General features: G+C 42.3%; 1 long non-coding RNA gene across 2 annotated transcripts; it reads left to right on the top strand.

Moving 5' to 3' along the window:
- Positions 1–44,877: 44,877 nt before the first annotated feature.
- LOC117359002 lies at positions 44,878–114,955 on the top strand. Of its 2 annotated transcripts, none has more exons than XR_004539142.1 (3): positions 44,878–45,036; positions 61,188–61,267; positions 114,756–114,955. It is a non-coding gene; the product is annotated as an uncharacterized LOC117359002 (long non-coding RNA). The 2 variants fall into 2 exon arrangements; XR_004539143.1 differs by lacking the exon at positions 114,756–114,955 and adding an exon at positions 66,635–66,878.
- The last annotated feature ends 29,224 nt before the right edge of the window (positions 114,956–144,179 follow it).

The following is a 144,179-nucleotide window of genomic DNA, read 5'->3' as shown; positions in this document are numbered from 1 at the left end:
TTCTTAATAACAGACTATGGACTTTTCTTCCAGAAAATTGTCCAAACTTTTCTTAAAACTAGTATTTACCATGCTTGAATAAAATTCTAAATTCTAGTTACCATGAATATATTAGCATAACATGTATGTGTACGTATACAAGTACACGTAGAAATAACTCAAATTTTCTAAATAATGCAATTACAGTATTCAGTATATTCATTGTATGTATTTAGAATGAATCTGCTTAATATATGAAAGTAATATAATCATACTGTAGCTCCACCCCTCTGCAGGTGACCCCCCTGTCCTGCTATAACTTATGTAATGTCAATGAGTGTCAATGATGGGTTTCACTCCCAGATGAGCAGGATGCTGTAGAAGACAATACTTCTCCCACAAAGACAGTACAAAGTATGGGGGAAAATTGCAAAGGAATTAATTCAAATTGCGCCCGAGGGTGTTTGAAAATCAGTATATGTCACTATTTTAACTTTATTGTCTCACAAGAGTAAAGTGCAAAACTGTAATGTTATTCCACTAAAATGTTTTTTAAAAAATGTTAATTGTTAACTTTTAAATAAAACTCTACTGGCCTGTGTCTACAGTGCTAAGCAATAATTTTACAGCTACAGACGGAGTTTAAATTTAAACTAAACAGTAGAATAATTGATCATTATTTTTCTTCAACTAGTTGAATATGATTAGCTAAAGCTTAAATTATCTGTTTAATTTGTCTCACAGGAATCTGACCAGCTGGCAACCAAATAATAACTAAATAATGAGAGTGTCTTTACTGAAGTCTCAAAAACTCCCCCCCCCCCCCTTTTCTGAAGCCACGTTAGGCTTTTTTTATCAGGGGCCGTGGTGATAAAAGCTCCAGTGCTCATAGGCTTTTTTATCGCCAGAATTCTAACGTGGCTTCATAAAAGGGGGTCTTTATTTTGTCCAGTTTTACTTATCTTCCAGCTTTTTTGAATAGTCTTTTTTCATCTGTCTTGACAAATTACAGCTATACTCGCTCAAGGAGCGCAGAGAGAGGGGGGACATGATCGAGATGTTCAAGTATCTTACGGGCCGCATCGAGGCGGAGGAAGATATCTTCTTTTTCAAGGGTCCCACGACAACAAGAGGACATCCGTTGAAAATCAGGGGCGGGAAACTACGAGGTGACACCAGGAAATTATTTTTCACTGAAAGAGTGGTTGATCGCTGGAATAGTCTTCCACTACAGGTGATTGAGGCCAGCAGCGTGCCTGATTTTAAGGCCAAATGGGATCGGCACATGGGATCTATTCACAGGGCAAAGGTAGGGGAGGGACATTAAGGTGGGCAGACTAGATGGGCCGTGGGCCCTTATCTGCCGTCTGTTTCTATGTTTCTATGACTTTTCCTCATTATCTTCCCCTAAATGTGATTTAAATCAAAATAATAGAAGAGAAACGTCCTCCTTGAATTGTGAGCTCTATTAGAGTGCCAGCTTGAATCAAAATACCTGAACTGGTATATCTGGCTAAATAAATACAATTTTCCTCACAATTTCCTGGCTGTGTTTTCTTACTATCTTATAAACTGTAATCCATTCTCTTTCTGTGGGAGAGGTTTGAAATCTGCAGCCCAGGAACTCTTCAGCTACTGCCCTGGAACCCTTTCAGCAATCTCACACCACACACACTCTCACTTTACTTTCTGAGAAAAATTTCAACACCACCACCAATTAAGAAATTGGGGAAAGAGTTACAGAAAATTGATGTCTGTGAGTTAATGCTTTTTTTTCTAAAATTAAAAGTGCCTAAGCTTATCAGAAGTTTTTAGACAAGTTTTTCCACATAAAATGTGTTTTTGGTTGTGGTTTTTTTTTTTAATGTGTTGAAATTAGCAATTCAGGAGTTTAACTCATCCCCTTTTCAGGGAAATAACTTTAAAATCCAGAGGTTCAGCTAAGTCCCTCTGAGGGTTTTCCTACCTTGAGTAGAAAATGGGAAATTTCTAAAACCTAAATTTCTATTTCCTCATACCATATACTCCTAAACCCTCTGCTCCTCCTCCTTTCTCCATCTCTGTAAATAATACTGTCATTGTTCCAGTCTCCTCTGCTCGCAACCTTGGAGTTGTCTTCGATTCTGACCTCTCATTTTCTACACATATCCAATAAGCTGCTAAGATCTGTCACTTCTATCTCTTCAATATCATCAAAATTTGCCTCTTCCTCTCTGAGCACACTACCCAGACCCTTGTCCAAGCTCTTGTAACCTCACACTTAGATTACTGCAATCTACTCCTAACTGCCCTTAGTGTCGCCTATCCCCCTTGCAATCTGTGCAAACCTCTGCTGCGCCACTCATCTTTTACCAACCTCGATATGCTCATGTCACCCATCTCCTTAAGTCACTTCACCGGCTCCCTATCTGCCATCGCATACAGTTTAACCCTTTCAGGACCAAGGGACATATTTGTCCCATAACTTTAAAATCCTATAAATTTTGATTGGGATAGTCTACAGTTCTAAATTTGATATGTACGGATTCCATATGATACTGCCTTTATGTAAACAAACTGGTTCCGACATTCATTCATTAGCGTCGTTGCCAGATTGACGAGAAGATTCACTTGCCACACTGTCCATAAGCCAGAAGTGTGATTTTTTAAATAAAAATAATGATATTTCACAAAAAAAATCAATTTTTTGGCATCTGCAAGCCCTTTTTACCATAAAAATATCGTCAAAACCACAAAAATTGGCCTACGATCCTTATGGTCCTGAAAGGGTTAAGATCTTATTGCTGACCTACAAGTGTGTTCATTCTGCTGCCCCTCAATATCTCTCCTCGCTTCTCTCTCCTTATCCACCTCCTAGAGAACTCCGTTCCTCAGATAAGTCACTCTTAACGTTGCCCTTCTCCTCCACTGACAATTCCAGCTGTACCCTATGCCTGGAATAAATTACCCAAGTTTGTCCATCAAGCCCCTTCCCTTGTTTAAAAGCAGATGGAAAACCTACCTTTTTGATATCGCTTTCAATCCTTAATCCTATTCCTCTGCCCTCCAACCCATCCAGCTGATTAACCGTTCCCTTTAACTGTATCCATGACATCTTGTTTGTCTGTCTTGCCTGTTTAGATTGTAAGCTCTTTCAAGCAGGGACCATTTTCTTACTCTTTGTGACATAAGAACATAAGCATTGCTTCTGCCGGGTCAGACCAGGGGTCCATCGCGCCCGGCAGTCCGCTCCCGCGGCGGCCCTCCAGGTCCATGACCTGAAAATGTTCCCTACCTAACCTAAAAAGTCCATACCCTATTTGCTCAGTGTCCTGTGAGGTAAACCTCTATCTGTACCCCGTTATTCCCTTCGCTTCCAGGAAGTCATCCAGTCCCTTTTTGAACCCCAGAATTGTACTCTGGCTTATCACCTCTCCGGGAAGCGCGTTCCAGGTGTCTACCACCCGTTGAGTGAAGAAGAACTGTCTTGCATTCGTTTTGAATCTGTCTCCTCTCAGTTTTTCTGAGTGACCTCTTGTTTTAGTTGCCCCTGCTAGTCTAAAGAATCTGTCCCTCTCCACCTTCTCTATGCCTTTCATGATTTTATAAGTCTGTATCATGTCCCCTCTCAGTCTCCGCTTTTCCAGGGTAAAGAGCCCCAGTCTGTCTAACCGTTCGGCATATGAGAGGTTCTCCATACCCTTTATCATCCTCGTTGCTCTCCTCTGGACCCTCTCGAGTATTGCCATGTCCTTCTTGAGGTATGGCGACCAGTATTGGACGCAGTATTCCAGATGTGGGCGCACCATTGCTCGATACAGTGGCAGCGCTGCATGTGTCTGGTAGCGCTATAGAAATAATTAATAGTAGTAGTAGTAGTAGTAGTAGTGTGAAGAGTTTCAGTCTTTGGGAAGCAGAGCTGAGATTGTGATGTCATAATGCTTCATAGTGATGTCACAATAGCTTGATTGTCCTGTACTCCCCTCTGCCCACCAACCCATCCAGCTGATTAACCATTCCCTTTAACTGTATCCATGATATCTTGTTTGTCTGTCTTGCCTGTTTAGATTGTAAGCTCTTTGAGCAAGGACTGTTTTCTTTCTCTTTGTGACTCTATACAATGCTGCGTGAGTCTGGTAGTGCTATAGAAATAATTAATAGTAGTAGTTATTATTATATTTGTCCAAAATACTCTCTTATTTTATTGTCCATGTATTCAGGCATTTTGGATATCAATATGGGATCAAGTTAATATATTGATGGAAAATCATGTAGCATTATCCTACGACACAGTGATTTTTGGAATGTGTATGAGGGCCAAAAGTCAGATATCTGCAGCAAACAACAAATTATTCTTACTGGAGTGGGAATTCAACAAATAACGACTAATTGGAAAGACTGTTCTAGATTGAATTGTAGTTTTTGGTGGAACTCAGTTTGTCATTTATATAAGATGGAAAGATTTCTTGCCGTACAGAGGGGATATTTTAAAAGGTTTAAGGAGGTGTGGAGGCCATTAATTGAATATTGTAATGATTAAGGGTTATTCTTTTTCCTTAGGGGATAATTTGTAAAAATGGGGGGGAGGGAGAGTCTAAATATGTATATGTTTGGATAAAATATTTTGTTGATAGGGGAGGGGATGGGAGGTGGGTGGAGGGAATTAAAACATGTGTAATAATATTGCTTAAGAATGTCAAGTGAGTGATGTGAATTACTTGTAATAATATTGTACACTTGTTGAAAGAAATAAAAAGGAATAAAGATGAAAAAAAAAAAAAAAAGAAAAAGGCATCTAAAAAAAAAAAAAAAAAAAATACTCTCTTCCACTGCCTAATTCCTATTCAAAAACAGTCACACATACAAAGTGCAGCATGCCAGAAACACATCTGTTTTTCTCCGCTGCGTCTGCTGCTCTCCACCAACTGTTTCTGTTTCTGGCTTTCCATCCATTTTTGAATACAGTTTAAACTCCTCTTACTGACCTACAATTGCACTCACTCTGCAGCCCCTTAATGTATCTTATCATGTCTCTTCCCCCATGCTCCCACACCCTTGAATTCTGTTCAGCTGCAAGTCCCTGCTATCTGCAGCCTTCTCCTCCACTGCCTCCTCCATTCTTCGTCTCTTCTGTCTTGCTGCACCATATGCAGGGAACAAACTGCCTGAGTCTTGACATTAAGTGCCGTCTCTAGCAGTATTCAAATCCAAGCTAAAAGCCTACTTTTTTATGCTGTTTTCAACTCCTAGCTCCTTCTCACCATAAAATTACCTACATCCACTCTATCATTCTCTGCAAGAAACTCCCCAGCCACCCTATGTGTAATGTTTGTCTATCCAAATTAGATTGTAAGCTCTTCTGGGCAGGTACCATCTATTGCATATTGAAAGTTGAGTGCTGCATACGTTTTCAGTGCTATAGACATGATAAATAGTAGTAGGAGTAGATATTCCTGCAGAGCAGGGCAGTCAATCAGGATGCAACGTTTTCAACTGCATTCAACTCATAAACATTTCATTTCTTATTTTTAATTAGAATACATACTTTAAAATTTTGTTTTGGTTCTAGACACTTGTAAAAAAATAAAAATAAAAAAATAAAACACTGACTGCCATTGACTGAACATAGAGTGGAAAATTTCTAACAAATACTTAGTTATCCCCCTCCTTTCAACTCGTGTTGCTGAGCAATGCAAGCTAAATGCCGAGCCACCCATGGAAATAGAACAGGCAGCTCGGCATTTAGCTCGCGCTGCTTGGCAGCGCAGTTTGTTAAAAAGGGGGGCATATTTGGTACATTTGTTATATAATGTGTTCAATATATAATACCGCTGCATGAAACTAACTGTAGCATAAGGAACATTTTGTAATACAGGATATTCTTTTACAAATGTTCTTTCAGCAGATACATGGATAGGTGACATCAATCACCTTTAAGTCTACTTTCTGAAGATTGCCTGGATTGATAAAAATGCTTTGAACTGAAGCTGAGTAAAGTAATACACAGCAAACTGCTTCTGTGAAGCTATGATTCCTGTGCATAAGGATTCATTAGATGAGGTCTAAAGTGAATCTGGATTCCGGCAATTAGATTGGCTTAATGCACATCTTTCTTTCAATAAATGCAGCAGTGAAAATAGTGTTAAGCAGAGTCCAGCAACAGATTGCAACCTGAGTAACTGCTTAGGGATGTGCATTCCTTAGCGCAATTTAGGGGACCTTTTACTAAAGCTTAGCATAGGGTTACCAGATTTTCAGGAATGAAAATCTGGACCCATGGACCCATGTCACACCCCGTTCTGCCTGAGTCACATCCCGTTCCGCCCCAGCCCCGCCCCCCTCAACCTGGTCACTTGTCGGGAGGGCATCTGTGCATGCCCTGGCGTGACACGATGACATCGCATGCATGCTCCTGACATCACCGTGTTGTATCCACGCATACACAGATGCCATAAAAACCCTGCTATTCAAGAAATCCATCAAGACAAACTAACTCCGCAGGAAGCGTTTCAATCCCACAAAGTAACCCGCTCAACTCTGTAACTCTTCTGGCAATGTCCAGATAACCTCTTATGTAATCCACCTTGAACTGCAAGGTAATGGCAGAATAAAAGTCACTAATATAACGTAATGTTCCGACGTCACTGCTAGCTGGAAAGCCGTCCAGACCTCAAAAAGGAGGGCATGTCCGGGGAAATCTGGACGACTGGTAATCCTAGCTTAGCATGGACTAATGGAGTTGCACAAACTAGGGCCCAGATTCTCTAAACGGCATCGTGGTCGGTGGCCGCCTTAAAAGCAGCTGCCGATTGCAGGTCAGTCATGCAATGGTGTTGTTTAGAGAATCACGCCTCCGGCAAAGGTAGACCCTGGAAATGTAGGCCAGGGTTTTCAAGGCTTATATTTCCGGGCGCCTACCTCGAATATGAATCACACCTCTGGAGACGCCTACTGGCACCTAAGGCCACTTCCGGCATTGGCCATGCTTACAGAGGTGTTAGGCCCCGTAAAGCGCCTATGGAGATGCGTTTCCAGCACCATTTTTTTAGGCACCGATAGGTGTTTTGAAAATCAGTTTAAACCATCATTTAAATTGCATTTTTTACAGCTTAGGCACCAATAGGGCACCTACCAGAGCCTAACCCCACCCTCCCAAAACAGCACCGTTTAGAGAATATGGGCCTAAGGTCCGGATTCTCTATACGGTGCCGTGGTCAACAGCTGCCTTAACAGAGAATCATGCCTCTGGCAAAGGTATGGAAATGTAGGGGCAAGGCCTACATTTAAAGCGCCTGCCTTTGACATGAATCGCACCTCCAGAGGCTCCTATGGAACCTAATGCCTCTTCCGGCATTAGCCATGCCTCCAGAGGCGTGATTCTGGTGCCAGTTTTTTAGGTGCCAGTAGGCGCCTTGAAATATCAGTTTAAAACATCATTTAAATGGCATTTTTCACTAAGCATAGGCACCAGTAGGACATCTACCAGTGCCTAAAAATACCCAGCGCTGTTTATAGAATATAGGCTTAAATGTGTTTTTTGAATCTTCACAATTGTCAAGATTTATTTCAGCTAAAGAGGTCTCTACTGCTGTTAATCCTAATAACTTGCAACAGGAAGCCTCTTAATTAGTAGGGACCTAGGTGTGATTCAGGTCTATTCTTTGTTTACCCAAGAATGTGTAGAGAATTATAATTATACCGATTTTTCTTAAGCTCACTCCTCAATATAGTGGACTAAATAACAGTACAATTGAAATTTTATTTAATGATTTAATTATATTTTACTTATATCTAATTTGAAATGTAACTGTTAAAATGTTGATTTTGTTGATCATGAAAATGAAAATTAATAAACATTAAAATGATTAAAAAAAAGAATATAATGGGGGCCTTAACATTTAGCACGCCTCTGTTAATGGACTCCCTAGCTAAGTGCAATATTCAGGAAGTAATTGCTTTTGTAAAACCGGACAAAGATAGAACTGAGTTTTATGTGGTCTGATTTGTCCAGTTAATTTGAACGGTTAAGTGCTGAATATTTGCATTTAACTGCATAAGTGCTGACTCTGCCCCTGGACCACCCACAAAATAGCCAGCTATGGCTTTAGTGGTTACTGCTGATTAGGGAATGACACAAGGACGGGTACCTGTGGATAACTGCGGGGCAGGGACAAGGATAGAACCCAAGGGGCAGGGACGGGGACAGAGCCTACGGGGCGGGGACAGGGACAGAGCCTATGGGGCAGGGATGAGGACAGGATACTGAAAGAACTTAGGGAAGTTCTGGCAGCTCTGCTGGCTGAACTTTTCAATGCTTCTTTAGAGTTGAGAGTGGTACCAGAGGACTGGAGAAGGGCAAATGTGGTCTTTCTCCACAAAAGTGGAAATAAGGAAGAAGTAGGGAACTACAGGTCCATAAGTATGACATCTGTGGTAAGTAAGTAAATGAAAACTCTTAAAAAAGAGAATAGTGAAGTTTCTGGAATCCAATGACTTAGAGGACCCAAGGCAACATGGATTCAGTAGAGGCAGGTCTTGTCAGACAAATCTGGTCAATTTCTTTGATTGGGTGATCAAAGATTTGGATAGAGGTAGGGTTACATCTGGGAAAATCTGGACATGTCCTCTTTTTAGAGGACTGTCTGGGCTCCTGGATAGACTTTCCAAAACTTGGCATTTATCCAGGTTTTGAAAAGCCCCGACAAGCTCCGGCCACATCTGGAGGGCCTCTGAGCATGTGTGGAAGAACCAAATAATCATGCTGTTTTCAAACCTATAAACAATACAAGGTGGCAGCAATAGGAAAATAGGAGTCAGTACCAGACAAGAACTAATTATTGTACATAATAATGTTTGTTTATTGTACATTTGATATCCCACTTAATGCATTAGATCAAAGTGACTTACATAATTTAAAAATAAATACAGTGGTACCTTGGTTTGTAAGCATAATTCATTCCAGAAGCATGCTTAAAATCCAAAGCATTTGTATATTAAAGCAAATTTCACCATAGGAAATCATGGAAACTTGGACGATTCGTTCCATATCCCAAAAACTTTAAGAGAAAATATAGTACTGTACGTACTTGTATTGCAAGATCTCACTTGTTTCGAACAGTCACTACCCTGCGGGTGAATTGGGCGTGATGCTTTTATTACGTTCAGCCGCGCTCAGCGTGAGATGTGTGTAGGTTGTACATGTTTGAACTGCAGGTACATGCATTATATTCAGCCGTGATCAGTGATGCGATGCGCATATAATGTGCGTATTTGACGTGACGCACATATATGTGCTCGTACTGCAAGACAACGCTCGTTTATTGAGTTAAAATTTAAGAAAATGTTTTGCTCATCTTGCAAAACACTCGTAAACCAGGTTACTCGCTATCCAAGGTTTGACTGTATATAGAAAAGAATAATAATAGGAAAGATATAGCAATCAATCATAAAATCCATTCAATTCAATTAAATCAAACAATAAATAAGTAACAAAAAAAATAAACTGCAATAAACATACTAGTCCCTGGTATTCTATTCAGTCCATCCTATCATAGGTAATGCATTCTGGAAGAAATAAGTTTTCAGTAATGATTTGAACTTAGGGAGAACGGTATACTTATTTCCGTTAGAAAGCAAGTTATGTTATGCTAATGAATGCCTGGAGTGCTGTGCCAGGAAAAGAATTTATATATTTGAAAATGCTCCCAGAACACAAGTGCTGTAAATCCCTAAATAGTGAAATCTTGAGAATCAAAAACAATCAATGAGCAGTGGGAAAGAGTTGCTGGTGTTGAGGAAAGTTTGCTATGTTAATGTAGAGGGCAGACATCTGGGGTTGTTTTTTGGTTTTTTTTTTAGATTCAGCTTTATTTGATATTGAGGTAGTCTTTAATGCATGAGCAGACATTTGAAGAAAATGTGACTAATACTGCAAATGGAAGTCCATATATGACGAGTGGAGAGCTCCATCTTCCCCACGACCAAAAAAATTTCAATGAGCTTAATCAAAAGTCAAACATATGATGATTTATGCTTATGATCATGAAGGCATCATCATCACAGACAAAGTTCCATGTGGAAGAAGTGTCACAGCAGTGTAGTATCGTGATTTTTTGCAAAACCCGACCTCAGTTGCTCTTGGCTGGGCCACTCAGTCTTCATGACAACGCTCGCCTGCACATAGGGAATGCCATTGAAAAACTACACAAATTCAGCTGGGAGGTGTTATCTCATGCTCCCTACAGTCCAGGCATGAGTCCACCAGACTTCGACCTTTTTCCAAAGTTCAAGCAACCTCTAAGTGGACATCGTTTTGCATCTCTGGAATAGCTTTCTTTCGCCGGTAAGTGAACTAAAATGGTGGCTTGGATGGAATAATGGATCTTCCCGGACGTTGGGACTCAGTCATTACAAAGCTGGGAGACTATACTGAAGGATTGTAAAGAAGGCAAGAAAGATGCAAGAAACATGCACTCTGCACCAATGCAATGAGTCACAAGAAATTATCTACATAATGTGATACAGCAGGCAGACCCATGCTTATCTAGAAAGAGGGGAGTAGCAGCACAACACGCAGCCAAAAACACATGTAATATCCAAAACACAGAGAAATACCGGAGCCATACACCTATACAAACATTGGGAATGAACCATAAAATAAGAGCCAGGTTTAAATGATGACAATCATGTTTCCGCACATGAGCCGAATGTCATTAGCCTGTGTTGCAATAGGAGTTAAGGATTGTAGGATTGTAAAGAAATTCTTGAAAAAAATAAAATAAAACATGTAAATTAAAAAAAAAAAAAAGAGTGTGCATTATTTATAAATGATCCTCATATTTTTAATTTTTTTTTAGCAACAAAGGTGCCGGTACTCAAATACCAGGCCATTCTTCAGGAGTGGGGTGATCGCTGAAGCGGCTTGGCAGCAACCAGCCTCCCTGCAACCAGCCACAGAATCCATGAAGAGGCAGCACTAAGGGGCTGATTCGGTAAGCGGCGCCTGCTACGGCAGACACCTAGGAAATGGGCACTGCCGCGTATTAATCACTGACAGGCATTACTTACAGAATCGCGGCTAGCGAGGACCCTAGACACTGGAAATGTAGGCTGGGGTTTTACAGGCCTATATTTCTGGTGCACAGGGTCTTTGCAGAATTGTATCCATGACATCCTGTTTGTCTGCTTTGGCTGTTTAGATTGTAAGCTCTTTTGAGCAGGGGCTTGGCTGTTTAGATTGTAAGCTCTTTTGAGCAGGGGCTGTTTTCTTCTTCTTTGTGACTCTGTACAGTGCTGTGTATGTCTGGTAGCACTATAGAAATAATTAATAGTAGTACCGTATTTTCACGCAAATAACGCGCACCCGTATAAAACGCGCACACGGGTATAGCGCGCAGAAATCACGATGATATGTACAAAAACTTTGGTATACCGCGCTCACGGGTATACCGCGCATGCTGCCCGACGCTCCTTTCGCCCGCCCTGACTTTCCATGCGCTGTCCCGACTCTCCGTTCACCCCCCCTGACTTCCATGCACTGTCCCCCCTTGACGTCCGATACATCCCTCCCCCCGAAGGACCGCCGACTCCCCAACAATATCGGGCCAGGAGGGAGCCCAAATCCTCCTGGCCACGGCGACCCCCTAACCCCACCCCGCACTACATTACGGGCAGGAGGGATCCCAGGCCCTCCTGCCCTCGACGCAAACCCCCCTCCCCCCAACGACCGCCCCCCCCAAGAACCTCCGATCGCCCCCCCCCAGCCGACCCGCGACCCCCCTGGCGACCCCCACGACCCCCCTACCCCCCTTACCTTTGGTAGTTGGGCCAGAAGGGAGCCCAAACCCTCCTGGTCACGGCGACCCCCTAACCCCACCCCGCACTACATTACGGGCAGGAGGGATCCCAGGCCCTCCTGCCCTCGACGCAAACCCCCCTCCCCCCCAACAACCGCCCCCCCCAAGAACCTCCGAACGCCCCCCCAGCCGACCCGCGACCCCCCTGGCGACCCCCCCACCCCCCTTCCCCGTACCTTTGGTAGTTGGCCGGACAGACGGGAGCCAAACCCGCCTGTCCGGCAGGCAGCCAACGAAGGAATGAGGCCGGATTGGCCCATCCATCCTAAAGCTCCGCCTACTGGTGGGGCCTAAGGCGCGTGGGCCAATCAGAATAGGCCCTGGAGCCTTAGGTCCCACCTGGGGGCGCGGCCTGAGGCACATGGTCGGGTTGGGCCCATGTGCCTCAGGCCGCGCCCCCAGGTGGGACCTAAGGCTCCAGGGCCTATTCTGATTGGCCCACGCGCCTTAGGCCCCACCAGTAGGCGGAGCTTTAGGATGGATGGGCCAATCCGGCCTCATTCCTTCGTTGGCTGCCTGCCGGACAGGCGGGTTTGGCTCCCGTCTGTCCGGCCAACTACCAAAGGTACGGGGAAGGGGGGGGGGGGGGGTCGTGGGGGTCGCCAGGGGGATCGCGGGTCGGCTGGGGGGCGGTCGGAGGTTCTTGGGGGGGACGGTCGTTGGGGGGGAGGAGGGTTTGCGTCGAGGGCAGGAGGGCCTGGGATCCCTCCTGCCCGTAATGTAGTGCGGGGTGGGGTTAGGGGGTCGCCGTGGCCAGGAGGGTTTGGGCTCCCTTCTGGCCCGATATTGTCGGGAAGTCGGCGGTCCTTCGGGGTGGGGGTGCGAGTGGTCCTGCCGGGGGGGGGGGATGTATCGGACGTCGGGGAGTCGGCCGGGCAAGAGGGCTTGGGCTCCCTCTTGCTACGATCGTGGATGCGGGTGCGGGTGGGAGCGCGTGCGAGCGGTCGTTCGGGGTGGGGGTGCGAGCGGTCCTGCTGGGGGGGTGAATCGGGCGTCGGGCGGGGTGGGAACTATGTTTTAAAACTTTTGTATACCGCGCTCACGCATATAACGCGCGAGGGGTATGCGCGGTAGGTAAAAACGCGTATAACGCGCGCGTTATATGCGTGAAAATACGGTAGTAATTGCAGCCAATGGTGCCTAGTGATGCCGAAGTCCAGCGCTACCCCTAAGTACATCCACTTCCGGGCATCAGGGTCATTAGGCACTGCTAGGCATCATAAATCCAGGTGCTGGCTCCGAAGGCCGCCCATTGGCACCTCATTTTTAAAAATACATTTTTATTTGGTTCTTAACCCTTTAATTGACAAGATGGTGAAACGGCGGCTTTACGTACCTTGATGTTGAACGAGAGCAAGGTAACAGGCATTTGGAGATGCAGATCTCCCATAAGAGCCATAGAAGACATTGTTGCTTCTGAGCAACATTGCCAAATGTGCCACATAAAGCCAATTAAAACGCTTGTTAGGATTCGGAACTGCGTTTTTTGTTTGCTTCTTCGATTTCATATATGAATTTCCTAAAACTATTACAGACATCTCTTTTTGTAAAATTCTTAGGACAGTAAGGAAGATGATATTTCTTTTGTATTTCACCGTGACGTACAGTCTCTTGATGATGTAAACCAGTGTTTTTCAACCTATTTACACCTATGGACCGGCAGAAATAAAATAATTATTCTGTGAACCGGCATCGGTCTGTGGACCGGCGGTTGAAGAACACTGGGCTAAGTCATGGGCCAGACCCCGCCCATCTCCACCAAGTCTCCACCCCAGACCCCGCCCCCATAATAGTACTAATTGCACCTTGCACGTCCCGTGGCTCATCTGGAAGTCTTCCCTCTGACGTTGCAACGTCAGAGAGATGGCTTCCGGTTCAGGCGCAGGATGCCTGTAGGAGCCACTGTCCGTGGCTTTGTGCACTGAATCAGTTAGGAAGAGGGAGCTGGCTAGAAGATAACGCCACATCGATAGGACTGTGGACCGGCGGTTGAAGAACACTGTTTTGGGCCTGATGCACATGCTGGCCCTGTGGACCGGCAGGAAATTTTTGTGGACCGGCACTGGTCCATGGACCGGTGGTTGAAGAACACTGATGTAAACTACATCGATCTGGAAGGTATTGTGGTCTAGAAATGTATTTTAATGTATTGTCATGCACCAGTAGGTGTGATCTAGGCACATGCCGACTCCTAAGTTTTGGCGACTTTTTTGAGAATCCAACACTGAGTGTGCAGAATCTCCACCTTTTTATGAATACTTGGGGGACCCTGGGCTATTTCTATCAAGCAATAGAAAAGGTACCCTCAAAAAAAGCCCTGGTGATACATGTGCAGCTGCAAAGCGAATCTGAATTGAGCCCAGCATGTTGCTTCAGCTTAGAAGCTGAACTCACCTTCAGTACCCTGCATGGCACTTCACCGCAATAAATATAAAACAAACAGAAAACAATACTAAACAAGGTAGTGTAACAGCATTAAAGAAGCACTAACAAGGTCATTAATCAGCGTGTGTTAAAAATGATTAATACAAAAATTCATTTTATTCTGCCTGCGTAGAATATTTGGAATCCCATACATCATAGCATGATAATTACTATCTGCTTCTCACACTCGAGAAAAGCTTAATTAGCCGCAGCTATTTTGTGTTTGTGAAAGTAAGATAATTACCCATAATGAGACGCTGTAAATCTTCGTATTTCATTCAGTATAATGAAAAGAACGTATAAAATTCTAGGCAAATTATTATTTACAAATTTTAAGTACTCTTATGGAAGCCAGTTTGCTTTGAGTATTTATGTATGTAATTTAAAAAAAAAAACATGATTACTGTCAGCTGCTCTTAAAAAAATATAAATAGCACAGTCAGGATCATGCTTCATAGGGGCTCTTTATTTGGTATAAAACCATTTGTTTTCAGCATTGGTGTTTCCAGGTATGCTGCCAAGAAAATGCAGTACCAAGGGAGACATACTATACTACATCTCTGGCAATTTGCAGCATTTTACCATGAATCATGTTTCATTGTTAAATCTTATATTGAAGGATATCGCAGGCGACTGGAAGGCATGATGTATTGACAGCACAGTAACTTACAAAATGGCCATTGATTCAATTATTTACAATGAATGCATTCTTTTTTCTACCATTGTAATGTTATTTTATGTTAGCATTATTATAGTAAATGATGATGACATAAAAAGTCATTCCATGTCTTCACAGGAAATTACCAGAATACCTTACCAGTAATGGCACTAGAAGGCTGCTCTTAATATCAACTGCCCGGTATATAGAATCATATCTGAGCAGAACTTAAATTGATATTTAATAGTTTGAAACCTCAGAAGTCATAGATGATATCAAGAAATTGAATGGGAGAAATTCAAAGAAAGGAATGGAATTTATGGAAGATAAGGAGGTACGTTGTAATGAAAGAAAGAGATGGGCTGAACATATCTAGCAGTTATTAATATGCTAAATTCTGATTGCTGCTTTTAAATAAGCATGGTGCTCATTTTCAAAACAGAAAATCATCTTTAAAAGCAGCACAAAGCAGCGGATGAACGTTTCTCCTGGCCAAATGTCTAAATTGTGATTTTTGAAAAAGGCAGAATTGGGATGTTATTTTTCATATTAAGGGGCATGTTGGAAGCGTGTTTTGGGTAAGACTTGAGAGGGACGTGGGTGGGCTTACAATATGGATGATTTTCTGCAATAATGGAACAGAAAAAAAGGTCTAGGGCAGTAAAGAAGGTGTTTTGTTTTGTTTTTTAATCAGAAAAAAAAGTGCCCAAACTGAACAGTTGACCACTGGAGGGATGACCCTCACCCTACCTTAATCCCCCAGTGGTCACTGATCCCTTCATGCCCCCTCCCACCCCCAAAAATGTAACAGTGTCAGTCATAGGCAGCGGAATGCTTTTTTGTTTGGGGGAGCCCCCAAAAGCTCCACCCCAGATCCCGCCCAAGCTCCGCCCCAGACCCCGCCCCCATAATAGTACTAATTGTAATACCAACTTTTCCATTCATTTTTTCATACTATATATACACGACTACACAAAGCGCACTGTATGTTTCTCAACATTCATTCCTACCAGAACACCTGGCCTTGGTCACACATGCAGAACATAGATAACCTCTATGCAAATATGGCACCACAAACTAAAAGTACTAATATATACAAACAAAACCCTAAGATATAAGACTCTGCATGCAGTACAACCCTAGAAAAATAGGAACAAATGCATTTCTTCCTGAACATTGCAAAATATACCCCCTCCTTCTTTTTACAAAACCGCAATAGCGATTTTTAGCGCAGGAACTCTGAGTGTTGGGAGCAGCGCAGAGCATTCAGCGTGCTGGCCTGCACTAGAAAATGCTATCGCAGTTTTGTAAAAGGGGGGAATAGACAGCAGATGTAAATTCTCAAAACTGGCACATTTCAATCACTAAATTGAAAATAAAATCATTTCCCCTACCTTTGTTGTCTGGTGATTTTATTTTTCTGACCATCTTTTCCCAGTCTCTGGCTGCACTTTCTTCTGTCTGTGTTCTTAATTGTCTATCCAGGGCCCTCTTATCCGTTTGCTGGTTTTTCTCTCCTTTTTCACTTTCTGCCCTACATTCATATTTAGCATTAATTTTTAACATTCAACTTTATTCTATTTTTATGCTTTCTTCTCAAAATCTATCTACTTTTCCATATCTTCCCTTCCCATCTATCCATGTGTACCATCTTCTCCCACCTTCTTCTCCCCTATTCCCATCTATCCATAAGAAACATTTCTTCTTATCTTTTCTCCGCCACACCCATTGATGTTCACCATCTTCTCCCTCTGTCTCCCCTTCCTCTCCATCCCTGTGCACCATCTCATCCTTCTCTCCATCCCTGTGCACCATCTCATCCTTCTCTCACCGTCTCCTGTAGTCAGACATCTGTCTTCCCCCTTCCCCTCTCTGGTTTGGCATCTTTTTCCTCTCCTTCCCTTAGCCTGGAATCTCTCTCCTCTCTCCATGGTCTGACATCTCTGTCTTCTTCCCTCTCTTTTCCTGTGGTCTAACATCTTTCTCTCTTCTCTTTTCTTTGATCTGGCATCTTTTTCCCCTCCTTCTTGCAGTTTGGCATCACTTCTCTCTCCTCTTCAATTCGAGGGCACTTGGAAGTGTGCACACATCGATGAGATGACTTTACGCGTATGTGTGACATCATCACGTTGACGTTGGTGCATGCACCAAGACACTGCAGACAGGGCTTTCAGCCGTCAGTGTATGTGTATGAACACCCTCATTTGAGCCTATTTCTACCTTTTATTACAGAAAAACAAGAGTAACTCTAATCTTGACCCTGGAATATAGAAAGGTTCGACAAAGAATAAACTACTCTACTCAGGCCTTGATTGTCTTCACTTCCCATAAATAGCCATGCTTGGCAGGACTTGAGACAGGATGCTGCATTAGATGGATTCTAGGTCTGACCCAGTATGACAATATTTATGGCTTTCATTTGTAATTTTTAAGTACTGTAATACCTTTAGCAAATCCGCTATAAGGGTTATGCACAGGTCAAACATTTTTTATTTCTTTTTGATTTATTTGGGCTTTTACAAAACCCTAGCGCATTTTTTTTAGCACTGGTGGTAACAGCTCAGATGCTCATAGAATTCCTATGCAGGTCGGAGCTGTTACTTCCGTGGCCGGCGCTAAAAACCGCGCTACGGTTTTGTAACAGGGGGTGTATTTTTTGTTATCAATTATTTAATATGTATTAAAAGTTTATAATCATCAAATCAGTTTGTGAATTTGCAGGTATGTTGAATCAATTTTTCATGTACTAAAAATTTTAGCAGATGTTAACAAAATAAGGGGCCCTTTTAATAAAACTTAGTGCACACTAATGAAATTAGCATGCACTAACACCCCTTTTACAAAATCGTAGTGCGCTTTTTAGCGCCGGCCACGGCGGTAACAGCTCTGACACCCATAGGAATTCTATGAGCGTCGGAGCTGTTACCGTTGCTAAAAACCACGCTACAGTTTTTTAAAAGGGGAAGGGATAAATACTAAGAAGCCCATTTTATACTTATGGCATATCTAGTTCCCTGGAAATTAATTATACATTTACATGGAAATCTAAGTACAAACGTTGCCCCCAATTTTAACACCTGGGGTCGGAGAATTAAGAATTGCTTCCTCTTTTTCTGGGTTACTCTAGATACATCTGGATACATTCAAATTTTATTCTTCATAAATTCTATATCTTTAAATTTGAAAAGCATTTTCAGTAACCAATCCCTGTCAGATTCCAATGCTAGTTGAACAAAAAGCGTAGCCACAGTCATCTGTTCAGAATCTGATCTTTCTAAAATATTAGTCAAGTCTAGTACATCCAAAGTTCCTTCCGCAGGATCCTGTTGTTCTTCAGCCATTTTCTTCTTTCCAATTGGAAGATAATAGATTCTAACCACTGGTGGGTAAGACGTTTGTGGTATTTTCAAAACTTCAGTGAGATACTTTTTGAACAGGTCAAGTGGTGAAACCAATTGCGATTTAGGAAAATTAATTAACCTCAAATTTTTATTTATTGACGCGTTCTCCAGCATTTCAAGTTTAAAATTGATATTCCCATTATCTTTCATTAATAGCTGATTTTGCACAGTCAATGTGTCTAAATTTTGTCTATGTTGCAGGATTACTCTTTGATGTAATTTTTTAGTGTCCAGTAATATCCCAGAGCAATAAGAAGTTAAATTTTGCATCTGTGTTCCCAGTGAGGTCTGCAATTCAGAAATAGCTTCCCAAATTGAATTAAGATCTATCACAGCTGGTTTTTTCAAGGGAACTATTACAAATGGTTTGATTTTCACAGTACCTGGAATTTGTAGTTCTTGAGATTGACTCTGCTGATCCCCTAGCAAACCTGCAAACTCACGCTGTGGCCGTTGTATTTCTCCGGCAGTCAAGACGTTCTGGACATCCTGGTCTTCCCCCACTTCACTGTCCTCCGAGTCTGCCGCCTCACTTGCCTCTCCCGTCGCACCCAGCGACGAACATGGGCGTGGCTGCACTGGCGTGCTGCGCTCCTCCTGGGAGAAGCTGACTGCCTCGAAGGAGGTTCCCGAGTTCACCGTCAAACTCGCGCCTCCAGCCAAGGCTCTCTCCTCCGGCTCTCCATCGGGCCAGGTAAGTTTCCTCCAGACCCGGGCTCCGAAGGGAAAACCCGAGTCTTTGACTTTCGTTTGACCATAGTCAATTCACAGACCCGACGGCGTTCCTCCGAGTTCTTCAGGTCGCCATCTTAGTTAGGCTCCTCCTCGATTTCATCTGCCCTCAATATGTATACTTTTAAGAAAAGGTAGGCTCCCCCATTATATTCTATAGAAACATGCAACATGATGGCAGATAAAGGCCAAATAGCCCATCTAGTCTGCCCATCCGCAGTAACCATTATCTCTTTCTCTCTCCAGGAGATCCCACATTCCTATCCCAGGCCTCTTGAATTCAGAGACGCTCACTGTCTCCTCCACCCCTTCCGGGAGACTGTTCCATGCATCTACCACATGGATACTTTAGCATGGGTACTTTAGCATTTAGCGTGTGCTAATCTTTAGTGCACACTAAATCGATTAGCGTGCCTTAGTAAAAGAACCCTTAGATAAGTAGGCAGAAGACCCTGGTGAGCGAGTTAACAGAAGACAAACAGAAACCAGAGTCTGGGTCCATAATAAAATGACTAGACAAGAAAAAGGTAGAAAAAAATCATTTTATTATATATTTTGTGATTACAAGATTTGAAATGTGTATCCTGCCAGAATTGGTGTTAAACAGAGAGCGTGAGCTAGGACTTAGAGAGAAGAAAATTCTTTTTTATTTATTTTGTTTACACCACAGCGCTGGCGTGGGATTGGAGAGGGTAAAGTGGGGTGGGGTGGGTGAAGAGGCTACAAAATAAATCCACCAGGATGAAAAAAAACACCCAATTGGGCAGGAAAAGTGAATCAAATCGAAAAATCAATTCAATGTGCCAAATCAAATTGATTCGAACAAATTTTCCCTGAATCTGGCAGCACTAGCCATAACATTTGAAGCAGTCATACAGGATGGTACATACTGTTTCATTCACATCTTTAGGGGTGGGGGGTGGAAGTGGGTTAGTAACCACTTGGGGGAGTGAGGGTGGCCATGTCTTCATGACTCCAACAGTCATCTGCCACATATAACCTGATATTCAATGCTGGTGTCCGGACATGGCGACACATTGACTATCCGGGCATTATGCTGGAATGGTAGCAGACAAAAATTGCTGACTGCTGGCTGAATATTTACTCTCCAAATGCTTACAGCAGATGTGGCAAAATGCAATCTGTGAGGACTAGTGCAAACCAAACTGGGTTCGTTTGTTTTAGGATATCCATGGTAAACCTTCATAGCAATTACCTGCATTCATCTTATTTTACTAAGAAAAGAAAAAATAAAAAGCAAAATCCCGATTTTCAAGGAAGGAATTAGCTATATTCTCTAAAAGCACACACTACTAAGCCCTTCTACAACAAGGCATCTAGCTTCTCATAAAAGGAGAGCATAAAAGTCAATACATATCTTCCACTGTAATTAATGGGAATAGTTGAACGAAAAAAGTCCTTTTCTTAGAAAGACATGTTTAATAAGTGTTCTTCAGCATCCTAATTTAATATAGAGGCTTTTTTCCCGTTCAGATTTAATTATGTTATTAGCTCTCCAGTTGTAAAATTCTAAGTAAGTCATTCTAGATAGTCTTGCACACAATGGGGCCCATTGTCAAAAGAGAAAAACATCCCAAAAATGGCATGAGGCATTTGGATGCTTTATTTGCTGAAACACCCAAATTGCTATTTTTGAAAAACATTTTGTAGACCGTTTTCTAAGCTGTCTGAAGTATGTCTAAGGGTTCCTTTTACTAAAGTGCGCTAGCGTTTTTAGCGCACACAAGATATTACCATGCGCTACGCAGGTAGAAACTAACGCCAGCCCAATGCTGGCATTGGCGTCTAGCACACGTGGCAATGTAGCGTGCGCTATTCTGCGAGTTAATGTCCTAACGCAGCTTCGTAAAAGGAACCCTAAGTCTCAAGGGGGGGCATGTGGTCTGTGTGTATGTGTGTGTGTGGGGGCTATTTTGGGCAGGATTAGGGCAGACAATGGGCTCCTTTTACTAAGCCGCAGTAGCATTTTTAGCATATGCTGCAGATTAGCGCGTGCTAACCCCCGTACTACGTGGAAAAACTAATGTCAGCTCAATGGAGGCGTTAGCATCTAGTGCAGCTTAGTAAAAGGAGCCCATAGTTTGAAAATTTTTTCTTATAATCAGAAACATTACATTACATTACATTATATTAATGATTTCTATTCCGCCCGTGCCTTGCAATTCTAGGCGGATTACAAAAGGGGACTAACTGGACATTTCCAGGAGAAATACAATGTAGGAGTTTTGGTTTACAAAAGTGATAACTGTACATTTCCAGGCGAATTAAATTCAGGGAGTTGGTTACATTTCCAAGAGATTTGCAATTTTAAGGAGTTGTTTACATGGTTGAGTCTTTGGCGATGAAGAAATAACAGAATAGGAACAGACTTTGGGGGGGAAGGGAATTAAAGGGGAGGGGGATAAAGGGAGGGGTTAGGACAGGGATAAGGGGAGGGGTTAGGAGAGCTGTATAAATTTTTTGAAGAGCAGGGTTTTGATTTCTTTACGGAATGTTTTAAAGTCGTTCGTTGTTGTCAGTAAGTTGGAGATGGTGTGGTCAAGTTTTGCTGCTTGCGTTGCTAATAGGTTGTCAAATATCTTCTTGTGCTGAGTACCTTTGAATGGGGGGAAGGTAAATAGGGACTGAGTTCTCCTTTGTCTGGTAGTAAGGTTTAGATTTAGGCGGTTGTTTAGGTAAGTAGGGGCGGTGCCATTTATTGCTTTGAATAATATACAGTATCATTTGAATTGGATTCGTGCTTGTATAGGTAGCCAGTGTGAATCTAGATAGCTGGATTTACTTTCTACAGACCTGTGTTCCTAAGGGCTTAAATTTGGCGGTTGAATGGAAAGCTTTCCTTTGACCTGGATCCGCTTGTCTCCATCGGCCAGCGTCATGTTGTTACGCTTTCACGTGGTGTCTTTTTAACGGCATTAGTACTGTAGTGTGATTAGAGCGTGGATGCAGCTGCGTTTTTTTTTCACTCTCAATTGTTTTTGTTTCCTCCCCTGAAGACGCGCTTTGCGAAACAGGGCCTCCTCTTGGGAGTTTTTTTTGTTGTGGTGTGGTGTTTGAATACTGTGGGCTGCAAAGTGAAGAGTGAATGTGAGTGTGAGAGTTCATTTGACCATGCAATTGCTTGTTGAAGATTCGAGTCGGTGGGATCATGAGCAGCTGGGAGCCTGATCGATCGGAGGGATCATGTGATACCGGAGGGACAATGTGATACAGGAGACAAGAGTGGACAGCTAAGCATTTTGTATTGTTTTTTGAAGAAACATTTTTTTGTTTTTTTGAGAGTTATGATATTTTTGCTTTGCTCTTTTTTTTTTTTTTTTTTAGTGTTCTCTTGGACTCATATATATTCAGCTGTGGTATTTCTTACCTGTAAGGACTCGCCTCTTTTTTCACTACTTTCACATTTTTGTGTTGATAATTTGCCACACCACATAATTTGAAATTTGAGAGGTGAACTAAACAATTTTACTTGTAATTGATTTGAATCGGCGAATCGGGCAGCACTAGTTATGGCCAGTCCTATTAGAGCAGCAAGCAGATCTCTGGAGTAGCCTGGTGATCAGTGTAGTAGACTGCAGAGAAGGGAACCCAGGTGTAGTGGAAAGTGCGAGTCCACTAAAACTCACCAAAAACCTACTGTACTGACATTTAGAGAGGCATTTTCGATAGTGCATCTAAGTCTGACTTTGGATGTTTCCCGCATTGGGGCAGGGAAACATCCATTTTTGGAAACTGCTAGATGTCCAAAATTGGGGGGGTGGGGGGGGGAGGGATGACCTCTTTGGACATCTTGTTCCTTAGGATGTCTTATGACCATTTGTTAATATAAAAATGGCCAAATCAAGCCCATTTGGAAGTGGGAAGTACCAGCATTTTAATGGACTGGTCACACAGACATCCCAACAGGGCAGTGAAGCACCCTAGGGATCACTGCTGTGAACCTTCATATAATAAGTGCCAGAATAAACATCTCACCAGAACAGCCCTATAGGGTTAGGGTGAACCCCCCCAAAACCTACTATCCTACCTGTCTACCACACAATAGCTCTTATTGGCTGCAGGTGGCACCTATATGGCAGCAGAGTAGAGTTTGGGAGGGTATTGGTGAACTCACACTTTCCACCATAAATGTAGTGGTTAGAGTGATTATGGGACTGCTACTCTCTCTATGGTTCACTAGCCCATCCACCAGGCTACATTAAGACACCTGTGTGTAGGGTCTACTAGGTTTCCTATACCGGGTGCTGCTATACCAGGTATGTAGTTTTGTATTCTGATCTTTGTGGGGTGTGGGGGACTTTACCTCTGCAGGGTTATCTGATCACTATGGAAACCTTTTAACACTCATACCCTTTTAAAAACAGGTCTAACTCAGAACGTATAAGTTCCATCCAGGATGTTTGCCAAAGACATTTGATTATCCCTGCAGGGTGTCTAAGTCAAGCCTGGCCCAGAGCCTGCCCAAATGCTGCCCATAACACTCCTCCCACATGTCCCTTTGGGGCTCTGGATACAAGGCGGCATAGAAAATCCTGCCAGGAACGTCCAGAAAGTTGGTTTTGAAAATTGGGAATTTTTACATCCTGTCGAGTAGGATGTCGTGTGTGGGCGCAGTGGTTAGAAGCTACATCCTCGGCACCCTGGGGTTATGGGTTCAAACTCACGCTGCTCCTTGTGACCCCGGGCAAATCACTTAATCCCCCCATTGCCCCAGGTACATTAGATAGATTGTGAGCCCACCGGGACAGATAGGGAAAAATGATTAGATGCCTGAATAAATTCATGTAAACTATTCTGAGCTCCCTTGGGAGAAAGATATAGAAAATTGAATAAATAAATAAAGTGCCAACTTAGATGGGGGTTTTGGAAGTCTGGATGTTTTGATTATGAACCCCATATTGTTTATTTAGGCTAGATATACTGCTTTTTCCACGAATGAATCAATGTGGTTTACATTATAAAAATCACAATATATTTGAAAAGAATGCCATCAAAATCAGATAGGAAAGAACCACATTCTTCCTCTAGATATGGTATTAACAAGCTACAGACAACAAATAAGGAAAAAATGTTTTCATCTCCTTTCCTGTGTGTCAATATGTTCAAAATGCATGCTAGCATGCATAGCATGTCTCTTGCTTTCAAAGGCAGCTCTGCTTCATAGAAGAACTCTTAATTGCTTTTTGGGAACCATGCTTTTAAATGTTGAGAATCAAATTGTTAACTGATGTGAGCGGATTAATAAGTCACTAGTGCTTTAAGGCAGATAAGAGGAAGCCACGGTATGTTTAGCTGTAATATTATCCAGGCTAATGCTTTGCCACTTACTCATTTCAGCTGGTAAAGTGCGGAAAATTGATTTTTACTCATGCACCTCAGTTAATTAACACTGAAAGCACCTCAGATTCAGTTTCTTCTTGATTTTAAAATAAATATGCCTGCTATTCTTGGTCAGCAGCAAAATGGACTCCATTATGTCTAATAGAACAGGTACCCATGCTACTGTTTCTTGTCAGACACATTATATATTAGTGATTTAGCATAGAGGGGCAATTTGTAATCTGAAGGTGGGGCTTTCAGACCCACAGTCTACACTGAGTTTCCATAGAACTTCGGTTCTGTGGGAAACTCAGAACCATCAGAAAATACTTGATGCACCATCCTTCCGCTTACTGGTTCAATCATCCATCCTGAGCTTGCTCGATTATTGCAATATTATTTACTTGGGTTCCTTCAAAAAAAAAAACCATTCTAAGACTCAGAGTCATTCAAAATTCGGCAGTTCGACTGTTCTTTAGGCTGAAAAAATGGGAACACATAAGCCCCTACTATCAAAGACTCCATTGGCTGCCCCTAGAGGCGCGAATCCTGTTTTAAGTTCGCTTGTCTATGTTATAAATCAATATTTGGTCTGGCTCCCACTTACCTGGTTTCCCACTTCAATCTGGCAAATTATCTAAGGCCCACAGGAAGAATTCATCTGTTCACCTATCCGACAATAAAAGCCTGCCACTACAAAAGATTCTTGGACAGAACTCATGCCTTCCAGGCAGGCAAATGGAACGACTGGCTTAGTAACGTTTTCACGCACTCTCTTCATCCTACTTCAGTTTAGAAAACTATTAAAAACAAGTCTGTTCAATCGATTTGTTAACTAAGAATCTACTCACCACTTCATATTCAATCCTGTAACCCTATGAACCTATTAGCTTTCATATTCTTTATTATGTAAGATTGTATTGCTGACTTTGATTATAACCTTTTCGCTGATTGTCCAGCATCTCTTGCTGTAAACCGCCTCGAACTTATATGGTTTACGGCGGTATATAAGAATTAAAATTATTATTATTATTATTAATGAAAATGCACTTCCATTTAAAAAATCTGGTTAGCAGGGACCACTAGAGCTTAGTACCTGCATATGTGTTCATTTACCCCCTCCTTCTATTAAACTGCGCTAGCAGTTTTTAGCGCAGAGAGCCACGCTGAATGGACCGCACTGCTCCCAATGCTCATAGGAACTCTATGAGCGTCGGGAGCAGCGCAGGGCCATTCAGCACGGCACCCCATGCTAGAAACTGCTAGCGCAGTTTAATAGAAGAGGCCCTTGGTTTCAAACATGGTGCTAATTGACTGCCCCAGCTTAACGTGACCCTTTTTTTGGCTATGGATAACTGCAGCAAGGGCAGAGAGTTTCAATGGGATTTTGTACAGCATGAGGGAAATTCTAGAGAGCATCTAATTGGAACCTATTCTGTAACGAATAATAGCCTAACAGACAATATACAGCATTTCTCGATTTCTATAAGTCACCCAAATCTGAGCACCCAAAATTGGAAGCGAATCCCAGATTGGCACCAAAATAATTACTTAATGAGCTCCAGTGATTTAATTATTGGAGCTAACCAGTGGCGTACCTAGGGTTGTAACACCCAGGGGCCGATCATTTTTTTAACACCCCAATATAAAAAAATATATTTTTTTAGTAACATTATTTATTTAGTTAGTTTTATATCCCATCCTCCTCAGAGAGCTCAGAATGGGTTACAGTTTAACATTCACACTGTTACAACATAACATTACATAGGGTTACAAACTCTCCATCCCCACGCTGGCACTGTGGTATAAACAAAATTAACCAAAAAAGACTTTTCCTCTTGCTTGATCTGGCAGGATACACATTTCAAATCTGACACAGTGAAATCATAAAATAGAAAATAAATTTTTTATTCTACCTTCCACTGCCATATCCAACATTTGTTTCTTTCCCACTGTCTACCATCTCTCTCTCTCTCTCTCTCCCTGCCTTGTGCCCTGGGTCAAAACTCTCTGCTCCCTTCCATGCAGCGTCTCTCCCTTCCTCCCCTCCATTATCATGTGCACCCCATGCACCATCTCTCCATGCCCTCCGCCCTATATCCAAAATTTCTCCCTCTCTTCTCCATGCATGTCTCCTTCCCTTCCACCATATGCAGGATTTCTCCCTCTCACCCCTTTCTACCTCTTTGCTGCATCTCCCTTCCTCTTCTCCAGCCCATGTCCAACAATTTTTCCTCTCTCCTCTCTCCCCTCTGTGCAGCAGCTTTACATCCCTCCCTCCTTTCCCCCGGAGTAGCAGTTTTCCATCCCTCCCTCCCTCCCATCTGGGGAGCAGCCTAAGGCCCTGATCAGTCCAGATGCTTGAGGGGCCTTAGTCACCTGGACCAATCAGGACCTAAGGTCTCATTCCTAGTGCATCCTGGGATACACTGGGAGTGGCCTAAGACTCCAATTCGCCAGATACCTAAGGCCACTCCCAAAAGGTACATGGGGTGGGGGAATTCAGGGGATTTGTGAGTTCAGGGGGTGTCAGTGGTTAGGGTGTTGAAGTATCAGGGGGTCGGGAGGTCAGCGGCAGAAGGAAGTGCTACTCTTCTTTTGGGAGTGTTAGAACTTTGGGGGAGTCAGCTACAGGAAGGAGTAGACATCCCTCTTGCCAATTTTGGGAGTGGGTGTCGGGAGGTCCCCTGCTGCAACAGGCTCAGCTCATTGCGGCTCCTAAATCAGCTGAGCAAGAGGGCTCACCAAAGCCGCAGTTTCGGGGAGTCCTGCCATCTCAGCTGATCAAGGATTCCCTTGCCACGATCAGCTCAGCAGGCCACATCTACTTTTTACTTTAGAAATGTAGGCCAGCATTTTGCTGGCCTACATATCAGGCATTTTTCATGGCTCTAGGGAGATTGTCTATTGTCTAGGGCTGCTTAAACTTGCCTAAAGTCCTTTCCAGGCGAAACCACACTCAGCTTAGGTGTCCCTACCTATCTCACTAGACCTGTGACAAATGCCTACAGTGCAGGTGTCCTACCTCAGGGAGTTTTTTCTAAAAATGTATGTCCAAATTGGCTCCAGATGGTGGGATGACGCCTACCGCTTCCTAAAATCGGGATGCCTGTTTATAGAATCAACCCCTATGTGTATATAATTTAAGCATGTAAATTTGGTACCCTTTATAGAATCCAGGGTAAAGTGCTTTATAAAATCATCCCCTTTATGTTTAAATCTATTTTATTAAGCAACAGTAAGTACAACAGCAATAATAACCATGGAATACAGTTTCATCAAACACCCGCGGAGGACTGGACTCTTATGTCCTCCCCGGACCCACAATACCCCCACCCCCCAACAAAGAAAACCCTACCCCCAACAAAGAAAACCCTACCCCCACCCACCCCTCCCCATCCCCCCACATGTACAGAAAACTCGCAAGCAGGGAACAGCTGAGACATCTAGAAGCACAGTTTCAGAGGTGGAGTCTATTCAAGACCCGGCTACGACTCTCAGGAGGCAAAATGTTCAAATATGGAGTCCAAGTGTGAACAAAGTCTCTGCTCCGACGTCGGGAAGAACGAGCCAAACGGGCTTCCCAACCCATAAGTTCATGGAGGCGATTCCTCCAATACCAGAATGAAGGTGGGTCAGAAGACAGCCAGCAACACAAGATACATTTCTTCCCCAAAATAAAACATTTGCTAAGAAATAATTTTTCATAAGAATTGTACATATACAAGAATGAAAAATGGGCAAACAGCATAGACTGCACGGAGACTGGCACAGGGGTCCGCAACAAGCCCTGTAAAAAGGAGGCCATCTCGGTCCAGAAGGTCTGAATCCCCTCACAACTCCAGAAACCATGAAAGTAAGAATTTACCTCCACCGAACAGCGGATACATAACTGAGATACATAACACAACCCATATGGTAAGCCTGACTCTGGGAGGCGTAGGCCCGTAGGACAGTTCGAAAGTGACATTCACGGAGCTCAGCACTATGTACCATGCCCGCAGTTCGAGTCAGGGTTTTTAACAAGAAATTGTCCCCCATGTCCCTACCCAAGTCCCGCTGCCATGCCCCCAAAATACCAGGGAAAACCTAGTGGGCAAAGAGCAAGAATCCGGCCATGCAAAAGCTGATATAGAGACCCTATTATCAGGATCCGCAGCCAAAAAAGTACAGAGCTGGGTCCCAAAATCCCCCTGCAAGGAAGACCCCTGAAGGGAAGCCACATAGTGACTTAGTTGACCAATAAGCAAATGGAAGGCCAATCTCAGGGACCCCCCTCCCCACCAGCCTCAGCATAAGGTAAGAGAGACCCATCATCCCGCAGAACATGCCGCATCTGTTCCACCCCCCGCGCCCTCCAGCGCCCGAACACAGAGGGGTCCAACCCCCGGAGGGAAGGCCAGATTCCCCGCCAACGGGTAAAAATACACTAGTAGGAGAGTCCTGATTCCACAACCGAAGGATTTGATGCCACACTGTCCACAGGGACCGAAACAAAATACTACGCTTACAGGGTCTCGGCAATTTAGACAACGGGGCATGGAGGAGATACAAGAGATGAAGAGGATAGAAATGATCCCGTTCCAGAGAGATATCCGTATAATAAGAGGTACCCAACACCCAATCACTAAGATGACGAAGCAAACAGGCCTGGTTATAAACCCTGATGTCAGGCACCCCCAAACCACCCCCATAGGCAGGCCCCACCAACAAGGACCATTTCAGTTTAGGTCTACGTCCACCCCAACAAAACCGGATCAATAGGGAGGTAAGAGAACGAATATCCCTCTGCAACAAAGAAAGGGGAAGAGTCTGAAGAACGTAAAGCCACCTCGGGAATACCACCATACGAAATAAATGAATTCTCCCCAACAAAGACAGCGGCAATGCCTGCCATTTGGCTAGCAACAATTTAGTATCCGCCAGGAGTTTATCTATGTTAAGACGGTACAGTTGGGTCACATCCATCGTCAGCCTAATCCCCAGATATCTAAAAGAGGTGTCAGCCCAACGCAGCGGGAAACCATCCCCCCACGTCCGCTGAAGCTGAACCGAGGAAGCCATCGCCTCAGATTTCGCAAAATTCAATGCGAAGCCAGAGAAATCTCCGTATTCCCGAAGACTTTCCAACAAAACGGGCAAGGAATGCTGCGGGTCCGTTAAAAAGACCAAGAGATCATCTGCAAACGCCGCCAGTTTAAAATGTGAATCACCCAGGACCAACCCCCGAATCTCCGCATTTGCCTGAAGCTCCCGAAGTAAAGGATCTAAAGATAGCACAAAAAGGAGCGGAGACAAGGGGCAGCCCTGGCGAGTCCCCCGGCCAATAGGAAAAAAACCCGAGCAAGTCCCATTAACTGTAATCTGCGCCTCTGGATCACTATACAGTGCCTGGATTGCACCGAAAAAGAAGGGGCCCAAACCGTACGTCCTCAGCACCGCAAAAAGGTAACCCCACCGCAACTTATCGAAGGCCTTCTCTGCATCAAAACTGATGAGCATGGCGGGGCTACCGTCCTGTCCCACCCGTTCTAGCGCCAACAAGATGCGCCGGATATTCTTAGCCACCGGCCTATCCCGCACAAACCCCACCTGAGATTCGGAGACCACCGACGGCAAAACACGCGCCAGGCGGTTAGCCAAAAGTTTAGCCAAAAGCTTCGCCTCATAATTCAACAATGAGATAGGACGATACGATTCAGGCAAAAGAGGGTCCTTACCAGGCTTCGGGAGAACTATAATAGACGCTAGATTTACGTAGCGAGGAAGAAAGCCCTTAGCAACACTCAAATTGTAAACCTCAGCCAGTACTGGCGCTACGTCCGTCACCAACAACTTATAGAACTCACTCCGAAACCCATCCAGGCCCGGCGCCTTGCCCAACGGACTGACCCCTATCGCCCCCTCCACCTCCTCTGCGGTAATAGGAAGATCCAAAACGGCTGCATCCCGCTGAGATAAACAAGGTAGGTCAAGGCTATCTAGATAGACTTGCCCATCCAAAAGCTCGGGGCCTGGATCTGTATACACCTCAGCAAAGAACTCCCGAAATAATTCACATATCTCCTCCGACCGATGATACAGCACCCCAGAGGAACCCCGAAGAGTCGTTATGCTCTCAGGTCCACCCCTCGGACGCGCCAGGCGGGCCAACAATCGACTGCTCTTATTCGCAAACCGAAATAAAGAAAACTTAAAGTACTCCCTCGTCCGCAGAGCCCGACGATGCAACAGTTCATTCAGTTCCTGCTGGACCTCCAAAAGCTGCGCCCGAAGCAGGAAGGAGGGCGCCCTACCATACTGGCGTCTCAACCCGGTCGCCCTCCGCTCCAAAGCCAGTATTTGCCTGTGCTTCCGCTTCGACTCCCTGGCCACATACGAGATGACATCCCCCCGTAAGACTGCTTTAGCCGTCTCCCAGTAGAGAATGGGGTCATCCCGATGCTGCTGATTGTGAACTTGAAAGTCACGCCAGCACTGTGTCAAAAACTCGTGAAAACGGGTATCCCTATACAGGTAGCATGGAAACCGCCAGGACCCTCTGTTACGCAAAGAGTCTCCCCAAGTCCACCGAAATCCCACCCAAGCGTGGTCAGATATTTCAATGGGACCCATTTCAACCCCCATTACCCGTGGAAGCAGCACACGAGAAATAAGAAGAAAATCAATTCGTGAAAGCGTCCCGTGCGCCCTGGACAAGTGGGAGTAATCCCTCTCCAACGGGTGTAACACCCGCCACACATCAAGCAACCCCAAAGTGGATTCCAATAGTTGACCACCCGTATAAAGCTTGGAGGTCTCTCTACCCGACGAAGCAGAGCGATCCAGCTTCGGGTCCGGTACCTCATTAAAGTCCCCACCCACCAGCATCGGAACATCTCCAAACTGTAAGAGATGATTGCGGAGCCCCCTAAAAAACCTGGCCGAAGGATTATTAGGAGCGTAAACATTGCAGAGCAAAAGAGGCCGATTATCAAGCAACACCAAGGCCGCGATGTAACGCCCCTTAGGGTCGCGGAACACCTTCTGGGTGAGTAAACGCAGGCCCTTACGGAACAAAATGATAACACCTCCCTTTCCCCCCACAGCGGGCGCCTCCAAATAGGAGCCCACCCACCAGGTACAGAGCTTGGCATGTTCCACTGAGGATAAACGGGTCTCCTGTAAAAAGGCAATAGAGGTTTTAGAACGATTTAAACGCTGCAATATTTTAGAACGCTTAATAGGGGAGTGAATCCCCCCAACATTCCAAGAAGTTAGAGTGTATTCCAGAGTAAACCTCTCAGTAGCCCAGTCACACAAAAAGAAAGAACCAGTATAATACCAGAGAAGCGTCCCAGCCACCGCTTCCCCGGCTTCTCACCCCCACTTGTCCCAAGAATCAAGCCATACCCCTGCCTCCAAATCAAATCCCAAACACAGTGACCCCCAACCCACACACCCCAAAACTCCCCCAGATCCCCATCCCCCCGCGAGCCCCACCCCCACCTCCCAGCTCCCCCCCACCCCACCCCACAAACCCCCCTCCACCACCAACCTCCCCTGAGCTACACCCAAGATACCCCAAAAAGGGCATCACTTCCAGGAAACTAGAAACACCCTCCCACGGGATAAAGACCAGTACCCCCCGACCCACAACCCCAAAGCTCCGAAAACAGTAAGAAACAGCCACCATCATCCAAACCCCCAAGACCACTCAACCCACCCCTCCCCTCCCCCAACACCCCAGCCACTACAGCAACCCTCAAAGCCCACACACCAAACCCAATACCCAATGCTCAAACCGGTTAGAGCAGGAACAGACCCAAGCAAACAGAGAACAACCAGGTCAACCCCCCTCCATCCACACACACACCAACCAAGCAGTCCCTCTAAAAACAAAACACAGGGACCTCACACAGGGGGAGAAGGAAGAAACCCCCAGGCCAAACTCAAACTACAGACCAGTCCCCAAAATCGGGTCTCCTCAGTCCACTGCAGCTCCCGGAGGCGGGTCATCAGGCATCATCTCTGTCACAAAGCGCTGAGCGGCCTCCAGGGTGTCGAAATGATGAGTACGACCCAGATGTGTCAGTCTCAGGCGCGCCGGGTATTGCAGTGAAAAAGCAACGTGACGCTGGATGAGACGGGTGCAGAGAGGTGAAAACCTGCGCCGTGCCTGAGAGACCTCCGCCGAATAGTCCTGAAAGCAGAGAATCGGCTTGTTGTCATACAAGAGCTTCTTGCCCTGCCGCAACGCACGCAGGACCTCCATCTTGTGATGATAATTCAGGATACGGCAGATGACCACTCGAGGTCTGTCAGCATTCTCTCTCCGCTGCCCCAAGCGATGTGCCCTCTCCACCCTCAGGGGGCCCGAAGAAGATGGTAAAGACAAAGACTCCGGCAACCAACGTTCCAATAGCGCCCCCAGCTCCACGTCTCGCACCGATTCTGGCAGGCCAACAAACCGAAGATTATTACGACGGGACCTATTCTCCAGGTCATCCACCTTGGCCCGCAACGCCGCCAACGCTGTGGTGTGGGCTGACTGCTCCTGGGCAAGCTGCTGGACGTGATCCTCAGCCGCACTCACCCGCTGCTGCGTCTCCTTGACCTCTGATGTAAGGGAGGCAAAGCGCTGGTCCAACGTGTCCAGTTTATCTAGGATGCGCTGGAGTTTATCCCCCAGAGAGCTCTCCAGGGCAGCCTGAACCTCTGCCGTGACCACTGTGACCCAGGAGGAGTGAGGAGCCTCCGGCGATGGGGGCGCCCCGGGATCCGCCATCTTAGCCTCAGGCAGCCTGCTCCGCTCCCGATCCTTCCGGACCGCCTTCGCTGCCATGGCGACCCTCTCCTAGGCTCCCCGATTTCCTCGCCTGCAAAAAGCTGCCCGGGACAGGGAGGAGACTGAGCCCAAGTTCAATCCTGGAAAGGAAAAGCCAGCCGCGAGCCGGTGAGTATCGTCGCAGCCACACACCCCCTGCTGCGCCTCGTGTCTGCCGGGGGACCCGGGACCAAAACTACAGGGCTGCTGGGCAAAGCAGGACCAGAGCACTCCGCGCCTCAAACAAACACCCCAGCACCGGGAAACGCCGCTCCAGAGCCCCGGTCCGCAGGAGAGGAGCCGCACCGCGAGCCGGTAGGCAAAGTCGCGGCCGCTCCCGACTGTGGCGCCACGTGGTCTCCGAGCGATCCGAAAGTCGCGGCTCTCCCCGACTGCGGCGCCACGTGGTCTCCAGGCGATCCGCGACCACAACTGCGGGGCCGCGAGAAATGAAAAAAAATGAAGGTCGAGTCTCCCCGCGTCTCCAACACACTCCTCAGCGCCGCGGGAGACCCGAACCGGAGGGGGAAAAGCAGATTATTTGCCGCGCCGTGAGAGGGTATAACGGAGCTGTAGCAACTCGCTGTCTACAGCTCCATGTTTCCGCCGGAAGTCATAAAATCATCCCCTTAATGCACTGTTTAACTGCCATTTTAGTATGATCTGCATATTAATTCAGCTCCAAACATTCTTTGAAAGTTGTAACTTGTATTTAACTTTTTTATTTTCTCTCCAGCATTCACAACAGTAAAATCATATTAGAAGTATACAAAACAAAGGGTATTGTTACTGAATGTCAGACACCACTTTTTAAAGCTCCATAAAGCATAATTTCATGCCAGTATGAAGCATGAAAGACAATCTCCGACCATCTACATTACTGGTGACCAATAAATTGAACAGAATGATGAATGATAACCAAAATGAGAAAAGAAATGATGATGGTTTATCTTGGAGCAAAATACCTCTGTGATTTTGATGAATCACTCAGCTCCATACTGCCGCTAGCATAGATTTAAAAGATTGGCTGTAAATACATACCATACTTATCAGAACATAAGTGATCATGATAAATGCAATACAATGTTTGTGGCAAATATAAACCCAGATACAATGATTTTGCTGGAGCAAAAGTGTACAGTGCCTTGTGTAATGACTGATGAATGAGACCCAGAGATGAAAGAGCTGTTCAATTTCTCTGATGGAATTGTAGAAGTGGGGGTAGAACTGTGCGCGTCAACCAGGGAAAGATCTTTCTAATGCTTTTTTACAGAGTTTATACTGCTGCTTATTCAGATTGAGGGATATACCTTTTTGTTTCTGGACTTTACTCAAGTCACTGTAACAGCAATTGTTGGTGTCACGAGAGTGCCACCTGCTAGATGTTGATTGCACCCCCGAGGCAGACTCCAGCGCCGAAACACGGACCGGGTCGGGTCCATGACACACAGTGAATATAGGATAGAGATTTTTACATTAATTTGCACAGTTGATCTATCCCTGGCTGATGTGTATAATTCCATCCCCACTTGTACGATTTCTATTACTTTTTCATAGGGCTTATTTCCTTGATTTTTGCACCAAATTTCTCTGATGTGCACGTTTCTCTAATGGCACTTTAAAAAAATATGAAGGGAATCTACAATCTGGATTTTATGATCATGACACCTGCAATTTGATATTTATTGTATTGCTTGACTGGGTAATGTGATTGGAATTACAGATTACGATTTGTACTGGAGAAACGACTTTTTTTCATGTGGCATGGTTAAGCCCATAGGACATTAATGAATGGATATAGGTGCAAGAATTCATGAGTTCTGTGTATTGGCATCAAGTTTCAAAGTGATAGTGCTGTACAAGCATATATTATTTATTTTTGAAACACAGAGCAAAGCCCATAGATAAAAAGAAACCATGAGCTTTGTCCCAAATCAAACAGTTTAAAGACTGCCTCCTCATTCCATGAAACACTGGGAATCCATACTAACAACCCCTCTTACTGATGTTGACTGGGATCTTTTTTGGTCCTCGACAAATCGTCCTCTCTTATCTTCCAGAGTTTCACAGTCAATGTTCTTCGTCATGTGGAATGCGGTATGGACTCCTTTTCGGATGTGGAAAGCCAACCTTAAACAAAACTCTGTATGCTGGAATTGTATGAAGGAGGCCGGAACCCTTGATCATATGCTCTTCCACTGTACTCCAGTTCGCTCCTTCTGGTCTCGCATTTGGGACACTATAAAGCATGTTACTAACTGTTCGGATGAACTTTCCTTGGATATTATAATTCTCAGATCTCAGCACCCCTGCTTTGTTCTTTCGAATTGTCCTCCTAAACTTATTGACACTATGTTTGTGACTGCCCTTATGCATATATTGAAGAATTGGAAATCCTCTTCATCATTGGATTATACTTTTTGGTGGAAATCTTTGTGCATGTATCATAAATTTGAATCATATGCTTATGAGAAGAAAAATATTGCTCGACTATCCATGAACATGACACTATGCAACTCACCTTGGAAATTCTTAGACTCCTATGTTAGTTCTGTTTCATAGACACTCCTGTCTTTCTCTCTTTCTCTTTCTCTCTCTCTTTCTCTCCTTCTCTTTCCTTTCTCTTTTCTCTCCTTCTTTCTTTCTTTCTGTTTTCTTATAAGCAGTCCAAGTACTTTGGATCTCTTAGAAGGTTTCAAACCCAATTACAATTGATTGTAGTTACTGCTGTGTTACACTAAGTGTTATTAGTTTCGAGATCCCGGTGTCGTACATGTACCTGAATGCATTTTTGGACTGTATCTTTTCATAAAGCTTAATAAAAATATTGAACTCCAAAAAATAAAGACTGCCTCCTAATTGATTTCACATAGGAATGATTCAAGTGATGTGCTGATATTGGCAGCTGTCTCGGCAGTAACTAATATATTATTCTAGTTGTTTTCTGGAAGTCACGTGTAAAGTGCTTCTAAATTTTGGTGATTGCTCAGATGAGGCTAGTGAGGATATCTAATTGAAATCACGGCATCCATAGCATTTCTTCGGACACTAGGCTCATAATAATAATAATAATTTATTTTTATATACTGCTTAATCAGCAGTTCATAGCAGTTTACACAATAGGTACTCAGCATACAATATAATAATAACATCATACTTAATACCATTCTAAGGGCTCCTTTTATCAAGCCTTGCTAGCCGTTTAACGCGTATAATAGCGTGCGCTAAACCACCGGCCGCGCTAGCCTCTACCACCTCCTCTTGAACAGGCGGTAGTTTTAGGCCAGCGCGGGGGTTAACACGTGATGAAAAGTCACACGCGTTAACCTCGCTAGCGCGGCTTGATAAAAGGAGCCCTAAGTAACTAATACAAGCATTAAAACTAATGAATTAAAAAAAAACCACACAATATAAACTAAAATAAGTATTGCTAAAAGGATTAAAAGTACAGATGATATTTTAGTACATCTCACGGATCCTTTGTCTTCTTTATCTGCATTATTGGAATTGATTAAAGAATACAGTGATTATGCAGGTTTCCGTATAAATTTTGGTAAATCTGAGGCGCTTGCATCCTCTGTGGTGGTAAAGACTTTATGGGGGTCGGAGTTTCCATTGACTTGGGCACAAGGGCAATTTATGTATTTGGGGGACAGTAATGACTATGTGACTTCTCAATTATATCGTCTTAATGTGGATAGGCTTCAACAGAATATGGAAATATTGTTGGATACCTGGTAGATGTTGCCCCTTTCTTTAATGGGTCGCATCTGCTTGGTTAAGTTGTTCATCTTTCCTAAATGGTTGTATATGTTGCAAACTTTACCGTTGTGTTTTCTCAAGAAGGATTTAAAGATCTTTTATTTAAAAATTACTCATTTTTGTTGGGCTGGTAAGAAACCTAAATTAAAGTTGACATATTTGCTGGGTAATTGGAATAGAGGGGGGTTGGGTTTACCGGATATACGGATTTATAATTATGCATGTTTACTTCGTCATTTGGGTGATTGGGTAAATGTGACAAGTATTTGTACTCCGCTTCAGATGAAACAGGAGTTTTTAGCTCCTTATGATATTTTTGTGTTACTACATAGTGCGCGAAATGTGTTACCATCTCTTATTCATTCAAGTGTTGTATTTAATACTTTACAGACGGTATGGCATTGGTTTGTGCAATTATTGGGAGGGAAACCAATGGTTACTGATCTTTTGCCTTTGCAGGGTAATCCGGCTTTTCTTCCGGGAAGAGACTCTAGGGAGTATAGATTATGGGGTGCAAGAGGAATTTTAAGATTGGAACATATACTGGGAAATGAGGGGGAATTATTGACTCGTACTGAATTGTTGGCTAAAGTGGGAGAGACTTGGGGAGCGCAATTTGCATGTATACAAGTGGAACATTATGTGAGATCCCTTGACAGGGTACAGTTAAGTTTGCATTTGGGTGCTAGATTGAGAGAGTTGTTTGTTCAGGAGGAAGGGATGTCTCTTTCGGTGTCTTGTATTCATTCTATTTTGCAAAAATTACAACCAGACAAGAACTATCAGGAAATTCGGGAGAAATGGGAGAAAGAATTACAGCTTAATTTGAGACATTGGGATGTTGCCCGTACTTTAAGAGCAACCCCTGGGGTGACATCTTGTTCATGGTTAAGAGAAACGTATTATAGGGTTACATTACATGCCTATTATACACGAACACAATTGTTTTATAGTGGAGGTCTTCCTACTCCTTTGTGTCATAAATGTGGGAGGGAGAGTCATACATTAGGTCATGCATTTTGGTTTTGCCCCATAATTCAGCACTTTTGGAAGTGAATAATAAATTATATGTCAAAAATAATTGGAAGATCATTGCACTGTTCTCCTTCTTTCTTTATTTTGGATTTGCCAGAGGCTTTTGGACATTTACCTAAAGGAAATAGGGCGTTGTGTAGGAAAATGAGTCTTTTGGCTAGAAAATGTATATTACAATATGGGACGATTCCCGATCCTCCGAGGTTTTGGCATTGGTGAAACCAATTACCAGTAGCATAATAAGGGGGTGGCGGGGGGGGGGGAATTCGCCCCGGGTGCAAGCCCTGAGGGGGTGCTCCCGGCCTTGCTGTTCAGTCCCCCCCACCCCCGAAGGACCGCTTGCCCCCCTGGCCTCCCTGCACCACCTATGAAGCAGCCCGCAGCGGGATCGCGATGTCAGCGATCCCTGAGCTGCTTCGGCGCTGCTTCCTGTGCCACGGTCCTGCCCCTCCTCTGACATCAGAGGAGGGGTGGGACTGCAGCGGAGGAAGCAGCTCCGAAGCAGCGCAGGGGTTGCTGACATCGCGATCCCACTGCAGGCTGCTTCATAGGTGGTACAGGGAGGCAAGGGGGGCGAGCGGTCCTTCGGGGTGGGGCGGGCAGGCAGGCCTTTAAGGCGGAGGGGGGGTGACAGACAGGCAGGCAGGCCTTCAAGGGGGGGACAGGCCTTCAAGGGGGAGGGACAGGCAGGCAGGCAGGCTTTCAAGGGAGGGACAGGTCTTCAAGGGAGGGGAACAGGCAGGCTTTCAAGGGAGGGATGAGGCCTTCAAGGGGGGGACAGGCAGGCTTTCAAGGGGGGGGACAGACCTTCGGGGGGTGTAGGCCTTCAAGGGGGGGGCAGGCCTTCAAGGGGGGGACAGGCCTTCAAGGGGGTATAGGCCTTCAAGGGGATCAGGCAGGCAGGCCTTCAAGGGGGGGGTACGGACAGGCAGGCCGGCCTTGAAGGGGGGGTGCAGGCCTTCGGGGGGGTGCAGGCCTTCGGGGGATGCAGGCCTTCAGGGGGGAATGCAGGCCTTCAGGGGGAATGCAGGCCTTCAGGGGTGGGATGCAGACCTTTAAGGGGGGGGACAGGCCTTCAGAGAGGGGGGCCCTATTGTAGAAATACACGGAGGGAATGGGGGGTTCAAAGAGACGCGCATATGCCGGACTTTGGGTGGGAAGAAATAATGGGTCTGAAAATAGAGAAGAAGGAGAGAGATGATGGACCATGGTTTTTAGAGAGGGAAGGAACAGAAAGGGAGAGAAGTTGGACACAAGGGATGGTATGGAGGGGGAGATAGAGATACTGGATAGGAGGGTAGTTGGGAAAAGAAAGGGAGAGATGGTGGACCCTGGGGTGGTGGGGAAGGAGGGAGAGATGTTGGATGAAAGGGTAGTTAAGAAAAGATGGATCTGTGGAGGGAGACGAAAAAAGGATAGATGCCAGACCTCCTGGGGAGGGAAGGGAAACGGGGAAGACAGAGATGGCCAATGGATGGATAGCATGCAGAAAGAAGGAAGAAGGAGACCCTGGCAAGCAAGTTATCAGAAGACAACCAAAGCCTTGGACCAACAAGATTTGAAAAATAACCAGACAACAAAAGGTAGAAAAACTAATTTTACTTTCTGTTTTGTGAATACAATATGTCAGATTTGAAATGTGTATCCTGCCAGAGCTGGTGTTAGACCGCAAACGTGAGCTAGGATTTAATAGAGAGGAAAAGTCCTTTTTGTTTCTTTATTTTATTTACACCACAGCGCCAGTGTGGTTAGGAGAAGCCAAAGGGGGGTGAAAAAGCTATAAAATAAACCCACCAGGATGTTTGAAAAAAACAAACACCCAATTAGGCAGGAAAGTTGAATCGAAAAACCAATTCAATAGGCTGAATCGAATCGAAATTTTTTTTTTCTTGAATCGGGCAGCACTAGTTTGCGCTACTGTCTTAGACTTTAGGACCTGGGATTGGAGAGAGATGGCATCCTCAGTACTTTATAATGCAAGTGAAACAAGGATTTGGTCAGACTTTTGAAGGGTCTGCAGAAGAAAAATATTGTATAGGCCGGGGACATGAGACAGCAGGAAACGGGAACTTTTCTTCCTTCTATTTTTGTGAATGGCAAGGCTGAGGATGTCAGAGAGTTCAGTTAAAATATGTGCTTTATAAGAAAATATAATAATGTGTTTTATAAAGTTTATAAGCATTGCTGGCCTACCCGGTGAGGTGTTCCTAATGGTGGTGGTGGTAGCGGCAGCGTGTCAATGTGTTGAGAGGAAGAGGTGGTCTGGGAAATTCTGCTGAGCAAACTCCGGGCCCATTTCCACCCCCCAGTTAATCCACTCCACTCAACTGGTTCACACACTGAGTGGGTCTTTGGGTGTTGTGCCTGGGTAGTTGTTTTGGGATCTCTTCCAGTGGTTTGTCAGTATCTCCTTGTGGACCAAGGAAGGAAACTTTGTTAACCTTAGCATTGACCTTCAGAATATGTTTGTAACAGCGCTGCTTGTGTGGCATATAGGCTATGTAGTGATCGAAAGAAAAAAACAGACCTTTGCACATTTTTGCACTATATGGTGGGTGTATGAGGAGATTCACATTTCCTGCACAGCTAAGTCCTTGTGAAGTTACCTTGTTCTTTCTGTATTTGACATCTAGCAAGGTCTCTGTTAGGAAGGAAAGATCTAAGCTTAAAAATGAAGTGGCCAGAAATTATGGTAAAAGCAGATAGCATTGCTGATTTTAAGAAAGGTTTGGACAAATTCCTGGAGGAAAAGTCCATAGTCTGTTATTAAGACATGGGGGAAACAACTGCTTGCCCTGGATCGGTGGCTTGGAATGTTGCTACTCTTTGGGTTTTGACCAGGTACTAGTGACCTGGATTGGTTACCATGAGAATGGGCTACTGGGCATGATAGACCATTGGTCTGACCCAGTTAGGCTATTCTTATGTTATGCTCTTATCTGTAGGGGTCTTTGTTTTCACTTCTTATTTTAATGTATTTTTTTTTCTGGGAACTTATCAGTGTTTTTTTAGAATGGGAACAAAAATGGAAGAGAATTAATGTGTGTGGAATGGGGAGGTTTACTAATTTCTTCAGGTAAATAATTAAATCCACTTCAACCAGACATAGGAGAACTCACGCACCATTCACACACCCTCCAACCAAAATCGTCAAAAGAAAAAAAAACTGTTCGTCAACCTCCTAACACTCAACCCCCAACTCTACAACCTATTGACCTCGACCACAAACTACAAAACCTTCAAAAAAGAAATAAAAACCCTTCTATTCAAAAAACACATAAAACCAAACTAACACAATCAGAACTGTTCCAAGCATCACCTGCAACTACTCCATATGTACTTCTGATGTCATGACAATTCAGACATAATTTATGTTATGTTTGGATTAATGGTTACATATATGAGGTTCAATAAAAGAAAATTTTCAGTGCCTGTTTCTATTATGACCATTTATTTTTCATGGTTATTACAAAAAATATTTTTTTACATGGGGGGTGTCAAAAAATGATGGGCTCCGGGTGCCACATACCCTAGGTACACACTGCCAATTATATCAGCTAGCCATTTGGGAAGCTAGAGATGCTGGAATTATAAGAAAGCGAAAGATGTTATTTATACAAATCTGGGATTCTTATTTGCAAGACTTACATCCTAAGGGCCGTAGTGCGATTTTAAGTTGGATCTCTTAATTGGGCTTTTATTTAGTTAAATGAAGAGAGTATCATTGGGTAGAGAGTACTATAGGGTGGGGAGGGGTGGGAGTGAAGAGGGATGGTAAAGGTTCAAACACATATAGATATAGTGGGGGTTTATTGAAATTGGAATTTGTCTTCTATTATGTATATTATATTATAACTAGTCGTTAAGCCCGTTACATTAACGGGTGCTAGAATTTATGTCTGTCTGTATTTTTCTTTCTGTCTCTTTCCTCCCTCCATTTCCCTGTGTAGCACTGTCTCTGCTTTCTTCCTCAGTCTGCACTCTCAAGCTGTAACATTACTGCTTAGCTTTTTCTCCCTGCAAGCATCTCTGCTCTCTTTCTCATCCCCAGTCTCTTTGCTATTTTTCTCTTCTTGCAGGGGTCTCTGCTCTCCTTTCTCTATATGTTCCTGATTCCTGCAAACTTCTGTTTTCTCTGTATGCTCTTGATCCTGTGTTTCCCTGTAGGTGTCTCTTCCTTTTTTTTTTTTATTCCTTCTTCACGTATGGTTGATTTATTAAAAGTTTTTATATTTTTTCTATTTGTTGCATGCCTGTCTCCTTGGCCGCTGTATATTTCTCTTTTTTTTTTGCTTTCTGTGTTTGTTTGTGTTTTTTTTGCTGATTGTCTACTTGGTCGCTGTCAGTCTGTCTGTCTCATTGGCTGCTGTATGTCTGTATGTCTTTTTTGCAGTCTAACTCCTTGGCCACTGTATGTTTGTATGTCTTTTTTTCCTGAATTTATCCTTGGGCATTGTATTTTTTATTTTTTTCTGTTTGTCTCCTTGGCTGTTTGTATTTTCTTTACTGTCTCCTTGCCCACTGTCTCTCTGTCTGTCTACTTGGACGCTGTATGTAAGTATGTCTGTATTTTTTTTTGTTGTCTGTCTCCTTGGCTGCTGTATGCCTGTTTGTCATTTTTTTCCTGTGTCTCTCTCTCTCCTTGTCCTCTGTGTTTCGTTATTTTTTCAATCTGTCTCTTTAGCCCCCTGTCCTTCTGTGAGTGTCTGTGTGTCTCTCTCTCCTTGTCCTCTGTGTTTTGTTATTTTTTAAATCTGTCTCTGTAGCCCCCTGTCCTTCTGTGACTGTCTGTGTGTCTCTCTCTCCTTGTCCACTGTTGTTTGTTTGTTTTTTTCAATCTCTCTTTAGCTCCTGATCCCCTCTCACTGACCCTTGCGACTGCATGTTATTCCGGCTGGGTTTCCATGGCAACCCTACTTGCGGGTCTGTGAGTGTAGGGCCGTTTTGTTATTTCCTCGTGGGAAGCTGTCTGGGTCTGGCGGCGCCGTGTAGGGCGGAAGCGGGGAGGCGGGGCCTCAGCACCGGCCGGGCGGCTCGCGCCGCCGGCCCCCAGGAGCCCGAGGCCGGCGGCGGGGGAGGCAGGGACATGCCTGGCGTGCCATGGTGCAGGAGGAACAGAGATCGGCGGCTGGCTGCGGTCCGGCTTGTGGAGGCGATCGGCTGGTGACGTATAAGCGTGCATGCGCACTCCTTCGGCCACAGACCTACAGCGCACGGAACACGCAAATAGGAGTGCGCATGCGTGGCTAGCTTTTTATTATATAGGATAGTTGATGCATTATTGATGTGCTTTGATGTTGTATTTGCTCTATTTGATGATGTTTGCATCAATAAAAATTGTTTGAATCTAAAAGTACATTATAACTACATGATAATATGAAAATCAGTAATGTATATTATATTGTTTAAATAAGTGGGTTTTAAGATCTTTTCGAAATTAATAGTAAGTAAGAAATGGAGAAACAAAAAGATTCAAACATGAATTCATTAATCCTGCTTGCAATGCTAAAGTCTTATCCATAAAATTTTCGTAACGACATGCATTTGCTGAAGGAAAATAAAACCAACCAGATCTATGAATATTTTTCTTAGAAATAAAAAAAAACTAAAATGAGAAACAAGGTAAGCCGGCACTAAGCCAAATAAAACTTTAAAACAAATGCATCCAAATTTAAATAATACTCTACAGTAGCCAGTGAAGCTTTTGATAATATATACTGATTTGATTGTGTTTTTTCAAATTAAAAATCAAACGAACAGCTGTATTTTGTATGATTTTTAGTCGGCTAGTAGTTATCTGAGCAATAACCTAATAGACAAACATTCTAGGCAAGTTATAACTATTAAGAATATGATCTGGTTAAAAAACATACAACGATATAAATAATTAAAAACAATATACAATATATAAATCAGAATACATAACACAACTCATCTCAGCATATCAATAAACTGAATGTCCCACCTTTTCACCTCCTGAGAGACAGCTATCATTCAGTTCAAGAAATTCCAGAAAAAGAAATGTAATTTGTCTCTAAAAACCTTATATCCAAAGGGATATTACTCTTTCTTTAAATTCTTTTATTTTTTATAAAAAGGGGGGAGGGGAGGATATTATTGTGTAATTTAGGGCCATAGCAACCTATGTCATCCTGGGGGCCAGTTCTACCTGCAGACAACCTCAGACAAATTGGAAAACTTAGCTTGGAGTATGTTAATTCAAAAATTGTTTCAAATAGTCCAGCTGATCTGGCTATACAGGTTTAAAAACAAAAACAACTTTTTTAGAGCTGCTGATGAATACCACAACTTGTTGTTACCCTGGCAGCAAAATTTGGAACTATTTAAAAATTCAGAACAATGCATTTTTGTCAATCTTTGTAACAGAATATTATAATATAAGCCAATCTATCTGTCATCAACGCTTGGGTAACATGAATCAAATCTTGTCACTCTAATAAAGGCTGTAATTAAAGATACATTTCAATCTGGAAAAAAATAGATCTCATATGGGGGGGATCAATGGCCAACCCTTATCAACTAACAGCCCCAAATCCTACATCTGTTTCTTCAGCACCAAACTAACTCCTATCTTGATGGAGATTGGGACATGGAAGCCCCTATCACCGGTTTAAACCAGACCAGCAAAGCCCAAAGAAAGAAGCCTGCCCATTAAGGCTCTGCCCAATCTTAAAGAAAAGCAGGCAGGTTGCAGAAAGGGGGACACTGTAGATGAAAACAAGAGGGACTCTTTACTTCCCTATAATTCCTTTCAAAATGTTAATACTCAAGCAAAAACCCTGTGTAGGCAGAAAGACAAAGCAAGGGTTAAAGAAAGTGAAGGGACCCCCAAAGCTACAGAGTGTTCTGTCAGCCAGAGTAAGCCTGAATTCAGCAGAAGAAATTAACCTCAGCTGATCTCAGCAGCAGGCAATCAGGGACTCACAGCAGAGAACAGGTCCAGGAAAGCAAGACAGGAGGAAGAAAAGATACTCCAGTGCCTGCACCTCTCAAGCACATTCAAAGCTGCTCCTGAGCTCTTAGAACCCCAGCACTGAAACCAAGGTTAGAGGGGAAGAAGTACTTTGAAACTGCTTCATGCAGTGGGCAATCCCTATGCTCAGAAGGGGAGGAATTGCCCATGGAGATAGGGCAGGATGAATCAGAAATATGCAGCGACCCTGAAGCAGTGGGTATGAATGAGGACTGGATGTGTGAATGAAAGTCTGTGGGGAAAAATTACTAAAAGCCTCTAATAAACTAATATTGCCTAAGAGAATGAGAAAAATGCTTAGAGGGCTTAAGAATGTTCTGTATAATGGTGAGCCTGAGAGGCCAGTTAAAAGCCAGCCAGAAGCCTGTCTATCTGGAAAGCATGCTGGTGGGGGGGTTGGGCAGAGGCAGGTCTCTCTTCCATAAAAGAAACTTTAAAGGTAGTCCAGAACCCTGATAATTATAGGAACAGGGGAGGAATTGAGAACCATAATTTTAGAGGGTGGTACAGGTTCTTTATTCCCCTGCCCAGAACCCAGTTGGTTAACTTGGGGAAATACCTTATTCAGGGAGTCAGGTGCTATTACTTCCTGGAGTGCCTTTAAATGTGCAGGCTGTATTAAAAGCCATACAGAGAGAGAAGGCCAATGCTGCGAGGCCACAGGGCCTGCCCAGGCAGTCCAGGGAGTCCTGGATTTGTGAACTTTAAGGCTAAAAGCTGCAAGGACCGAGATACAAGAGGCAGCTGGACTTTGCCTGGCTGGAAGCCAGTTTGGTCATTTTTGGTTTTGTTTCTTCTTTTGTTTATGCTGGACTTCAGAGAAGTGTTTATCAGAGGACAGAATCGAGATTGACCTAGGTGGCTTGTATAAATGGAACTATGCAATGTCTGGTAATAAAAGGACATTTTTTGGCCTCTACCTGATTTTCTTTTATTTCTCTGCTGCCAGTATTCAGTGGTCTCCATAAAACCGCTTGGCTTTGCGCCCGCAACGGGCGCTGGGATGAGGGAGCACTAGCCAAATTCCTCAGCCCTGTCACAAGATCCAAAGGTCCTGGCTTTCCAACCCTGAAGATTTCTGTTTTTATAGCATTGAATTGTAACTGATTCATCCCCGTCCATTACTTCACTGCTACCATACATGCCCTTAATCTAGATAGTTCAATTCAAAATAATTGAAACCCAAATTACATATGCTATAAATTTTTACCATATATTTTATTTTTCCACAATCTTATTTATATATGGGGATTAATATGATTAAATGATATATTTTAAGTGCTTCATTACATATCCCCACAGTAAACCCCTGAGAAAACTGTGAAGCAGAAAAGTGCTGAATGCGGTAAAATAACTCGAGTCTAGTATTTCCTAGCCTAAAACGGCTCGGTAAGCAAATAAATCAAATCTAGATATCACATAGCCGCCACAAACAGCAAACTAAGGAACTGCACCCACTTCATAAAAAGCCTGTTTCAATATCACCTCTAGTGGCTAGCCATGGGGGTTCCCAGGTATAGCTCCATCTGCCAGGATAATACTATGGTGGCTCACTGCTAGGACAAGCACATCTACTTTAGGCATGTAGAGAAAATTATCAAACTGTCTTGGGCAATTGATACAGCTTGCCAATAAACTTAGGGCTCCTTTTACTAAGATGCGCTAGCGTTTTTAGCACGCAGGATTTTAGCGCACGCTAAACCCGTGCTACGCTTCTAGAACTAACGCCAGCTCAATGCTGGCGTTAAGGTCTAGCACGCACAGCAATTTAGCGTGTGCTATTCTGCGCGTTAAGGCCCTAACACACCTTTATAAAAGTTGCCCTTAGTCATAGAAAGCCTAGCTTCAAGCAGTATCCAGGCTTTATGAATCATCTACTGAACAGTTGGATGCATGGGAAATCCCTTGGATAATTTAGAAATCACTGCTAAAATAGGATCTCCAGAAATGGGACTTGCCAGGTCTTGATCATGCAAAATCCTCAAAATTTTAAACACCTGATCAATCGGGTCAGAGATCTCTTCTTTTCTGAAAAAGGGTATGACAGAAGCTCCTTCTTCCTCCGCCTCCTTCAGCTTGAGATCTACTTATCTGCTATCTGACCACCTAGATTCTTCCTAAGAATTGGGAGTTCAGTGAAGGTCCCCAATCTACTCTCTGTTATTTAGACTGGAAGTTCAGTGGTCCCAGAATTTTGCTGCCAAGAACTGAAAGACATGCTTATTTTTTAAAAATTGGAAGAACCCCAAGGGAAACTCAACTGGTTGAGGGCCATTAATGTCCTCCAATCCAACAATGCCTCCTTTGGCTCTGCCAAGACTCCAGCTCCTCTCTTTGGGATTGGCCAGGAGGAACCTATGTTAGTCTCATTTCTGCCCTCTGATCCCAAGCAAAAAAAAGCTTGTTGTTGAGCTTTGTTTTCTTTCTTCATTGTCAGGACATCCTCCTGACCACTTAGGTACAACAGGAAAGGGAAAATCAAATTAATCTGTGCCAAATTACAAATATTGTCCATAAATAGCAAAGAAACTGTAACTTGTTTATATTGTAAACCGCTTAATACCTGGTTGTTAATAGTGGTATATCAAATTAATAAATCCAATGCAATCTCAAATTACTTACTTTTGAAGTGTTTCAACTCAGTGAAACTATGAATCTGTCATTATTTTCCAAATTGCCCAAGTCAACATTTAATATAAATTATAACAAAATAAAAATAGTAATATAGGTACATAACAGCCAACTCCTCCTCAACAAAACCACAAATATAACTCAAATCTACCAGCTGACCATCCCATTGTCTAACTAAAATCTCTGGAAAATACATATATATGCATTCTATTGTTTCCAGTAGATTAAATAATAATAACAATTTTTTTTATATACCGCAGAACCTTGAAGTTCTATGCAGTTTACAATGATTAAAGATGTTACAGATTGAGTGGAATCACCAAAGTATAGGCTTGGTGATTGACAGTTCTAGAGATCGTTTGTTGAGGACTAAGATTGTATAGGTTGGTTTCCTAAGTATTTCAGGAACAGATGTGTTTTTAGACGTTTCCTGAATTCCCTATAGGTAGTAGGCACGAGTAATTGTTCTAGGTCTTTACCCCACTATAGCACAGATCTTCATGAAACAAATTTTAGAGTTGAAGTCCCATGTTACCAAATGCGCTTTTTTAAGTTTCCACCCCCCTCCCCCCACCTCCCCCCAAAAAAAACAAACAAACACCCAAAAACCTGTTCAAAGTGAGAGAAATTGTAGAGGTGAAAGGTTTCATGGGATTTTGCTATTGAGTGAATTCACTCAACTGTTAAACGCCTATGTCCTATCCCGCATGGATTATTGCAACTCACTATTAGTGGGTTTAACTGCAAAGTTAGGATAACTACTGAATAAAAAATAAAATTACTTGCTTTTAGTTTTCAAGGACCAATCGCATCAAAACATTATGCTTGACTGGGCAGTTGTATCCTTACACACACAGACACTCATAACATTGACAAACTCTTGCGTACACGATGTAGTGTATACTTATGAAAATAATTTTATAAAATAAAGTAAAATTCAGGAATCCCTTGGGGCACACCTTGAATCTCTTCAGGGCACATCACTGTGCCATGGCACATAGTTTGAGAAACACTACGATATTTAGTAGGACTAAAATGAGACCTCTCCAGTTAAGAGCATCACCTACCTGGATAAGTCTTGTACACTGGGTCCTTACTCAGATTTTCAACTGGACCGAGTGCCTTGGCACTGTATCATAAGTGCCAAGGCAGTCTAGGAGGAGAGCCTGGGTAGAGTTTTAATTTACCTGGTCAGTGGTGATGTCCAGTCCACTTATTAGAAAACAGCCTAGATACAGTTAAGATAATAGTAGCTGTCCTAACATTATGTGGTTAGTTATCCAAGTACTAGTCTGAATATTGCAAGTACCTAGAAAATGCCAGCACCCAAATTATACCCAGATATTCCACACCAATGGGTATCCAGATACTGGAGTTGGCATTTCAATCTAACACTGACCATCATGATTGAATATTACCCCCTTCCTTTACAAAAGCATTGAAATGCTTCAATTTCAAATACAGTTTGTTCATAAAAAATCTACATAATGAAGCAGTATTATAGAAAGGGCAACATTATTTCAAGCTAAACAAGATATAATTGTTCAATATCCCATATCATTTATCATGGATGATCTCCTCTGGCACTGCTGGAGGGAATTTAGCATGGGAACACTTTATAATGTGTCTAGTTATAATTAGCTATTTTGGAAATGATTTCAACAAAATGATGGAGATGAATTCTTTAATTATCTCTAACATACATTGCTTCTCTGAAGAACTATATTCATTCAGATAGCAACTGATGGTGGCTATTATTACTGCTTATGGGAGTAAATTTTCAATAGGATATCTACAGTATATTAACTGCAAAAGTACGAAGACACTTTTTCAGCCCACACAAACTCAGCAGATTTTCAAACATAAGTTATCTGTGTTGCATTTGAAAATTCTTTTTACGTGGATAAAAGTATGTACAGTATACTGTATATAGATACGTGCTGTTGAATGATATTAGATACATGACTAACAACAAGCATATAATATTAAGGGTTGTCTGACAAAATCAAATTTTTTTGTTTTCTTTGCTTCTTGGGTCATTTGCAGGATTTTTATTTTTATTTTGTTTTCATAAATTTTCACATAAATATGCCCGGGAAAACTACTCCAACCTCTCAATCAACTCCTCTACTGCCTGTCCCCCCCCATCAAAAAAGCAACCCCTCTGATCACAATTCTAAATCCCCCCCCCCAAGAGCTTCACCTTATCAGTGGTGTAGTAAGGGTGTGTGTGGGGCGGTCCACCTCGGGCACCATCTTGGTGGGGGCGCCAGCACCCGTACTCCTCTCTGCCCCTGCTCCTTTACGACCCACTCTGCTGTACACATGTGCCCCTTCCCTTACCTCATCCCTCTCTAATTTTCCTGGCATGAGCAGCGTCATGAACTTGCTGGCTGCATTGGTGTTGGCTCTCTCTGATGTCACTTCCTGGTCTCGTGCCTAGAAAATGACATCAGAGGGAGAGCCGACACGATGCGGTTAGCAAGTTTGTGATACTGCTCGTACCCTGAAAATTAAAGAGGTCTAGGGAAAGGGAAGGAGGTGCGTGCATGGCAAGGGGAGTTGGGAAGGAGCGGGGGCAGAGAAGAGGGCCGTGGGAGGGGCACCACTGCCCCAGGAGCTACCACCCTGGCATCAATCACCCTCGCTACACCACTGCACCTGATCCTCCCATAACAGCCTTTGATCCCATCCGGCACCAGAATTAGGCAATGTATTATTATCACCAACTCTTTGATTCTCCCCCCCCCCTCAAAATGTGCTTTGTCGCATTTGCTGCATGGCAATCACTACCACAGCTTTCTAAAAGGAGTTCCCAAAGTGCACACCACATGTATGACAGAGAAGAACTGAGTAAAGAAACATTTTAGAGATTGTTACCTTTTGAGTGAGAGAGAAACTATCTTTCCACCAACCCCCATGTGGTCCAGCATCTCTGTCTCTATCCTTTCCATCCCTTCTCCATGCAACATCTTTTCTTCCCTCTGTGTCCACTATCTTTCCCCTTCCCTTCATTTGTCTCTCTCTCTCTCTCTCTCTCTTTATCTTTCCCTCTTCCCCCTCCAAGTCCAGCATCTCTTTTCCTCCCCAACATTCCCCGCAGTCCAGCATGTCTAGCTCTTACTACTCCCCCACCATGGTGTGATATATTCCTCTTATTATATCTCACCTATCCCTTTCCCCCGCCCCTAGGAATAAGCATCTCTCTGTCTCATCCCCACTACAGATCCAGCATTTTTTTTCTACCTCCTTGCCTGGCTCCAGCACCTCTCTCACACATTCCTTTCTATCCTACTTCCCTCCTCCCATGAATCCAACATCTATCCTCTTCCCCCCCCCCCCCTCAGGTGCAGTATTTCTTCTTTCTGCTGCAGTGAGTCCAGTTTCTCTCATTGCTATTCCTTTCATCCCCCACATGCGTCCAACACTACTCCTCCCCCCCCCCCCACCTGCGCAGCAGTTCTCAAATCAACCCTATCCCTTGAGTCCACATCTTTCTCCTTCTCACCATCCTTCCCGGCATCTTTGTGGCAGCAGTAGCAATAACACACTGCTTGGGCCGGTGCTGGGAGCCTTCCCTCTTCCGAAACCCACCCACATGTAAAAAGGAAGTTACATCAGAGGGGGCTGGGACGTGGCAGAGAGAAGTCTCCCAGTGCCTTCCCAGACAGCAAGTTATCACTACCACTGCAACGAAGAGCTGGTTTAAAGGAATCAGGGGAAGGGGGGCTAAGAAGGGAGAGAGACAGAGGGGTAAACTAACTGAAGGGGGCAGAAGAGAGAGGCACTGCATCCAAGAGGGATGAAAAGGGAGTAGATAGAGACAGGTGCACTCCCTCCTTTCCTGTACCCCAGGTGGACTGCCCCCACCACTCTGACTTTAGGCCCCCTTTTACAAAGGCACATTAGCCGTTTTAGCATGCACGTAGATTTAGCGAGCGCTAAACACTAATGCATCTATAGACTTATAATGGGTGCATTAGCGTTTAGCGCTTGTGTAGATTTAGCGCACTAAAACGGCTAATGCGCCTTTGTAAAAGGGGGCATTGGTATGCCACTGCCATTTCTTGTATTTTATGTATAATAATTAAGCGTTCATTAAAATGTTTGAAATAAAAGATAACTTATTAACAAGCTCAATCTTTCCTATTAAATATTTTTAATAGGAATCTTTAACCAAGTATAGGCCATAAAATTGTACTTTTCTAAACATTGGCACTTTGTCACAGCACAATCGTCTCTGCTATTTGATTTCTGTTCCCTGTGATGCCTAAAGCTGCATTTCCCTCAGGGGCAATATGGATCATTATCATTAAGAAGAACTACATCAACATGGCCACTAGTGATTCTGATTGTCTTGCCAGGTTGTTTGTGAGGCTGGCAGCCAAATTCTCCATTAAATCAAGTTATTTCAGAAAGGTCTTTTTGGAGTCACTCCTCTATCCTGGTTGCAACAACATTTTACCAATAGAAAATGTTGCATTTGGCATCTCTACATCCGGAACAGCTGGTCTCTGCATGTTCAGGCCACACAATTTTCCAAAATATTTGCAGAAAATTATCATGTCGGGCTGAATGACGAGAATGCAAATAATACACTGTAAATAACACACATTTTCAGGTATTTTTCTGTGTACTTTTTCCTGGTTAAATTTGTGGATTCGTGTTTATGAAAAAAAGATCTCATAATCTTCTTCTTTGATGAGATTAAACTTATGACATTATAGATAATTTTAGAAGGTTAGGAACTATTTACATTTATTTTAGTATTTATATACCACTTATAGCCTAAGTGGTTTACATTCAGGTACTGAAGCATTTTTCCCTATCTGTTCTGCTGGGTTCACACTCTATCTAATGTACCTGGGGCAATGGGGGGGGGGGGGATTAAGTGATTTGCCCAGGGTCACAAGGAGCAGCTGGCTGTAGCTCTAACCACTGCGCTACACACTTCCCTACATGGGGAGAAAAGCCTGGGTTTACACATGTAAATGGGCATACACATAAAAGTAGCGATTTTAGAAAAGCTACTACTTACATGTGTACAACAACGGCAGGCACAAAGGGAGGTAAGGAGGAATAGAGCCTTAAGATCAGCCTCCCAGGATACCCTCAATGTCCCATCCCTGAAGATGATCGGTACTCGTCGCACCCTTATTTTTTCAGTAACCGCTCCTTTGATCTGGAACTCTCTTCCTCTATATTTAAGAGCAGAACGTAACTTGTAGAAGTTCAAGAGCGGTTTAAAGTGTTTCTCTTTAAGGATGCACATAACTGCTCATGAGTTATTTACCTATTTTAACAATTTCAACTGTTTTTCATTCCCATTCCATTAATTCTTAATTATTTTTTTATTTTATTTCCCATCTCCTATTGTATTTTCCTTTTATATATTCTTTCTATAAAAAATGGTATTTCCGCCCCCTTCTCCTATTGTTTAAAAGGCTTGAGTTTGTCCGTTTAGACCTGGTTTGTCCAATAATTTAATATATATATGTTTTACAATGCAGACATGCCTGTCTTCCTGTAATTTTTTATTCAACACTTTATACTGCTAGTTAAGTGTTTAATCAAATAATTTGAATAAACAATAAAATAAACATAAAAATAGCCTAGCTGCTAGTGTACCAGCCTGCGAGCCTGGAGTTCAGTTCCTACTGCATCTCCCTGTGACTCTGGGCAAGTCACTTAACCCTCCACTGCCTCGGGTCCAAAATAAGTCCCTGCAAAGCACTTAGTAGAGAAAGAGAGATTGTTTACCTTCTCCAAGGTAGAGCGAATGAGAGGGCACTCTCTAAAGTTAAAAGGGGATAGATTCCGTACAAACATAAGGAAGTTCTTCTTCACCCAGAGAGTGGTAGAAATCTGGAACGCTCTTCCGGAGGCTGTTATAGGGGAAAACACCCTCCCGGGATTCAAGAAAAGGTTAGATAAGTTCCTGCTGAACCAGAACGTACGCAGGTAAGGCTAGACTCAGTTAGGGCACTGCTCTTTGAACTAAGGGCCGCCGTGTGAGTGGACTGCTGGACAAGATGGGCCGCTGGTCTGACCCAGCAGCAGCAATTCTTATGTTCTTGTAATCACAGAAAGGCAGTATATCAAGTTCTATTCGCATTCCCATTAATATAGGCAGACTTTAAAAGTATGTGTATCTTTCCTATTTGGCAATGACAATACAAATATTTAAAAAATGTCCCTTCAGCTTTTACACTTGCTCTGATGCATGCATAATAGTCAGCTAACTATTCATTTGGATTTGGGCTTTGGAGGATTGATGGAAGGAACAATTGTCTGGTTATTCTTTAGATTTTAACTGCTTAGCTAAATTATGCTGATTGTCTGGCTGATATTCCGCACTATTTAAATGACCAGAAACGGTGCTGACCGTGTATTTTCTGCCACTATATAATCACATCAGCCTAAAAATCTGTCAGTGGGGTGATCCCAGGGCACTGTCTTGGTGGGGGTGCCAGCATCCGTCCTCTTCTCTGCCCTCTTCCTGCCCCCCCCCTCTCCCCGCTCCTTCCAGCCCTCCCCACCACATGCAAGTGCCCTTTCCCTTTCCTCATACATCTTTAATTTTCCCGACTCAAAGAGTATCACGAACTTTCTGCCCACATTGGTGTGGGCTCTCTCTGATGTCACTTCCGGGTTCCGCGCCTAGGAAGTGATGTCAGAGGGAGAGCCAACACGACACGGGAAGTAAGTTTGTGATGCGGCTCATGCCTGAAAATTTAAAGAGGTACGGGGAAGGCAGGGTGTGCGCGGCAGAGTGGGATTGGAAGGATTGGGGTGGTGGGGAGGGGCACTCCTCACCCTCACTGTGCCACTGAGTGTAGTCAATATAGAGCGAAAGGACAGAGTGGGGGCAGATAGGGATATTATCCAAATAGGAGGGAATTCAGTAAATGGCACTCAAAAATAGGCACCAGGAAAATCCTGGCTAAACTAGTATTCTGTAAAGTATGTTCTAAGTGTCCTTTGCAGAATACTACCTTAGTGCAAATCTCATGCCTAACTTTAGACACTAGATTTACAATCATTCAAAAAGAGATTATGCATGAGAGCAGTGCATTTTGCTTTGCGAATTCTTGGACTTCCTATTGTTGGAATGATACGCTAGGTCCTTGAAGACAAGTTTGGTGGACTGAGGCTATTAGGCACTTTGGTGCCTTAACGATTTTCCGATTATCAACAAAATAATCTTCAGTTTCCTGATGAAAGCCATTCAGCCGAAACATGGCCTGTGACAAGTGAAGATTTTTAAATAAAGAACATTTTAGCACTTTTGGTATATGGTTTATAAAATTCATCCCTTTGTTTTGTTTATAAAATGCATGCATACTTCATGTACAAACATCTATGCCTGCTCCTGAGCAAGTATAAACGCCTACATTTTCAATCATGACTCCTGCCTTTTGGCCCCTAGTATTATATAAAGGCACATGGCCACTTATGTGTCTTTATAAAACAGGCTAAAAATAGGCACCTCCTTGAACTTTACACATAGGTAACCTGTTATAAAATTATCTTCCCCATTTATAAACATATTCATTTTTATATATTCCCATTTCTGTTAAAAGAAACCAAGATGTTGACCTCGCCAGGAGTACTGTGTTCAATTCTGCTTTCCTTATTTCAAGAAAGATATAGTGGCACTGGAAAAGGTTCAAAGAAGAGCGACCAAGATGATAAAGAGGATGGAGCTCCTCTCGTATGAGGAAAGACTAAAAAGGGTAGGGCTCTTCAGCATGGAAAAGAGACGGCTGAGGGGGCGATATGATTGAAGTCTACAAATCCTGAATGGAGTGGAACGGGTTCAAGTGGATCAATTTTTCACTCTATCAAAAATTGCAAAGACTAGGGGACACTCGATGAAGTTACAGAGAAATACTTTTAAAACCAATAGGAGGAAATATTTTTTCACTCAGAGATGTTAAGCTCTGGAACGCGTTACCAGAGGATGTGGTAAGAGTGGATAGCGTGGCTGGTTTTAAGAAAGGTTTGGACAATTTCTTGGAGGAAAAGTCCATAGTCTGTTATTGAGAAAGACATGGGGGAAGCCACTGCTTGCCCTGGATCGGTAGCATGGAATGTTGCTACTCCTTGGATTTTGGCTAGATACTAGATACCTGATTTGGCCTGGTTTGGTATCAGCAATATACTTCTTATCAAGGAAACAGGAAGTTAGACTAAACAAAAAAAACTATACAAAAAATGAAATTGTCACTGAAAGGTAACTGGAAAGCAATGACCCCAAATGCTCAAAGTCTAAGCAACAAAAATCATGATCTGCAAGCCCTGGTGTTAGAGGACTTGAATATTGTTACTATCACAGAGACATGGTTCAGCGATTCCCATGGATAAGATACAAACATACCGGGCTATATTCTTTTTAGGAAAGACAGAGATGGTTGAAAAGGTGGAGGAGTAGCTTTCACTGTAAAGACCAATATCCAAGTGACTAAAATGCAGGGAACCTGGGGAAAGATAGAAGTAATATGGATCGCTTTGAATAGAGAAGATGGAACCCTCTACATGGGTTTTGTCTACAGACCTCCAACTCAATCACAGCAAATAGATAAAAATCTGTATGCAGATATCCAAAAGTTGGGAAAGAAAGGAGAGATGTTGTTGCTGGGTGATTGCAAACTGCTGAATGCAGTTTGTAATTGGAAAGAAGCAGTGGCGTACCAAGGGGGGGGGGCGGACCGGCCCGGGTGCACGCCTTAGGGGAGTGCACAGCTGGCCAGGTCCGGGTTGTCCGGTGCCGGTCTAAGCAGGGCCGGCAAAATCACATTGGGGCCATCGGCAGCGTCTGGGCTGCAATGGCGATGAGCGGCATCGGTGGCCTCCCCGCGACGCAATTCATGATCGGCAACGTCCCCCCATGATGACACTTAAGATCGGCAACTGGCCTCCTTTTACCCCTGGCATCAACAGAACTTCAGATCGGTAACGCGATGCTCAGTCAAAAGCTTCCCCTCTGATTGAACTGTCTGGGTGGAAACAGGAAGCTGAGTCAGAGGGAAGCTTTGGACTGAGTACCGCGTTGCCGATCTGAAGTTCTGTTGATGCCGGGGGTAGAAGGAGGCCCGTTGCTGATTTTAAGTGTCATCGTGGGGGGGGGGGGCGTTGCCGATCATGTTGCCACAATCGGAAAGGTGAGAGGAAGGGAGAGAGATGGGCCTGTGATAGATGGAGAGATTGAGAGAAGGGGGCAGATGATGGAAGTGGGGAGAAGGGGAAGAGAGAAGAGGGCAGATGGTGGAAGTGGAGAGAAGGAGGAGAGAGAAGAGGGCAGATGATGGCAGTTGGGAGAAGGGGGAGAGAGAAGAGGGCAGATGATGGAAGTGGAGAGAAGGGGAGAGAGAAGAGGGCAGATGATGGAAGTGGGGAGAAGGGAGAGCAAATGCTGAATGGAAGTGGAGAAAGAGAACACATACTGGATGGAAGGAGGGATAAAGAAAAAGGACATATGCTGGATGGGGGAAGAAGATAGAGTTAGTGAGATAGTGGAGGGGTGAATAAAAGGGGTGGCATGCTGTGGGTAGACACAGTGAAAAGAGGGGAACTGAGGACTGCAAAGTAAGAAAGAATTTAATTGAGACGGAGGCAGAAAATAAAGAAGGAAGACCAGAGAAGGAAAGGGAAGAGAGAGAGGAGAGAGAGATGCCAGAGAACGGGGAAGGAGACAGAGATATCAGATCTGAGTGGAGGAAATGAGAAGAGAGAGATGCTAAAAACCACAGGGGGGAGAGAAAGAGAGATGAAAGGAGAAAGATGCCAGACCATGAGGAAACAGAGGGAAGATGATGGATGCCAGACCAAAGGGGGGGGGTCTAGAGGAGAGATGGTTGGGGAGACAGACAGTTTCTGGAAGGGGCAGACAGTGGATGGAACAGGCAGATATTGAATCGAAGAGACAGGGCAGATGCTGGAAGGAAAAAAGTGAAAAGAAGATAAAAGCAGAAACCAGAGACAACAAAAGGTAGAAAAAAATAATTTTATTTCTATTTTGTCATTAGAATATATCAGATTTGAAATATATATCTTGCTAGAGACATAACTTGGGACTGCAAAGCCCAAGCAGTGCTTCTTTATCTAGATGGAAGGGGTAGAGAAAGAGGGCACATGATAGAAGGAGAGGATAAATAAAAGTAGGGCACATGATGGGGGGGAAAAGGATTGAGTTAGAAAAATACTGGAGGGGATGAGGGAAAGAGGTGGTGAGCTGTAGGTAGACAGTAAAAAAGGAAATTGATGAGAGGGTAGTAAAAGCGTAATCTAGATGGATGCAGAAAATAAATTGAGAAGGAAAATGAGGGAAGAAAGGGATTGAAGAAGAGAGGTGTGGGAGAGGGAAGTAGAGGAGAGAGATGCCAGACCAATGGGGGTGAAAGGAGAGATGGAAGGGGGAGGCATATAGTTTCTGGAAGGGGCATAGAAGGATATAGATAGATATATAGGGGCAGAGAGATATCAGACAGTGGATGGAAGGAAGAGAGTAACAAGAAGATGAGGAAAGCAGAAACCAAAGAAGACAAAGGTAGAACAAAAATCTTCTAATTATTTATTGCTTTAGGAGACTTGTGTCACTGTTTCTGTGGTGTTGCATTGTATGCAGAGTCAGCTTCTTGCTGGTTCAATTTAACCTTTGTCTATGTATTTCTATTTTATCCCCCCTTTTACAAAACTATGGAGCGTTTTTTAGTGCCAGCTGTGATCAAGTTTCAAGTTTATTAGCATTTGATGAATCGCTTATATAAGATTTCTAAGCGATGTACAGTTTAAAAACCACCAGGTGGTGGTCGCACATACAATTTGAATGAGTTAATCGTAAGACAAACAATAAAATTCAAAAGGCATTATAACAATTGAAATAAGGACAAACATGAGTGAGTAGGAAAGGAGGGGAAAGTTACAATATCTATGAGCGTCAGAGCTGTTACCACCGTGGCTAAAATCCACACTACAGTTTTGTAAAAGGGGGAGGGGTTAGTTTGTGATGACATATTCCATACTAGGCGAAGGTGTTTTCTCTGTTCTGTGTGTTCGAAAGACATGGTTTTCTGTTAGGATTGACAGTGTAGGATTGATCTGTACTAGTCTGGCTTGTTCAGTTTTACAATGGGTGTATTGATGTTGTACTGCTCACTGCAGTATGTAAGATGCTGCCTTTTCCTAGGTACTCATGTACCTAGGCTTGTTACTAAAAATCATGTTTTTTCATACAGATGGGGGGGGGATGGGGTTGTCAAAAAATGATGGGCCCCGGGTATCACATATGCTAGGTACGTCACTGGAAAGAAGTAGAGAGATAGTAGATGTCCTTCAAGGGGCTCTCTTCAGACAAATGGTGACAGAATCAATGATATTCAGAAACCTTCTCCTTTTGTCCACCAAACTATAAGATTTTCTTTCTCTCAATGAGAAATTTTCTTTTATTGCTCCCTGGTTAAAATTCAATAAATTGAAATTGAAACCCTGTGAAAACTCAGGCTCCAGTGTTTACCAGGAAGGATATCACTTCCGTCTCTGGAAATGTTACTCTTTCTTATTCTCTCATTCTACTTATACTTCAGTCGAAATATTGGAAGTGACTTTAGATCTTAATCTAAATTATCATCTACAAGTTTCATTAACTCTTAGCAAATCTTATTTTAAACTATGAATGATTCATTTACCACTGAACTTCTGGCTAAGAAAACCTTATGGACTATGGTTCATACCTTAGTTAGGTGCCATCAATTTGTGCTTGAGTCCTAGTGACTTGATAAATTACAGATCTAAAAAGAGATCAGTTTTGTGCTAGTCCGATAAGATCCTCCAGCATCATCCCCATGGATGTTTTCAACATGTCCAGTCATCTGATTGCTGGTCACCCTCTTTACCTGGTGCCTTCGATCTTCCAAACATAATGTCTTTCTCCAATGAACTTTCTCTTCTGTGTGACCAAAATGACTTACCTTAGTTTATGTGAAAATTTTATCACTGTAATACTCTCTTTCAATGCTTTTTAAAATTAGGTGACTACAGCTAGTTTAAAACGTTGTCTTCAAAATGCTCACCAGTGCTTGCAAACTAAATCAAATCACATCACATCACTATTACGGTACAAGCAGATTATCAGTTGATGATATCTGGTAGGACTTCATTAAAATTATTGACTTTTAGGGAGGAATTCGTTGAAGGGTGCTAAGCACGTTAGAATGCACAATTACATTTACACTCACAAACACATTAGTGTATGTTAACCACTACAGACACTTAGGGCTCGATTCACAAAGCAAACCGATCGTGTACCAATCGGTTTGCAACCCCTTTGCGACCAGATTTCCCTCCGGCCCGATTCACTAACCTGTCCTGCTATCCGCTTCCAATCCGTGCATGTAAATGAGGGGAAATGCTTGCAAAGTAGACAGGGACGTGATTCACCAGCGAACTTTTTAAAATTGACTGGGCTGGCCGATCAAGTGATTGCTGGGGACCAGTTGCAAATGCCTTTCCGACTCTCCAGCTCCATTGAAACCCTGCTCTCTGCCCTGCTCTCTGCACGCCCTGCTTTCTAATGCCCCAAATCTCTCCTGCCTGCACTGCCCCAAATCACCACCCTGCTTGTCCCCGGATCTCTCCTGCCTGCTGCCCTGAATCTTTCTTGCCCTTCCCTGCACTGCGAGCCTGTGGTTTTAATCTGTGGGTTTAAAGTGAGTTAAAACCACGAGTTCGCTGGGCTAAAAAGTTAAAAATTTTTTTTAAAAGTCACGTCTCAGATGGGCATGCGCAGACCATCTACAGATGGTCTGTGCATGTGTCGGGATCGCACACCAGCGATCCGTGCCGGCAGATGGGGGTGCTCCTCCGAACACCCCCATCTGCATATTGGCATTTGAAGAATCCATCGGACCTGCCTGGATTGGACACGGATCGGTCCCGATCGGGCAGGTTCATAAATCTAGCCCTTTCTATATGTCTATGGGTGTCTTTAATGGTTAGCATGTGTAAACATGATTGCACATGCTAATGCACATAGCATCCTTTGATGAATTCCCCCCCCACTTAGTTACAAAGTGTTACATTCTGATGAACCTCTCTTTTTCATCCTCACATATCTTGCGATCCTCCTAGCAAAATCTTGATTCTTCCTTCCTTTAGGGTTATTTGACTAGATTTCATTTTCTATCTATATTTAGGGCCTCTTCTATTAAACTGCTAGCCGTTTCTAGCACGGGGAGCTGCATTGAATGGCCCGCGCTGCTCCCGACGCTTATACCCCCTCTTCTATTAAATTGCGCTATATGTTTTTAGTGCAGTAAGCCGCACTGAATGGCCCACGCTATTCCCGACACTTATAAGAACTCTATGAGCGTCGGGAGCAGCGCGGGCCATTCAGCGTGGCTCTCTACGCTAAAAACATATAGAGCAGTTTAATAGAAGAGGGGTTAGTGTTGCCACAGCTGTCCTTTGGAACAACCTCCTTCTGAAGCTTAGATTAGAACCTTCCTATTCAAAATTTAAGGCCAGTCTCAAACCTATTTTGTTAAGACCTTTGATTCTTAACTGTTTGTTTGTTTGTTTGTTTGTTTTTTAGGTCTACTGCTTGGGTGGATGGCAGTAAGGGATTGGAGGTCTGAGATGTTCAACGGCAAGGCTATTCTTTCTCTCATGATTGTAAGTTCTCCTTTTTTTAATGTAGTTTGATTTGTTTATTTTATGTATTTGTACATATTTTGTAAACCACCTAGATAGTTTTTAATAGGTATATCAGATAAATATGAGACTTAAAACATGATAATATTATTTCCAACCTCTGGGTACTTAAATGCTAAGGGGTCGATATTCAAAAGGGTTTAACCAGGCAGAAGAGGATCCTGCCTGGTTAGGTCCTGCTGAACTGGTCAGGTGCCAATATCCATAGTGGGACAGTCTGAAGGTCCATCAAGCCCTGTATCCTATTTCCAACAGTGACCAACCCAGGTTACAAGTACCTTGCAAGATCCCAGTATTGGTTAACGATTCCTTTGATTCCTCATATAAAGCCCTGACTGCATCAAACGCTTTTTAAAAACCTATATACATGCCATGGAGCAAGTGTAAAGACCAACATGGAACTTTCCCTCATATGCATGTATTACCTTTGTGAAATGGGGAACACATGTATAGATTTTAATCCCTCCTAAGAGCCACCTAAACCATGTTCAAATCACATTCCTTTGAAATCTCTTTTAAACTCCATATGTAAATAATGGCTGTCCAAAATCATGTTTTACCTTTCTTTGTGATATATGTGTGTAAGTGTTAGTATTCCATGTGGAAATTACAAATAAGGCTTCTAAAATAACCCCCTTAAACCTATTATTTCTTTTCCCTTCTTGTAACACACTCTAGACTGTATGTACAATTTTTATAAATCCTAACTTCCAATATCAGTTTTTTTGGGTTTTTTTTCTTTATGAACCATCAAGGATTAAAATGTTTCCAAACATAGACACATGTAAATAGCTGATTATTCTAAATATAAAGTTTAACTGAATATTTGGATGTATTTAGCATACCAATCGTTTGCAAAAAAAATATTGATATAGGCAGAAATGTCTTATCTTTTTCTTATGAGTTGCAGTTCAGTTCAGATAAAGGAAATATTGAACTCCAGAAGGTTTATAGTCAATTTCTTTGAGGTTTATCCCAGAGAAATACATTCTGCGTACCATTTGTGAACCTGCCAGAGAGGAAATGTATTTTCTTTGATGACACTGGCTCATGATGAAAGCTGACTACTTTAGTCCATAAGGGGAAGAGACATTTGTTGCAGTCTTCAAGAGGTACCTATCCAAATGCATTAGTACAGGCTCATATTAGCTTACTGTAGATGAAACTGCTTTTTCAAGGGTTGTGTTAGGCCCACAGTCTCTCTCATTAAAGATTAATGTACTAGAGACAGCCATGGGTACACTGCAAATTTCTTTTTTGTAGTTCAGTAATTTTTATTGGCATTTAAAGTAATCATACACATATGTAAAATAACATAAGTCATAAAAGTAAGGAAGAAAAACAGAACAAACCAATATGAATAATAATTAGCAATCATTAATGCTATCATAGATAAAACACCGTATTCAAACAAATCCTCGTGGTTTAACAGGCGCATAAGATTTCAATGGCTCCCAACTTACTAACCTCCTCCCTAGTCGCACATGCTTTCTCCCCCGTGAATAACACATTAGTCGACTCCTCGGACCATACCTACCAATATATATTCAGATTCCTAAATAAGCAACCACCATCTGTATCCAATAAACTTCTTCCTTCAATGTTAGGTAATTCTCTTCTGTTACCCAAATGTATTGTTATTCTCCACTGTATTCTATAATTACTTGAATCTTTGCTATGTAATTCTCTCGGAAAAATCCAGATATCTTCTAATTTGTAATCCGCTTAGAACCGCAAGGCACAGGCGGAATAGAAATCACTAATGTAATGTAATATTTTATTAAATTTGTTTGAAGCATTACATCTTTCTGCAGCAATACGCTCAAATGTATCAGTAATACAAGGATCTACCATACGAAAAACGGCTTGACAAATTACAGCTATACTCGCTCGAGGAGCGCAGAGAGAGGGGGGACATGATCGAGACGTTCAAGTATCTTACGGGCCGCATCGAGGCGGAGGAAGATATCTTCTTTTTCAAGGGTCCCACGACAACAAGAGGGCATCCGTTGAAAATCAGGGGCGGGAAACTACGAGGTGACACCAGGAAATTCTTTTTCACTGAAAGAGTGGTTGATCGCTGGAATAGTTTTCCACTACAGGTGATTGAGGCCAGCAGCGTGCCTGATTTTAAGGCCAAATGGGATCGGCACATGGGATCTATTCACAGGGCAAAGGTAGGGGAGGAACATTAAGGTGGGCAGACTGGATGGGCCGTCTATTTCTATGTTTCTATGTTTCTATGTAATACAAACAGTATTCCACCAAGTCGTATAGTCCACCTTTGATGTATCCTTCTAGTGTCTTAAAATAATTTTGATGGCCAAATGGATCAAAATTCTTAATAATATTAAATAGTTAGATTATTTGCAGCTGCAGCCCAAAATGAACTAATACAATGATATTTAGGGCTCTTTTAATGAAGCCGCATTAGCAGTTTAACGTGCGTTTAACGTGAGTAATAGCGAGTGCTAAACTGCCGGACACGCTAGCTGCTACCGCCTCCTCCTGAGCAGGCGGTAGTTTTTCGGCTAGCGCAGGGGTTAGCACGTGATTAAAAGTCACGCGCGCTAAAGCCGCTAACGTGGCTTCGTAAAAGGGGCCCTTAATGTTGGTTCCTTGATTCTCAGTAGATTACAAATAGTATCCCATACTCTCAGCCAAAATTCACGTATATTAGCACAATAGTATAATAAATGAATTAAGGTGCCAACCTCAACATGACCAACACTTATTTAATTTATCCCTATTAATTTTAGATAATTTATATGGCGTCCAAATGCCACGATTCGTGAGAATTCGCTTGAGCCAGTCAAAGAAGCCACTGAGCGCCGAGCAGGCAGCGCCAAAGCGCGCTCCTGCTGGTTGCCGCTCAACAGCAGAAGAAATCAGCTGCCATCAACCGGGTTAGTAGCGGGCAGGAGCACGGAAAGCTCGCTCCTGCCCGCTGCTCCCCTGGACCACAAGGGATCAAATTTTTTGAGAGGCCACGACCCCTGTGGCCCCCCTTTCCAGCGCCTATGATCAATAATGACATCTGTCCTAGATCCTTTCCCTGGCTAGTAACTCCTAATGTGCAACCATACATTACATAGCTATAGGTTGAGTTCTTTTCCACATGCATCACTTTTCACTTGCTAACCTTTTCCTTGGGAATTAAAATTCTTATCTTTTTTTCTACCAGCAAAAGTGAGCAATGGAACAGGCACCACCAACAACAATGCCTCTTCTTTCATTCCTGACTGTTCTTATCCCCTTTTTATCCCAACAGCTCCAGGGAGATCTGGATGCAGGAACTGATTGGGAGGCTGGTCATGGATACAGTTAAGGGCAACTGTTAATCAGCTTGCTGGGTTGGAGGGCATAGGAGTAGGGTTAAAAATTGAAGGCTATATCAAAAAGGTAGGTTTTCAGTCTGCTTTTAAACAGAAGGGGCTTGACGGACAAACTCGGGTAATTTATTCCAGGCATAGGGGGCCGCTAGATGAAAGGAATAAAGTCTGGAATTGGCAGTGGAGGAGAAGGGTAAAGCTAAGAGCGACTTATCTGAGGAATGGAGTTCTCTGGGAGGTATATAAGGAGAGAGAAAAGAGGAGAGATATTGAGGGGCAGCAGAATGAACACACTTGTAGGTCAGCAATAAGATCTTAAACTGTATGCAATGGCAGATAGGGAGCCAGTGAAGTGACTTAAGGAGAGGGGTGACATGAGCGTAGCGAGGTTGGTAAAAAGATGAGTCGTGCAGCAACGTTTTGCACAGATTACAAGAGGGAGAGGCAACACTGCGGGATACCAGTTAGAAGTAGATTGCAGTACACTTCCCCATCCGTATTCACGGTGGTTAGGGGCAGAGCCGGCCCGCAAATATTAAAAAACACAAATAATATTCAGGCTGGTTCTGCCCCTAACCCCTGCTTCCTCCCAGCTATTTTAAGCTCTGTAACACCCTCCCCACCCCACACACACACACTTTAAGCCTTACCTGGTGGTCTAGCGGGATTTCAGAGCAGGAGCGATCTTCCCACGCTCCTGCCCCCTGCAGATCGCTAACAGGAAATGGCTGCCTTAAGCGCCTGTCTACAGCCATTTCTTGTGAGTGATCTGCACGGGGCAGGAGCGTGGGAAGATCGCTCCTGCCCTGAAAACTCACTAGACCACCAGGTAAGGCTTAAGGGGGGGCTTACAGGGTTTAAAATAGCCCAAAAAATGAAAAAGCATTTTTTGTTTTAAAATCGCGAATAATCGAATCTGTAGATACGGAAACCGCGAATACAGAGGGGGAAGTGTAATCTAAGCGTGAGGTTTCAAGAGCTTAGACAAGGGTCTGGGTAGTGGGCTCAGAGAAGAAGGGGCAAATTTTGGTGATATTGAAGAGATAGAAGCAACAGGTCTTAGCAGCTTGTTGGATGTGTGGATATTACCAAAATCTGATCTCTCCACTCTGAACACACTACCAAAACCTTTATCCACGCTCTCATCACCTCACGCTTAGACTAGTGCAACGCTTAGACTAGTACTTCTCTCAGGCCTCCCGCGCATTCATCTCTCGCCCCTTCAATCCTTTCAAAATGCTGCTGCATGACTCATATTCCATGAGACCCGCTATTCTCACATTACCCCTCTCCTCAAGTCACTTTATTGGCTCCCCATCCATTTCTGACTACAGTTCAAAGTTCTCTTCTATTACTGATTTACAAGTGCATTTACTCTGTAGCCCCCCAATATCTCTCTTCACTTATCTCTCCCTCCCCATGGCTCCCCCCCCCCCCAATGGAATCTGTTCATTGGGTAAGTCCCTCTTATCTGTACCCTTCTCCTCCACTTCCAACTCCAGACTCTGTCCCTTCTTTTTTGCGTGCTGTATGGCTGGAACAGGCTGCCTGAATCAACACGTCATGCTCCGTCTCAAATCCAAGCTAAAAGTCTGTTTTTTTAAAAAACTGCTTTCAGCTCTTAACTCCCACTCACTGCTGTCAGATACCTATGCCCATTGTATCATTTCATCTTCCAGAATCTCCCCAACCTTGTGATGTCCTGTCTGTCTGTCCATCCAAATTACTACTACTATTAATTATTTCTATAGTGCTACCAGACATACGCAGCGCTGTACAGAGCCACAAAGAAGAAAATAGTCCCTGCTTGAAAGAGCTTACAATCTAAACAGACAAGACAGATTAGATTGGAAGCTCTTCTAAGCAGGGACCATCTATTGTATGCTAAATGTACAACGCTGCGTATGCCTTTCAGCGCTATAGAAATGATAAATAGTGGTATTAGTAGTACTTAACACGTTTGTATCTTATCTCCTCTATCTCTCCTTTCCTCTAGGTACACAGTCTTTTATCCTATATCTTTGGGCACAGACCCTATAACTCTAAATATTCAGTCAGATGTTTGGCTACCCAACCCTCCATAACCTTCTCAAAAAAGGTATCGAAGCAACTAGTCTGGATTTGATATCTTGTATAATGTTCATGGATGTTGATATAGGAGTCAAAAGAATATCTCCTAAAGAAGGTGAGAAAGTTCCAGCTGAAATATCTCATCCAACCAATTAACCATCAGGCCAAAAACCGCTGAGATAAAAAATCTCAGCTTTTTCTTTGTCTTTGCATAATTGCCATTAATATCTTATTGATCTCTTTACACCATTATGCCATTTGTTCATAGGCCTTCTTCTTAGCCAGCAAAAAGCATTTCTTTTGTTTTCTTTTTTCAATGTAATTCTTTTAAGCCACTGGCATGTTCAGGTATTATTCAATTTTCCTTCAGTATCTGAGGACTGGGTAGAATTAATACTATCTTTGTGTTTTATATTCTGTGTGTGATGTTTCATTGTTTAACTGCTAGGCTTTGCATCCTGGAATCTTCTCAGAAGGATTGTGTAGTCCCCCACCATAAAAAAAGGTTAAACAGTAGAATTGGCAAAGGCAGCTTTACTCCAGGGGCAGAAAGTAAGTAGCATCTGCTGAAATCTATTCTGCACTCAAAACACACTGAGAAATGGGAATACATGAAGCAGCAGCAAAATTCCTTTTAAGAACAGAACAGAAGGGATAGGGCAGTGACATCTTCTATAATAAAACCCTGAGCGCGCATGCGCACTTACGATGCCATGATCCCTGCCGCCGTGATGTGTGCTTCCGTGCCGCACATGCGCACTGCCTGCCTTCTGCCCCGATCTCCGATGCTGGCTGATTTCCTGCGCTAGGCCGGCCCACTTCGATAATGCGAGGTGGGCCGGCCTAGCAAAAGCCCTGAAGCTGCCCAGGCTAGCGGATGCTGGACAGTAGGAGCAGGGAAAGAGTGCTGCTGGACAGGGGGAGAGGTAAAATGAAGGGAGAAGGCCTGCTGCTAGACAGGGGGAACAGTGAAGGGGTGCTGCTAGACAGGTATTGCTGGACAGGGAGAGCAGGCAAGGGGTGGTGGTGGACAGCTGAGGAGAGCGAGAGAAAGAAAGAAAGTAATAAAGACAGACACACACATCTGTTCTAGCACCCGTTAATGTAACGGACTTAAAGACTAGTGCTATGAATAATTCCTCATCCCGCTAACATGGTATTTCACGGAAAGCCAGCAGAATTTTCCCAGGAGGGTAATCTTAAGGAAAAATGACTTTTTAAAAATCATTTTGAGTACCATCTGTGAGTGATGAGGACTTAAAATGTCTCCTATCAGATATAAAATCCATTCACTTGGAACACCGGTGGATGGGCATGAAAGGAATTGATGGTCAACTTTGGCAAGGTCTGAGTAGATAATAGTCTTGTGACTTGGATTGGCCACCATGAGGATGGGCTACTGGGGTTGGTAGCATGGAATGTTGCTACTTTTGAGGGTTTCGCCAGGTACTAGTAACCTTTATTGGCCACCGTGAGGACAGGCTTCTGGGCTAGATGGACCTTTGGTCTGACCCAGTAAGGCTATTCTTATGTTCTTATGTTTTGTATTTAAAGGAGGTCTAATGCCAAAATTTCAGTGAGCTCTGAAAGATAACACCTTAGAAGGCGCTGATGTTGGTCTTTGCTGGCAGTTGCTGAAACTACAATAGTTACTACTACTAGTACTAAGAACATAAGAGTTGCCTCCACTGAGGCAGACCATAGGTCCATCCCGCACAGCGGTCCGCACCTGCGGTGGCCCATCAGGTCCATTGCCTGAGCAGTGGTCCCTGACTAATTTTATAGCTTACCATTAAATCTATCGCTATAATCTACCTCTATTCTTATCTATACCCTTCTATCCCTTTGTCCTCCAAGTACCTATCCAAAGCTTCTTTGAAGCCCTGTAGTGTGCTCCTGCTTATCACATCCTCCGGCAGCGCATTCCATGTATCCACCACCCTCTGTGTGAAGAAGAACTTCCTGGCGTTTGTTCTAAACCTCTCCCCTTTCAATTTCTCTGAGTGCCCCCTTGTACTTGTGGTTCCCCTTAATTATTTCTATAGTGCTACCAGATGTACGCAGCGCTGCACAGTCACAAAGAAGACAGACCCTGTTCGAAAGAGGTTACAATCTAAACAGACAAGCAGGTTGTCATGGATACAGTTAAGGGGAACGGTTGATCTGCTGGCTGGGTTGGTGGACAGTGGGGAGTAGGGTTATGGATTGAAGGCTATATCAAAAAGGTGGGTTTTCAGTCTGCTTTTAAACAAGGTAAGGGAAGAGCCTTGGTGGACAAACTTGAGTAATTTATTCTAAGCATAGGGGTAGCTAGGTGAAAGAAACGAAGTCTGGAATTACTGATTACTGGTAGAACCACATATCATCGTTCAACTATGCTCTTGCATCTAATTATATGCTTTCACTTATTGATTTACTAGATAGAAACTCAAGTCCAGAATCTAGGAGAGTTGTAGCTTTACATTATCCATACCCTAGGCAAATTGTTTAAATGAAGATATTTTTGGCAACATATGAAAATCAGGCTCCAAGTGAATGGAGTAATTATTCCGTCTAATAAGCTATCATACAAACTACAGCAAATTTGGGAAATTGTTGACATATTTATTAAGGAAGTATGTGGTTACTCAATAATGTTATTTGGATTTTATAGTTAAATTTGTAATGATCCTGGAAATGCCCAGTTCCTAATCCTATTAGTCACACTGCACTTAAGAGGCAAGTGTGGGATACCGCAGGCTACCTCAGGCTCCTATCTGCACTTCCGAAAACTATTGAAAACATATTTGTTTGTAAGATTTTGTGGAAATTAATGATTAAGTTACAAATTTTGCAATGCTCTGATTTTTACATTCTCTTGCTTATGTAAACCGCATCGATCTGGAAGGTTTTGCGGTCTATAAATGTACTATAATGGAATGTAAATTTCAGAATGTAATATAATGTAGTCTGTCCTGCAGTGAAAATATGAAGGTGTTGGCTGAAGAAAGATAAAGACATTGTTGAGATCCAGCTGATACTGACGGGGCTGCAAGGGGAGCTTTTCCCATTTTCCTGTGACCCAAGCTATATAGCTTCTGCTTCCAGAAACAAAGACTCTTCAACTGGAAAGCAATATTCCCTTTTACCCATTGCTCACATCTCGAGCCAATTTATTCAGAGGTGCATCAATTCATGCCTACAATTCCCTCGACTGCTGCCTTCCTTTCACGCTGCTATTGAAACAACCGGCTATTTTCCTGCATGTTTCTATCAGCTCACACAAGACTAAAATGGTTAGGGCTCTTCAGCTTGGAAAAGAGATGTCTGAGGGGGAGATATGATTGAAGTCTACAAAATCCTGAGTGGAGTAGAACAGGTACAAATGGATCGATTTTTTTTTCACTCAGTCACACATTACAAAAGAATAGGAGTCACTCGATGAAGTTACAGGGTAATACTTTTAAAACCAATAGGAGGAAATTTTTTTTTTCATTGAAAGAGTAGTTAAGCTCTGGAACGCGTTGCCAGAAGATGTAGTAAGAGCGGATAGCGTAGCTGGTTTTAAGAAAAGTTTGTCCAAGTTCCTGGAGGAAAAGTCCATAGTCTGTTATTGAGAAAGACATGGGGGAAACCACTGCTTGCCCTGTATTGTTAGCATGGAATATTGCTACTCCTTGGGTTTTGGTCAGGTACTAGTGACCTGGATTGGCCACCATGAGAATGGGCTACTGGGCTTGATGGACCATTGGTCTAACCCAGTAAGGCTATTCTTATGTTCTTATCCTTCTGCTGTCTCTTTATCAGCCAATGGGAAGTAGGGATGGAAAATGGACTTCCACACAGGACTAAATGGTGAGATCCAAAATGTTCCCAGCCCAACCAACCAATTTCCTAAATTCTGAGCGTTATTTTGCCACTGTAGCTGAAAAGAGTGTTATCTTATTTCGTTAAGTGCCGATTTGCAGAAACAAAATTCTATGTTTTGACATCCAAGTCATTCTCTTTTTGGTTGGGCTGAGAACTTTTCAGCACCCTCTCGTATAGCAGAATCTTGAACACATGTAATCAGTGAGATCCAAAAATTTTCAATAGCAGAACCATGAACACATGCGATCGGACCCCACTTTTAGATCATCCTGAGAAGAACCACCCCTATTGTTCCATCCAATCACCCACTTTCACAATATGAGGGGGGTGGCTGAAAAGTTCTCAGTTCAACCAAGAAGAGAATGGCGTGAATATGGTTCACTCATGGAATTTTGTTTCTGCATATTGGCAAAAAAATACGATCATGTTACTCCCCTCTTACATAAAGCACAATGGTTACCGGATGGTCTCAGGGCTTAGGGATCTCCCATATGAGGAAAGGCTCGATGAACGTAGAGAGAGAGAGGAGACATGACTGAGACATTTAAATATATCACAGGCCGTTTCGAGGTGGAAGATGATATCTTCTTTCTTAAAGGTCCCACGGCCACAAGAGGGCATCCGCTAAAAATCAGAGGAGGGAAATTTCATGGCGACACCAGGAAGTATTTCTTCTCCGAAAGGGTGGTTGATCATTGGAACGAACTTCCACTGCAGGTGATTGATTGTGGCCAGCAGCGTGCAAGATTTTAAAAGTAAATGGGATAAGCATGTGGGATCTCTAGGGGGGTAAAGTCGAGGGGGTGGGTCATTAAAGTGGGCAGACTTGATGGGCTATGGCCCTTTTCTGCCGTCATTTTCTATGTTTCTATGTAACATAGAATCACCCATAAAATCCTTTTGCTAACATTCCAAACCCAACAAAATAACTAGTCAGAATTCATTGATAGACTTCTTATTCCATATAACCTCTCTAAGACTCTTCAATCTTCGGCTCAGAATCTTCTTTCTATCCCGTCATTAAAGTACATAAACACAATGAGGTCAACCATTTTTACAGCGACTGCTCCCTCTCTATGGAATTTTATCCTGGCTTATTTACGAGATGAATCAATTCTTAGGGCTCCTTTATACAAAGGTGCGCTAGGGCCTTAATGCACGCTATAGCGCGTGTTAAATTCCTGAGCGCGCTAGCCACTACCGCCTCCTTTTTAGGGGGCAGTAGACTTTCATGCATGCGCTAAAAACCCTAGCACACCTTCGTAAAAGGAGCCCTTAGTCAATTCAAGACAAAGCTGAAAACATTTTTATTTCTTGATGCCTTTCAGACCTAACTGCCCTAGTAAGGGCGACCTAAAATGATTTTACCTTCAGCAACCCCTCCTACTGTTTTTCCCCTATTCATTGAATATTGTAGTTCTTGCCTTCTTACCGTCTGTTCCTGTTTGTCACGGTTTTAATGTCTTTGAATGTAGTAGTCATCCCTAGAGATACCTTGTAATTTTTTGTTTGTATTTTAGCCAACATATGTTTTTATGATTTTGTACACTGCTTAGAAGTCTGATTAGGCGGTATAAGAAATTTTAAATACATTTGAAACTTGAAACAATAACACTATTTTCAGCAAAATAACACTCAGAATTTAGGAAGTTGATTGGTTGGGCTGAGAACATTTCAGCACCCCCTTGTATAAGATAACACAAATATTTTAAAAGTGTGTATGTATGCTTATGGGAGAGGATATCATTCTGAATATCTGCTCTGGGTGCAGATAAACCTGGTCACAGCTCTGGATACTTTTTAGATGGTACTGAGGCCTTCCTTGGTTACATTTATGTTGCCATCAATCACAGTGCACCTAAGGTACAGAGGAGATTGAGAGGGGACATGATCGAAACATTCAAGTACTGAAGGGAATAGACTTAGTAGATAAGGACAGGTTGTTCACCCTCTCCAAGGCAGGGAGAACGAGAGGGCACTCTCTAAAATTGAAAGGGGATAGATTCCGTATGAACATAAGGAAGTTTTTTCTTCACCCAGAGAGTGGTAGAAAACTGGAACGCTCTTCCGGAGTCTGTCATAGGGGAAAACACCCTCCAGGGATTCAAGACAAAGTTAGACAAGTTCCTGCTGAACCGGAATGTAAGCAGGTAGGGCTAGTCTCAGTTTGACTAGAGGGCTGCCGCGTGAGCGGACTGCTGGGCAAATGGACCACTGGTCTGACCCAGCAGTGGCGATTCTTATGTTCTTAAGTTATCTCTGAATGAAACCTAAACTGTTGTGTCTCAGATCAAACCATCCCTAATTGTGTATGTTAAACAATTATGTACCTATTCTAAGGACACCACCTAAATTTGAAACCCAGGTTAATATATGAGGGATCTTCAAAAATGTTTCTGCACTTTTATTTTAATTTATTTTAGGTATTTATATATCGCCTATCAAAATTATCTAAGCGGTTTACAGTTAGGTACTCAAGCATTACCCTTATCTGTCCCAGTGGGCTCACAATCTATCAAAAGTAGCAGGGTTATTAATTACTTATTTATTTAAAACATTCATATCCCACAGAACCAAAAATCTATGCAGGTTACAAAAGAAAATGCATAAACATAGGTGAACAAACATGCTCAGATATTAAAATACTAACATACAATTCTTAAACTTCCCTAAAATACACAATTACACAATTTAAAAAATAATAATGATCAAATAATTCAAAACATATACCCCCCTTTTATTAAACATCAATAGCGTTTTTTAGCGCAGGGAGCTGCGCTGAATGCCCTGCACTGCTCCTGGCACTCATAGGGGGTCTTTTATTAAGGCACGCTAGCCGATTTAGTGTGTGCTAAATGTTAGCACGTCCATTATATTCTATGGACGTATCGCACACTAAATCGACTAGCGCGCCTTAGTAAAAGACCCCCATAGAGTTCCTATGTGTCGGGAGCAGTACGTAGCATTCAGCGCGGCTCCCTGTGCTAAAAGCCACTATCGCAGTTTAATAAAAAGGGGGGGGGGATTGATAATATAACAATAATATCAAATTCTAATAAAGTCAAACACTATTTATTAAATATCTCAAAAGCAAATGACATCACTTTTACTCATCATCATCCTATTTTACGATACATTTTTCTTAGCGTCCTACTAACTCCTTAATGCTATCAGAAAAAGAATGTTTTTTTGGTTGAGCGCAAAAATATGAAAGTGTGCAAACCTTTTGAAGAATCCTCATATTTGTTAATTATTAAGCTTGACCATATGATTGTGAGAGGATGAAATTTCTTCTGTAGAGCAACTGAAATGTCTTAAGAGCTTCTTATTGGTAAGAAATAAAGTTCTGTGCCTTGAAAATGAGGGCAGCAAATATAATGTAAGCTTTTTTGAACTTTCATAGACATTTGATTATTGTTTCTTGAAAGATGCTTTACACATCCAGGGAGGGTGGGTGGGTGGAGGGAGGAAAGTGTACTTTGAGGAGGTAAATTATTTAATTATAATATTGAAATCGCATCATATGTTTTATTGTATTAATAATTAAGATAAGGATGGGAGTAAATGGCTATTTAATGTAATAATTGTATAGTTGTTAGTGCGTTCTATGCAGTATTTTATGATTTACCAATTGTGTTGCACTATCAAAGTTTGAAAATCACTATCAAAAGCACTATCAAAAGCACTATCAAAGTTTGAAAGATTTAAACAAGAAAGATGCTTGAAAAAATATTTTACAGAAACTTCTCAGTGACACCTACTTCAAGGGCATACTGTTTGATGCTCTGAAGAAAAAAGAGAAACAAAGTGAAAATGCCCTTAAGAGGGAAAATTAACAAGAGCTACAGTCCTGGTTATATTTATCCTAAAGTTCTATGGAGACTGCATATTAAAGGAAATTCTCCTAATAAAGAGAAACATATTTTATAATCAAAAGATCAGGATGTTCTGGTTTTGTGGCCGCAGGTTGTTCTATGAAGAAATTTTGACATTTCCCCTGAAAAGCATTATTAAATATCCATGGATAAGATGAGGGTTTAGAACAAACTAGTGTTTGTTCTAAATATTTTTGAAAGATCATTGAGTGGATGTTGCTCAGTCTTCATCCATTTCTTCTTATTTTGGGAAGGAGCAGGATTGGTGCCAGTTTGATACACAAAGTGATGTTCATTGCATAACTTCTGCTTTGGGTCACATGTACTAAAGTGCAGTAAGGTTTTACGGTTATTGTGCATTAACAGCCAAAATTAATGCCTGCTAACCTGTAAAGCTTTCGCATTAACTGTTTAAAGCAGGGGTATCCGACCTTTTGGCTTCGCTGGGCCACATTGGCCAAAAAAAATGTTTCTGGGGCCGCGCAAATGCTGCAGCAAGACAGTGGAGGGAGCCGGCAAGATGATAAACACCCGGGGGCAGCATAGGAAAACGCTGCATCGCCCTCGACCGGGGCCGCACAAAATACTTCACGGGGCCGCAGGTTGGACACCCCTGGTTTAAAGCTCTTCCAATATTTTGCCATTCGATTAATGCACAGAAATGTTTCTTATTGTCTATTAATTGAATGGTGATAATGTAATGTAATTAGCAACACCTCAAGATAGTATTAATTGTACCACGTTATGAAAGGGTAAATTTACAACAGATCATCTAGTCTGAGAGGGGAAGAAAGGGCCTACTGTAACTCTAGCCTATTTCAATGTTTCTCGACTGATGGCACAAGAGCTGTTGTCCCCACCTTCATATTCCTCTCCCCAATAGAGGTGCAGCTGTCCCTCCACAGTTACACATGGGCACAGCTTGTCTAGAACTAGACACTGCTATTGCGAGGGAAAGAGAATGGGGACTTATATACTGCCTTTGTGTTGCTTTGGCATTTCAAAGCAGCGGGCCCTGGAGGATTAACCCCCCTCTTTCACGAAGGCATAGAGCGGGTTTTAGCGCCGGCAGTGGTGGTAACTGCTCTGTCGCTCATAGAATTCCTATGAGCGTCGGAGCAGCTACCGCTGCTGCTGACGCTAAAACCTGCGCTATGCCTTCGTAAAAAGGGGGGGAGGGGTAAGTGGCTTGCACAGGATCACAAGGAGCAGCACCAGGATTTGATCTCACAACCTCTAGGTGCAGAGGCAGCAGCTCAACCAGTGAGCCAGAGTCCAATGGAGCTTTGTGTCTAAGTTTGATATACCATCTTTATGACAAAGAAGTCAAAGTGGTAGTAGTTTACAAAAATATCAAAAAGAGAAACAGAAAAGAATTACAACATTATCGATAATCAAGTAAAGAAGTATGTAGAGAGAGGAAATTAATAGCAGAGAGAAAGGGAGAAAAGCCTACTTACCAAACAACCAACTGTACCACAGACTACCTAATCTATATATATAAAATCGGAGGTATGTGTGTGTGTATGTGCCGCGATCACGCAAAAACGGCTTGACCGATTTGAACGAAACTTGCTATGCAGATCCCTCACTACCTGGGATGATATGTTCTGGGGTTCTCGCGGCCCACCTGCACACGTGGGCGGAGCTACAAACAGAAAATCATATTTCACCCATTCATATCAATGGAAAAAATGTAAAAAGCTGCCATTCTCACTGTAATTCAAAAACGGCTTGACCGATTTGAACGAAACTTTGTATGCAGATCCCTCACTACCTGGGGTGATATGTTCTAGGGGTCTCGTGGCCCACCTGCACACGTGGGCGGAGCTACAAACAGAAAATCATATTTCACCCATTCATATCAATGGAAAAAATGTAAAAAGCTGCCATTCTCACAGTAATTCAAAACTGGCTTGACCGATTTGAACGAAACTTGCTATGCAGATCCCTCACTACCTGGGATGATATGTTCTGGGGGTCTCGTGGCCCACCTGCACACGTGGGCGGAGCTACAAACAGAAAATCATATTTCACCCATTCATGTCAATGGAAAAAATGTAAAACGCTGCCATTCTCACAGTAATTCAAAACCGGCTATACCGATTTGTACGAAACTTGGTATGCAGATCCCTCACTACCTGGGGTGATTTGTTCTAGGGGTCTCACGGCCCACCTGCACATGTGGGCGGTGCTACAAACATAAAATCTGATTTCACCCATTCATGTCAATGGAAAAAATGTAAAAAACTGCCATTCTCACAGTAATTCAAAAACGACTTGACCGATTTGAACGTTACTTGGTATGCAGATCCCTCACTACCTGGGGTGATATGTTCTGGGGGTATCGAGACCCACCTGCACACGTGGGCGGACCTACAAACAGAATATAAGATTTCACCCATTCATGTCAATGGAAAAAATGTCAAAACCTGCCATTCTCACAGTAATTCAAAAACGGCATCACCGATTTGAACAAAACTTGGTATGCAGATCCCTCACTACCTGGGGTGATATGTTTTGGGGGTCTCATGGCCCACCTGCACATGTGGGCGGAGCTACAAACAGAAAATCATATTTCACCCATTCCTGTCAATGGAAAAATGTAAAAAGCTCCCATTCTCACAGGAATTCCAACTATAAAACACTTTCTATGACACTATAACCACTAGGGACATCGTTTCTATTCTACCACCGACACCATACATATAGAGTTTGTATGTTCTAACTGTGTTTGTGACTGTTTCCTTCATGCACCCCAGTTCATAATGTTATTACATTACATTAGTACTCACATATGCTGAACTAGGAACACAGCTTCCATTCTGAACCGGGAAAAAACTGCATGGAGTTTCTTTAATTGAAGCAACTATCTTAACCGGAAAGGGACAAGGTGAAACCATATTTATCCCGCGGATACCACTTATTCCAACAGATCTTCCTTTTCAGTTTAAGAGATTGCAAATTCCAGTGAGACTTGCCTTCTCTATCACAATCAACAAATCACAGGGACAGACTATTACATACTGTGGAGTGGATTTAAGATCCCCCTGTTTTTCCCATGGACAACTCTATGTTGCTTGCTCAAGGGTGGGTTCACCCAAGAACTTATATGTTCTTGCTCCAGGAGGTGAAACTAAAATTGTTGTTTATAATCACATTTTTCGTTAGTTGTATTGTATTCATTTTGTCAAATATTTCACATTATAATTTGAATATTGTACTTTTTATTAAGCTGTAAAAAAATAATTTCATTCACCACTATAAAGTATCTTTATTTGAATCCATTTACAGTGTTATTGCTATAATTAAATACCCGTGCAACGCCGGGGCATCAGCTAGTGCCTGAATAAATAAGTCAACTTTATTTATTTATTCCATTTGTGGGTCGCACATACCTAAACAAGCAATAGGCGACATTACAGGAGAAGGGGTTAGAAGAGGGTAGGGAGGATTATGGAGGGCAGGAAGGAGTGGAGAGGAGAGAAGCATGTAGAATATTTCATAGAAATTCCTAACTTTACAAATAGGAGCACCATCTATGTAAATGATATCTAAATGAATTAAAGGAATATGTAAAAAGGAATAGAAGGGAGGAACCGTTAAACAATAGAATTCAGTTAATAAAATAAGAATAGGGGTAAAAACAATGGAATAAAATTTAAAATAATTCATAAACTAGAAGAAAAAATTGAAAACAAAAAACAAATAAGTCTGGCAGAAGTCCAATTTCCTGAAGTAGCATATTTTAAATAATCCCAATGGCAAAAGTCCAGATGGGAAAGATATAGGCTTGGGCTTTCCAGCTGCGGCAGCCCTGACTCATCGCTTCCAGGCAGAAAATGCACAGAGATAGAACAATCCACGCCGGGCCGCACTGCTCTCGGTGGGCGGTGGATGCTTATGGCAGCTCCCAAAGAATACAGCACTCTGCCTCCATTGGACAACTGGGAGGAGGAGTCCACGGCACAGTCCCACTCCACGGATCCAGAGACACCACCAGCTCCTCCCCAATGAGAGAGCAGACACCGCCCTATCCTAGGCAACCACCAGCAGCGATCCACCATGCCTCCACTGGTTCCACCTCCAGCAACGATCTCCCCGCAGCGATCTCCAGTCACCACACGCAAGTAGGAAGGGCCTCTGCTGAAAATGAACCGTTCCAGGCCTTTAGGTTAATAGACAGTTATGCTGTGATTCTATAACCCTGTAAAACTATGAATAAAAGGAACAAAATAAAGTAGAAGCCAACAAAATAGAACTAAAAACTTAAAAATATAAGAAAGAGACACTGAAGTCCAGGTCTTTATCAGGCATCATTCTAGAGCTTTCTCTGTGCCATAAAGCAGCTTCTCCAGAAGAACCTCCCAGAGTCTTATTTGTAGAATTGCCTAGTGCTGCAGCTGCCTGGCCAACAGAGAAAAGACATTTTGCAGGAGAAGCCTTTCCCACACCTGCCAATGTTGCTGACTCAACTGCCTCCCAAAGGCAAGATGAAGCTTTGTCAGAGGAGTCTCCATTGCACCTGCCAAAGATTAGCTTGTCTTTCTGCTTTCTCCCACCCCTATCCCCCTGATATACCAACACAGTAGCTGATCTGAACTGCTTTTTCAAGGCTCGCTGTGCCCCAAGGATTAAGCAAACTTGAAAGTGCACCCAGAAATGAAAACGTTTTGGCCTATTTTGTAAAGACCACAAAACTACAAAAGAAGAGGTTACAAAATTATCTGTTTTTCAAAATATCAGACACGAGTCATCCAAATGCTCACTGTGAAACTAACCCAAGGAGGAAAAAAGACCTCAGAGTCCCTTAATAGGTAATTAAATCAGTGTATGCCTGATATACAGGGTAAACTTAATCATTGGTAAAAAAAAACAAAAAAAACCCACCTCCTTGTAAATATCATTAATTATCAAAAAAATGAAGAATAGCACAACTCAACTGAAGGGTCCTGATCCCCCCGGGACAAGGTCGCTGCACGAGTAGGAAGCATCAACACCTGACTGCTCAGAGCACAAGCTCTGCCGAAATTCGATAATCCTATGAGCATCAGGAGCAACGCATCTCTCTGTGAACAGCATCGTTAATGTCTGATCCTCTGAGGAAGTATTATGCGAAACGGGTCCCGTTGGGAAAAGGGCCCTTCAGTGAAGTTCTGCTATTCTTCATTTTTTGATAATGGAGTGTTTTGTTTTTTCTTTGACCAATGATTGATTTTACCCTGTATATCAGGCATACATTGATTTAATTGCCTATTAAGGGAACCTGAGGTCTTTTTTCCTCCTTGGGTTAGTTACACAGTGAGCATTTGGATGACTCATGTCTGATATTTTGAAAAGTCGATAATTTTGTATCCTCCACTGTTGTAGTTTTCTGGTCTACTGAGAGTGAGGGGGTTTAGTCCCTTTTTTGGTTTTTCTTTTGCTATTTTATAAAGACACATAGGGCTCCTTTAACAAAGCCGCGCTGGGGCCTTAATGCACGGAATAGCGCGCGCTAGCCGCTACCGCCTCCTTTAGAGCAGGCGGTAGATTTTCGGCTAAGGCACGCTAATCTGGTGCGTGCTTTAAAAATGCTAGCGCACCTTTGTAAAAGGAGCCCATAGAGGCGTATTTTCAAAGCACTTAGATTTACAAAGTTCCATAATAACCTAGAGAACTTTGTAAGTCTAAGGGGGTCTTTTACTAAGGCATGCTAGCCGATTTAGCACGTGCTAAATGCCAAAGTGTCCATAGAATATAATGGATGCATTAGCATTTAGCGCGGGTTAATATGTAGCGCGTGCTAAATCGGCTAGCGGGCCTTAGTAAAAGACCCCCTAAGTGTTTTGAAAATGAGCCCCATAGGTATCTCTACCTGCCTTCATAAAAATACTAGAGGCAAACCAGTGGAAATGGTAGCTAAATCGAAGACATGACCATTTTTGCCTGATAACAGGTAAGGGCAAATGCTCACATGTAAAGTACATGTGTATTTTACAAAATACACACATAAATCACAACTCTGCTGGTGTTCCACACAAACTTTGTCTCAGATCACACCTACGTGGTGGGTGACTTAAAAGAATACCTGCTCTTAGATAGGAGAAGTAGTCTAATGGTCAGCACAGTGGGCTGAGAATTTGAGGGAGTGGGTTCACTTCCCACAATGGCTCCTTGTCACCGTGGACAAGTCACATATCCCTGGATTCTTTGTACAGAGTCCACATTTAGACCCACTTCTGAGTTGTGTAATGATCTATTAACTATTGATGATTAGACAAAAAATAATTAGAGAGTGCAGTGTAGTGGTTAGAGCTACAGTCTCAGCGCCCTGGGGATGTGGGTTCAAATCCCACCTGCTCCTTGTGACCCTGGGTAAGTCACTTATTTATTTTTAGTTTTTACATACCACTTATAACCTAAGTGGTGTACATTCATGTATTCAATTATTTTTCCCAATCTGTCCTGGCAGGCTCACACTATCTAATCCTCCACTGCTGCAGGTACATTACAGAGATTGTGAGCCGGCGGGACAGATAGAGAGAATGCTTGTGTACCTGCTAGGTTACCTGTTCTGAGCTCCTTTGGGAGGATGAGCTAAAGAATTGAGTAAATACATTAATTAGTACCAATTAGGATTTGTACATGCATCTGGTTGTTGCAATTCTATAATGATGGATGACTAAATCACATAGCGTTCAACCCAAAAGGGGGCAGGGTAGTTCAGGGGCATTCCAAAAACTTGCATGCATTGTTATAGAATAATGGGTCAGCACGCCAAAAATGGACACCAGGATTTACATCAGGTTTCAGGAGGCATAAGTCTGGCATCTAGACAGTCAGCACTAAGTGCCAATCTTTTCCAGGTCTTTTTTTTTTTTTTTTTTATAGTACATTTATAGAATCCCCCCCCCCCCCCATTAGCTCTCTTACTAAAACTTAGCATGCACTAACAGACATTAGAGTGCATTAAGGGGCTGATTCTATAAAGGGCGCCTAACTTAATTGGCAAAATAGCCTCAATAATTGGTTTAAACATTTTTAATTGGGTGATAGGAGCCTATCCATTTTATAAAAGACAGGTGCCTATCGCAAATGCTAATTCTTGTTAGCAGTTCAATATCTAACACACCTATTTCTCCTCTACCCAAATATTCACTTCCTTTCAGTTCACTTTCTGTCTTTTGTCTACCTATACTTGATGAGTTGCAGGCCATAACTCAGGGCCTAAATCCAAGGAATAACTCTTTAGAAAATCTGCCCCCTACCATTCTTAAAAATAATTTTAGCATCTTCAGTCCATTCCTACTTGATATGATCAATAAAAGCCTCACCACCGGCTACATACCACCTTTCTGGAAATCTGCTCTTGTATTCCCAAAGCTTAAACAAATAAACATATCCAAAAAACAAATCAATAACTACCGTCCTACTGCTAACTTACCTTTATTAGCTAAAATAATTGAAAAACTGGTTTTCAATCAACAGTCCAACTTTGCTGAAAAAACTAATGCTCTGCATCCCTACCAAACAGGTTTTCAAAATAATCACTCCACTGAACTTACGCTCATCAGATTAACTACCTCAATTCATTACTTTAAGGACCACCGTAAATCCTCTGTTTTAATTTCCTTAGACTTCACATCTGCTTTTGACACAATTGATCATTCCCTACTTCTCACACGACTAGAATCTATCAGTATCTCTGGTATAGTTTTGCAATGATTCTCTTCTTACTTTCAGGACCAAAACAATAAAGTTAGTTTCAATGGCTCTACCTCCTCCACTATTTACCAAAACTACAGAGTCCCCCAAGGCTCAATTCTTTCTCCCCTTCTTTTTAATATTTTCCTTTCACCACTACTCACTCTGGCCCAATCTTTAGGTTTCATCGTATTTACATATGCCGATGATATCCAACTACTCCACCCCCTAAATCCTACATCCCCTGATGAAATAACAGAAATAATCAAAAACTCAATAAAATCAGCCTCTGGCTTCGGCATAATAAACTTTCACTGAACATTCTTAAAACTAATAGTGTCCTTTTCTCGCCCTCTCCAGATGAACATCTATGTCTACCATCTGTATCAACTCTTTCTCAATTCAAACGGATAGTAAAGTTAAACTTCTCGGAGTCATTCTAGACAGGGACCTCACTTTTCATCAACAAGTTAGTGCAGTTATGCAGAAATGTTTTCACAAGCTTAGGCTCATCCGTTCTATTTCTTCTTTTCTCGATCCCCCCTCTATCAATATCCTGATTCACTCCCTAGTCATTTCAACCATAGATTACTGCAATGCCCTTATCAAGGTATAACCCAGAAGGAAATCCACCGTCTACAACTATTGCAAAACACTGCTGTTAATTAATCTATCATGCAAAAAAAATTTGACCATGTCACTCCTCTCCTCCGCAAAGCACATTAGCTGCCTATCACTCATCGCCTCTCCTATAAAAAACTCTAACCAACCGGCGTTCATAGATAAACTTTTGATCCCTTATTCATCATCTAGGGCCCTCCGATCTAATAATCAAAATCTACTCTCTATACCATCAATACGGGAACTGTTTTACGATGCTACTCGCAAATCTATCTTTTCAGTCACCGCCCCCTCTCTGTGGAATGCCCTTCCATTAGACGTTCGATTAGAGAACTCACTTGAAAAATTTAAAGCCAAACTTAAAACTTTCCTCTTTAAAGATGCCTTTACTCTTTAGTATCAGCTTCCGCCTTCTAATCCCTTGATCTTGTGAAGCTTTGAAACATCTAATACTTCTTTTGAAGTGATTACCATCCTAATGTTTTTACTACTCCCCATTTACTGTCCTTTTTTTAAAATTAATTTTACTTTGATGTATTTTAAACAACCTTTCCCTCCCCTACTTTCCTTCTGTTTCATGTATGTTAACCTAAATTTGTCTGGGATTTTTAATATTTGATAAAATATTGCTTTTATTTATTTTAATTGTTTTCTTTATAATCTTTTTATATTGTACACCATTTAGACATTTGTTTTGATAGACAGTATATCAAAAATAAAGAAACTTGAAACTTGAAACACGCTAACATTTAGTAAAAAGGCCCCTTAACCATCCATTACCCAAGATACTAAATAATAATAATAGCTTAAATTGTGAGTCCACTAGGGGGCATAAAAAAAATGTAAAGTGCTTTGAAAGGCAATATGTCAAAAGCTTTTACTCTTCCAAGCACCATGCATTCTTTATTCATAATCCTGCAGTCTAATTTTAGAAAAGTCCTTTTATGCACCAAGATTTGTTTAAGTTACCCACTTGAATAGGCTGTGATATCAGCCTGTATTTTCTACATGTTCCCTCATTTCTAGTTTGCTACAGTTTTGCTGTGTATGTTTTTGTCATAGTGGCTTTGATGTTGTGAGTGCTGAGGTGGAATGATTCTTATTCATTGCCAAGTGATCTCTCTGTGAACCATGTAGAGAGAGAAGATCCTCAAGTACCAAGGAATGCAGTCAGAGACTAAGGAAATGTGGCAGAAATGTTTCCCTTTGTTTTGAGTGCTACAGGCTTGTTTAAAAGGAATTTTCAAGCACATTTTGATAGGTTCCCTATGAATACTAGTAGGAAGCTTTCTTTGGCACTATAGAAGAACCACTTTCTTTGCTGCTATATAAGAATCACTATACAACTAGCGGCATAGTAAGAGGGGGGAGGGGGAGGTCCACCCTGGGCGCTGCCTTGATGGGGGCGCTAGCACCTGTCCTTCTCGCCGTCCTCTTCATTCCTTTCTGATCCCCCCTGCCGTGCACGTGCACCCCTTCCTTTCCCTCCTACCTAATTAATTTTCCTAGCATGAGCAGCATCATGAACTTGCTGCCCTCATCGGTGTCGGCTCTCTCTGACATCACTTCTGGGTCCCACCTAGGAAGTGATGTCAGAGGGAGAGCAGACACGATGCGGCTAAACCATTGCTCAGAGCACATGCCCCCACAGCAGGTTTGTGATGCTGCTCACGCCGGAAAAATTAAAGAGGTGTGGGGGAAGGGAAGGGGGCACACGCCCAGCAGGGTGGAGTGGGAAGGAGCGGGGGTGGAGAAGAGGGCGGGGAGGGGCGCCACTCACCATTTCTACACCACTGAGCACAACAATGAGCATTAGCAGAAAATGTGAGAGATTAACTACAAAAAAGTACAATTTTTACTTATACATAGATTATATTGAACTCCCTTTTTAGCTGCACACTTATTATCATAAGAGAAGGGGGAATGTTGGTGCCATTGTGGAAAGCTTGGCACTTTGGAGCATCTTTGTTGGGAGTGCACAGTAATGAAAGCATCCTGCGAAGAGGTTTGGGCCCAATGTTCCCTCAAAACTGAGCGGGAGTCCTTCACCTAAAGTCCTGCTAGTGGGGGGTGCTGCTTCACTGTCATATTTTCAAAAGTGAGTGGCAGGCAAACTCTACAGGATTCCAGGGAATTGGCCTGTCTGCGGTTGTACACAGTGCAAGCGATCAAACTGTGTACAACCGCAAGGTCTGAATATTACCATAAACTGGCAAGCGTTTTTCTGATGAATTGGAGTTGTTATTCCATCTTATATTTCTTGTATGTCTGTTGTATAGTTTTGCTGATTGAGAAAAACTTGCATGATTGTGGTTCCTATGAGTGTAATAAGTGTACTAGATGAGTTTTAGGTCTATTTCTGTTAGATAGGGTTCCGTTGTTCATAGAATGATCGGTCCGCTTGATCTCTGGCGATACCGGATATGACATCAGACGCTCTCATTTGACTTGAATTGAATTCAGGCGGGTATTTAAATCGGCGATTATCCAGGGAGGCAGAGGTCTTTTTTGCACTTTTCTGAGGTCCAGGCTGTTCTTGGATTTCGTGCCCCTATGATTCCATCAGCATTGAGAGGTATTTTAAAAGTGCCACCCGTCAGGTTTGCTTCTTTAATGGTTTCTAGTTTTAGATACTGTGTTACATGTTTCTTGTAATATAGTACTTAGAGAATTGCTACAATTTCTAGTTTAGACACTGTCTTATATGTTCTTTGCAGTATATCACTTAGAGAATTACTACAATTCTGTACTGATTCATGGTAGTGTCTGTGTGGTTGTTTCCTAAAAATATTTGGTCTTTAAAAATATAGGGCCTTTAGTTTCGCCATAGTGTGTTCTTTTTTGAGTGCAAGCAAAGTAAAAAGTTTTAGCTATTAGATTCAGTGGCGTACCTAGGGTATGTGGCACCCGGGGCCCATCATTTTTTGACACCCCCCCCCCCCCCCTCATGGAAAAATTATTATTTTTTTTTTTTTTTTGCAATAACCATGAAATGGAATAAATGGTCAGAATAGAAACAGGAAGTGAAAATTTTCTTTTATTGAACCTCATTTATGTAACCATTATTCCAAACATAACATAACATAAATTATGTCGGAATTGTCATGACATCAGAAGTACATATGGAGTAGTTGCAGGTGATGCTTGGGACAGTTCTGATTATGTTAGTTTGGTTTTATGTGTTTTTTGAATAGAAGGGTTTTTATTTCTTTTTTTAAGCTTTTGTAGTTTGTGGTCGAGGTCAATAGGTTGTAGAGTTGGGGGTCAAGTGTTGCAGCTCGAATGGCTAGGAGGTTGTCGAACAGTTTTTTTCTTTTGACGTTTTTGGTTGGAGGGTGTGTGAATGGTGCGTGAGTTCTCCTATGTCTGTTTGAAGTGGATTGAATTATTTAGCTGAAGAAATTAGTTACCCCCCCATTCCACACACATTAATTCTCTTCCATTTTTGTTCCCATTACAAAAAAACACTGATAAGTTCCCAGGAAAAAAATACATTAAAATAAGAAGTGAAAACAAAGGCCCCTACAGATGAGAACATAACATAAGAATAGCCTAACTGGGTCACACCAATGGTCCATCATGCCCAGTAGCCCATTCTCATGGTAGCCAATAGTGCTGCCCGATTCAGAGAAAAATATTTCATTCGATTCGATTCACCCTGTTGAATCGATTTTTCGATTAGATTCACTGTTAATGACACCGCTTTTTAAGTTTAAACAAAGTATAACAATAAATTTCACAACAACAATAAATTTCACAAAGTACTTAAAAAAAAAAAATCACATTTTTCCATTAAAGCAGTTCTGGAGACATTTGCTTGAACAGTCTTTTTTCCCAGTCCATAAGCAAGCAGTATGAAAAAGATTTCCTTAATTATCTACTCAAACATTTTTGCTATTTACTTTCATTGTACCTAGACTATTATTCAGTAGAAAAAATTTAGTTTGTTCAATCAAGCAGAACATTCACTCATAGAAGTCCAATGTCCACACAGGATTTGATTGAACAAACCATATTTTTTCTACTGAATAATAGTTTAGGTATACTGAATAGCAAAAATGTTAAAGCCACACAGAAAAGCAGTAAAAGTCAATAGGTTCTCCAAGTGGGAACAACCTGATGTCTCAGCACTTGAGGAAAAGACCACGTAATAATGTTTATAAGATAAATCATATAAATGATTATACTGAAGCAGGGTGTCCTCAGCGTGAGAGGTAAGCGAGAGGAGAGAATTCTCCAGTGCTTTACACAATAAGGCTCCTCTGCCTGCAGTGCACACCATCATAGGACACCTCAGGTGTGCTCAAATTAATCAATGTGATAAATTAAACAGTGATAAACAATTGGTCAATCACAAGAGTGCAAGATCAAACAGGTTGTTCCCACTCAGAGAACCTATTGACTTTACTGCTTTTCTGTGTGAGTAGATAATTAAGCAAATTTCTGATAGCCTACAGAACTGATTCTCACCTTCCATCCCCAGCCCCCAAGACTTACCAGACCCCCCCTGCCGATGCATTTACTTACTGCCTGAACTGGATATTAAATCGTGGGGAAGAGAGGAGAAATGCGGGGAAAGAGCCAGCCAAAACTAGTATTTGTTGCTGCTGAGTGCACCAATCCAGGGCAAGCAGACGCTTCCCCCATGTCTTAATAACAGACAATGGACTTTTCCTCCAGGAATTTGTCCAAACCTTTCTTAAAACCAGCTACGCTATCTACTTTTAACATAACTTCTGGCCACTTCATTTTTAAGCTTAGATCTTTCCTTCCAAACAGAGACCTTGCTAGATGTCAAATACAGCACAAGGTAACTTCACATGGACTTAACTGTGCAGGAAATGAATCTCCTCATACACCCACCATATAGTGCAAAAATGTGCAAAGGTCTGTTTTTTTCTTTCGATCACTACATAGCCTAATGCCACACAAGCAGCGCTGTTACAAACATATTCTGAAGGTCAATGCTAAGGTTGACAAAGTTTCCTTCCTTGGACCAGAAGGAGATACTGACAAACCACTGGAAGAGATTCTAAAACAACTACCCAGAAATAACACCCAAAGACCCACTCAGTGTGTGAACCAGTTGAGTGGAGTGGACTAACTGGGGGTGGAAATGGGCCCAGAGTTTGCTCAGCAGAATTTCCCAGACTACCTCTTCCTCTCAACACACTGACATGCTACCACCACCACCAACACTAGGAACACCTCACCGAGTATGCCAGCAATGCTTATAAACTTTATAAAACACATTATTATATTTTCTTATAAAGCATATATTTTAACTGAACTCAGCCTTGCCATTCACAAAAATAGAAAAGTTCCCATTTCAAGCTGTCTCATGTACACTTTTCAAATCTAACATATTGTAATCACAAAACAGAAAATAAAATTATTTTTTCTACCTTTTGTTCTCTGATCAATATTCAAATCTTGTTGGTCCCAGGCTCTTGTTGTCTTGCTTGCCAGGGTCTCCTTTCTCCGTGCTAACCATCCGTCTGCCATCGCTGTTCTCCCCTTCCGTTTCCCTTCCCTCTCCCGGAGATCTGGCATCTTTCTTTTTTTTTGTCTCCATCCACAGATTCACCTTTTCTCAACTCCCCACCACCCCAGGATCCACCATCTCTCCCTTTCTGTTCCCAACTATCCTCCTATCCAGTATCTCTATCCCCCCTCCACACCATCCCCTGTTTCCAAGTTCTCTCCCTTTCTGTTCCTTCCCTCCCTAAATCCCATTATGCACCATCTCTCTCCCACTCCTCTGTTTTTAGACCCATTATTTCTAACCCCCAAAGTCTGGCATATGCACGTATCTTTGAACCCCCCCTTCCCTCTCTCCCTCTGTGTACTTTTACACCAGGACCCCCCCTCCCCCGAAGGTCTGTCCCCCCTCAGAAGGGCTACACCCCACCCCTGAAGACCTGCACCCCCCGAAGGACTTTACCTCCCACCCGAAGGTCTGTCCCCCTCTGAACGCCTAAACCCCACCCCTGAAGGCCTGCACCCTCCCCGAAGGTCTGTACCCCCCACCCGAAGGTCTGTCCCCCCCTGAAGGCCTGCACCCACCCCGAAGGCCTGCACCCACCCCGAAGGCCTGCACCCACCCCGAAGGCCTGCACCCCCGAAGGCCTGTCCCCCCCCCTTGAAGGCCTGACCCCCCCTTGAAGGCCTGCCTGCTTGTCCCCCCTTGAAGGCCTATCCCCCCTTAAAGGTCTGCCTGTCCCACCCCCTTGTAGGCCTGTCCCCCCTTAAAGGTCTGCCTGTCCCACCCCCTTGTAGGCCTGTCCCCCCCTTGAAGGCCTGACCCCCCCTTGAAGGTTGGCACCCCCCCAAAGGCCTGCACCCCCTTGAAGGCCTGTCCCACCCCCTTGTAGGCCTGTCCCCCCCTTGAAGGCCTGCCTGCTTGTCCCCCCTTGAAGGCCTGTCCCCCCCCTTGAAGGCCTGCACCCCCCCTTGAAGGTTGGCACCCCCCCAAAGGCCTGCACCCCCTTGAAGGCCTGTCCCACCCCCTTGTAGGCCTGTCCCCCCCTTGAAGGCCTGCCTGCCTGTCCCCCCCTTGAAGGCCTGCACCCCCTTGAAGGTCTGCACCCCCCCCCGAAGGCCTGCACCCCCCCGAAGGCCTGTCCCCCCACTTGAAGGCCTGCCTGCCTGTCCCCCCCTTGAAGGCCTGCACCCCCTTGAAGGTCGGCACCCCCCCCTGAAGGCATGCACCCCCCCTGAAGGCCTGTCCCCCCTTGAAGGCCTGTCCCCCCCCCTTGTAGGCCTGCACCCCCTTGTAGGCCTGTCCCCCCCCCCTTGTAGGCCTGTCCCCCCCTTGAAGGCCTGCCTGCCTGTCCCCCCCTTGAAGGCCTGCACCCCCTTGAAGGTCTGCACCCCCCCCGAAGACCTGCACCCCCCCTTGAAGGCCTGCCTGCCTGTCACCCCCCTCCCCCTTGAAAGTCTGCCTGCCTGCCCGCCCGCCCGCCCCACCCTGAAGGCCTGATGCCCCGACCCACCCCGAAGGACCATTCGCCCCCCTGGCCTCCCCGCACTACCTATGAAGCAGCCGCAGCAGGATCGCGACGTCAGCTATCTTTGCGCTGCTTAGGAGCTGCTTCCTGCGCCGGGCTACCTTAAGCTACTGCCCCCCCCCACGCCCGAAGGACCGCTCGCCCCACTGACCTTCCAGCACACCTATGAAGCAGCCCGCAGCAGGATCGCGACGTCAGCAATCCCTCAGCTGCTTGGGCGCTGCTTCCTGCGCCGCGGTCCCGCCCCCTCCTCTGACGTCAGAGGAGGGACGGGACTGCGGCGCAGGAAGCAGCGCCCGAGCAGCTGAGGGATTGCTGACATCGTGATCCTGCTGCGGGCTGCTTCATAGGTGTGCTGGAAGGTCAGTGGGGCGAGCGGTCCTTCGGGCGTGGGGGGGACTGAGCGGCAAGGCCGGGAACACCCCCTCAGGGCTGGTACCCGGGGCGGCCCGCCCCCCCCGCTCCCCCCTAGGTACGCCACTGATTAGATTTTATGCTTAAAGAGTATTTTTGTCTTCTTTTAGTGTGAATGTTGGTGGTTTCCTGACGAAGCTCTTAGAGAACTATATAAGAGCGAAACGGAGATCTTCCGTCGTGAAGCTAAGCTGGGAAGCTAAGTACCCTATATTCTTGAAGCTAAAATCCGTCATAGAGTTCATTCTTAAAATGGGATATATCTGAAGACCTATTTATATAAATAATTTAAATTGCTTTATAAAAAAATAATATAATATACATAAAAAAAACTATTTAAAACAAAAAATTTTGGGGAAAGTAGAGAACATATAAGATCAATGATAGCTCACGATAGGGTCATTAGTTTGAAATATACATCAGACTTTTAGCCTGTGAGCGCTTGAGATCGTTCAGTTCTCTATATGATATTTAAACGTGTACTTTAGCCATAAGTTCAAGTAAGCCTTAGGTTCATTCCTGTCGTGGTATGTGCAAAACAAACCCATTTGGAAAAAAATTGCCCCCTGAAATAAGCTCACCTTCTGCATTATCGAGGCTCCCAAATGTTGCATGAGTTAGGGACATAGTTATAACTGTGAGCTGCCGTTAAAGACATTTTATTTTACCACTAACTTGTGCTATTATAGTATAGGTCCCGTTTTATGCTGAGGTTAACAGTAAAATAACACATCTAAACAGTAGCCCAAGTTGGTAACTATGCCCTTAGGTTATCAATGGAAAGGGATGAAATGTAGCAAGCAAGCAAGCAGCTGTTGTTGTGGTTGTACTGTGCTTCACAGAGTTATGAGCAATGCAGAAATTATAATGTATGGTACATTCAACTAAGACAAAAGAAATGAGAATAGAGTGCCTGCAGCTATCCATATTTCTTCTCTCAGATGACTGAACAGTTCAGCAATTGAAAGCAGCCCTGCTACTGCATTGTTTGTGCAATTTCATAGACTAAGGGCTCCTTTTACTAAGGAGCGTTTTTGGCTAGCGTCTTTGGCGCACGCTCACCACGCGCTAAACGAAAAATACTAATGTAAGCGTGCGGTATTGTTTATTTATTTCTGTCCCATTCTCCCAGAAGCCTCAGAACGGGTTACGAGTAGACATTCACAATCGTTTGAAAACAGACTAGTCATGACAACAAATAGGTTACAGTAGACCAGGGGTCTGCAACCTTTAAGACATAAAGAGCCACTTGGACCCGTTTTCGAAAAGAAAAAAAAACTTGGAGCCGCAAAACCATTATAAAACAAATCTAACACTGCATATATTGTTTCTTATCTTAATGCTATATACAGGATCACTAAATTGAAAATAAAATCATTTTTCCTACCTTTGCTATTTGGTGATTTCATGAGTCTCTGGTTGCACTTTCTTCTTCTGACTGTGCATCCAATCTTTCTTCCTTTCTTTCAGCCTCCTGTATGTTTCCTCTCCTCCAGACCTCATTCTCTCCCCCAACTTTTTCTTTCTGTCTCCCTGTTCCCCCTTCTTTCTGTCTCCGTGCCGTCCCCCAAGCCACTCGGTTTGCTGCCACCGCAATCGGGGAACAGCCCCCAAGCCACCGCCGTCCCAAGCTTTCCCTGCAGAAGTGTTGCGCTGACCAGCATTCCGCTCCCTGACGTCAATTCTGACGTAGGAGAGGAAGTTCCGGGCCAACAAGGCATTTCTCCTCATTCCATCCAGCCTGAGCCCCATCTCTCCTTGATCCAGCATTTCCCTTCTGTGTCTGTCAGAATTACCATTCCACCTATTTTCCAGCATCACCCTTCTTTGTGTCCATCTCACCTATATCCCTATCTCACCACTTTTTCAGAATCTTCATTTGTCTCTGTCCTTATCTTTACGCCATGTTCACCATTTGCCCTTTCAATGTCTTTATCTCCCCCCACACACTTTTTCAGCATTACTTCTATGTCTCTATTTCACCTCCTCTTCATGTCCCCTCTGTATCTCTATCCTTATTCAGTAGGTCCTGCTTACCCTTTCTCTTCTTTGTGTCACTATCTCCATTTTCAGCTTTCCCCCCTTTTCCTTTGTTAATGCACCCTGTAGCCAGAATCTTTCCACCCTCCCTCCACTTCGGCCCAGCCCAGTATGAAATATTTCCTTTTGTTTCCCTCCCCTCTCTCTTTCTCTCTCTCTTCTGCTCCCTCACCCACGAGTCCTGCATCTGGCCCTCTCCCTTCTACCTGCACCTGGCAACACCCCCCTGCTCCGCGGCTCTCTTCAGCAACTTGTCAGCAGCGGTGATCAAGACAAGCTGCCGACATCGAGGCCTTCCCTCTACGAGTCCCGCCTTTGTGGAAAAAGGAAGTTGAAACAAGCGGGACTCGCAGAGGGTAGGCTGCTGCTGAGTTGCCGAAGAGAGCCGCGGAGCAGGGGATGTGGCCGGAAGCAGGTAGAAGGGAGAGGGAGATAGGAAGGCTGTAGATCTCCGGAGCATGACACCGACCCCGGCCAGGATGATTTCTTTTTCAGGCGTGCATCTTACAAGGCGTCGCGGCGGGAAATAGCCATGCTGAGCAGTGAGCTCAGCACTACACAGATGAAAGCCTTGCTTGCTGATTGGTCCGGCGGCACGGCCGCCGGACCAATCAGCAAGCAAGGCTTTCATCTGTGTACGTGCTGAGCTCACTCAGCATGGCTATTTCCCGCCGCGACGCCGGACTTGTAAGCTGCATGCCTGCCACTACCGGAGCCGCAGCAAAGGTGGAAAAGAGCCGCATGCGACTCTGGAGCCGCGGGTTGCCGACCCCCGCAGTAGACAATAACAGAGCTTATTCTAGAGACCAGACTGGTCATAGCGAAGAGCACAAGCTCTCCCTCTATAGAATAACACATTAATCAATTCTTAAAACCTTTCCTATCATACATACTCTGATTCCTATATAAACATTTTCCACACTATCCAATAAACTTCTTATGTCATTATTAGGCAACTTCCAATCTGTAAACCGTATATACTGATATTCTCCACTATATTCTCTTATCACTTGATTCCCTGATATGTAATTTTCATAATTGAATCCTCTACCACACCATGTAATGTACATGAATCACTGTTATGTAATTTATCTAGATAATCTTTATTATGCAATTCTTTTGGTAATGTCCAAATCTCCTATAATTTGTATTCCGCCTTGAACAATATATAATGTATAATGTATTCAAAATTAATTTTCCTATGAACTGTTTTCCTACCTTCTTCTACTCTATGTTTATAACCTAACTAATTTATTTTTCTCAAGTACTTTAGCAAGAATGTGAGCCTTTGGGACAGTCAGGGAACTCTAAGTACTCTCTCTTCATCTTAATTAATCTTACTTATTGCATTTCTTCTGTTTCTACTGTAAACCGCTTAGAACTTCACGGTACAGCGGTATATAAGAAATAAAATTATTATTATTATTATTACTAGGAGAAGTATATTGAGGAGGCAGTTTTTAATGGCCTGATTGGCGGAAGAGGAAGGTCTTTACTGCTCTGCGGAAGGTCATAAGTGAGTCTAGCGACCTGATCTGTGTGGGTAGTCGGTTCCATAGCTGAGGTAGGAAATGGCTGTAGGATCGTTTGTACGCCGTACTCATTCGGAGGGATCTCCCTGCGGGAATGCTGAGTCTTTGTTCTGCTTTGGAGCGGGAGGGGGCAGTTAGGGGTGTATAGGCGCAGCTTGGATAGCGCGCCTTTGTAAAAGGAGCCCTAAATATCAAGAAAAGCTTGAAACGCAAAAATAAACCATGCATGATCATGATTATGATTTTTTTTTTTTTTTGTTAAAGAAATGATACAACCCTATTTCAAAGAGAAAAAAAAACCCTCAATCTATAGGACAGCTCTCAGTTAAAGGGTACAGAGAAAGTCAACATAATAATCAAGTATGAGAGAAAAAAAAAAGCAAGAAACCTACCCACAATATACCATATACCTTCGAATATAAACCAATCCGAAAATAAACCGAGGTACCCTTTCTCCCCCCCAAAAAGGAGGAAAAAAGGTTGATTTTAATATAAACCGGTGGTACAGGGAAGACACAACCTCTCCTCCCTTCCCTGGTGTCCTGTCTGCCGGCTCTGCAGCCAAACAGCCAGCCAATCCACCCCCATCCCGGAACGGCCTCCCCTCCCAGACCCACCACATGCCTGCAATACTGCCCTGGTGATCCAGTGGAGCGGGGAACCAAAGCTGCCTTCAATCCCTCCCTCCCAGCGACTTTGTGCAACTAGTCTGCTCCTCCCTTTCCCTCCCAGTCCCCCTTAAGCAGTCCATAAAATGAACAAATATACTTCAGGAGCATAATCAAACTGTTAATCTAAATTTCTGAATCAACACTAGATATTTTATAATAGGTCATCATGGATAGGCACCTATGTAGGCTCTGTTTTATAAAGACAAATATGAGGAGGTGCTGAAAAGTTTTTAGCCCAACCAGCTTCCTAAATTCTGAGAATTATTTTGCCACTGTAGTTGAAAAGATTGTTACCGTATATACTCGAATATAAACCGGGATTTTTGAGCCAAAAAATTTGGCCCATAAATGGGGGGTCCCAGTTTATATTCAGCCACCTAGACTAGCTGTCAATTTATACAATATATGGCCGGTATTAAAGAAGGGTTTTGTCACTGGGGGCAGGGCGGGATTAATTCATCGAGGGCCCCTAGGCACACAAGTACACAGGGCCCCGTGCCCCACCCTACCCCACCCCACCATGCTCCCAGGCAGAAACAGGAAGCTGCGTAAGAGGGAAGCTTTGGGTAAGCAGCACCGCTTGCAAAATTACAGTTCCCGTTGACTTTCTTACCTACGTTGCTTGCTTGTCTTATTTTCCGTTGGAGAGGGGCCGCGTTGCCGATCGGGGTGAGGCCCGCGTTGCCAATCGATGCTGGAGGGGCCCATCGCCATTTGGAAAAAACAATGTTGATGCCTCCTTCATCGGGCCTCCCTGACCATTTCGGGCCCTAGGCACGTGCCTACTTGGCCTATTGGTTAATCCTGCCCTGGCTGGGGGGTGAGGAGACAAAGCTGCTCTTTTAGCTTAGACATCCAAGCCCCCTCCAAATAACCGCAGCCCCGCTTTACAACTATGGGCTGCACTGTGGGGAAGGGCGGGATTTTTCCCCACAGACTCAGCAGGCTTGCAGTTTGAATGGGCCCCGACTCTCCTGCTCTCCCCACCCCACCGGCGGCAGCAACCTCTTCCCTTTTGCCGACTGTCAGCTGGTCATGCCCTCCTCTCTGCAGCCTTCCCTGTAGTGCGAGCCCGCGGGTTTAAAGCGGGGCTGCTCTGCGGCATGCAGCCCCGCTTTAAACCCGCAGGCTCGCACTGCAGGGAAGGCGGCAGAGAGGACATGGGGGAGAAAGCAGGGCTGGAAGATCGGGATTGTTGTTTGCAGGAAAAAAAACCTGTGCAGGGTGGCAGTGGAGCAGGAGAGTCGGAAAGCCACTTGCGACTGGTCCCCAGCAGTCGCTTTTTGGGTTGATCGGCCAGCCCAGTCGGATTGGGAACTTTTTTTCATGAATCGCGTCCCTGCCTACTTTGCATGCAGTTCCCCTCATTTGCATGTGCAGATTGGAATCGGATCGCTACACAGGTATAGAATAGTGCAGGAGGGAAATCGGGTCGCAAAGGGCTCGAAAAACTGATTGGTCCACGGTCAGTTTGCTTAGTAAATTTGGGCCAAAGTCTTTTACTAATATACAATAGGGTATTTTGTGGTATTTTAAGTGTTCATCAGCACAGCTTTGGTTCATATTATATGTACTGAGCACATTCCAAATTGAAAGTGACAGTAATTAGTAGCAGAAAATACGACATGTCTTATAAAAGTTGTACAAAGGTTAAATGCATACAAGTAATACATCACATTGAAGAATTAATTCTCAGTGAAAAAAAAATATGGCAGTGAGAGCTGACAGCTGAAAAGTTTATTCAGCAAAATCAATAATATATGCAATAGATTAGAAAACAGAGCTCTTAGATGCCAAACACATTTCTGTTCATATTTTGTTTTCAAGGTTCATAGTCTGAGAGTGATATGTCAGTGTGGCAAAGCTAGAAAAAATATGATGTCTGTTTAATTGGGATCTTAGTACTAAGTGGTGAATTCTACCCTATACGTTCATAAGCATAGAACCAGAATACCAGTTTCATGCAAAGTCTCTGGTCAAGGTCAATATTTTTCCCCATTAGAGGGGGAAATTATGTAGCTGTGGTAAGATACGGCCAAGAAAGAGAAGCTTGCATTATGGAAATTACATTACATTACAGAGATATCAACAAGAGTGTATTAGTTTCTTTAATTATGTGTGATTTTATTCCATGAGTTGCTCAATAGCGTTATCGAAGGAAAAAAATGAAGCATCTTCCAGAACAAACTGGTAAACTTACTGAGGAGGTCTTTAAAGGAGGATTGTTAGGGATGGGCTAAGTAATGTTCTCAGATAAGTAAAACATTTTGGCCTCAATATTCAGCCCGCAGAAGGCAGCCTATGTACCGTATTTTCACGCATATAATGCGCGCGCTATACCCGATTTTTACAAACCGAGTATAACCATGCGCGTTATATTCGTGAGCGCGTTATCCCCTTTTTTTTTTACATAGTTCCCCCCCCCTCCCCCCGACGTCCGATTCACCCCGCAGGACTGCTCGCACCCCAACCCCGAAGGACCGCTTGCGCTCGAACACGCACCCGCACCCCACCCCGAAGGACTGCTCGTACCCCCACAGCCTCCCCCCCATCATGTAGAAGCTGCCTACTGTCATCCTGCTGCTTCCTCTGCCGGCGGTCCTGCTCCTTCTCTTAGCCCTGCGTCTATGCTGCTTCCTCTTCCGGCGGTCCTGCCCTTTCTCTGATGTCAGAGGCTGTGGGGGTGTGAGCGGTCCTTTGGGGTGGGGGTGCGGGTGCGTGTTCGAGCGCGAGCGGTCCTTTGGGGTGGGGGTGCGAGCGGTCCTGCGGGGGGGTGAATCGGACGTCGGGGGGGGGGGCATCAGGCTTTCAGGGTGGGGACAGGACTTCAAGGGGGGACAGGACTTCAAGGGGGAGAGGAGAGTCGGGGCTGGCCAGAGGAGAGTCGGGGCGGGCTAAAGGAGAGTCGGGCAGCGACGGGAGAGTCGGGGCGGCATGCGCGGTATAGGGGTGTGCGCGGTATATAAAAATTTATTTACATAAATTACAGTTTCCCGCGCGCTATACCCGTGTGCGTGTTTTACACGGGTGCGCGGTATATGAGTGAAAATACGGTACCTCCCGTGGGTAATGGAAATCCTGGAAAGTCAGTGTCGTGGCCGTTTCCGCTCACTGGCATTGAATTTCTGGTTTAAAGTTCAGTGGTTCAGTCTTGGCTGGCCAAGCTGATATGCAGTTGTCCAGCTAAGGCAAAACAGTGAAAGTCAGATCTGCCTTTTAGGTTTCAAGTTTATTATGGATTTGATTAATCGCTTATTCAAAATTCTAAGCGATGTACAAAGCATTAAAATAGTAAATTGCAGGTATCGAGGGGAAACAAACCAAATAAATACAACTGACTTGACAAAACATATGATACAAAAGGAAAAAATGGGGAAAGAAATACAAGTTAATGATAGTAAATAAGACGAGTCAGGGGAAAAACAATAGGCAAGGGGAAAGCAGTGAGCTTCAAGGATATTAAGAACTAAGATTCAGTTGATGCACTTAATCTAATTTTCTAGTTGTCAAATGCATCTTTAAAAAGAAAGCATTTTAACTTGCTCTTGAATCTGTCTAGCCACTAGCCTTAGCCAGCCAGCCGTGATTCTGCAACAAGGCATGGTTACGTGTTAGGCACCTTGTTGCAGAATCGCTTTCTCTGGAGCGTGCTTACGTGCGCATATAAACACCTAACTTTTAGTCGTGCCTTGAGCTGACCTATTTATTGGGTGCCTATTTTTTTTTGAAGGCCGCCTAAATTTTTAGAGGCCCCTTATTGCAGAATCGCTCTTTCTTCATAGGCGCCTATGTTTCAATTATTGCTGATAAAAAAAGCTTAATTGAGCTTGGTGATCAATTTAGATAGGCGCCTATCTAGTTTCAAGTTTATTAGGTTTTTATATACCGCCTATCAAGATTATCTAAGCGGTTTTTACAATCAGGTACTCAAGTATTTTCCCTATCTGTCCCGGCGGGCTCACAATCTATCTAACGTACCTGGGGCTATGTAGGATTAAGTGACTTGCCCAGGGTCACAAGGAGCAGTGCGGGGTTTGAACCCACAATCCCAGGGTGCTGAGGCTGTAGCTCCAACCACGGTGCAACACACTCCAAAATAGGTGCCTAACAGGCGCCTGTTACAGAATTTGGGCCTAAGTGACTTACCCAGGGTTACAAGGGGCAGTGCTGAGAGTTGATCCTGCAACCTCAGTGTGCTGAGGCATCAGTTCTATCACTAGGCCACTCCTTACCTACACTATAAAGTAGCATAATGTATGCATTTATAGGTGTGAGCATTTGTACCACCTTTATGGCTGGTGTAAGCACTCACATTTAAAGTATGGGTGCAAATTTGATCTGTTATTCTAGTGCAGGGGTAGGCAATTCCGGTCCTTGAGAGCTGGAGCCAGGTCAGGTTTTCAGGATATGCACAATAAATATGCATGAGATAGATTTGCATCTCAAGGAGGCAGTGCATGCAAATCCATCTCATACATATTCATTGTGGATATCCTGCAAACCTGACCTGGCTCCAGCTCTCGGCGATCAGAATTGCCTACCCCTGTTCTAGTGTAATAAAAATAAACTTTTCTTTATAGTATAAACTCCATAATACTTGCATTCATGATGCCTAAAAATAGACATCCCTTTATAGATTCACCCTATATTTAGACGCATACAGTGTGCCTACTTTCCTTTATAGAATATTAGCGTAATAGAAGATGCACAAGTACATACACTAGATAATATAGACTGGTATAAAATGTTTGTGTCTAAATCAATAAAACGCGCACAGTAATTATGTTATTTATTTTAAAATTTTCTAACCCTTCCTTCCAGACCTAAGCGCTTTACAAAACTACAAGCATAATCTTCATATAACCAACATACAAATAAGTAAACAAACATATCTGAAACATCCAGATCCTAGGTCAATCAAGAGAATGCCTCCACAAAGTTGTTCTCAATAGTTTCTTAAATTTTTGAATATTAGAAAGCAACCATAGCAGTCCTGTTAGATTATTTCATAATAAAGCACCTTCAACTGATATTATAGACCAGGGCTGCCCAAGTCCAGTCCTTGAGATCTACTGGTAGGCCAGGTTTTCATGATATCCACAATGAATATGCATAAGAAAGATTTGCCTGCACTGCCTTCTTGGTATGCAAATCTCTCTCATGCATATTCATTGTGGATATCCTGAAAACCTGGCCTGCCAGTAGATCTCGAGGACTGGACTTGGACAGCTCTGTTATAGATGTTCTCATATTAGCATAATCTACATTTGCTAATCCATCTGTTGACTATTGTAATTTTCCCTCTGATCTTAATGATCTAGACCAGTGGTTCCCAACCCTCTCCTGGAGGACCACCAGGCCAATCAGGTTTTCAGGATAGCCTTAATGAATATGCATGAGATTTGGATATAATGGGTGGGGAGATATGCATGCAGTGGGGAGGTGCCACGCATGCATATCTGCTCCTTGCATATTCATTAGGGCTATCCTGAAAACCCGACTGGCCTGGTGGTCCTCCAGGACAGGGTTGGGAACCACTGATCTAGACGGCTGATAAAGCCTTATCAATTGTGTTAGACACCAAGGGATCTTATAATGAATGACTTTATAAGTTAATACTCTTCAAAAAAAATACATAAAACCAATATAACACAACCAGATCTGTCCCAAGCTTCACCTGCAATATTATATACTCCTTAGCAAATTAGAAAATGTTCAAAGTATTCCTTATGTATTTCTTAATATCATGATAATTCTTATGTAATCCGCCTTGAACCGCAAAGTAATGGGGAAATGGAAATCACTAATGTAATGTAATACTAGAACCTTCAAAACAATATGAAATTTGACAGGTAACCAGTGGAGTTTTCTCACATTTAGTGTAACATGTTCAAATCTGCTTCCACCACATAGCAAATGCGCGGTCGCATTATGAATTACTTGCAAAGCTCTGCGCAGTGATAACAAAATGCCTAAATAAAAGGGCATTACAATAATCCAATGTTTGAATTGCTCTAGCTTGAACCACTATACAGAAATCATAACCCGAAAGCACAGGCTTTACTCTACTCAATAATTGCATTTGAAAAAAAACGCAGATCCTACATGCGGTATCTAATGTTAGGCGCTGCTTCCACATCAAATTTTCAGTTCAATGGATGCAAGGCACCAAAAAGGAGGCATAAATGGCAGATCCACCTATTTATGGAATATTGCCTACACGTTTCCATGTGGATCTGCAAAGGGGGTATAACAATGGCAAGGACATTGGCAGGTCCGAGGCATTCCCTTAAGATTACAGATGGGGTGCCAGACGGGGGGTGAGTTAAAGTTGGTTGGGCGGGGGGTGCCTGTTCTTGCGAGGGGGATGCTGATTCGAGTGGGGGGGGCCTTTGCGAGTGGGGGGAAGCGATGTCGGTGCTAGACAGGGGGTGCCAGTTCACTCAAGAGGGGGGGAGCAGCGCCGCTAGCCTCGGGGGGGAACGTATCAAAGTGAGTTTCCATTATTTCCTATGGGGAAACTCGCTTTGATATATGAGTATTTTGGTTTACAAGCATGCTTCTGGAACGAATTATGCTCGTAAACCAAGGTTCCACTGTAATGTGTTTTATAAAATTTACAAGCATTGCTGGCTTACCCGGTGAGGTGTTCCTAAGGGTGGTGGTGGTGGCAGCGTGTCAATGTGTTGAGAGGAAGAGGTGGTCTGGGAAATTCTGCTGAGTAAACTCTGGGCCCATTTCCACCCCCCAGTTAGTCCACTCAACTGGTTCACACACTGAGTGGGTCTTTGGATGTTGTGCCTGGGTAGTTGTTTTGGGATCTCTTCCAGTGGTTTGTCAGTATCTCCTTGTGGTCCAAGGAAGGAAACTTTGTTAACCTTAGCATTGACCTTCAGAATATGTTTGTTACAGCGCTGCTTGTGTGGTATTAGGCTATGTAGTGATCGAAAGAAAAAAACAGACCTTTGCACATTTTTGCACTATATGGTGGGTGTATGAGGAGATTCACATTTCCTGCACAGCTAAGTCCTTGTGAAGTTACCTTGTTCTTTCTGTATTTGACATCTAGCAAGGTTTCTGGAAGGAAAGATCTAAGCTTAAAAATGAAGTGGCCAGAAGTTATGGTAAAAGCAGATAGCGTTGCTGGTTTTAAGAAAGGTTTGGACAAATTCCTGGAGGAAAAGTCCATAGTCTGTTATTAAGACATGGGGGAAGTGGCTGTTTGCCCTGGATCGGTAGCATGGAATGTTGCTACTCTTTGGGTTTTGACCAGGTACTAGTAACCTGGATTGGTTTCCATGAGAATGGGCTACTGGGCATGATAGACCATTGGTCTGACCCAGTTAGGCTATTCTTATGTTATGCTCTTATCTGTAGGGGTCTTTGTTTTCACTTCTTATTTTAATGTATTTTTTTTTCTGGGAACTTATCAGTGTTTTTTAGAATGGGAACAAAAATGGAAGAGAATTAATGTGTGTGGAATGGGGAGGTTTACTAATTTCTTCAGGTAAATAATTAAATCCACTTCAACCAGACATAGGAGAACTCACGCACCATTCACACACCCTCCAACCAAAATCGTCAAAAGAAAAAAAACTGTTCGACCACCTCCTAACACTCGACCCCCAATTCTACAACCTATTGATCTCGACAACAGACTACAAAACCTTAAAAAAAGAAATAAAAACCCTTCTATTCAAAGAACACATAAAACCGAACTAACACAATCAGAATTGTCCCAAGCATCACCTGCAACTACTCCATATGTACTTCTGATGTCATGACAATTCAGACATAATTTATGTTATGTTTGGAATAATGGTTACATATGAGGTTCAATAAAAGAAAATTTTCACTGCCTGTTTCTATTCTGACCATTTATTCCATTTCATGGTTATTACAAAAAATATTTTTTTTACATGGGGGAGGGGTGTCAAAAAATGATGGGCCCAGGGTGCCTCATACCCTAGGTACGCCACTGCCTAGCACGTCCAGGTTAAGGAAAGGTATTCTATTTGAGCAGCTCTCCACGTGTGGGAAGTCACCCACTTAATCTCCCAGTTGTTGCTGTTTACCCTGAATGTGAAATTGGAAAGGGTCGTTGGGCTCTATGACAGTTTCAGGAGCTACAAAATCCACAAAATGGTCACCATGTAGAAGTCTTTATGGAACAGCCAAATAGTTAGAGCAGTAGGGAGAGAGCCAGGGGGCCTGGTTCAAATTCCACTATAGCTCTGTGTATTTTATTTTGGTTTTTAATAGTGAATCATCCAAAGACAGAAATTATTCAGCTACAATCAGTATTTTCTGTGCCTGAAGGGCACACAATTTAAAAAAAAATCCCAAACAGTTGCAGTGAGATTTAAACCAGGGTCTCCTGTCTCTGAGCTTTTTGCTTTAAATATTAGGTTATCCCACATGGATGTCTATGTAACTATTTATTAAGATGGATATTCTTGTGCTGCTACAATGACAATGAATTTTAGGTGGCAGCAAAAATGCTGAAGCTTCTTTGTAAACTTCTGCTTGTAATGATGAACACATATTTGATACAAGTTTGACGGGGTTTTTTGTTGTTGTTTTTTTTTAATATCTTTATTAGCAATTGCAAACTCTCATATCTGTTGACTCCTAACACAGGTATTGCTGCTGAAATACAGCTATGTTGAGTCTGATCCTAATGTCATTCACTTGTGTATCTCATTTGAACTCTGCTTAATAAAGGCTCTTTCTAAAGACACTTGCGTTCCTTATCTCTGATTTCTGGTCCATCTCCTCACTGTTCTGGTTCCCAGAAGATTCTGTGAGGGTTTTTTCTTTGTCTTGAGGTTTCCTTTCTAAAATGCCAATCTACCTGTTCTAATGCCCATAGTTTGAAGCTTGAATGTTTTCATTGCCAATAAATCAGTGAATGAATGACTGGATGATTTTCACACACAGGCCCTCAGGGAATATCCCCCCTTTTTATTCCTGTGGAAAGATGAAAGCAAATATCTGTACAGAGCTCCAGATGTTCCATCTGAAATCTATTAGAACCCATCTTTAGCGTTGTTGTTAAGATGGATTGTGATGGTACATGGCTACAAAATAATTGATTTAGGTTGTGCCAGATGCTGTTTCTGCCCTTAATATAATTCTAAAAATCCTTCTAATTGTTCTTAATGTTAGACCCTGGCAGTTTGCTATGATTTATGATCATAACAGTTCAATGAAGCTGTGAACGACAAAGTACTGAACTATTTATTTTTTTGTAAAGATAGAGCAAAAAATAGAAATAAAACTACAGAAAGCAAAAATTTCTGTTAGGACTTTGGGACAATTTTCAAAACTATGCAGAGAGGTGCAAATCTATTTTTACCTAAGGACTTTTCCAGTTTTCAAAAGGAAAATATACATTTAATTTCTCTTTGAAAATTAGCAGTGGAAAAAAGTACGCGTACGTGTAGTGATTTGCACCTGCTTTTTTGTGATTACTTTGGTTTTGTAAATCAATGATCAAATCTATCAGTTATGAATTCTAATCATTTATGAATTTAAATCAATAAAAAGGAGGAAAAGATTTCAGAAGGTACCACCAACACAGGTTATATATATTGACTTACTGTGGGGGGAAAAAAACCAGCATCACCATCATTAATCAGTTTGATTGGGTATTTTCACATAGTAACATAGTAGATAACGGCAGATAAAGACCCGAATGGTCCATCCAGTCTGCCCAACCTGATTCAATTTAAATTTTTTTCTTCTTAGCTATTTCTGGGCAAGAATCCAAAGCTCTACCCGGTACTGTGCTTGGGTTCCTACTGCTAAAATTTCCGTTAAAACCTACTCCAGCCCATCTACACCCTCTCAGCAATTGAAGCTCCCCAGCCCATCCTCCCCCCAAATGGCCATATACAGACACAGACCATGAAAGTCTGCCCAGTACTGGCCTTAGTTCAATATTTACTATTATTTTCTGATTCTAGATCCTCTGTGTTCATCCCACACTTCTTTGAACTCCGTCACTGTTTTCCTCTCCACCACCTCTCTCGGTTAAGTTAGCCTTTAGGTTGAATTTGTACATATAGTCTTGAAAATACAAAACTACTTACATTATTGCCTTCCCTAAATTAGGCCCTCTTTCACTAAGCTACAAGAGAGGTTTCTACCACGGCCCAGGGCACTAAATGATCCGACGCTGCTCTAACGCTCATAGAATTGAGCGTGTTGGAGCATGGACCATAATAGAGACCTCTACTGAGTTTTAGTAAAAAAAAAGGTGGGGTGGTAATCCTATCACTGGATCCATCTGTCATTCCTGAGGAATAATCAAAAAGCAAACAATAAAGGCAACCTCTGTGTTCAATGAATTTATTAATTTAAAGACTCGACATGTACTGTACGTGTTTCAACCTAACCAGCCTGCATCAGGAGTCTTGGTGACTGATAGATTTAAGTCAGTAACCCACTGACATCTTATGAGGTTGAACACTCTTGGCACTGCATTGTGTTTGAGCGCTCTTGGGTATAATGCAATTGTAAATTTTAAAAACCTGCTGGTGTGTCTGCTCACAAAAAGTGTTGATCACAAACTTGGTTACATTATACCCAAGAGCGCACAAAAACAATGCAGTGCTGAGAGTGTCTTGTTTTATCCATTCGGGGGCATAGTTATCAATGTGGGCTATTTTACCATAGATCCCATTTTAGGCAATGAGACCCAGTTACTAACAATTGTTTTTTTTTTTTTAAATAAAAGTTTATGATTATACGACTATTTCCAATCTTTTACATACTATAAGAACAGTTTCCTGAATTCACGGTGGCCAATCCAGGCCATAAATACCTGACAAAAACCCAATTAGTAGCAACATTCCATGCTATCAATTTGAAGCAAGCAGTAGCTTTCCCGTGTCTGTCTCAATAGCAGACTATGGACTTTTCCTCCAGGAACTTGTCAAAACCTTTTTTTTTTTAAACCAGCTACGTTAACCACTCTTACCACATCCTCTGGCAATGCATTCCAGAGCTTAACTATTCTCTGAGTGGAAAAATATTTTCTCCTATTGGTTTTAAAAGTATTTCCCTGTAATTTCATCAAGTGTCCTCTAGTCTTTGTAATTTTTGATGGAGTAAAAAATTGATCCATTTGTACCCATTTTATAGCACTCAGGATTTTGTAGATCTCATTCAAATCTCCCCTCACCCATCTCTTTTCCAAACTGAAGAGCTCTAACCTTTTTAGTCTTTCCTCATCCCTTTATTATCTTGGTCGCTCTTCTTTGAATCTTTTCTAATTCTAAAGTACATTTCTCCAGGTAAAGAGTCAAATATTATCCAGATACATCTTCCTCTTAACCAGTATTGAAGAACAGGGGATTCTGCCAATAATAAGTATCCCATTAGGTCACAGAGCCACAGTGTCATATCTGGGAAATAGCCAAGTGGATTGGTCGAAATTTGACTAAAACAGAACATTTTCTTTGCCAAATATTTGCTGAATTCATGCAATAACCCACAATATGCTTGCAAATTCATCCCACTGGTTTGCATGCCTTTTCAAAAACTTTGTATATTTGTGCTTCTGAGTGCTTCTGTCAATGGAATTGGTACTTGCAGTAAGCCAGTGACATGATGAATTTTTAACACAGTTAGATTGCCTTCCTCGCTGTGTACAAACATTTAATTTTACTGGACTGGTTTTGCCATCTGGAAGGGCAGCTGGCAGTGTTAGTCACCTGGGATCCTGTTAAGAGACTAAGATGCAACTGCACAAGTGATGAACACTGGACACATGATGAAGCAGAGCCAAGCCTATCCATCTATTTGTTAAACCATGCGTCTGAGATGGAATTTCTGAATGTTAAGCTGATGTATTTCATGTTAGTCTATTTGAAGTAGAAATAGAATTATCACTTTATTTATTCATTGATGTTATCATTAAATCAAATTATTATTATTATTAATTTTTTTGGTAATTATTAATTTTGAAATAAATAAAATGGACAATATAATGTACACAATACACCTCAAAATTTTTGTGAAACTCACTAAATTATCATCAAAAATAGCTAAAACACAAGAGAGAATATATCCAACTGGATGTAAAGGAGAAATACTTAAGGAGCTCAAGCGCTCACAGCTAAAGGCTCGATATATGTTACAAGCCAGTAACCATAGGGTGAGCTATCATTGGTCCTGTATATTCTCCTGTTTTCTCAATTTTATCAAAAACTAATTTGTTAATTTTTTATTATTATTATTTCTTCTATTGTTTTTTATTTTAATTTTAAAACCCAATGAAATATTGTGCGTATCTTATTTGCTTATTTGCATAGTTCACTCTTAAATATAGTTAACATGCTGGTTCTTTCATTTATCAAATGGTACTTTCTCATTCAACAATATATGAATTATGAAGTACTTAGCTTCATCTATATCCACATAGCACAACCTCAAGAGTATAGGATAACAAGTCCAAGTGTTACTCTTAAGGGAGAAAAGACCTCAGTGTCTAATAGGGAAAATCAAAGCAACCCATATAGACAGGCTAGTTGCAAATATCACTTGCAGCCAGCAGACACATCCTCGGTTAAAAACTCCCAAAAAGTTGAGGACACAATTTCACAGTGAATTTCAACAGTCTTAATTCTAAGTCTCAAAAAGTTTTCAAAAAAACACTTATCTGAAAATTGTTGTCTTCTCAATCAAATTGCAAACACAAGAACTTGATCCTGGAGATTGGAAGCAGGAGAAAATCACTCCATAGGAGACAAACTCAGAGCATAGCAGCTACTAAATATCACCACTAGCATAATCCAACAGGGTTCCCTGTTTCGCTGGTGCGCTTCTTCAGGGATGCTCAAATCCCTGCTCGATGCTCAAATCCCTGAAGAAGCGCACAAGCGAAACAGGAAACCCTGTTATATTTAGTAGCTGCTATGCTCTGAGTTTGTCTCCTATGGAATGATTTTCTCCTGCTTCCAAACTCCAGGATCACGTTCTTGTGTTTGCAATTTGATTGAGAAGACAACAATTTTCAGATAAGTGTTTTTTTGAAAACTTTTTGAGACTTAGAATTAAGACTGTTGAAATTCACTGTGAAATTGTGTCCTCAACTTTTTGGGAGTTTTTGACCGAGGATGTGTCTGCTGGCTGCAAGTGATATTTGCAACTAGCCTGTCTATATGGGTTGCTTTGATTTTCCCTATTAGACACTGAGGTCTTTTCTCCCTTAAGAGTAACACTTGGACTTGTTATCCTATACTCTTGAGGTTGTGCTATGTGGATATAGATGAAGCTAAGTACTTCATAATTCATATATTGTTGAATGAGAAAGTACCATTTGATAAATGAAAGAACCAGCATGTTAACTATATTTAAGAGTGAACTATGCAAATAAGCAAATAAGATACGCACAATATTTCATTGGGTTTTAAAATTAAAATAAAAAACAATAGAAGAAATAATAATAATAATAAATTAACAAATTAGTTTTTGATAAAATTTCTCCTTTACATCCAGTTGGATATATTCTCTCTTGTGTTTTAGCTATTTTTGATGACAATATAATGTACAAACAAATGATACAATAAAACAGCACTTTATCTCACAAAAATGATATAAGTATATAAGTATATTTCCTCCCCCTTTCCCCCCCCCCTTCCCAGGCATAAGATACTCCTACAGGTTTTCACGGAGAAAGTTATTTGAAAAACATAGGGCTTCTTTTACTAAGGTGCGTTAGGGCCTTAATGCGCAGAATAGCACACGCTAAATCACCGCACGCAATAGACCTTAACGCCAGCATTGAGCTGCCGTTATTCTAGAAGCATACCATGTGGTTTATCATGCGGTAACTTCGTGCGCTAAAAACGCTAGCGCACCTTAGTAAAAGGAGCCCATAAAGTGCAAAGAGCTTTTCACTGGTCTTTCTTGTTGCTTCTGCTCACAATTACAAATCTACAGAATATAGAATATTTAAATGCTTATCTGTCTTATGATATTATTTGAAATTTATGATTTTCTGAGGCAGTTCACAAATTGTTTTCAGCTGCCTGTAGATGGGTTTCTTCAACTTGGATCTTCAGACAGAAAAAATTGACAAACCTCAGTTAGAACAAAGTGAGACAAAATATAACAAGGCCTTTTTACTAAGCAGCAGTAAGACCTAAGACATGCTTACCGTATATTGACAAGCATTTTCTCAGGACTTGCTCAGATGTCCCGCAGCTGGTCCAGGCTTGGCATGCACTAGTATACAATTGTACCGAATAGCATATCGTACTATTCGTTCAGATACCCGTATAGGTATTTTGTTTCTCTTTTTTTACCCTCGCAGTTCAATATATTTCTTTTAGATAGGAAAAAGGGTGTATTGACATGTCATCACTGAGACACTTCATCACTTATTCAAACTAAATGTATTCAGATAATATGTGTGGAAAAATAGCAACAAATGGAGGTGAGAGAGGGGAGACATGCCAGCACATATTTACACCTGTTATTTTGTGCCTAAATATGAACCTTGTTAAAATTTCTTACATATAAATTTTTTCTAAGGTTCATATTTCGATATAGAACAGTGTATTTATCACCTTGGTCTGTCACTTTATACACAACACCTCATCATTGCAGACATTTCATCAGGCTAAATGTATTCAAATTATACCTGTGGAAAACATGCAGCAAATGAAGGGGGGGAGGGGAATGTACCGGTAATTGTGGCTTCTTTGAAAACTGGAAGTACCAGCATAAATTGTGCCTTTCTTTTGAGCCAAATATGAGCCTCATTAAACATGTGGAAGGGCATTTTGGATATGACATCCAAATTTGAGTTTGAAAGTTTTGTAGAACACACACACAAATCTAGTAGCAAATATGACCATTTTCGAAACAGAAAAACATGTATGTTTTTGTTTCAAAAATGGCCATTTCTCAGATGTGCTTGTCCTCAATGCACCTATCTTGTAGAACCATTTTCAGGAAAAAAAAAAAACCCCACAAAACACTTCCAACAAATGTACAAAACTAGCCTTTGGGATGTAGGAAGGGCCACATTTTTCTTAGACTGGCCACACAGATATCCCAGCAAAATGCTGGGGCACTTCAGGGGGCATTGCAGTGAATTTCATACAACAAGACCCGACGGGGAGCTATATGTAGTACATATTTCATCCCCTTATAGTGTATGGTGAGCCCTCCAAAACCCATCCAAAACTGAACTCAACCTTATGCCTGCAAGTGTCACTCATATGTAGGTTCAGTAGGCTTTTGGTGGGCTCACACCTTCTACCACAAGTGTAGTAGTTAGAATGGGATATGGGCCTAGGTCCCCTTCTCTGCAGTCCACTGCACAGACCACCAGGCTACTCCAGACACCTGTTTGCTGCTCCAGTAGGACTGGGCATAACATCTGCAGCTGGCATATAAGAACATAAGCAATGCCTCCGCTGGGTCAGACCTGAGGTCCATCATGCCCAGCAGTCCGCTCATGCGGCGGCCCAACAGGTCCAGGACCTGTGCAGTAATCCTCTTATACCCCTCTATTCCCTTTTCCAGCAGGAAATTGTCCAATCCTTTCTTAAACCCCTGTACTGTACTCTGCCCTATTATGCCCTCTGGAAGCGCATTCCAGGTGTCCACCACTCGTTGGGTAAAGAAGAACTTCCTAGCATTTTGTCACATAAATGATGATGTCCTATAATAGGGTGCACAATCTTTAGGAACACCCCTGCCCCTATCCTGGCTATACCCCCTTTTGAGTGGTGTGCAGGAGCAGTGTTTTTCAACCTTTCTACACCTATGGACCGGCAGAAATAAAAGAATTATTCTATGGACCGGCATTGGTCCATGGACCGGCGGTTGAAGAACGCGGGGTTAAGTTGTGGGCCAGACCCCGCCCATCTCTACCCAATCTCCACCCAGACCCCGCCCCGTTGCAACATCAGAGAGAAGGCTTCCGGTTCAGGCGCAGGATGCCCATAGGAGCCACTGCCCATGACTTTGTATACTGAATCAGTTAGGAAGAGAGAGCTGGCTCGAAGATAACGCCGCATCGATCGCACCGTGAACCGGCGGTTGAAGAACACTGTTTTGGGCCTGATGCACGTGCTGGCCCTGTGGACCGGCAGGAAATTTCTGTGGACCGGCACAAGTCCATGGGCTGGTGGTTGAAGAACACTGTGCTAGAGGATTTAGGCATGAGGTATTATAAAATAGCACGGAAGAAGATACACGCACAAATTTCAATTAGTGCCAATTAAGTTACATTATTGATTGTTAAGGATCATTAATTCATCCTCCCCCAACAACATAGTGCCTCTGAAAATCAGTGACTTGTCCCAGTAAGAACACTCATCTGGGTAGGAGCTACTCCTTTATGGATAAGTGCCTCTTATGGATATTGTACACGCACTTTCTCTGTCCAGTTGACTCTTATTGTCTGCATATCATATGTTAAGATGATCCTTTGTTTAACTCTTTCTAAAAAAACAAAAAAAAAGCAGAAACTCTCAATTTCTATAAATGGCACCTGACATGAGGGGCTCCTTTTATAAAGGTGCACTAGCGGATTTTTGGCATGCACTGGATTAGTGGCGCGCTATAGCGCACACTAGCTGAAAACTACCACCTGCTCAAAAGGAGGCGGTAGCGGCTAGCGCATGTGGCAATTTAGCACGTGCTATTCCGCACGTTAAGGCCCTAGCACGCCTTTGTAAAAGGAGCCATAGGTGTCCAATTGCACAACCAGTTATAGAATAGGGTCGGTTATGTGTGTAATATAATTAATTAATTAGAGCTAAAACCAATAATTGGCCTTAAGAATTACTAATTGTGAAATGCTGTATTTCATTAGAGGGGAAAAATTATCTTTTTTTTTTTAACTGAAACAACTATTAGAATTTATGGTGGCTAAAGAGGGGAAGGGGAGTAAGTATCGGTCAAATAATATTGCCTACAGTCTAATGAGCTGGCTATCAGATAATGTTCTCTAAGGCTGCCCTTTAGATTTTCCATTTTATAATATTTAGTGACTCTCGGTGTGACACATTATCCATTTGTTTTTACTGTATTTTTCACTACAATTTTTTGTGACATATTTTTTTCCCTTGTCTACCATGGACCCCTGATGAAGGTTGTCCGAAACACGGACCGTGTTGGGTCCCTTGTTTGGTAAAAAGGTTTTTAAATATACTTTGGTTGTCACAATAAATTTTGCCTACATCGTTGTACATATCTGCAGTTTTGGTTTGTTTGTTACTTATTATTTAATCCACAAATTAAGAGATCCAGGAATTAGAAAAAGGAAAAAGAAAAATGGAAAATCTAAAGGGCAGCCTTAGAGAACATTATCTGACAGCCAGCTCATTAGACTGTAGGCAATATTATTTGACCGATACTTACTCCCCTTCCCTCTTTAGCCACCATAAATTCTAATAGTTGTTTCAGTTAAAAAAAAAAAGATAATTTTTCCCCTCTAATGAAATACAGCATTTCACAATTAGTAATTCTTAAGGCCAACTTTGGTTGTCACAATAAATTTTGCCTACATCGTTGTACATATCTGCAGTTTTGTTTGGTTTGTTCCTGGTTGGTTTTTTCACTGCAGACAAGATTGGACCCCCCTTTTTCCTCTTGGTTCTGTTGCTTTGTTAAATAATAAGTAGAAATTTTCTTGTTTCTTATCTGATTTCACATTTGGTGAACTTCATTTTCTAAATCTGTATTCTAAATCTGTTTGCTTGTTTGTAATTTGAAAATTAAATTAATTAATTCATAATAATAATAATTTTAAAAAAGAATTACTAATTGTTACTAAATAGCAGTTGTGTGTGTAACTGATATGCACCCCTACTTCTCTCCAAAAAGCTTTTATGATGAGAATACAAGAAAAAGTGTTGTTCTCCTGTGTAGGACCTGTGGAATGAAATAAATTACCTGTGTATTTGTAACAGCTGAAAGACATGCAGGAATTTAAGCGAATGTTTAAAAAAATCATTTGTTTTGTATTATGAAATATGGCACTCAGTGATATGTAATAACTTAAGCAGTTGTCACGAAGGTATCTGCTCTGTAATATGAAGTATAGCATTTGGTAAGATGTCTGGGTCTTAAAGAAAAACAGTCTTTGTTAATTGTTGGTGTATGTACTTTTAATTGTGTATGTATACTTTGTAACCTCATATCAGAGCCCTTAAAGGATTTCTTAAGGTTAGAAAAGCTGTAAAAATCTACCTTTTTGCCTAGTCACTCCCTCAACCCTTCACCAGCATCAGTAAGTAATCCTATATGAAGATATATTGCAACACACTGTATGTAAACCCTATATTGCAACACTGAATGGAAACAGTGGCCCGTTCTGAGCTCTTTGGGGAGGATGGGATATAAATCTTAATAAATAAATGATAATAAACCAGACTCTCGTGTGCAACTGCAAAGAGGTATGACTATGGGAGGGGCATGGGCAGATCAGGGGCGTTCCTAGGATTTAGGCACAATGGTATAGAATAATGTCATTTTCACACCTACGGAAGTTAGGCACCAGCATTACACCAGGTTTTAGCAGATGCAAATCTAGCACCTAGAGTTAGACTAGTATTCTCCACCGGATGCTCTGCGCAAAGCGCCCTTTGCAGAATACTAGTTTAGAACGGATCTTCCTAGTACCTAACTTTGGGCACCATTCACTGAATTCCCCCCAAAATGTCCCAGTCACTGCTTCAGCAAGTAAATCTCAATGATGTCAAAGAACGTTTCAGAAGCAGTCAGTGCATAATCACCATGACTAGATTGAAAAAAAAGGTGTGTTCTTATGCCCCTGTAAAGCTTCAGGACATCTAAAATAACCTCTCTCCAATATTCACAAAGTCAAAGTAGAAAGATCTCCGGGATACCAAAATGTTGCAAATTATTTTATTTCCAGCTGAACAGACAGATAGGCCCGACTGCTTTCAGAGTTTCACAGAGTCTTTCTATCAATTTCCTGCTCCCCTGGGGAGTTTTTCTTCGGTTCTGCAATCCTACTGTAGTACAGATATCCATCACTTGGGATTTTTAGAGCATTGCAGTACTGCATTCACATGTGCTTTTCTACTTGTAGAAAGGATTTTGTTATGCAGTTTATACACTGGCATAGAAGAGTATGCTATGCTCGAATATATGACTGTCTGCCATGCTAAGCTGCCATCCTATGGTCGTCGTGCAATGCTCGTCATACTGTGTCCCACTGTGCCATGTTTGTCATGTTATATTTTACCAGGATTTATTATGCATGTAAACTTGTAAACCGTTCTGAGCTCTCCTAGTTGTTACCGGAATGGGTTGAGAACTAGGTAGGCCAGGGGTGAAAGCCGGTGCTGGGCCTTGTATAGACTCTGGAGTCCAAGGCAGGCAGTGGGAGAGCGGCAGAAGGCGGTGTTGCCTGGACAGTGGGGCCCCTTGTACCTGTGGAGCCCAGGGCAGCTGCCCTGTTTGCCCTCCCCTAATGCTGGCCTTGTTCATTAAGGCCATGATTCTACAAACAGAACCTAACTTCTGGGCACCAAGGAACACAATTGCCAATCAATCATCCTCTAGATGCAGTTTATAGAATCATGCCTAGCAATGCCTAAGAAGTGTTAGGCGCCAGTAGGCATTAAAACCTTAGGCACACTCCATTAATGCCAGGGTTTTCTTGGTATACAGTAAATGAGTACACCTGTTAGACATCTACTAGTGCCTAAGTCAAACTGCACAAAATCCATCGCTAACCATGCCTACTTTCCGGTAGGTGCATCAAAGTAGATGCCTACCTCGAAGCTAATTACATTTTTTAATTGCTTTTTTTAATAGCACTTTTTTAATTAATGGTGCTAATTATGCTAATTAGAAATATTAAGTTAGGTGCCTAGATTGGATAGGAGCACCAATCTAGGTGCCTAACTTCTGACACCGTTTATAGAATCTGGGCCTGGGTGCTTAATAAAATATCACATGGTGCATTTGGAATAAGATGATTAGTCCATGTGAATGTTGGCATCTTATTTAAATGCAGGCACTATTTTGGGTTGTTTGAGTGGAGAAGCAGACAAAGTACATTGGAATAATAAGTAAATATGTACCTTACAACAGTGGTTCCCAACCCTGTCCTGGGGGGATCACCAGGCCAGTCGGGTTTTCAGGATAGCCCTAATGAATATGCATGGAGCAGATTTGTATGCCTGACACCTCTATTATATGCAGATCGCCCTCATGCATATTCATTAGGGCTATCCTGAAAACCTGACTGGCCTGGTGGTCCCCCAGGACAGGGTTGGGTACCACTGCCTTATAATACAAGATAGAATGTTAAGTACATAAAGGCTAATTTTACTTATTTCATTTTAGAGTGCAGCAATGAATTTCTTTCATAATAAAGAGTGAAATGTTATGACAAAACCTGATGAAGCCGGAGGGTTAAACAGCAGGCCTCTGTTGGATTTAAGATAAGTGTCACACTTATTCCTCTGGAACATTTATGAAAAGATTATGGTTCTTGAAAAGATTTATGCTTATAAGCTGAGTTGAATTAAAAGTATAAAGATTAAAAACATACAGATATACTAATAAATTAATAAGGATACAATGGGAGGTTTTTTAAAAAAACCAATGAATGATACTGTTAAAGCTCAATAAGACATTGTAATCCATTGTGATAAGGGCTACTGAGGTCTTTTCTTCCCCTAAAATTCTTTGCATATGCAATGTGATTGAAAGACACTTTTCAGATGAAACAGTCTGGCTTGTCTTTGTACACTCCATCCATTCTCTGCCCAAACTCCACCCATGCAGACATCCAATGGCAAAATATGCATCATCAAAACATGGCATGCACTTTTCCATTAGTCATTATTCTACAAGAGATCATTTATGTGTATAAGGGGGGAAGTTATCAACATGGGCTAAACTAGCACAAGTTAGTGATAAAATAGCACATCTTAACAGTAGTCCATGTTGATAATTATTTCCCTAAGTTCCAATCTGGCTGCTTAAAATTAGATAGCTTCTTACAGAATTACCCCTAAATGTATATCTTTATGTGATAATATTTAGCAATCAGAATCAGAATTTTTTCAAACATTGGTCACCATAGATTTTTCTGTACCCAGATATTCATCATCAGGCCATACTCAGATAACAGTGCTGAATATCCAGGTAGAGTGGCCACCAGAAATTATTCCGTTATCAGCGTAGGATAGAAGTTGAGTAGGATCAGTAACATGAAATGAATTGCCATGCACCCCATGAAATAAGGGAAACTTATTACCCTTTTTAAGTACCGATTTTCTATCTCTTCATAGAATACCAGCCTCAGCAGGTGATTGAGGCCAACAGCGTGTCAGATTTTAAGAGAAAATGGGATATTCACATGGGATCAATAGGGGAGTAAAAGTCAGGGAGTGGGTCATTGGTATGGGCAGACTCGATGGGCTATAGCCCTTTTCTGCCGTCAATTTCTATGTTTCTATGTTTCTATGAGATGCCAAGAATTTGTCCATATTTTAGGTACTGACTCCAAAAAACAGAGATCAATGATCAATTTGTATATACTGTACCTTAAATGTGATTAGTTGAAAACTTTTAGTTGAGAAAAATGACCTGAGCTACAGCCTTACTTGTTATGTAGTTTTATCGCTACATCAGAAGAAACTCACCAATATCTTCGTTAGGTCATTAGGTCTCGAGACTCAAACATTATTCAATTGTATAACATACATTTTTATAAATTTTGGGTTTTTTAAAGTTACTTATCTTTAGCCGCTTAGGGGACATTTAAACATGGAGATGTTTGTCTCAACATGAATTCATGTTTCGCTGTATCAACTGAGTCATGAGAATCTTCTTGCAGTAAATCTTTAAAGTTCAATCTGCGGCAAATGTCTCCATGATTAAATGTCCCCTAAGTGACTAAAGATAAGTTAAGTAACTTTAAAAAAACCCACAAGATTATAAAAAAATTATGTTACACAATTCAATAATGTTTGAGTCTTTCAAGACCTAATGACCTAAAAAAGATGTTGGTGAGCTTCTTCTTATGTAGTGATAAAACTACAATAGATGCCTATTTTTTTAGGCACCAATCACAAAATGCTCTTCCCAAACACCATCCATATGAACGCCCTCCTGCAAAGTATGTGTTGTTATGCTATTGTACAGACTTCTAGAATCTGAGAAAGACAGATAAGAGTAAGGGTCATGGATCTGCCTTCTATAAAAAGCCAAAGTGGTTTTATATATATGAAAGTACTTTCTCTGTCCCTAGTTGGCTCACAATCTAAGTTCAGGATCAAGTATGCATATTTTATTCCACATTCATATCATATGCTATGAGTGTAAGTGCTGTGAATTTCAGTAGAGGAAGGGAAGCATCTTAAAGTCGAATTTAGCGAGTAAAATATTGTTAGTAATATTGTTAGATTGTTGGTTTAATCATGAATTGATAATGATTGACTGTTGGGAAGACTGGATGCATGGTGTAGTTCAGTGGTCTCCAACTTTTATCATGTAAAGGGTTGTAGTGTGAATACGAGAAAGCTCTGAAGGTCACCAAAAGATTTCAGGTTTACACACAAATATTATTAATTGTGTAAACTGCCTTGACCTACATGCTCAGATTGGGTATTACACATTAAAATTAACACTAATATTGATTGTACAACACTTCAAGGATATATTTTAAAAACTCACATTACAGTAAAACCTTGGTTTGTTCCGGAAGCATGCTTGTAATCCAAAGCACTCGTATATCAAAGCAAATTTCCCCATAGGAAATAATGGAAACTCAGAAGATTCGTTCCACAACCCAAAAACTTTAATACAAAATATTATATGTACTTGTATTGCAAGACCTCGCTCATTTAGTCACTACAGTCACTCCACTCCCGCAGTGTCAAAGAGAAGAACCATCGGCTCAGTTGTGATGACATGACGCGTGTATACTGTATGTACTCTTATTGCAAGACTTTGCTCGTTTAGAACAGTCACTGCACTCCCGCAGTGTCAAAGAGAAGAACCATCGGCTCAGTTGTGATGACATGACGCGTGTATACTGTATGTACTCTTATTGCAAGACTTTGCTCGTTTAGAACAGTCACTGCACTCCCGCAGTGTCAAAGAGAAGAACCATCGGCTCAGTTGTGATGACATGACGCGTGTATACTGTATGTACTCTTATTGCAAGACTTTGCTCGTTTAGAACAGTCACTGCACTCCCGCAGTGTCAAAGAGAAGAACCATCGGCTCAGTTGTGATGACATGACGCGTGTATACTGTATGTACTCTTATTGCAAGACTTTGCTCGTTTAGAACAGTCACTGCACTCCCGCAGCGTCAGAGAGAAGAGCATCAGTTCAGTTGTGATTATGTGATGTGTGTATACCCTATGTACTTGTATAGCAAGACTTTACTTATATATCAAGTTAAAATATAATAAAATGTTTTGCTTGTCTTGCAAAACACTTGCAAACCAAGTTACTTGCAATCCAAGGTTTTACTGTATGTATTTCAGATTGTCGATAGTAGCAAATTAAATAAATGAGACACCTAAGTAATGCACTTAAGAAATTGTCTGCAGTTACTATATCAAGTAGACAAGACTGAAAAGAGCATTTCAGGTAACTGTTTAAGGGCCTCAGTGGAGGCCTTGAGTGGTTGCATGTTGGAGACCACTGGTGTAGTTCTGCATCTGCTGTCATTTACTAATTTAAGTTACAGAACAGCCTTTAGCCAGAATATCTGGAAGACCCTGAGCATACATGAATACTCAAAGCCCAGAGCTGAGCTCAGGCTTCTTTAAGTTAATGATTGCCACAGTGTTGCCCCTACTTAAATTGTGCCATCCAATTCAGACACCTAGTCCACTCTGTAGTCAGGCCAACGCTATAAGTAGCGATATACTTCTTCTGTAGCATATTGATGGCAAAGAATTTAAAGTGGTGGGTGGGCAGAGAGGAGGAGAGGTGCTAGCACCCCTGCCAAGATGGTGCCTGGGGCAGTCCGCCCACCTCTCTACCCCCTCGCTATGCCACTGCACATTAGGTGCCTTTACCAATAAAGATATCCTGGTTTGAAAATATATTTCTTCTTGATCTTTTCTTCTTATACCAGATATGCCAAATTACCCAAGTCTAGACTGGAGATTTGGAGACAGTCATGGATTTCTGACCTCCCTTTCATGGTGCACTGATTTCAAGGGGTGGAATCAGGCACTACAAATCCCACACAAATTTGGATGTTAGGTTTAAAACCAGGACTGGTCAAAAAGTCTGTATCCTGGAACTGGGTAATTTTTGAAATCTCTGTTACATATCTTTCCAAAAGGGGTGTAGTCAGGGGTGGAACATTGGTTGAGCATAGGCGGGTCTCCTACTTATGCATGTACCTTACAGAATACTGCAAGTGACCCGCGTCTTGCCACACTTAGGTACCTTGCACTTGTCTTACACCAATTCTGTGGTGATATAATTGCAAGCACCTAAATGTTAGCCAAGTAAATACAAGGTTGTGCTCATATTCTAAAAAAGGATTCTATAAATGGCATCTACTGGCACCTAACGTAGTCACCATTCCACACGGTTGTCAATCAGCCACTAGATGTCCTGTATAGAATCACGCCTACGTGCTTAGTTGTCGCTAGGCATCAATGTGGTGGGCGCCGGTATATTAGGCCAGTGGTTTTCTGGTCTTATTTACCAGCACCTAACATCATCTAGCAGGGAGGGCATGGGAGTACTGGTCGACAAGTCAATGAAGCCATCTGCACAATGCGCAGCGGCAGCGAAAAGGGCGAACAGAATGCTAGGAATGATTAAGAAGGGGATCACGAACAGATCGGAGAGGGTTATCATGCCACTGTACCGGGCTATGGTACGCCCTCACCTGGAATACTGCATCCAGCACTGGTTGCCATACATGAAGAAGGACATGGTACTACTCGAAAGGGTCCAAAGAGCGACTAAAATGGTTAAGGGGTTGGAGGAGTTGCCGTACGGTGAGAGATTAGAGAAGCTGGGCCTGTTCTCCCTTGAAAAGAGGAAACTGAGAGGACACATGATCGAAACATTCAAGATAATGAAGGGGATAGACTTAGTGGATAAAGACAGGTTGTTCACCCTCTCCAAGGTAGAGAGAACGTGAGGGCACTCTAAAGTTAAAAGGGGATAGATTCCATACAAACGTAAAGAAGTTCTTCTTCACCATTTGGCCTATTTGGCAATTTCCCAGAAGAATATGCAACGATTGAATAGTACAAAATGCAGTCAAGCTGATTTTTAGGTTGAAGAAATATGATTACGTAACACCCTCCTATCGAGTACTGCATTGGCTGCTAATGGAGGTGCGGGTGAAGTTTAAGTTTGGTTGCTTCTGTTTTAAGGCTTTGTTTGGTTTAGCTCCCAAATATATAATTGAGCTTTTCTCTTTTGCAACCAACAGACATAAGAGAAACTCACATCTGAATTTTGTTTTTCCGCCTGTTAGAGGATGTAAACTTAAAAAACATCATCAAAATGTTTTTTCATATAAAGCAGCGTTATGGGGTAAGGATTTAAAACAATTGCTTTTGCTTACTGACACTTGTGGGGAATTTAGAAGACATCTAAAAACGTATCTGTTTTCGAAGTATTTAGGCAGCTAATTCATAAAAATTTTATTATGCACTATTTTGATCATTTTAGTGTCTCTAATTATTGGCTTTTAACTTTTTTAATTCTATTCAACTTCTTTTATTGTTTTTTTTAACTATTGTAAACCGCATAGAATTTTATGGCCTTGCGGTATATAAACTTATTATTATTATTTATGTGCCCACTTTGACCTGTTAATATTTTAGCTTTATGGTTCTAAACTGGGTGCTCTTGCCAAACATAACCAAAGCATACATGTCCATTTCTCCATGTATTCTAGAACATGCTCTGCATTGACAGTTTGTTCTAAAATGCAATTAGAATCTGAAAGTCCTGACCTGGACACAGTGGCATAATAAAGGGTGGCAGGGGCGGACCGCCCCGGGCGCTGTCTTGGTGGGGGCACCGGTACCTCTCCACTCCCCCTGTGCCACACTCACGCCCTCCCTTTCCCACCCCTTCCTCGTACCTCTTTGAATCTTCACCAGTGCGCACAACTACTCTGACCTGCTGCTCGCGCCAGCCTGGCTCCCTCTGAAATCACTTCCGTGTCACAGGATCCAGGAAGTGACATCAGAGGGAAAGCCAATACTGGTGGTGCAAGCAACAAGCTGGAGAAGCTGCTCGCTCTGGTGAAGATTTAAATTGGTAAGGGGATGGGAAGGGAGGGCTCAAGGGTAGTGGGGGGGGGGCACGGAAGGAGCAGGTAAGCAGAGAAGAGGGCACGGAGGGTGCCACCACCCCGGGCACCTCCTGTCCTCACTACGCCACTGCCTGAGCATCTCAAAATCAGCTTGTGTGCCCTTGGTACAATGTGTGCCCTTCACATGTAAAGATGTAGAAATGCAAGTTTGGTCATAAAAACAACTACATTAACTACTGACCTTTAAGAGATGAATTAGTTATTTAAACTGAAAAATCAATATAATTAATGCTGCTTAGCAACTATATTTGAATGCTAGTCATTTACTCTAAAAACATTCATTTTGATTATTTTCTATATATATCAAATAAGACAAAAGCAACAATATAAATGAGTCATGGATTTCTCAGAAATGGTAATTAGAATAATCATTTCAGTTTTCTTACCCATTCAAATACAGTCAGGGTAAACCTTAGAAATAATACTTTCATGAGTCATTGGAGATAATGAGGTATCCAGATTGATTTATTCAGGCCTTGGTTAGATTTTCAACAGAATATTCAGATACGGGTTTCATTTCACATTCAGTCCTACCCGGATTCTCTATAGGGCACCAATATCAACAGTGCCCCCCAATCGTGTGTCAATCACACTACGGCGCCTTGAAGAGAATTGCGCCTCTGTGAAAAATAAGTGCCAGAAATGTGGGCCAGAGTTTTCTGGGCCTACGTTTCCGGCGCCTCTCTTTGTCATGAATCATGCCTATGTAGGTGCTTTAAGTTGCCTAATGCCACTTCCAGTGTTAGAATATTTAACTAAAAGAGGTCTTCAAATGTAAATTTTTATAAATTTTTATAACAATTTTTTATTTTCAAAACCGCAGACCTCGGAAAACCGTACTGTATGTATAGTGTCTTCAAAAAACATACAGAGTAATTACGGCAACCATGGTCGTCATAGGTCTCTAAAGTATTTTTATAAATATTTTTTGTGTTTTAGTACATTTTATTTAACTTAAGAAGTACTTATCTTATATCTATGCGGGCGGGGGTAGGCACTCCGACATAGACTATGTTTCGCCCCGAATGGGCTGTATCAAGGAATCCCCCTGCAAATAACAAAACTATATTATAACTTATCTTATTTAGAATATTTCTAAAAGATTTGTATCAATAAATATAGCAAACGTTCCAACATACCTTATATCAAGCGACTCATGCTTCCCGCTATAGATTTTTAATCAGGAAACATGGCCGCGGCGTTCTAGGCTATAAATAGTCACAGCGTTCTATTAAAAAACGGAGTGACGTATACTCTGGCGTGAGACACACCTCCTGCCTGATTGGACAACTAAAACTACTCTAAATTAAAGAAAACCATTCGAGTTCAACATTTAAACCTGAAGGTATAACAGTATTCAGTGTGTATATCCATTTCTGTTCTTTAAAATTTAATTTTTCTTTAATGTTGCCACCCTCCCACCCACATCTAACCTGATCTATGACCCGCCATTTCAGATCCGAAATCTTATGTTTCTTATCCTTCCAGTGTTGGACAAGAGGTGCCTCTAAGTTCTCTGTATTGATCCTAGATTTATGTTCATTTAAACGAATGTTAATTTTCCTACTCGTCCTGCCTATATAGAGTAGTCGGCAAGGGCATTCAATCATATAAATGACTGAAGAGCTTTGGCAAGATGTATTCGACCTAGCTCGATAGATCTTATTAGTTTGTGGATCAGTCCATCTAGGACCTTGTAGCGTTAAATCGCACCATTGACATTGGGTACAGGCTTGATGATTAAATATAATTCCCTCATCATTTCTTTTAATTTCATATCTGTGTGTAGATAGAAGTTCTCCTACTGTTCTCCCTCTTTTATAAGAAGCAATCGGGTAATTCTGAAATTGGGAGCTCAACTGGAGAATCCGCCAATGGTTCTTAATCACAGCAAAAAAAGCAGTACTAAGAGGTGTAAAAGGCAGTACTGCTATTAGACGATCGTCTTCAACATCTTCAACTTTCTCTCTAAGGAGAAGAGATCTTTGTGCATATTTTGCTCTAAGATATGCTCGTCTGACAGATTTTTTAGAGTAACTCCTTTCAAAAAAACGATCACTAAGTATCTTTGCTTGTCTTTCAAATTCTTCTTCAGAGGAACATAGTTTCCTAATACGTAGGAATTGGCTCACAGGGATATTAAATTTCAGAAAAAAAGGGTGAAAACTGGAGAAATGAAGGAAATGATTTCTATCTACTTCTTTCCGAAATAATGTTGTTTCAATTTGATGGTATCTATCTTTCATTAATAGAATATCCAGAAATGAAATATGATCACAATGGTAGGTCATAGTAAAATTCAGGCAGGGGTTGAGGGAGTTAAGCCACAGTAAAAAAAACTCTCCAGTTCGGGTTCAGATCCATCCCAAAAAATTAGAATATCATCCAGATATCTTTTCCAGAGGATGACATGCTTGAAGTTAGGAGCAGGAAAAACTTTATGTTGTTCAAAAGAAGCAACATATAGGCTAGCCACTGATGGAGCAAGAGTAGCACCCATTGCTACTCCCTGAATTTGTTTATAGAAGTCCCCATCAAACCAGAAAAAATTATTAGTTATCACTAACTTGGCTAGTTCTAAAAGCCATTCATAATTAAATCTACCTAAGTCTTTCGACATCAGTACCTCTTTAATCACTTCTAAGGCAGCTTCTTGAGGTATTCTTGTATATAGAGATGTTATATCCAGAGTGACAAAAAAGGTAATATTATCCACATTTTTATTTTCCTCAATAATGCGTAGCAAGTGGGCAGAATCTTTTAGGTAAGAGGGAATTTTAGGGACTTCAGATCTTAAAAAATAGTCTACAAATTTAGACAAAGGTTCAAGGATTGATTGTCGAGTAGACACAATGGGTCGCCCGGGAGGGTCTTGTAGCCTTTTATGTATCTTAGGCAACATATAAATTTTTGGAGTAGAAGGACCTCCTTCTAACAAAAATCCTGCTTCTTTCTTAGTTAAAAACTTTCTTTTTATGCCTTCTTCTATAAGTTTTTCTATTTCCAATGTAAGCACCGTTGTTGGGTCTTTATTCAGCTTCACATAAGCTGCAGCATCTGACAGCTGCCGGTAAACCTCTGCTTGATATGCTCCTCGGTCTTGGACAGTTATGGCGCCCCCTTTGTCCGCTCTCATAATCACTATATCAGCATTATCTTGTAATTCCCTAAGAGCCAACCCTGAGGTTTTAGTAAGATTGAAATTTTTATTTTGCCCATAGTATTGGTCTTCCAACATTAAAGAAAAATTAAATTTTAAAGAACAGAAATGGATATACACACTGAATACTGTTATACCTTCAGGTTTAAATGTTGAACTCGAATGGTTTTCTTTAATTTAGAGTAGTTTTAGTTGTCCAATCAGGCAGGAGGTGTGTCTCACGTCAGAGTATACGTCACTCCGTTTTTTAATAGAACGCTGTGACTATTTATAGCCTAGAACGCCGCGGCCATGTTTCCTGATTAAAAATCTATAGCGGGAAGCATGAGTCGCTTGATATAAGGTATGTTGGAACGTTTGCTATATTTATTGATACAAATCTTTTAGAAATATTCTAAATAAGATAAGTTATAATATAGTTTTGTTATTTGCAGGGGGATTCCTTGATACAGCCCATTCGGGGCGAAACATAGTCTATGTCGGAGTGCCTACCCCCGCCCGCATAGATATAAGATAAGTACTTCTTAAGTTAAATAAAATGTACTAAAACACAAAAAATATTTATAAAAATACTTTAGAGACCTATGACGACCATGGTTGCCGTAATTACTCTGTATGTTTTTTGAAGACACTATACATACAGTACGGTTTTCCGAGGTCTGCGGTTTTGAAAATAAAAAATTGTTATAAAAATTTACATTTGAAGACCTCTTTTAGTTAAATATTCTATCCTTTGATGTTCAAAGAGGTTCAAAACTTTTGAGTCTAGTTAATAGATTGTTTGAACTTCCAGTGTTAGCCACGCCCATAGTGGCATTAGGTGGCCTAAGGTGCCTATGTAGGCGAGATTCTGGTGTGTATTATTTAGGCACCAGTAGATGTTTTAATGGTGTGGGTTTCTGCTATTTTAAATGGCATTTGTTAATTAACTTACCAGTGCCTAAATTTAGGCATCATTTCTAGAATTTCCCCCTTAGGGCTCCTTTTATCAAGCAGCAGTAGAGCATTTTACCATGGACCAACGAGGTAAATGCTCCAATACAAAAATGTACAAATCCAAGTCATTTGGACATAGGTGGGGTCACCATCTATACTAGAGTGAGTGGCCACACATTACACTACATTACATTAATGGCTTATATTCCGCCTGTACCTTGCACTTCTATGCGGATTACATCAAAAAGATAACTGGACATTTCCAGGAAGAGGAATACAATTAAAGACATTGGACCTAGTACATCAAAAAGATAGCTGGACTTTTCCAGGAAGAGGAATACAATTAAAGGCGTAAGGTCTAAAACAATTTTGAAGTGAGGATGCTAAGAGGGGGCGAGAGGGGAAAAGGAAGGGGTTAGGACATTTGGGTGAATTTCTTGAATAGTAGGGTCAACAGAGTACAGCACTGCTGTGAACTTCACATAAAAGATGCCAGGTACACATCTCACCAGAACCCCCTTACATTGTATGCTGTGCCCTCCAAAACACCCTCAAAACCTACTGGACCTGCCTATGTACCCCAATAGCACTTATGGTTGTAGGTGTCACATATATTGCAGTATAGTAGATTTTAGTGAGCTCACACTTTCCCCCACAAGTGTACTATTTAGGGTGAGATATGGGCCTGGGTCCCCTTCTCGAGTCCACTACACTCCCCACCAGGCTACTCCAGATACCGGCTTGTTCTTGTACTAGAATTGGCCATGCTATCTGTAGCTGTTATGGAGACAGAAATGTACTGCTTCATTCAGATCTTTGGGGCATGGGAGGGGGTTAATGACCATTAGGGTAGTGTGGGGGGCCATGTCATCATTCCTCCAGTGGTCATCTGGTCAGTTTGGGCCCCCTAGTCCTGCTCCTCTTCCAAGCGCAAAAGTTCACCCCTAAACTGTACCCTTGCGTTTTTGCAGCCCAGATGCTTGACCTTGCATTTCTTAGCATTAAATCTTAGCTGCCAAATTTCAGACCATTCCTCAAGCTTTTCACTAGGTCCTTCCTTATGTTTTCCACACCATCAGGGGTGTCTACGGGGAGGGAGGGGAGTACTGAAAAGTTCTCAACCCAACCTTCCAACTTCATTATTTTGCCACTGTCGATGAAAAGAGTGTTATCTTAGTTTGTTACGTGCCAATTTGCAGAAACAAAATTCTCTGTTTTGACATTGTTTCAGATCACTTATTAAACCATATCTACATCATTCGCTTCTTGGTTGGCTAAGAACTTTTCAGCACCCCCTCGTAAAACCAGTAAGGGCCTGGGTAACGTACAATAATCTGATAGGTTACCCATATAAGTAGAAGACCTGTTTCGCTCATTTGTACACCCTTGCAAAGTTACGCACTATGCCACTTATGCATGCCCTTACTGAATAGTACTTAGGTGATCCGCTAGCACTTATGCACATATGTATACACTTACCTGCAAAAGTGCTCATATTTTGGTTTTTTATTTTTTATTTTTTATTTATGCATTTTTAAATATTAAACAAATATCTTGTACAGAAAAAACATACTTAGAGAATTCAACAAAGGAAAACCCCCAAGGAGTTTATAATTTTAAAAAAAGGAAAATAAAAGCCCTTATGCAGAGTTACAGTCCGCTTTAATTGGATCCAAGTTTAATAAAAGGGAGAAAATAGGAACTCAATTAATATAACTGACCTTCTAAAGAAGCCTAATTTCAATGAATGCAAATCAGTCAGGAAAAAGCAGGTAGAGCTTCCACTCCTGTGTCCTTAGTTACAATTCTTTTGTTGCCAGAAATGCAGTCATAGGAGAAGGCTCTAAGAAAATATATTTAACTGACTAAAAGTTAATTATGAATTTACACAGAAACGATAAAAAGAATTGAGCTCCTACATGCAAGACACCAGGATGTAAAAACAGAAATTATTTTCTTCTTCTCCGCATGTTTCTGGCAATATCAGGAAATATATTTAATTTCAAGTTCAAGAACAATTTTTCACAATTCCTAAAAAACATTTTGAGAACCCATTCTTTATCAGACTAGAGCAAATGTCACCAGTTGAAACTGTTCCAAATCCAACGTTTTCAATATATTTTAAGATATCTTCTATCCACTTTAGCATCCTCAGATAAATTCTGTCCTTGTGGAGCACTTTTCGTTTTGGGAGAAGATAATTTGTCCAAAGTATACGAGGGGGGGGGCTGAAAAGTTCTCAGCTCAACCAACAAACTTCCTAAATTCTGAGCATTATTTTGCCACTGTAGCTGAAAAGAGTATTATCTTATTTTGTTATTATGTTTTGACATTGTTTCAGATCATTGACTGAACCATATCCACATCATTCTCTTCTTGGATGGGCTGAGAACTTTTCAGCACCCCCTTGTACTTGGCTTTATAAAACAGGACCTATGTAGGTGCCTATCTATGATGCCCTGTTATAAAATATCTATTAAAGATTTCAAAAAAAAACAAACAAAAAAACAAAACCATAAGAATTGTCATACTGGGACAGACCCAAGGTCCTTCAAGCCCTGCACTTGTTCTGACTCCCCTTTTGTCCTGTTTGTCTGTCATAATTAGATTGTAAGCTCTTCTAAGCAGGGACCGTCTGTTACATGCACAATATACAGCACTGTGTGCGCCTGGTAGCGCTATAGAAATAATAAATTGTTGTTTTTGTTGTCATCATATGTGCAAAAATAACCTATTTGGAGACATTTCTCCCGACAAAAACTTCAAAAATGGTATTCTTCCTAGTTATCAAAACTAAGTGGAAAGTCTGGCTTGTGTATTTACGTATTGTACACTGTATTGAGAGCTAAGGTAGAAACGAGCAATATGGAAAAATCAGAAGTTACTTCCTAAAAAATAAGTCCATAAGCCATTATTGAGATGGCTTGGGGAAATCCACTGCTTATTCCTGGAACGTGTGACCTGGGTTGGTCACTGTTGGAAACAGGATACTGGACTTGATGGACCTTCGCTCTGTCCCAGTATGGCAACTCTTATGCTTTTATGTATTTCTCTGTGTATGTATGTGTATGAGAGAGAGAGAAAAAAGAGTGTTTCATTTAAAGTAAGTTGCAATGTAATCCTCAGCTAACAATGGCTTAATGCTTCATTTCATTGTGGGCAATCTTACTGTGCCAGCTCTTCAAAACTTTTGGCAGCTCACTGCATCTTGCCAGGGGTTGCCATAGTAACCTACGGTCATCTTCTCTGAAGTCGGTGGAGCGGCAGAGAGTTACCGTGGCAACTCCTGGCAAATCAGTGGGATTGCTGAAAGTTCATAAGAACTGACTCTGTATATTACTAAAGTCCATGTAAGGGTTGTATTTGTTCTATATTTCAAAGGTGAATGCAGCATTTAACTATGCAAAGATTTTCTCTCATTGTTCTCCTACTCTCTCCTTGTTTTCTGTGATCATGCACCCCCTTGTAAATCTCACCAGTGGCCAAGCATAAATACCTCAGACACTAGCCGCCCCTTTTACTACACCGCAATAGCTACTCTCGACGCTCATAGGAACTCTATGAACGTCGGGAGCAGCGTGGAGCATTCAGTGTGACTCCCTGCGTTAATAACCGCTATCGCAGTTAAGTTTTTTTTAAAAAAACTTTTTACTAAACTACGATAGGGGGGGTAGGTTTGTTCTGCAAGAGAACCAGGAAGTCACAAAAAAAACGGACCTCATCTCAACTTCTCAAAGAGCATGAGAGGTAAATCTATTTTTAGAGTTAATTAAATCTCATTAAAAGAGATTGATGTTAAAACTTGTATATATTCGATGATGAAGATTTTATTATTAAATTGCTAATAACTCTAGAGAAGATTTGATTTGATTTTGATTTTATTTCTTATATACCGCTATACCGTGAGGTTCAAAGCGGTTTACAATGAAGATGACCATTGAAAGTGATAAAATTATGGTATTTTATTATTCTAATTAAAAATGTGATTTAAAAACTTTTAAAAAGATTAAAAATGTGCACATAAGTTTAAATGGGTTTTAAAATTCAATTTAAAAAAATTAAAAAGTATGTCAGGACTCTTTAAATAGTAAATTCAGCTGGATTTTTGGCATGAAGGTTCTTGTTTTTCCCATTTAACAGGCAGAAACACTTTTAAATCACAACCTTCTTTACAATTGCCATACCAAAACAATTGGACAACACACTACAATATCAGATAAGTACTCGCAAATGCTATTACAACGGTGTTTCCTATCCCCCTCCTTTACTAACATGTAACGTGGCTTTTAGTGCCCGCAGCGGCGGTAACTGCTCCGACGCCCCTAGAATTTCTATGAGCACTTACTGCCCCTGCGGGCGCTAAAACCCAAGCTACGCATTTGTAAGTGGGTTTTAGTGCCTGCAGCGGTGGTAACTGCTCCAACACTCTTAGAATTCCCGCCGCTGCGGGCGCTAAAACCCGTGCTACGCGTTAGTAAAGGAGGGGGTATGTTTCCGAATTTTCTTCAGTGTGTGATTTAAAGAAAATTGATTCTTTCCTCCATTTTACATTACATTAATGGCTTATATTCTGCCTGTACCTTGCAGTTCTAAGCGGATTACATCAAAAAGATAACTGGACATTTCCAGGAAGAGAAATACAATTAAAGAAGTTGGACCTAGTACAACAAAAGGATAGCTGGACTTTTCCAGTAAGAGGAATACAATTAAAGGTGTGAGGTCTAAAAACAATTTTGATGTGAGGATTCTAAGAGGGGGCGAGAGGGGAAAAGGAAGGGGTTAGGACATTTGGGTGAATTTCTTGAATAGTAAGGTCTTGATTTCTTTGCGGAAAGCCTTGAGGTCAGTTGAAGCTGTCAGTAGGTTGGTGATGGTGGGATCCAATTTAGCTGCATGTGTTGCTAGTAAGTTGTCATACATCTTTTTGCGTTTAGTTCCTTTAAAATGGGGGTAGGAGAAAGGGGATTGGGTTCTCCTCTGTCTGGTTGAGAGGTTCCTGTTTAGACGGTTGTTTAGGTGGGTGGGTGCCGTTCCGTTTTCATTTTCTTACAAGTGAGACTACTGTTTTCTCCTCTTTACCTGAGGTAAGTATGAAGTATTTCTTTTTCTGAGAGAAACTATAAATAAATAAGGGCTTCTTTTATCAAGCAGCGGTAGAGCTTTTTATCGCAGACTGGCAAGATAAATGCTCCAGCACTCATTCATTTCTTATGAATGTCAGAGCATTTACCTTGCTGGCCTGTGGTAAAAAGCTCTACCGCTGCTTGATAAAAGGAGCCCTTAATGTGTTGCAGTCTTTATGATGCAAATTCTGTGCAAAAAGTGAATCATATATCGGAAGATCTTCCAGCTCTATTTATTCTTTGTTTCTTCTCCTTGTTTGAATATGGTGGAGCCCTTGAAGATCAGTTGCAGTTTGTAGTTCCTGTAACCTTAACCTTTAAATAAATAAAGGAAGAACCGACTTCCTAATTCTATATGTGTGAGCCTCTATTTTCTATTATATTCCTGACAGCAGAGGAATACCTTCAGTACTGTCTACTCGTACAAGAAAATAAAATTAATTTTCTTTTTTCCTATCAGGAACATTTTTCATTGTTGGTACAGTCCACTGTGCTTGCTCAATTGGACTACTGCAATTCTGTGTATCTGGGTATCAAGCAAGGCAACTTGCAATGTCTTCAGTTGTTACAAAACACGGCGGCAAAACTTATCTTTGGGAAACGAAAGTTTGATCATGTTTCTCCTTTGCTTAGAAAGCTTCATTGGCTTCCTGTTCGCTTCAGGGTCCAATTTAATTGTGCAAGTATTATTTTCAAACTTCTTTATGGAATATTTGATCATCTGATTCCTTTACATTAGAATGCCTATAGAACCTGCTATTTGAGGAACACACAAAAGTACAAATTATCATTACCCTCTTTCAAGGGAATCAAATCAGCTTGGAAACTTTGTCAGTCCTATGTTTTCAAGTTGGTAGAGATTTGGAATGGACTTTCTGGCTGGCCTGGGGCTGGCTGGCTGGCTGGTTTGGGGCTGGCTGGCTGGTTGGTCTGTTGCTGGCTGGCTGGTTTGGGGCTGGTGGGCCTGGGGCTGGCTGGCTAGTTTAGGGCTGGCAAGCTGGCTGGGGGCAGGCTGGCTTGGAGCTGCCTACCATTAGACATGCCCACCACTAGATGTGCCCTGTACCCTGTCCCGGCCAACCACTAGACCACCAGAGAGGGTACAGGGTACAGGGCACACCATTTGGTTCAGAATTTTTTTTTTCTTGATTTTTCCTCCTCTAGAGGCGAGTGCGTCTTATGGTCAGGTGTGTCTTATGGAGCGAAAAATACGGTATACAGAGGAAGGCTACTAAAATGGTCGGTGGGCTTTGTCATAAGGCATATGTGGACAGACTTAAAGAGGAAAGGCAGGAGAAGGAAGATATGATAAAGACATGTAAATACCCATGTGGCATAAATGCGCATGAGGTGAGTTTCATTCATTGAAAGGAAGCTCCGGAATGAGAGGGCATAGGATGAAATGAAGAGGTGGTATACTCAGAAGTAATCTTAGGAAATACTTTTTTACAAATGTGTGGTAGAGTTGGTGGAGACAAATTACTAACAATAGCTCTCGCACACTTTTCTCCGATGCTGCCATTTGCCCGATCACGCTGACAAAAATGCTGAACTTTATTCTCAGCTTTCTAGAATGATGTCATTTGGGGGTGGAGTCAACAAGATGAAAACCACAAATAATCGAACTTGCAGTGCCAAACCTGTGATTATGGAGGGAGAAGTGTATATTTTTTTTCCCATGCACTGGTTCCCTTGGTGACCAGGAGCCCTGTGAGCATCCCTGCACAAGTGACCAATAGACTTATGCTTACATAGGTGTGGAGAGAGCTATCTGGATGGCTAGGGAGCAGAGTGCATTCCATGGGGTTAGTTCAATGGGTTGGGGAAGAGAAGGGTAAGAGGAGGCATTGTCAGTTGGGTTGGGAGGGGGCTCTGGAGATTTTTTTTTTCTTCTTATTTAAAGCAAGTTTATGCGAGTGCCAGCCCAATAACCAGTGCTAGCACCTGCATAGGTAAGTGACCTATTTTAGGACAGTTCATGTCTAATGTCATCATGTTTTGTCTGAATGAAGGTATAACAAGCATGTATTGTTAGCTTGATTTGAGAACTCAATTTGGAGAGTAGGAGACTAATACATCATAGAATGCGTGAGAAACTAGATATAAAATTATAGTGTCAATGAGAACTTTACAAATACCTCAGATCAAACAAATACATGGAATAAAAATTCCATGCTGGTAAAATTTGCTGTGATTGGAATATAGTACTGAAGAAAATGGAGATAGAATCTACAGACAAGCACAAATTGTAAACTTCCCTTTGTGCCAAGTCATGTAGCTAAGGCTCCCTTTTATCAAACCACATTACGGTTTTTATCACCGATCACTGCAGTAAAAGCTCCAATGCATATAGAATTCCTATGAGCGTTGGAGCTTTTACCGCAGTGGCCAGCAATAAAAAACCCTAACACGCTTGATAAATGGGGGCCTAAGTGACTAGTTTTGGTGAAATTGATATAACAGCAGAATACCAACTAATTCATATAATATAGAAAGACACAAAAACTGCCTTTACGTTATCAGAAATAAAGTTTATGTTTATGATTCAGAGTTGTGATGGTTGTATTCGTTTTTTGCCTTTTGTGGTGCCTTCTTTTGCTCTGCACAAAAGATGAGTCGTGAGGATAAGACGTCAATAATTCAGTCACGGTTATACAGTTCATAGTACGCTTTATTGATAGTAGCACTGCAAAGACTCGAAAACACTGACAGTGTTTCAGAATCAATACCTTAGTCAAGAGTTTCGAAGGATACTGTATTTTTCGCTCCATAAGATGCACCTGACCATAAGACGCACCCACCTCTAGAGGAAGAAAAACCAAGAAAAAAAAATTCTGAACCAAATGGTGTGCACTGTACCCTGTCCCCCCTCTGGTGGTCTAGTGGTAGGCCAGTACAAGGCACATCTAGTGATAGGCACATCTAATTGTAGGCAGCCCCAAGCCAGCCTGCCCCCAGCCAGCCCACCCCCAAGCCAGCCAGCCAGCCCCAAAGCAGGCAGCCAGCCAGCCCCAGGCAAGCCCCTCATAGCTTTTTTAATTCTGCCTTCAGCTCCAGCCAGCTTCTCTCCCACCCTGCCTGCCGCAGCAGCCTTCGCTCTTTTGGGCTCCTCATTTCCTGGCCAGTGGTGAAACAAATTAGCAGTGCAGCCCTGTTCAGCCCCATGCTTCTTTCCGGAAAGCAGCGCGGGGCCGAGCGGGAAAGCATAAAGCTTTCTCCCGATGGCCGCACTGCTGATTTGTTTCGCTGCTGGCCGGGAAATAAGACGAGGGCGCTGGACCACCAGGTAAAAAAGGGGGAATTGCGACGGCGACAACAGACGGATGGACAGATTGGGAGGGGTTAAAAAAAAGATGGTGCAGCGGCAGTGGGTGGGTAGGTTTAGAAAGGTGGTGCGGCGGTGGCGGGCAGGTTTTACAATGGTACGGGGCGAGGGTAACAAAATATGTACCTTTGCTTCATAAGACGCACCAAGATTTCCACCCACTTTTGGGTGGAAAAAAGTATGTCTTATGGAGCTAAAAATACGGTAATAGTGCATTAGGCGCAGGTAAACGGTTAAAGTCTTTGCAGTGCTATTACCAATAAAGCGTACTTTGAACTATATACCTGTGGCTGAATTATTGACATCTTATCCTCACAACTCCTCCATTGTGCTATGCTTCTGTCATTATTGAGGCCTTTTGGGGCTTTCTCTCCAGTGCCTTCTTTTGCTCCAACGTAAAGCAGCCAAGCATGCTTTTGTATCAGAGTTTCTGAGGCCACATAGGCTCCCTCTTCAGATGTAGCAGGGTTTTTTTTTTAAACACTGTCCCCTGGTTTTAAATGTTTTACTTTTGAGCTGTTGTCTTTGTCCCATTTTGTATGCTTTAATGGGTTGCCCACATGGGGTTCTAATAAGGATCTGCAAAGCAGCACTCTCATTTACATAGATTTGCAATTGAAAGTATGGTTAATGGGAAGACGCTTTCAACAACTTTAAAGCTCTCTGTTCTCTTTAGGAATGAGATAAAAATCAGAATTGCAGAGAAAAGTTACCGATTTTATCTGGCAATTTGCATTCACAAAAATGTAATTTTTACTTGCTCTGGTCGAGTATTTATAAATTTTTACAATTTGGACCTTTTGAAATGCAATATTATACATAGAAACATAGAAAAAGCGGCAGAAAAGGGCTATAGCCCACCAAGTCTGCCCATTCTAAGTATCCCCCCCCCCCCTGAATTTACTCCCTTAAAGATCCCACAAGAGTATCCCATTTTTTCTTAAAATCCGTCACGCTGCTGGCCTTTATCACCTGGAGTGGGAGTCTGTTCCAATGATCCACCACTCTTTCGGTGAAGAAGTACTTCCTGGAGTCGCCATGAAACTTCCCTCCCCTGATTTTCAGCGGATGCCCTCTGGTGGTCGAGGGTCCCATGAGCCAGAAGATATCTGTTGATTTTCTGTATGTATTTGCTGCGTGAGTTTTCCACACTTGGTCACTCTTCAATGAAGGCTCTCGACAAAGCATTCAAAGGCAAGGCGGTAACACTCCAAACAAAGATCAGACTTGTCCACGCACTCATTTTCTCAGTGGTCAGTTACAGATGCAAAAACTGGACACTACGGAAACAAGACAGAAAGAAGACTGACTCATTTGAGCTTTGGTGCTGGAGATGGATTTTAGGCATGCCGTAGATTGCCAGAAGAACTAACAAATCGATTCTGGAAGAGATCAAACCGGCTCTATCACTTGAAGCCCAAATGATGAAGTTATTACTGTCTTGGTCACAATAAAACAAACAAAAGCAAGTAAAGATGCCCCAAAACTCACTCAAACGTATAATCATCCAAAAATCTATATAAAGTTTTATATATGTACGGTGAAAAAAATCCAAACTTATCTGGAAACAGTCTTTTGCAGCGCCAGGCACCTGAAGCAGAAAAATCGCAAGCAGCAAATGCTAAGCATTTGCAGAAGCGGCCCACCACCCAGGGAACCCTCTAACCTCACAAACCTTACTTACTTATATGAAACAATCATGGGATTCTTAGCGAGGCTGGTCAAAGACAGAAATCCAGCTTACCAGTTACTGGCAGGCGACCTGCAAATCGAACAGAATAGATGGGCGGGTGTGAAGCTTCCAGAGGTGAGTATAGGGATATGACTACTAGCGGGAGAGGCTAGAATTAGCATTTGCTCCTTCTTGCAATTTTTCTGCTTCAGCTACCCGGCCCTGTAAAAGACTGTTTCCAGATAAGTTTGGGTTTTTTCACCATACATATATAAAACTTTATACTGATTTTTGCATTGTTTTTGAGAATCGTGCACTTTAAGTGGTGAATTACTAATAATCTGATGGAGCTTTTCTGATCAAGGATGTCTTCCTGTTTCAACTGGTTGTTGATACAGGTTTGTCTATAGGGGTGTTACAGTTTTCAGAATACCCCTTTATGACACTGAGGTCTTTTCTCCGTTTTTTAAGAGATTATATTATCATTTTAGCTGATGCTTATATATTGTACAGTGCTGTGGTTATTTTTGGATGATTATACATTTGAGTTATTTTGGTCACACCATCAGAAGAGAGAAATCACTGGAGAAGGACATCATTAAATCAGTAGACCCGTTTAGTAATTTCAAATTTACACCCAGCAGCGTCTACTGCAAGCTGTCAAAAATCAAGGTCAACTAGGCAATGGGGCCTGACAACCTACACCCTAGGGTACTCAGGGAGTTGGGTGATGTCTTGGCGGAACTGCTATCCGCGCTCTTCAATCTCTCCCTTAGTACAGGTAACGTCCCGATGGACTGGAAGACGGCTAACGTCATTCCACTACACAAGAAAGGCTCCAGGATGGAGATGGCAAACTACAGACCAGTGAGTCTCACTTCAATAGTGAGCAAACTAATGGAAACCCTAATCAAACACCAATTGGATAGGATCATGGACGAGGAGAATCTACAGGATCCCCGCCAACATGGATTTACTAAGGGGAGATCCTGCCAATCCAATCTGATCAGCTTCTTTGACTGGGTGACGAGGAAGCTGGATGTTGGTGAGTCCCTGGACATCATCTACCTGGATTTCAGCAAAGCATTTGATAGCGTGCCACACCGCAGGTTGCTGAGCAAGATGAGTTCTTTAGGTTTGGGCGACACATTGACCAAATGGGTTGGGAACTGGCTTGGAGGTAGGCTTCAGAGGGTAGTAGTGAATGGCACCCCCTCCGAAATGTCGGAGGTGATAAGTGGAGTGCCACAAGGCTCCGTCCTGGGCCAGATCTTGTTCAACATCTATATAAGAGACTTGACAGAAGGGCTCCAAGGTAGAATAACATTATTCGCCGATGATGCCAAACTAAGCAATGTAGTGAGCAAAAGCACAACAGACAAAAATGCAATGGCAGACGATATGGTGCATGACCTACTTCTACTGGAGCACTGGTCTAGGTCCTGGCAACTCAGTTTCAATGCCAATGCAAAGTCATGCACCTGGGAAGCTAAAATCCATGCAAGATTTACACCCTAAATGGCGAGATCCTGACAAAAACTGAAGCAGAAAGAGACTTAGGGGTGATTGTCAGGGAAGACATGAAGTCTGCAAATCAAGTGGAGCAAGCTTCATCCAAAGCAAGGCAAATCATAGGTTGCATACGCAGGAGTTTCGTCAGCCGTAAACCTGAAGTCATAGATCCATGGTGAGACCGCACCTGGAGTACTGTGTGCAATTCTGGAGGCCGCATTACCGCAAGGATGTGCTGAGATTGGAATCGGTCCAGAGAATGGCCACCAGGATGGTCTCGGGACTCAAGGAGCTCCCGTACGAGGAGCGGTTAGGGAAATTGCAGCTCTACTCACTCGAGGAACATAGAGAGAGGGGAGATATAATCGAGACATTCAAGTATCTCACGGGCCGCATCGAGGTGGAAGAAGACATCTTCTTCTTCAAGGATCCCACGGCAACAAGGGGGCATTCGTGGAAAATCAGGGGCGGGAAACTGCACAGTGACACTAGGAAGTTCTTCTTCACTGAAAGGGTGGTTGATCGCTGGAATAGTCTTCCACTTCAGGTTATTGAGGCCAGTAGTGTGCCAGATTTTAAGGCCAGATGGGATAGACATGTGGGATCTATCCGCAAAGATAGATAGGGAGGGTCACTGGAGTGGGCAGACTTGATGGGCTGTGGCCCTTATCTGCCGTCTATTTCTATGTTTCTATGTTTGGGAAGATCGAAGGACCAGGCAAAGAGGGCGACCTGCAATCAGATGGCAGGACATATTGAAAACAACCATGGGGCTGATGCTGGAGGAACCTTCCGGATTAACATAAAACCAATTTCTTTTTAGATCCACAATTCATCAAGTCGCTAGGACTCGAACACAAGTCAATGGCACCTAACAACAACAATATTTTCTACTCAGTTTGGGCTGAGACCCTAGCCACCTCCAATCATGTCAATGTCTCTTGTATGAACTTTGAGCCTCAGTGTAATACATTGTAGGTAAATGTGCTTATTTTAAAAGTGCTATTCAGGTTTTAGACATGTACAAACAAGCATTTAGATGTTTATAAATCCTAAATCTCATTTTTTGAAAACTGTGTTGTACACATCTAAAATTGAAAATCTACATGTGACAAGGGTCATGGTTTAGGAATATTTGGGGCTGGACTACAGCGATGCTACAATATAAATGTGCATTTCCAGAACATCTAGATTTCAAATTAGTGCTTGTATTGAGTACACCACTGTATCTTCTATATTCTGTAATCTTTAGAAACATAGAAACATGACAGCAGAAAAGGGCCAAGGTCCATCTAGTCTGCCCACACTATTGGCCCACTCCCTAACTACCTCCATGAAGAGATCCCACATGCCAATCCCATCTTTTCTTAAAATCTGGCACGCTGCTGGCCTCAATTACCTGTTGTGGAAGATTATTCCAGCGATCAACCACCCTTTCGGTGAAGAAATATTTTCTGATGTCGCCATGAAATTTCCCACCCCTGATTTTCAATGGATGCCCTCTTGTTGCCGTGGGTCCTTTAAGGAAAAAGAGATCCTCTTCCACCTCGATACGGCCTGTGACATATTTGAACGTCTCGATCATATCTCCCCTCTCTCTGCGTTCCTCGAGTGAGTACAGCTGCAACTTACCCAGTCGTTCCTCATACGGGAGATCCTTGAGACCTGAGACCATCCTGATGGCCATTCGCTGAACTGACTCAACTCTCTGCACATCTTTTTGTTAATGCGGCCTCCAGAATTGTACATAGTATTCCAGATGGGGTCTCACCATGGATCTGTACAACGGCATTATGACCTCGGGCTTACGGCTGATGAAACTTCTACGGATACAGCCCATGATTTGTCTAGCCCTGGATGAAGCTTTCTCGACTTGATTGGCAGTCTTCATGTCTTCGCTAATGATCACCCCCAAGTCATGTTCTGCTACAGTCCTTGCTAGGATCTCATCATTTAGGGTGTAAGTCCTGCATGGATTTTTCCGCCAAGGTGCATGGACCTTACATTTTTTGGCATTGAAACTTAGTTGCCAAGTCTTTGACCAATGCTCCAGCAGGAGTAGGTCCTGCGTCATACTGTCGGGCATTGAGCTTTTGTCGGGCACTGTGCTTTCATCTGTTGTGCGGTTGCCTACTATGTTGCATAGTTTGGCGTCATCGGCGAATAATGCAATTTTACCTCGAAGCCCCTAGTTTATATCTCTTCTGAGAGTAAAATTGGCAGGAATATCAAGCTCACAGACAGCTTTGGGGAAAATACACATGTATTTTTCTAAAATGGCCAACATAAATGTATAAGTTCTGGCACATTCACATGTATGTTAGTTTCTGTATGTCCCAGAACATACATTTTTGTGCCCTTGTTGCACCTTTGATAGTTATAGATGTTATGGTCATAAAATGGATGCGCTCACTGTACATAATCGGCACATAAACGTCCATTCCTCAACATATTTTTTAAAAGGCTCTATGTCAGCAGATCCTGCTCTAAATTACAAGGAAAATGTGGGACATCTCAACCTGGTTAGTATGTTAATATATTCTTATGTCCATGATATATTTGTGCTTTGACCAATTATGAGAAAATTTGAAGATCCTTCAGTTTATCTGAAACAAATGTGCACTCTACAATTATCTAGTGCTTAAACAAGACTTACTTGGAGCTCCTTTTACTAAGGGGCGGTAGCGTTTTTAGCGGGCCCTACATTGCCGTGCGCGCTAACCCCGCACTACGCACCAAAAACTAATGCCAGCTCAATGGTAGACTGAGGGTGACCTTTAGTTGAAGAGGAGGGTCTTTACCATTTTTCAGAATATCATTAAAGAGTTCTGTAGTCTGAGTTGAGGGGGGAGTTGGTTCCAGAGATGGGGAATAAAGTGGCTGTAGGAGCGTTTGCGGGCAGTTTCTGAGACGAGGGACCTTCCGGGGGGAATGCATAGGCGTGTCTCCGATTCTGAGCAGAGGGTGCGGGTGGGGATGTAGATGGGTAGCTTGGATTTTATGTAGGAAGGGGTGGTGGCATAAATTCTTTTATGCGCTATTGCCAGGGCCTTGAATGCACAGCGCTGGTTAATTGTGAGCCAGTGTTCAGCGCGGAGTGCTGGGGAGATGGGATCATGGTAGTTGAGGCTGTGTAGGAGGCGGATAGCTGCATTTTGGACCCGTTGGAGATGCTTGAGATTTAATTTATTTTTATATACCGCCTAACCAGCAATTCATAGCAGTTTACACAATTAGGTACACAGCATACATTATAATAATAACATCATACATAGTAAAATCTAAGTAACTAATACTAGCATTAAAACTAATGAATAAGGGTAACACGATGTCAACTAAAATAAGTAGAGATAAAAAGTATATTATAACAACATGATAATATAAAAATCAATAATGTATATTATATTGTTTAAATAAGTGAGTTTTAAGATCTTTTCGAAATTGATAGTAAGTAAGAAATGGAGAAACAAGAAGATTCAAGCATGACTTCATTAATCCTGCTTGGAATGCTAAGGTCCTATCCAAAAATTTTTTGTAACGACATGCATTTGCTGAAGGAAAATAAAACCAACCAGATCTGCAGATATTTTTCTTAAAAATAAAAAAACTAAAATGAGAAACAAGGTAAGCCGGTGCTAAGCCAAATAAAACTTAGATCATTGTTGAGTCCTTGTTAACGTATTTCAAAGTGGTATCTCATCCATACTATTACATGGACTATTGTAACTCTTTTTATAGTGGAGTCTCTGACAAATTGTTGACTAGATTGCAAAAATTTGAAAACACCATAGCTAGACTAATTTGGGGGGGGCAGAAAGGTATGAAAGAACAATTCCATTGTTTATGAGACTTCATAGGCTGCAATAAGATCTCAGATTACATTTAAGATAGCCTATTTGGTCAGGGGAGGAGCCTGCTGTCTCAGTACATATGGGCACCAATGACTGTGAAAAATTGCAGGCAGACTTTAGGAAATTAGAAGACTGGACATCCAAACAGCACATGAAATTTAATGTGGACAAATGCAGAGTTATGCACATTGGGAAGACTAATCCAAATCATATTTACCAGATGCTAGGGTCTACCTTAGGGGTCAGTGCCCAAGAAAAAGATCTAGGTATAATACTGTAATACCTCTGTAGCAATCCATGGTGCAACCTCACCTTGAGTATTGCTTTCAATTCTGATCACCAATCTCAAAAAAAGATATAGTGGAATTAGAAAAGGTTCAAAGAAGAGCAACCAAAATGATAAAAGAGATGGAACTCCTCTTGTATGAGGAAAGACCAAAGAGGTTAAGGCTCTTCAGCTTGGAAAAGAGACTGCTGAGGGAAGATATGCCTGAAGTGTACAAAATCCTGAATGGTATAGAATGGGTACAAGTGAATCAATTTTTTTTTCCATCAAAAATTACGACGACTAGTGGACACTCAATGAAGTTACAGGGAAATACTTTTAAAACCAATAGGAGGAAATATTTTTTCACTCAGAGAATAGTTAAGCTCTGGAATACATTACCAGAGAATTTGGTAACTGCCGTTAATGGATTTTACAAAGTTTTGGACATATTCCTGGAGGAAAAGTCCATCGTCTGCTATTGAGACAGACATGGGGGAAGCCAGTGCTTGCCCTGAGATCGGTAGCATCAAATGTTGCTACTATTTGGAGTTTTACCAGGTACTTGTGACCTGGATTGGTCACTGTGGAAACAGGATACTGGGCTAGATGGACCATTTGTCTGACCCAGTATAGTTATTCTTATGTTCTTTGTTCTTTTACAGAATCACACTTAGCACTGCACTAGTTGGCGCCAATTTTTTAAGCGACCTATATAGAATCGGCCCTTAAGTGATTAATAAACTTTAATAAATATGAATATCCCTGAATGCAGTTTAACAAATAGACCCCTTTAGGAGTATACATAGGGCTTGATTCTATAAATAGCACCTAAATCTGTAGGTTCTGCTGGAAATGACACCTACTGCATATCAATCAAAGGTAGGCGCCATTTATAGAATCATGCCTACTGGCACTTAGCTCAACATGTGTCCATGTTTCTGTATTAGGCCAGGGTTTTCCTGGCCTACCCCCTCTTCTATGAAACTGCGCTAGCAGTTTCTAGTGCGGTGAGCCGCGCTAAATGGCCTGCATTGCTCCCAACGCTCATAGGAACTCTATGAGCATCGAGAGCAGCTCAGGCCATTCAGTGCGGCTCTCTGTGCTCTCTCTGCGCTAAAAAAACGGTAGCACGGTTTCGTAGAAGAGGGGGCTAGTTTACCGATGCCTAATGGCACCTAACTCATACCATGTCTATACTCTGCCCCTAACATGCCTACCTTTTGGGTAGGCATGGTAAGCGCCTTGGTGTAGGCTGAATTCCACATGCAACTTAAATTGCTTTTCATTTTTTTAAATGAGCTTTTAATGGTATTTTTATTTATCACACCAATTAAGCTCATTTTAAAAAAAAAAATTCTGCTAAGTGCCACTTATCTGGGTGCCTTTTATAGTATCAGGCCCATACTACCTCCCTTCAAATACAGTAAGTAGAAACTAGAAAATATGAGGCCCTGAGTTAGCTAATATTTTTTTACTGGCTGTAAAATTAAAAGCTCTTTTGTGTCTTTTCTTTGGAAAATAGTGGAAGTTCTCTATTTTTATATTGCGCTTTCGAAAAGGGAAACAAAATAACTAAGATGAGAGAGTGCAGTGTCCATGCATTGAACTGAAAAATCAAAAGCTGAAACCATTACTGCGGATCCTACAGTTAGCGCTTTTGTTAATGTTACAAAGAGAAAAAAGACCAGTGAAATGAAAAATAACAGCTTCGCTGTGAGTAGAACAATTTTGTCTGAGGAAAATTAAGGAATATAATGTCATTTCATTTCATGCTGGTTTATAAATTCTATCGTGAAATATTATTTTAAGGCAGTAAGTATCTGCTACTTCCTGCAAACAGTATAACTGAACAGGATACAATCTAATGGAACATTAGAGCAGTGCTCTTCAACCTTTTTACACCTATGGACCGGCAGAAATAAAATAATTATTTTGTGGACCGGCATCGGTCCGCAGACTGGCGGTTGAAGAACACTGGGCTAAGTCGTGGGCCAGACCCTGCCCATCTCTACCCAATCTCCACCCCAGACCCTGCCCCCATAGTCCTACTTGTAACACTATTTTTTCCATTCATTTTTCATATATATACATAATATAATCTTATTAACAATGCATCGATCGCACTGCAGACCGGCAGTTGAAGAACACAGTTTTGGGCCTGATGCACATGCAGGTCCTGTGGACCGGCAGGAAATTTCTGTGGACCGGCACCGGTCCATGGACTGGTGGTTGAAGAACACTGCATTAGAATATCTTTCTTTCTATGTTTAAAAGAACCAGCCTTTTTCATTGAAATTTTGCATAGTTCCTGCCAGTGTTTTGTGTATAAAGTGCCAGAAAGAGGGATATGTGGACCGGATTCTGCCCATTGGGGTTAAAAGATGATTTCCAATATGCGTAGGGCTCCTTTTACTAAGGTGCGTTAGCGTTTTTAGCGCACGCAGGATATTACCGCACGCTATGCGGCTAGAACTAATGCCAGCTCAATGCTGGTGTTAAGGTCTAGCGCGCAGCAATGTAGCACACGCTACTCCACGCGTTAAAGCCCTAGCGCACCTTTTTTTCAATATTTATTGATTTTCAAACTTTGACAGTGCAATACAATTAATTGAACATAAAACACACTATTAACTACACAAGTAATACATAAAACAATCATTTTCTCCCACTCTCCTCCCAATTATTAATACAATAAAGACATATTATGTGATTACAATATTATAATTAAGTAATTAAATCCTCAAAATACATTTCCACCCATCCTGGATGTGTAAGGAAATCTAAGAAAAGGAGAGATATATGACCATTATTGCGAGGTAACAAATGCTCAATGCTGGCGTTAAGGTCTAGCGCGCGCTATTCCGCATGTTAAAGCCCTAGCTCACCTTAGTAAAAGGAGCCCTACGCTTAGTAAAAGGAGTCTCATATGGATAGATCACCCTGTGTTTTCAACAAGAACCATTTTAATAAAGAAATTGCTAGTAGGGCATTGCCAGACCCTTGGAGTTACTACTACTAATCATCTTCTCGATCTTATGGAAACTCAGAACCATCAGAAAATATTTTGACGCAGTATCATTCCGCTTATTGGTTCAATCTTCCATTCTAAGCACATTGACTACAGCAACATCATCTATTTGGGTACCTTCAAAAAAAACCTACAACGACTCCGAATCATCCAAAATTCAGTTGTTCGACTGATTTTTGGGTTGAGAAAATGGGAACACATCAGTCCCTACTATCAAAAACTTCACTGGCTGCCCTTGGAAGCACGAGTTTTGTTTAAATTTTTTTGCCTTTGCTATAAATCAATTTTTGGCCTGGCCCCTATGTATCTGGTTTCTCAAGTCAATCTGGACAATTCCATTAGGTCCACACGCAGAATTCATTTGTTCTCCTTTCCATCGTTAAAGGATTGCTGCTACAAAAGATTCCTGGACAGAACTCTTGCCTCCCAGGCAGGCAAATGGAACGACTGGATGGCTAACATCATCAACCACTCCTCATCTTACCTCAATTTTAGAAAATCAATAAAAACAAATTTGTTTAACCGACTGTAACCTATGAATCTAGTGTATCTCTCCTCCCAACCTGTACC

Source organism: Geotrypetes seraphini, chromosome 4 (assembly GCF_902459505.1).
Source record: "Geotrypetes seraphini chromosome 4, aGeoSer1.1, whole genome shotgun sequence".
Taxonomy (NCBI): domain Eukaryota; kingdom Metazoa; phylum Chordata; class Amphibia; order Gymnophiona; family Dermophiidae; genus Geotrypetes; species Geotrypetes seraphini.
Note: the sequence above shows the minus strand (reverse complement) of the source record. Positions and strands in the feature narration are given on the sequence as shown.